A 101372-nucleotide genomic window follows, 5' to 3' on the forward strand; every position below is an offset into this window, starting at 1 on the left:
CCTTAAGCATGATAGGAAATCAAAGGACAATATTACATTACAGTCAATCCTTACTACAGGAAATGTGAAGGGACCAAAAAAACTACTTTTAGTGAGTGAACTTACTATAATAACAGGCTATCCTTTGATCCTATGTGAATATTCTTAACTTTTCTAATGCTTAACTTGAAGTCAAAACTAAAATATTAAAGACAGTTTGGTGGTTGTGAGTGCTTCGTCATGTATGTGTTATAGTTTAATTAAAAGTCTGAAATACTGTACAGCATCACTTTCACTGGCAATACAGCAAACTATTCTACATTCTTTATTCCAAGTGTATCAGAAACTGGCATACAACTTTATGACTAATGTCTGTGTTTTAAGGGCAAGAAAGAGTGGTTAATGTTGCAAATCTCATGGTGGAATGGATATGCAAAAACAAGTGCCCAGAAGCAGAATGTCTGCTGCAAAAGTTATGGTGAAATATATAGTGAAATAGAGCATTCCACAGAAGTAACCTGTGTGTGTGTGTAAGCATGTGTACAAGCACGAAATAAATCATTCTGTAATTATACTAATTGTAGCATATCTTAATGGTTGAAGCTATACAAAATTTCGAAAATGGAAGCAGAAACACGTCAAAGGAAAGTGTATCACTTTCCTTTGATATAACTTTGAATGTGAGAATATTACAAAAAATAGAAGATAACTGTGCCAACAAAATTGATTTTAATAATGAGGCCACATTCCACATCAGCCATAAAGTGAAGCTGATTGTGGCAGGTGCTACCACCCATTAGTTAGATGGCAGATCAACATATTTACATAGTGCAGGGCCTATTTTGACTAATTTAACCTAATGCATAGCTCTTAGATTACCACTTTGACCTCACCCAACAGACTTTACCTCCTGTCGAGCTATACTGAGAATCAAGTGGTGGTGTACCTACACCACAAACATCAATCAATGAGACAAAAGAAATATTAATATATATTGTATTAATATTAGATATTAGTGTAAAGTATATTAATATTTCAGCTGACTTCTTAGCTTTCAGATGAGAAGTCAGCAGTCCTATCCTATGACATGATAATTTGAAGGGAAGAGATGGTGGTGGTGAATGGGAGATTGTCAAAGAGCATTTAAGGAAAGCAATATCAAACTGTATATCCAGAGTCAGAAGTATAAATCAAGTAAGAGTAAGATCGATTAATAGTATTATTAAGCAGGAGTTGCAGATAAAGAAAAGACTGTGGAAGAAGTATAAAGAAAAGGTGATCAGCATACACACAAGCAGTACAAAATACAGGCAAGTAGGATGGCCTGTATGGTAAGGAAGGCCAGAGCTAATTAGAGGAAGCTAGCTGATGAGTCCAAAAGAAATGCTAAGGAGTTCTTTCGCTGTGTCAAGTAAAAGGAGGAATAACTATGGAAGGATGACTTTATTGACTGCGATATTGATATTCTGAATGTGTCATGGAATGACGGGAGTCTAGAGATAGAAGAAATAGAGATGCTTAGTATGTGAAGGCTTCAGAAGTGTCCCGTAAGACGTGTGTGACATTTGGAAAAGATGCGGTGGCAAAATGTACTGCACAGAAATGGTTTAAAAAATTTGTTTCTGGTGATGATTCACTTGAAGATGTACCATGTTCAGGAAGGCTCTCCATTATTCATAATGAAGAATTAAGTGTTCTGTTCTAGGACAGGACACTTGAATTATTTGAAATAATTCAAGATTAACATGTCAAGAACTTTCACAATGTTTAATGTGAGAAGTGAAACAATTCGTTTACACTTGCATCAACTGAGAAAATCATGAAAGCTAATCAAATGATTCCCATGTGCATTATTAGAAGACAATAACTTCGAAGGCTATCAATCTGTTCTTCACGTCATAAAGACGAGTTTGGATTACTTGCTCACTTGTGATGAAAAATGGATCTTGTACTCTAACAGGAAGCGAACTCATTATTGGTTGTCACCAAATGATCCAGTATCACACACTTCAAAGGAACCACTTCATCCCCAGAAGAATATGCTTTTGTGTGGTGGACTGGAGCAGGTATTGTCCACTACGAGTTTCTCACTGCAGGCCAAACAATTACAGCCAAGATCTACTCGATAAACTCGAGCGTGTGCAGGATGCATAACTTCAGAAATATCCAGGACTAGTTAATCGGAAGAAAGTGCTATTCTTACAGGACAACGCAAAACCTCATGCTGCAAAACATACCAGTGAGATTTGTGTTTTAGGATGGGAGATACTTCCTCATCCTCCATATTCTGACATTTCTCCAAGCGATTATCACCTTTTTTTGGCACTAGACAATCACATACGAAATCGACAGTTCTACAATAAAACTGAGATTGAAGCAGAGGTTGTTAGGTTTATTACTTCTAAAGAAAAAACATTTTATAAAAGCAGAATTTACAAACTTATATCTTGTTGGGAAAGCGTTGTAGATTGTGAAGGTGCTGATTTTAATGAATAAAAGATTTTATGAAAATTTCTGCAGTTAATTTTTATTATGAAAAACTGCACAAACTTTTTCAGTTACCTGATATATTGAAGAACCTTAATGCTAACACTGCCATAGGGTTATATGATATAACAATCAATGTGTCATAAGAATGTGCAAGAGAATTAGCACCTCCTCTGACCAACTGTTTAATTTAAGCCTCAGTTCTGGTAAAGTTCCAATAGAGTGGAAAGAGAGGAAAATAACTTCGCTGTATATGGCAAGCTCCAAGACAGAATTAGGTGTGGTGGTTAAGGTTTTGGAGAAATTGATAAAAGTTAGAATTCAGAACTAGGTGGTCACAAATATGATACTTTATAAGGGGCAATATGGTTTTGTGAAGGGTAGGTCTTGCCTTAGTAACTTACTTTCTATAATAAAGTAACTGTGGAGTTGGATAAGGAAATCATTACTCAGTGATACTGCTGGACTTTGCAAAGGCATTTGGCAGAATTCCATATGGAACTCTGTAGCATATATTGGAGCAAATGGGAATGGATCAAAGCTGGTGATTTAGATTAGAGGGTGGCCAATGGACAGATATCAATTATGGAGGAGCTGAGTCCAGTAGAAGGCATGTGATTAGTGGTGTACAACTAGTCATCTGCTTGGTACTAGTACTTGGTCCTCTGATCCAATATCTTAATATTGTAAATAATTTGACAGGAATATCCACTTGTTTGCCGATGATGCAAAATTAAGAAGAGTGATAGTCAATGAAAGTGATATAGATATCTTGCAGGATGACTTAAACATGCTGACAGTATGGGCAAAGTTAAATAGCTGTCAGTTTAACATGGCTACGTGTAAGCAGATGCTCTGGGAGGATGAGATCACATGCTGTGTACTATATTAATGGAAGTGAACTGCAAAAAGTTGATGAGACAAGGAACTGAAGGTTAGAGGGCACATTGCAAAGGTTGAACAAAACAGTACATCAAATTACATGACTGTCGAAGAACACATTGACAAGCAGGGATAGGGAAGTTATTGTTCCACTTTATAAGACATTATAAAGTATATTATATTAATAAGGCCACATCTAGAGTATTGTGCATAGACCTGGTCACATGGATTACTTGGTGATGAAGAAGTTGTGGAGATGATCTAGATGCAAATTACAAAGATTGTTGCAGGTCTGTGGAATGTTTCTCATAAAGATAGATTAAAGGTTCTGTAGGCTCCAAAAACTGGCAGCTAGGTGTAAGAGAGGAGATATGATAGCAACATATAAGTTATTAAAGGAGTTTTATAGGACTCATACTGATAATTGTTTTCTGTACTGTACAGGAAGAGAGAGAGAGCAAAAGTTCATCCTGGAAATTGTTAACAAGGGTATTAGGAATAGATTTTTTGCTTGGAGGATGATGAATGTGTGGAATGTGTTGCCAGAGGTGGTTGTGAGTGCTTCGGTCTGTGAAGGAGTTTAAGGAGAAGTATGACAGGTATTGTGTGAATAATGGTTAGCGTGTCAATGTAGGGTTTCCGCAATGAGTTTTCTAACTGCATGGAGACACCATTATAATAATAATAACTGCTATTTATAGAAGAGGTTGATATTATTAGCAATTAAATGTTATTTGTCTTGTATACTGATAGCATTAATTTTAGAGTTTAAAATGTTCAAAACTGCAATCTAATTTTTATTTTTTTTTAATTAAAAAAATGGTAGTTTCTTCTTATTTTGAAATCTTTTACATCTAATACTGGATATGTATAAATTGCCACTCAACGACATGCTGTATTCTGAATGTAAAGCTTCCAGTAAGCAAACTTAAACACCAAAATTCATTTTAAAATACTTTATTACAGGATACAAATTAATAATACAAAAATCAAACATTTTCTTTCTTTTTTTTACACTGAACAATACATTTGTTCTATACTACACTTATGTAAAACACTTAGCCATCAGTCTTCCCACAGAACCTGTCACGAGAAGCCATGGTGTAATGCCAATGCTTCCTGAAATCATAAAAATGTTATTTGATAAAGATAGCAATGCACTTTTGATTTATTCTATATATATGGCTTTTTAAAAAATATCTATAAAAAAAGATGAATCAAATCATTTCACAGAAAACTGATTTATCATCCCCATTGTTACATGATAATATGACCTTTTTTAAAAAAAAAGAAATCTTATTTGTAAAATAAGATTAGAAACTCCATTACCAAACAGATTTTCTGATTTATTAAAAAACATCAATGAAAAAAGTTTTTGACCATCTTTTGACAAAGAATTAAACTAGATATTTTCTAATAGTTTGATTGTTTGCCAAAATTAGTATTAGTGGTGTCAATGTTTTCACGTTTCTGGAAATGTTAAAAATATTATTATTATTCAGGCCTCCATGGAGTCAAAGGACTCGTCTTGAGTGGTCCTTCCTAGGAAACAAAGTCTATCATACCACTCCTTGACAGTTCTTGCTCTCATCACTATCAGGCAATGCATTCCATGATTCAACCAGCTTTTATGCAAAGAAACCACTCCTCACCCTCTTGCTCACAGGTTCCTTTTGCAACTTCCAGGGATGACAGCTTGTCATGGCTCCTTCCTGCAGTTCCACCAAGAGAAAGAACCCCCCCCAGTGTCGACCCTGTAACTACCTCTCAACAGTTTAAAAGTTGCAATCATATCACTTCTCCTCCTTCTTTCTACCAAACTCTGCAGTCCACTTTCCCTCAGTTGATCCTTATAACTAACATTGTACAGTCCTGAAACTATCTTTGTTATCCACCTCTGTATCCTTTCCACAGTTAATTTATCCCCTTCAAATCCTGGAGACCAAATTTGAGAATAATAGTCTAAATGTGGTCTGATCAGGGTCTTATACAATGGAACGATAACTCTTATCTCTGCAGGTCAGTGTCCTTCTCAGTATTGCAGCAATCCTCTGGGTTACCTTCACCATCTTTGTAATATGTTCCCTGAATTTCAGTTTACTATCAAATCATCCCCCCCCAGATCTTGTCTCCCCTACTTCCTCCAGTACAGCTCCTCTAATTGAGTATGCAGCCTCCCATCGATGTATTACAGACTTCAAGCCTATACATTTTGCTGCATTAAACCAACACCCCCATTCATTTGCCCATCTGTCCAGTTTATTCAAATACTCTTGAAAGGCTGACACATCTGCCCTATTACTAATAACCCTGCCCAGCTTCACATCATCTGCAAACAACTGAATATCCCCTTGCCAATGTCACTGATATAAAGATTAAACAATACAGATCCCAGTACTGAGCCCTGTGGAACCCCATACAAGGAGGCAGAATGTGGAACCTTCTGCCTCCTTGATACTGCTCCACAATAGACAACTCTCTGATACCTATCAGACAGCCAATCCTGAATCCAGTTGACTAACCAGACATCTAAACCCCATGTGCTGCAACTTAAATATCAGCTTATCATGTGGCACCCTGTCAAATGCCTTTGCAAAATCCAAAAAAAAAATGGCAGTATATGCCTTTCCCTCATCAACTGCTCTTGTCACTTTATTATAAAAGGCAATCATATTACTAAAGCAAGACCACCCCTTAACAAATCCATGTTGACTCTCACAGATAACATTATCCTCATCTGCCCAACACTGTATAATGTCCCTCACTAATTTCTCCAAGATCTTAACAACTACTGATGAAACACAAACTGGCCTATAATTAGACACTTCCAGTCTGGTACTGCCCTTATGCAATGGCACTATCTTACCTTCCCTCCATTCCCTCGGTACCTTTCCTGTAGCCAAACTTCTTTCATTGACAAGCCTGGTCAATGGAGCTGTCAGTTGTTTAGCACATTCTCTCAAAACCTGTGGTGAAATACCATCCAGTCCCACAGCTTTACTGACATCTGGAGTATTTGAAAGAGAATGCACTTCATCTTGCACTTCTAAACCTTGAACCTGCCTTATCCCTCTAGTATTAAAACTTACTTCTCCAAGATGAAACACTCCAAGAAAGTGTTTATTGAACAACTCCACTATGTCCTCTGCATCAGTCACTCTATTCCCTTTTTATCCTGCAATGTCATTCTTCCACAATCATTTCTCCTCCTACTGGCCACATAGCTAAAAAATTCAAGGATGATCTTTGAATCTTAGGGCCAATCTCTTCTCATAATCCAGTTTCACCTTCCTTACCATATTAGTCACTCTTCTGGCCTAAGTCTTATATTCTTCGTGCATCTGCTCTCCACCCTTATATCTCTTCCATAACCTCTTTTTCAGCTGTAGTTCCTGTTTGACCACTATACACCAAATTGTGTCCTTTTCTTCACTCATGGAATACAGCTTACTACAGCAGCTAAGCATATTATATATTACATAATCATTTTTATTTTATTATCAACAATTATATATAACCATCAAACTGCTGACATATACCCTCAGGGAGGTATATAGGATATTATAATAGTACTCCATGAAAAATTTACATAATTATTAACTTTCTATCAACAATTCTCCTCCAAATTAATCTGTTGCCTGTCAAGAATCCCACTAGAAATATAAAATCTAGAGAGACCATAATATTATTAGATTTTATATTTCTATCTTGAAGGCACTTTTTACTTCATCAATCCACCTAGATCTTTGTCTTCCTCTGGGTCTTTTCCTGCCATCCTGGCAAACACTTGTTTTGCTAATCTTTCCTCTCCCATTCTGTTTAAGTGACCATACCCACTGAGATTAGGTCTACTAACAAATTTCTGAATGCTAACAATGTCAAGTGCTTTCCTAATATCTGTTTTTAATATGATACCACCATCTGTGGTCCCTGGTCTTCAATCAAGTTTTATTTCTAATCTAGATTTCAAATTGATAAGTTAAATTGGTTTGAACACCCTTGTATACAGTTAGTTTCATGTTTTGACTAATTTCTCTTATTCAGCTGAATAAATACCTACCATAGCAGATTTAATAATTTTGTTGTGCAATTCCATATTTAATTTGCCATTATCAATAAAAATTGTGCCAAATAGCTGAAATGTTCTATAGATTTGCCATTCAGGATGCAGTCAGTTTTCAATTATTTCAGACAAATTATGGAGACTATAACCATGTTAAATATAATTATTTTAATTTCCCAACGTTTCAACCTTCATATTAAGGTTATCATCTGGAGTATACACATATATATATATATACAGAGACAAGCTACATTACATTTCACATAGCATGCCAAAGAGACAATGATTTAATCAATGGTTATCTACTAGCCTGACCTCTAGTGAAAAAAAAAAATAATAAATGAAATAAAATAACTACATCAAAGCTATGTTCTGTTTATGACATCAGAGAAAAATCTTTTTTCATATAGATAGTTTTATTACAGCAAAAGTGATGTCCTAATTTGACATGAGAATTGTTATATTATATTTAAGATCCTGGATTAGCTATACCTATTTATAATAAACTCTTAGGGAGAAAGGTTATGCAGGTAGAATATATGCCTTCCATGTACTTGGGATTTTAGACCATCACTATTGTTAAGATTAGGGTGGTTGATAAGAATTTCACAGGCCTCCTTAAATTTACGTTTTGGTGTGATGTAAACAACAGATGCTTTTCCAGTCAACTGTATGAAAAGTATTCAGGCATGATCAGAAAGGCCAGCTTTACCATAGTTATTAAATTTAATGGATTCAGGCCAAACAGAGGCTGTCAGGATCAGATCTTCACTTTACGACAAATAGTCGAGAAAGCATGGGAATATAACAAAGATCTGTATTTAAGTTTTGTCGATTTGGAAAAGGCATATGATAAGGTGCCAAGAGAGAAGCTGTTCAATATGCTGCAGTTATATAGTATCAATGGGGCATTATATCAAGCAATACTTAGTCTTTATTTGAGCTGTAAGTCAGCAGTTAGAATTGAAGGAAGTACAGGAAGATGGTTTAATGTTAAATCTGGTGTGAGACAAGGATGTACATTATCCCCTCTGTTATTCATTATCTATATGGATCACATTATGAAGGAAAGTGGTATTAAACATGATATCAAAATTGGAGATGTTAATGTCAGCTCAGCTCTTTGCTTTATGCAGATGATGTTATACTTCTAAATAAATCCGCTACAAGTCTGCAAGATTCCCTGACTAAATTGAATAGCTGTTGTAATAGATATGGTATGAAGGTCAGCAATAAAAAGACAAAGACAATGAAAATAGGCAGAATCATTGAAAATGTGAACTGTGTTGTGAATGGAGAACCTGTGGAACAAGTGAAACATTTCAGCTATTTAGGCACGATTTTTACTGAAGATGGTACATTAAATATAGAAATAGACAACAGAATCAGCAAAGCTGGTATGGTGGGAAGTCAATTGAATAAATTCATATGGAATAAGAGAGAAATTAGTCGGAACACTAAATTAGCTGTATACAAGACAGTGTTCAAACCAGTTTTAACTTATGGATCTGAGAGCTGGGTCAGAAGTAAAACACTTCACCAAAGACTAGAGACTGCAGATATGAGAGTTCTGAGAAAGATTATAGGCATGAACAGATGGCATCAATGGCAATATCATATTAAAAACGAGGATATTAGGAAAGAACTTGACATTGTCAGCATCCAGGAATGCATTAGCAGAGCTAATCTCAGGTGGTATGGTCACCTAAACAGAATGGGCGAGGAAAGATTAGCAAAACAAATGTTCTCTGCCAGGTTGGCAGCAAAACGACCCAGAGGAAGACCAAGATATAGGTGGATTGATACGGTACAAAGTGCCTTAGATGATAGAAATATAAGATCTGATAATGTTGGAGTCTTGACAAGTAACAGACTGATTTGGAGGAAAATTGTAGAAGGAAGTTAGTAATGATGTAATTTTTTTCATGTAGTACTATCATATCCTGTACACCCCTTGTGGGTACATGGAAGGAATTTGATGATGATGAACTTATCTTTTCACAGCAAACTCGATGAACACAGTCTCTCCTTCTCCACCTAGTGGCTAAGTTAATATGTCACTGCTTCTATTTCATGCGATTTAAGCAACAAAAATTGTTTATTTTCAGAGTTCAAGAATTATGTGTATGTTTGATTTTCTCTACCAAATAGTATTGTGTCCTGCAAATATTTCAGGCTGCTTCATCATTTGTACAAGAAATATCATGCAAAAGCTGCTAGTAAACAATAAATTACATGATAACCACAGTAATTAACTTTAATGAAATGAAAGTTCATATATTTCATACTGCAAATAACAGTACATCATCAGTGTGTAGACACAAGCAAATGAAAGGAATGGGAATACAAGGTACATACAGCAATCAGTGGTTTACCAATTAAAACTGTTGCCATATGCTAGAAATTAATATTATTAAAGCTATTTTTGATAGATATGTAAGATAAGAATATCCGAAATTTTTTTTTGGTGGGGGGAGGGGGGGGAGACAATCATTCTGATTCAGATTTGACTGATGTAAAAGGGCTTCGCAACTTTCTTTGAAAAGCTGTTCATATATGAAGCTTGTCTTCTCCATAGAAGTAGGTTTAAACACTGGATACTGTGTTTAATGTCAATACCATGTTGTGCCAGATCAGACTTTTGAGGTTTCATGTATTCAATAAAATATTGATGTTCATTAATTCTTTTTTCCAGGATCTGGAGAAAGCATACGATAGAGTGCCAAGGCAAGAAGTCTGGAGGTGTCTGAGGGAGAAGAAGGTGCCGGAGAAATATGTCAGGTTGGTGCAGGAAATGTACAGAAATGTGAAGACAAGTGTTCGGACCTGTTTGGGACAGACAGAAAGTTTTCAAGTAACAGTTGGCTTGCATCAAGGGTCAGCATTAAGTCCGTTTCTGTTTAATATTGTGCTGGAGGTGGTAACAGAGGAGGTGAGAGAAGATGCACCTTGGACAATGTTGTATGCAGATGACATCTTGCTCTGTGTAGATTCAAGAGAAGAAGCGGAAACTAAACTGGAAAGATGGAGAAAAGTACTGGAAGAGAGAGGTATGAGACTGAGCAGAAGTAAGACAGAGTATATGTGTTGCGCAGTGGGCGGTGGCCAAGAGACAGACCTGGAGCTGGAAGGAAATGTCATCAGGAAGGTGAGAGACTTTAGATACTTAGGTTCGACAGTGGAAGAAGATGGAGGAGGTGAGAAGGAAGTGGGATGCAGGATACAAGCAGGTTGGAGGAACTGGAGGGAGATGGCTGGAGTGTTATGTGATAAGAGGGTGCCGATCAATCTGAAAGGCAAAATTTATAGGACAGTAGTGAGGCCAGCTATGACATATGCTATAGAAACTGTGGCCCTGAGGAAAAATAACATTAGCAGGATGGAAGTAGCAGAGATGAGAATGCTTAGGTGGATGTGCGGTGTGACCAGAAAGGATCATCTGAGAAATGACTATGTCAGGGGAACAGTGAAAGTTACGAACTTAGGAGCGAAAATACAGGAGGCAAGGTTGAGATGGTTTGGTCATGTGATGAGGAGGGAGGACGAATATGTGGGAAGAAGGGTCATGCAGATGGATGTGCAAGGAAGGCGGAAGCGTGGGCGGCCAAAGAAGAGATGGAGGGAGCTGGTAGAAGAGGACTTGAAGATGAAGAACTTGGATGTGGTGACAGCCCAAGACAGGAAGGTGTGGAGGAGACTCATAAGAAACAGTGACCCCCACTTAAGTGGGAGAAGCTGCAGAAGAAGAAGAAGATTAATTCTTTTTTCCACAGAATGGCCTGTCTGCCCAAAGTATGTTAGATTACATTCACAAAGTATCTAGTAAATGGCAGTTAACGATAGCAGTGACAGTTTGTCTTTTGTAGATGGCAATAGATGAGAAATTTTGTTGATAGGAAAATGTGGGAATGAGATAATACTTCTTCAGAATGCTACCAATCTTTTCAGATATGTAAAAGCTTTAAATACGTGGCATTCACCTATTTAAAGCTCCTGTATGATAGAACTTACGGATCTGAGAGCTGGGTCAGAAGTAAAACACTTAACCAAAGACTAGAGACCACAGATATGAGAGTTCTCAGAAAGATTAGAGGTGTGAACAGATGTCATTAATGGCAATATCATATTAAAAACGAGGAATTAGGAAAGAACTTGATGTCAGCATCCAGGAATGCGTTAGCAGAGCTAATCTCAGGTGGTATGGTCACTTAAATAGAATGGGCGATGAAAAATTAGCAAAACAAGTTCTCCGCCAGGTTGGCAGCAAAACGACCCAAAGGAAGACCAAGATATAGCTGGATTGATACGATACAAAGTGCCTTAGAAGACAGAAATATAAGATCTGATAATGTTGGAGTCTGGACAAGCAACAGACTAATTTGGAGGAAAATTGTAGATAGGGAATTAGTAATGATGTAAATTTTTCATGTAGTACTATCATATACTGTACACCCCTTGAAGGTACACGGCAGGAATTTGATGATGATGATGATGATGATTAAATTTAATGTGCCATTCATGTTCCTTTTTTTTCTGAGTATGTGTATTCTCTGGCTAATCTGCCTGTATGCAGGATGAAAAATCCAAGTTTCAGGGAGACAAATCCCATTTACTTCCATGTGAGATTGACTAACTCACTTTCAGTTGAAAAAATACTGCAGGGGCAAGTAGCTAGACTGGACGAAAGAGAATATTTTTATCTAATAAAAATACCTTTTTGAACTTTTATTTTAACTTCAAGAAAACAGAAGAATATGCATAATATAAAGGATCATTCTAATACCTAAATAAAGTATATTTTCCAAAAATATGAACGTTGTTTTTACTGCTCTTCCTATTCTTATTATTTATTGACTTCTCCTTCTTGGAATGGTTCTCACACAAAGGAAATGTTCTCCAACAATGACAGCACCACTAATCACTTTATGGAACTCTCAGTAACATGATATATCACATTAAAAAGAAATGAGGGGGCAGGGTACTTGGTCAAGTACATTTTTTTTCGTGCCAAGTAGGATTTCACATGATTTGTCAATCCCCTGGTAATGAGAATCAAACTTCAGTCTCTTGCCAAATATGACAGTTTATAAATGAATGCTAATGGAAACATTTCTATAAAAAACATATTTTATAATAAAATTTTAAACTTACATTAACACACTCAACTGGCTTGTTACCATCAACATGAAGAAAAAAAAAACTTTTGCAATTTAAAAGCTGAACCCAGTGATAACTCCAGAATTCCATTAAATTATCATAGTTGATTAGATATTCTTATTTGGACTTCATTTACAGTCCAAATAAATTGCAGCTTTTCTCTTTATTTGGAAAATTAAAAGATAATTAAAAAATAAAGTTACAATTCTGGTGTCACATACTAAAAAATGCTACATCCTAAAAACTATATTTTGCAAACCTAATACAGTCAACTCTTGCTATACAAACTCATAAGGATCATAGAAACACTTTGTTATAGAGGATAATTTGCTACAGTGAATGTTTTTTTTAGTATAGCATTGTACCTATGGAGACTTTAACTGGGATTCCTCAGTAATTTGTTGGAGTGAGTTTGTGGGCTACAAATATTGATTCATAGGTAGGAAGGAGGAGATTTGATGACAACATATAAAATTACGAAAGGTTTTGATAAGTTTTGATACAAAAGAAATTTTTCAATACATGACAGGATGGGAAAGAACATGAAGTCACCCTTTCAAGTCAGTTAGATTAACAAATCAAGAGCAATGTAGGATGTCTGTATTAAAATTTAGATATCCCACAGATTAAAAATAAATGAATTAATGTTAAGAAAATAATGTGGTATGATTTTGTTGAGATGTTTGTATGTTTGGCTACTGAAGTCTTGCTTAGTTTTATAAAATAAAAATTAGATATTAGAACTTAATTGTAATTTTGTATGAGCTGTCAAAATTTTAAATGTTTGTGCCATTTGCATCCAAATAAGTGTTGCTTAAAATTTTTTTGTGTTGTTAATTAAGAGAAATGCAAAACCAATGGGTATTTGATGTTGTGGAACTAATTAAGTGAACTTACTTCACTGTTAAAACATACAAAGAAATGTTCTAAATTCTACTTTTTTCATAATGAAATCATAAATTAAATAACTTTCCTGCACCATGAAAAAACTTTTGTCAGGATCTCAAGAATAGCACACTAACCAGTAATGGCAGTGTTCCCAATGGATGACAAAAAGAAAGTTGCTCTACTGTGTTTCCAAGCATGTACAGAGTGAAAAGAATGTCAATAGAGGTCACTAAACATTCAGCTGTTAGGAAGGAAGAGAGGAAAAGAGAATATGGTTTTGAGAATACAGCAAGAGAAGACTTGTGGAGTTTCTGTGTCTTCAATATATGAAGATTGAAAAGAAATTAGAAATGGAAGACAGAGAGGAAATTCTTTAAAAAAGAAGATAAGTTTATTGTAATCATTTATCCATATGGAATTTATTTAGTTAAAACTGAAAGAAACAATATTGCTTTCCACTTTATATAGAAATGGGCTTAATAAAGTTTGAATCATAACATTCTATTTACGATTCTCAGGTCTGAAAAGTGAATTGAAACTATTGATTTTCATGGTTTTCGTTATTTCTTCAATGAGGCATGCTGAGTCTTTCATATAGAAAGTAAATTCGTTCTAAAGTGATAAAACTGTTGATATTATTATTAAGAGAGACCTCCAGGGAGACAGGGACTCATCGAGGGAGGCCACATACAGTAGTGAACAAATTAATACACACATTTTAAAGAAAAATTTTATATGTAATATAAATCATATATAATTTATCATATAATATAATCATATTTATATATATAATCACATATAATTTATATATGCGCCTCTGTTCTTATATGAATCGAATTTATACGAATCTTTGAGATTCTACATCTCAAAACCATATTAAGTTATCCTTTGTATCACAATTTAATTTTCCAAGTCTCTTTTTCACTATAGCCCACAAATTTTCTATTGGCCAGAGTTATCTGGCTATTGAAGCAACTGGATGTTGTGATTTTTCAGAAACTCTTTCACTTTTTTGAAATGTAGCATGGAGTGAGATACTGTTGGAAGATGAGTTCTCCAATATTGGTCACTTTTCATCATACTGTCAACAGGTACAAATGATCCTGGACAGTAATGTGTAAAACAACCCCAGAACATCTTTTTAGCTGGGTGTTTAGGAGCTTGTTGAACGTGGGTGGGAGAATTTGCAAACAAAGAATACTCACTCTTCTTGGACAAAGAAATGGCTCTCATCTGAGAATATGACCTTCTTCCACTTCTCTACAGTCCAATCTTTGTACACTTTTGCCCACTGGATCCTCTTTTTCTGCATTGCCTTCATTAACAGTTGTTTCTTTTTTTGGTCTGTGGGCAGTCTTCCCTGCTTTCAACAATCTTCGACAGACTGTCATGTCAGAAACAATAATCCCACTAGATACTGTCTCTATTTCAGTCTAACAGCAGACAATCTTGGATTCATTTTGCTTTATCTAGCTAGCAGACAATCTTAAGTGTAGTTTTTCCTTTTTCGCCCACATTTTCCTTTTCTGTCAGGAAAAATGGTACCTGTCTCCCTAAACCTCTTTAAAATTGAATTAGCAGTACCCAAACCAACATCGCACTCGTTGGCGATTTATCTTTGAGTTGGATGTATGCTGAGAAAGAGTACATATTTTTGAATGCTTTCTTGGAGATGTATCCATTTTATAGCTACACAAAATGAATAAAACATTACAAATGTCAACTTGTTTACACTATTAATAAACGTAGAAACACACAGCACTCAACCAAAATAGTGAACTAAAACCAAAATTATTGTGAACAGAACCAAAAACCAAACCAAGACTTGATGAAATTTCAAACTTGTTTGGATTAATTTCTTCGCTACTGTATTCTTGAATTCATTTACACTGCTTGCAAACACACACACACACTCAATCCTTTCCAATCATGCACCACCCTATAAGAGAAAAATCTAGTCCTCACCCCTTCTTAGTGCCATTCATTCTCAGCTTTGTCCTTTTTCCACCTCCATAAAATGAAATCTTCCATCATCATCATGAGTGCCTGGATCTGGTGGATAACAGAAATGACTCAAGCATGTCAATTGAACAAAGAGGTCAGATGAAAGATGAAGGCAGAATGTGAAGCCTATTGGAATAGTGTTGCTACTGATCTGGAAGAAGCAGCATTCAGTAACAAGTACCGGACTCTATATCAGACCCTCAGGAGATTTAGTGGTAAAACTAAATTAATAAATGACATCATCAAGAAGGCAGATGGCACTATTACTATTGTGAGATCCCCTGTTGAGCACCTTCAGCAGTGGAAAGAATTCTTCCAGCAGCTTTATAACCACAACCCATCTCAGGGACCACTACCTGAACTGTAATGACAGAGAAGCCATTCTTCAATGGTGAACCAATAGCTGATGAAGTGAAGAGTGCAATAAGATCATTGAGGAATGGAAAGGCACCAAGAATGGATCAAGTCACTGCTGAAGAGATCAAAGCTGGAGGAGATGTTCTGCTACGGTGGCTCCACGTCCTTCTGTCATGCATCGGTGCTCAGAATGCATCCCAGCAGTGTGGAAAAAAGCCATCATTGTATTAATCCTGAAGAAAGGTGATAGCCGGGAATGCAAGAACTACCACAGCATCAGCCTTCTTTTGATCATAGGCAAGTATTCATGAAGTTCATACAGGCAAGGATGCAGAAGTATCATGAACAGACCAGCCATGAGGAACAAGTAAGTTTCAGATCATACTGGGCCTGCACTGATCAAATATTTGCCATTCACCAACTGATGGAGGAAAGAATCAGATGTGGCAAGTGAACTGTGATTGACTTTATCAACTTCAAGTCTGCATTCGATTGTGTTCACTGGCCTGCCTTATGGAAGGCATTAGAACATGAGCATGTACCACTAAAGATCATTCAATTCCTCAAAGCTCATACAATGGCTCTACCAGCAGTGTACGGATTCAAAATAAGTTAACAGAGGATTTTCCATGTCCAAACCCAAGTCAATCACGGATGATGTCATTTTCCCCCTGCTTTTCAATATTGTGATTGATGCCATTATGACAGAAGCTTTCAAGGGCAGATGTGGAGAGTTCAATATGGTGCAAACAACTTCCCAACTGACTTGATGTTTGTGGATGATAGTGTCATATTTACTGACACAGAGCAGAGGCTATCAACATTTTTACCACATTGCCTGTATTGCCCAGATGTATGGTCTATGGTCTAAGAATCAATGTGGACAAGACTAAACTTATGACTACAGATGGATCAGAGGCTGATGTTTATCTTAATGGTGTCCAAATCGAGAAGATCCAAATTCAAATATCTAGGATCACTTGTGCAGGAGAAGAAAGTGGCATCTACCAGTGAAGTCCACAGTAGGATTAGTCAGGCAACAAAAACTTTCGCCTCATTCAAATGGTGCCTCTGGAAGAGAGCTAACATCTTCAACAACACCAAAATTTGTCTCTTCTAGATACTGATCTGATCATGTCGATCCTCATGTATGGAGCAGAAACATGGACTCTGCTTGTATCCTGTGACAGATTCTGGGCACCTTGCCTTGTGATCACCACTGCAATGAGACTATTTGGGCAAGGTGTGACAACCAACCTGCTGTTGAAGACCAAATGCAAAAAACATAGACTGCAGTGGTTTGGCCACATCTGTAGAATGAACACCAATCAGCTGCCTCACAAACTGCTCTGGCATGAACGTTCATGCCCACTAGAGAGTTCAATGTGCAGCACCAAGGAAAATGTGGCTTGGGCATGTAAGGATGACCTGCCAAACCAGTAGCTGACCACTAATCACCAAGAATGGAAGCGTATTGTGAATACTATACAGAATCCAGAAGCACTTACAACAACATATTGGTTGAGAGGTCAACATGCTCATCAATCCAGTTGAGGACTAAAAAAGAAGAAGTATCTGCAGTTGACAGATTCTCAATCTGTCTTCATAATCCGTATTCCACAATACTGATATAATTTTTAACACTCTCTTTTACACTCTTTCCACTGTATCAGAATTACAATGGAAATCAGGAAATCAGACCTGCACACAATAGTCAAAGTGAGGTCTTATCAGGGCCTTGTAAAGAGGCAAAATGACATCCTTATCTTTACATGTGAAAGTATGTTTCAGCACTACAATTATCTTTTGAGTTGTACTTGCAATTTTTGCTACATGTCCCTGAACTTCAACTTGCTATCTAGTAACACTCCAAGATCCCTAGCCTGATCAGTTTCTTCTAGCATAATCCCACCAATAAAATACAACATTGGATATCTAAACCACGCCAAAGTGCATGACTTTGCATTTGCTAACATTGAACTAACATCCATCTTCCCATGCCTGCAATTCCAGCCTAGTCAAATCATTTTGCAAGTACTGCATATTGGCCACATTCCTGATTACTCTACCATCTTTGTATCATCAGCAAATAGCTGTACATCACCTGTCAAATCCTTCCAAATATCATGAATGTACAGATTGAATAACAGTGGACCAAGGACTAATCCTTGTCGTACATGACTAGTTACCTTAAATCTTGCATACTCACATCCCACGTATACCACTTTTTGATATCTCTCTGACAGCCATCCTCTTATCCATGATAATATTTTATAATCCAAATCCATATTCTCCAATTTATGCAACAGTCTTCCATACTGTATTCTGTCAAAAACCTCAGCAAAATCCAGTATCATGGTGTATCAAAAGTATCAAGGTATATCTATTTCCCTTGTCTAGTTCAACTGTAACATTATTATAGAATGCGAGCAAGTTGCTAAAACATAACCCTCCCTTAGTAAACCCAAGCTGTTCATTGTAAATTAGAGATTCACTGTCAATCCATTTCTGAATGCAAGCCCTAACCACCAGTACCTTTCAATAGTTGAAGCCCTAATCAGCAGTTGCCTTTCGATAGTCGGATACATCGGTCTTTGCACCAATCTTGTGCAATGGAATTACCATACATTCTTTCTATTCCTGCAGAATCTTCCCTGTTCTGAGACTCAAATTATATAGCAAGTTTAGCTGACTACTCTTTTAGCACATGTGCTGATATCCCATCAGTCCCTATTGCTGAATTCTTATTCAGTTTGTGTAACATCTCTAATATCTTGTCTTCATACATCTGAGTTTCTTCATTCAGTGAATAGGTAGCAGTGAACTCAATGTTGCACACACCAGATTGATAGCTTTTAGCAAAATGGGCACTCATTAGTTGAATAACCTTTTCTGCATCTGTCACCCTCACACCATTCTGCATTCAGAAGAGTTATTCTTTCATATTCATTCTTTCTTTTTCCTGCAGCATATCAATAGAATTCTTGTGGGTTGTCTTTATCTTGCAGAGTCGGTTTCTTTTCGTACTCATACTTAAGTTTTCTGTACAACAGTTGTGACCTGCTGCTTATAATTTTCACAACAGACATCATTCTTTATGCACACGGTATTCCTTCCACATCATCCATTTCTTATGAATCTCTTGCTTAATAAGATTACACATTATTTGACTCCTATCCTATTTATTCCTCGAACTCTCAGGACACATTCTGCTATTGCATCATTTAAGTATTTTTTTAAATGCTTCCTATGCACTGCTGATATTCTTCCCATCCAGCAACCAATACCATTCCAATGAACTCAGTATACTTCTCAGTTGTCACAATTTCCTACTTTGTAGTTCAGCATGTAACCTTTTCTGAATGGGATATTCACAAACTTAGTCACTTTTCAAGTGAGTACCACATGATCACTGTCACCAACCAGAGACAGAATAGTTACATCTTTAACCAAAACAATAATCAAATCTGATGTTCTTTAACCTCAAGTTCCTTCTGTCACATGCTGCTTGAGGAAGTTGTCTGACAACAGCTCAATAAATTCAGTTTCATTCTTCTCATGAGATTCTAGTGCTACCCAATCAAAATTTGGATAATTAAAGTTTCCCATTATGATTAGTCTTTTTGCACCTATCATGTCTATTTGTGATGCATTTCTTCATCACTAGCAACTGATCTATCAGGTCTGTAATAACATCCCACTATATAATCGATCTTGTTAGATTCCACCTGACACTTGATGGCTTCAAATTCTCTGCCAAATGAAATACTGTTACTAGTACTACAATCATAGGTCTCAACACTAAATGGATTCAGGTCATCCGATATCATTAGCAGCATGTCCCCTCCTCTCCTATCCTGTCTATCCTTCCTAAAAATACTGTACCCTTTACACTCAATACCAGTTAGTATGATTCTGATGGCTACAATCTGTGTCAACAAACTTTAACACCTTTGCATTCGTGTATAGACATAATAATCTACCTGCATGTTCTTTTGTATACTTTTGTCTGCAGTCTGCATGGCACAGCTGGACAACTTGTAGATCTCTATTCTTCTCTATACATGTAGATATCTTTGTTCACATTTAATGGATCCAAATTGGATGGACAAAATCATTCTCTCCAAGTAATAATTTCCATGATAATGCCAACTCCCGTCATTGGTGCAAGTATATAACATTGTCACCATTCTTCCCATTCTAGTTTAGTTCCCCTGACTCTCTGTGTTAGGTCTCATACCAGTTATTAGTTTTTCAAGATTCCTGATACCAAATGCATTCACATGTAAGGAATAGCTTACATGTGAATGCATTTAATTAGGCACTGAGTCTGAGGGAAGATTAGGTTGGTTTATAGTTTATTTGGCACAAAAACTACAAAGGTCATACTGTGCCATACATCTTTGTACGTTGACTTACAACATTAGCATTTACAGAAAATTGCAAACAATATGTCTGTACAAGGATCTAGTTTCACAAAGCAGCATCTCTAGGTAAACAGAACTGCTGCAGAGGGCACAGCAACACACAAGGTCAGAGGTTATTACAGTAGTGCAAAAATAGTTAACAATATAAGTTAATACATAATATATGAAACACTAAGCCAAGGAATGCAGTATCTACATATATGTAAAATTATAATAGATGCCTTTATAGCAGTACAAAAATAGGCAAAACGGGATTATTATACAATATGCATGGATGAAAATTAAATTTAGCAATGCAGTAGAAACAGAATTTAGAATACATATAAACAGAATTACTAGAAAGTACACAAATAGGTAAGATGCACTACAGCACTACATGATTATTTGAAAAATAAAGTAGTAAATAAGATGCATACATAAACTGTATGTTAAGTGATGCAGTAGCTATATATAAACAAAATTACTGCAGAGGTTTCAGCAGTACATAAATAGATAACTATAGGTTAACATATGTATATACAAAACAAGTCAAGGAAAGCAGTGTCTACATCTAGTAAGATTACAACAAACATTATTATACTAATACTTAAAGAGTCAGAAAGGAATTATTATACAGCATTGATGCATAAAATTTAAGTTTAGCATTATGGTATTTACATATTAACAAAATTACTTATATATAAATATACAAGATCAAGGCACATGGTAATACATAATTAGTCAGATTTAACCTAATGAATAATATATATGTATAAAAGTTAAGTTAAGCAAAAAAAAAAGTATTTACATATAAACAAATTTATGGTCCAAGATATTTGTACAAATTAATTCTTTCTAAAAAATTAAAAACATCATGCAATTTGCCTGAGTCTGCTAGCATTTCCCTGAGTGTATATGGCTTGGTTAGATAGGTGAAAATTTTATTCCTCTCTCGTGTAAATTTTTGACAATCTACCAGAATATGATGAATAGTGAGATGTGTATTGCATTTTTCACATATAGGAGGGTCATCAGCTCTCAGTAAATGAGAATGTGCAAGGTGACTGTGACCTATGCGGAGCCTAGCAAGGACAACCTCCTCCCTTCTCTTTGTACGTTGACTACAATGCCAGTGTTTAATTCAGGTTTAATGTTATATAATTTGTTTGTTGATGTTTCTTGCCATGTTAACTCCCACTGAGCAATTAGCTTTGATCTTATAAGTTGTCTATAGTCTGTATATGGAACTGTCAAATAGTATGTGGAGAAGGTATGGGCTGATTTAGCAGCTGCATCTGCAGCTTCATTTCCTTTGATTCCGACGTGGCTGGGAATCCAGCAGAACTGAACATCAAAATTAAGGATTTTCATTTTGTGAAGTAGGTGTAGCACTTCATAAAGTACTGGATGAGGATTATACACAGGAGAGGAGATAGCCTGTAAAGAGCTCAATGAGTCTGTATAAATTATACACTTTTGGTAGCAGTTTTCTTTTATATGCACAAGTGCAAGCTGAATGCCATGTAACTTTGTTGTATAATTACTGCAGCCTGGTGGGATCTGATTTGAGATGATAATAATAATGTCAAGAAAAACAGTAGCACAGCCAACAGATGTGTTAGTTCTTGAACCATCGGTATAGATGGGTAAGAAATCAGCGTGTGCTGCTCTGTATGAATTCAACAATTACAGGTAAATGGATGATGGAGTATAAGATTTCTGTAGCTGACAAAGTGAGAGGTTGCAGGATGGTGTGCAAACATGCCATGGAGGAATGCTGTTATGTTTAGTGTTGTCAACATTTATACTAACAGCTTGCACAGTTTCTTTAATACGCATACCAAAAGGATGTATAGCAGTTTGATGTGTGTGATATTGAGCTTCCCAATGCAGAGAGAAGATACTATTCCATGTAGGTGATCTGGAGAGATTTTATTTTTAGGGCATAATTAAGAAACAACTGTTTCTGTCGAAGTGATAGAGCCGGTTCATTTGCTCTACATAGAAACTTGTAGTCGGTGAGGTGCGAAAGGCACCAGTAGTTATCCGTATACCCTGATGATGGATGGAATCCAACTATTGTAGGTAACTCTGTCTTGCCGAACCATAGACTTGGGACCCATGATCCAGCTCATATATCTTTGAACGTATAAGTGCACGATAAAGATGGAGCAATGAGACTCGATCAGCACCCTACCCAGTAGAGGATAGAGTGCGAAGGAGGTTCAAAGTTCTTTTGCACTTTTCTCTTAGTTCATGAATGTGTGCTAGAAATGTGAGTTTTCTGTCAAAAATGAGTCCCAAGAACTTGGTTTCTGTAGTTACTGGAATAATAGTAGGTCCTATTCTTAGTTCAGGATCTGGGTGATGCATGCGTTTGCGACAGAAGTGTACACAGACACTTTATTCTGTTGAAAACCTAAACCCATTATTAAGAGACCACAGAGAGGGAAGATTAGATTTGTATCTTATACAAATCTAATCTTCCCACAAACTCACTCCACACATCCAAAAACTCCCAACCATTCCTTCTACACAGCCTATGCATCAAATCATTTGCCATCATAGCCCTTCTTCTTAATTCATTTTTATCATATCAAGGTAATATACTTACTACTTTCACTTTCTCACTCTTCACTGTCATCTCTTCCAACAACCCTTTCATGTCCTCTCTTATACTGAACTTATCACTAGTTAAGTCATTAGTACCGACTGCAATTATGATCTCATTTACTTTACTTTTTTGTTTTTGAATTACTTGTGTTATATCTTTAATTTTTGTTCATGGAAAACTTGAAGTTATAACCCACTCATCAACAGAATGCTTTATGATAGAATCACTATACCAAATAATGTCTTTTTTTTTTTTTTTTTAAAGCTACATTACTTACCTGATTTTTGCTAACTTTCCTGATTCCGTGCTTTGTTGTTTATTTTGCTGCTTAATTTTCTTTTCCTCCCTATGTTCATTCAAAAGCTTCTCGACTTACTGTAATTTCTGCATCATCTCTCTCTGATAATCTGCTTTAATTTTGCTATTTTGGAGGTTAATTCATTTTCAATAACTTCCTTAGTGGAGTAAGCCTTCTTGTTTTCGGCACCATTTTAAACTATATTTATTAGTGCAGTATCTTAATAAAAATATTTCCTACTTTATAGTAGGAAATATGAATTTGAGTAAAGTAGGAAATAGGAATTTGTTATAAAAATATGTTATAAAACATATTTTTATTATAATAAATACACTAAAAACAAGAAAATCTACACTAACATACTATAAAACACTAATTTTCTAAGGGAAAAACACGATAAAACAGACAAAAATCACAAATTTTACATGAGCTCTAAACTCACTAACCAATCACAATGTAGCCTCAAACCCAAATCTTATTTGGGTTCATCAATGGAGCTTGCTGTTACATTCACATAGAAAGTGAATTCAGTCATTAAAGTGTTTTGGATGCAAAGAAAATATACGGTATTCATATATCCTATGACTTAGGATATAAGGAAGAATTTAATTGATTCACATTGCTGTTAAACAGAAAGGTGCAGTTTGTATTAGTTTTCCTTCAGTGTGAATTCAATAGAATAATAATTCTGTAGGAAGGAGATAACCAATATTTAAGACGTTTTGTTCATAAAGGGTAATTGAAGGGAAGCAGTGTAAATAGTGTTTTTCATGCTGTTTGAATGGTGATCTGATGTATACTAATGATTGCATAGTTAAGCTATACTGATTTTATGTTGTATATATATTTGTGTTCTTTTTGTAAATTAAAGTTATATTTCTGTTAGTTATAAAGGTGTGTGAAAAATCCTAGGATACAATCTGTGTGCAAGTTTGATTTGTAGTTTAGTTTCAGATGTTTTCTTTTTATTTTGAAGTTAAGAGTTAAACCACTCAGTGATGAGGGAGCAATTTACTAATAGTGCAAATGACAGGATTACATGCACAAGAAAGTAAAAAAAAAAAATACACCCACAGTACAATGTTGGAATATAAGAGAGGAATGTTGTTATGAAGAGAGAAATTCACGGATTAAGTCTTTGATTATGTAAATTGTATTAAATAATGTTATGGAAGTTGCAAAAGGAAGCTGTGAGCAAGAGGGTGAGGAGTGGTTTCTTTGGATGGAGGGTGGTTGAAACCGTGAGTTCAAGGAGTGGTATGATAGACTTTATTTCCTAGAAAGGACCTCCCACGATGAGTCTTCTGACTCCATGGAGGCCTGAATAATAATTATTAGTAGTAGTAGTATTACATTACACCTCCAGGGAGTCAAAAGACTCATCAAGGGAGGTCACCCACTCTCCAACTCTGTCTCCACCACCCAAACCACCAACTACAGCGCACCTCATCATCTCCACTAACGGCATCTACTGCCCATAACCACCACTAGTATTTTCGCAGACAATAAATACATCCATGCCCATGGTGGGATTCGAACTCACAGCCTTTTGGCTGGAGACTTTGTTCAGATGTTTGTGAACTGTTCTGATTTGGTGTTGTTTCAGAAATGGGCTCAGTTTATCAGTTGTACCATTGATATAATAATACATGCTATATGTTTTCAACAAAATGGCATGTTTGTGAAAGAAGGAGGGGGGAATGCCCTAACCTATTTAATTAAGATTAAAATGCGTGTGTAGAGGCTTAAGTGCTGTGAGGACATCATGTTGGAGGCTTAATGGATTTTTTACAACACTCAAAAAGAATTAAAATAGACTTTAATACTTCCTATATTTCGTCCTAGTCACTAGGACATCTACGGGGATTACAAAAAAAAAAAAAAATTAATGTAACATAAGCACAAATAACAAACAATACTAAGCCCAACCACGTGGGTGACACTAAAGTCCTATCTAGGTAGAGCGCCCTCTGAGGGCAGTAGTAGGTGGCCTGGAATGTAAGGTGGGAACTCTGGTGATGAGTGTTTCCCAAATCTTCGGAAGCTTAATGCAACCATATTTATTGAGATTTGATTGGTTTTTGAGAGCTGCTGCTGCTGCTTCTAAGAAAAGTCTCTCTTTCTTGAATTTGCTGTGGTGGAGCATGGTGGTTTTCTTCCATGATACTTTGTGGGTGGTGTCCAAAACATGGTCAGCCAAGCCTGAATGGCCATAGTTGTGTTTGAAGATGTAAGACTTGTGTTCCTCTAGACGGATGGATGCTGATCTGCCTGTCTGTCCAAAGTACGCCAGCTTAGAGGAACAGGGTACTTTGTAAACTCCAGGCAGAGAGAGAGGAGGGAGCTGATCTTTCGTAGAATGGAAAAGGGTAGCCAGTCTGCGGTGGGGCTTATATGCTGTGTGTAGATTGTATTGTTTTAGTATCTTGGCTATTTTTTCAGATGTGCCATGGATGTAGGGTATGGTGATGGCATTTTTAAAATCTTGTTGACGAGAAGGAAGGGGAATGGGGGAGGAGTTGATTATTTTTTTGATACTGTGATCGCTGTAGCCATTGGAGATGAAAGTGCTGTGTATGTGGTTAAGCTCATCAGTGAGGGCGGTTTCACTGGAACAAAGATTGTGGGCTCTCCTGGTAAGAGTTTTAATAATGCCATATTGTTGAGAGGGGTGGTGGTGGGAGAGTTTGTGAATGTATCTGCCTGTGTGTGTGGGTTTTCTGTATACGGTGAAGGTAAGTGTATCATTAGGCAGGCGTGTGACTAAGGTGTCTAGGAAGGGTAAACAATTGTTCTTTTCCTTTTCCATAGTGAACTGGATTCTTGGATGTAGACTATTGAGATGACTGAGGAAGGAGTCTAACGTGTCTGGGCCATGCGGCCAAATAGAGAACACATCATCTACATATCTTAGCCAGATAGAAGGTTTGAGTGGGGCTGAGTCTATGGTTCGTTTTTCGAAATCTTCCATATAGAAATTGGCAAGGGGGGGTGAGAGGGGGGAACCCATGAACTTCGAGAAGCCTCGAAATCAGGCAAAAGGAGCACATTGGCTATGTCAAAAACAACAGACAGGACATTTCTGGCCTATCATCTCATTTCTCTACACCTAACCATGTCATCGAGTGGGACAAAAGCTGTTCCCCTTACATAGAGGAAGATTACCATTCAAGAATTTTCAAAGAAACAGCCACAGTCGCCCGTTCTACTGTCAACCTTAACAGAAATCAAGGCCTAATACTCCCAGAGATATGGAAAACCCTAATCAGAACCTTAAAAACGGAAGAAATTAACTTTAATACAAACTACAGAAAGTTCCTCAGCAACAGCTAGCTGATCTTGTACACGCGATACGTGTTTCACTCACGTTCGATACTATTTTATTTGTAATTATTCTAGTCAGTTTTTTACAGTTATTCTTGTCAGTTTGCAGTTACGCATAATTCTGAGATTGTTTAAACCTCTATGTAAGCCCTGAAGATGCCAACATATAAGTGTGGCGAAACTAGTTGGTTCAGTTAATAAAATTGATCAACACTTGATCGGTAAACCAAAAAATATTATTATTTACTAATTTATGATCAAGAAAATACTCTTCATGATGAATTCAATAATGTTGACTTGAGCTGACAAAACATCAGGTTTAAATACTTAATTTAGTTATTATATTAGTTAGTTCATTTCTTTCTCTATGCAGTTTATTTCCAAAATTTCAACATGAATCACTACAACTACAGAAATATGAATATGGAAATCTCATCATTCAAGTCCTTACCTGGAACTCCAGAACTAAGTGATAAAAGGGATCCTATAGGATATATCCATGATTCAGGTAATGTTACAACAGGCATACCACGGTAGTACCACATTATATAAAGAACTGTAAACAACTGGAATTATAATATTTAATATCAAAGTTCTAGACAAATTAATTGCAAATAGTTTACATTTATTTTATATACTGACATATTTAATGCAACACAATGCCACTTGGGTGGGATATAATTTATGTAATAGATCTTATTGTTTTAATGGCCATAAGCATTTAACAAGGTAAGCTGATATTCTTGCAACTTATGATTATAAAAGATAATCATATTTTAGATATCTGGAAAGGGTCAAAGCTGTATAACTGAGAGGAGACCTCCACATAGCCTTTAAAGGAATGCGGAGAACCGACCAGGGCATCTGACCTAATGTCCAATCCTCACCTTCTCGTGGTGAGGACTGGACATTATAATAATAATGTCCAATCAAATTGAAGGTGAATTGGAGGTGACAAATAATAATAATAATACCCAACAGATATTATTATTATTATTTGATACCTCCAGGGAGTCCAAAGATTCATCATGGGAGAGTGTGCCAACAGCATTGAACGACTGGTCCCCTACCAACTACTAACTGTGCTCAAACTTACTTAACTGAGCAGAGGTACTCTGCTCAGTTAAGTAAGAGTCAGTTAAGTAAGAGTTAAGAGTCAGTTAAGTAAGTAAGAGCAGAGGCTCTCTGCTACATTAGTAGCAGAGGCTCTACCAATTGACCAACCTTTGCCGGCAAGATAAACAATTATCGCCCAGAGGGTGGAATATACAGTATCTGCTTGGATACTGAACGAATGAGGATGGGCTGGCTGGGATTTAGCCGACCAAATTGTATTCTTATTGGTTAAACCAAAATAAAAAATGATGGCACAACATGACAAAATTTCATGCTGGCTGGGGTCAACTGGTTAAACAAGCCCCTGTTGTTTTCGCCAGGGAACCAGGGCGAACAGCGAAAAGTCAGCTACTGGAACAAATCTGAAAACACACCCCAACTCAACATCACCAGAGTTAAAGATCGGTACTATCAACATAAGAAGTCTGAATGGCAAAGAAATGGAGCCAGCTAAGGAATTAGAATAAGGAATAAGTACCAGATCAACATAATAGTGGTGACTGAAATAAAAAACTGGTGAGATCTTTCTGAGCAATATATACAAAATGTTATATTCAGGCAATGACAATCAAGAAAAAGAGGGAGTAGCCATAGTATTCAACACAAAATACGAGGCTAATCTTCTTGAATGGCAGTCGGTCTCAAGTAGAGTAATGTGGGCAAATATGAGAATGGGGAAACTGGACAATGAGACTTATTTGTGCCTATGGTCCCACAGAAGGTTCTACTAAGGTAGAAGTGGAGGAATTTTTTGAGGCTTTAGAAAAAGCAACTGACACAATGAAAAAGGAAAAGTTGGTCCTTGTTGGGGATCTAAATAGCAGAGTAGGAAATGATTGTGAGACATACAAAAATATTTTGGGAAAATTTGGAGAAAAGAGCAAAGGTAATAATAATAATTGCAAATATCTGTTGGATTTCAGCTCAGGACATGGACTGGTTATTACTAATACCATGCTCCAACATAAAAATGTGCACAAATTCACATGGAGAGAAGAGGCAAGGAATAAGAAAGTCTCATTGACTATGTTATTGTTGATAGTGATGTTTTCTCCCTGGTGCAGGACACCAGAGTGTACAGAGGATTTGAAATTGGAAGTGATCACTATTTAGTCTTGAGCAGGATAAAATTGAATTTCATATTGAAAAGAATAACATGTAAGAAAGTTTTAAAGTGAATAAAAGTTGAGCAGCTCTCAGATGTGAACTGTAGACTAAAATACAGATTATTGAAGAAAAAATGAAAGAGTTTGAGAACAGGAATCCAACCTTGGAGATTCAGTGGCAAGCCTTGAAGAAAGCGCTGACTGATTCAGCTAGAGAGGCATGTGTGACGTTGTCTGCAAGGATAGAAAAATTAGAACTCCATGGTGGACACAGGAAGTTAAAGAGGCAGTGAAGGAAAAAAAGAAGGCATATCAAAAGTTCCTGGCAAATAACTCAGCTTGTGCTCTTAGAGAATACAGAGACAAATGCAAGAATGCTAAACACTGTGTAAAACTAGCTAAACAAAAGTCATGGGAGGACTTTGGCAAGACTATAGAAAATAAATAACAAGAAGGTGGCAAAATATTCTGGAGGTTGTTAAAGAAGCTTAAGAAAGGAGGAAAGAGTGCTGTAAAAGGAGTTAGAGATGATAAAGGTGATATGAAAATGGAAGAAAAAGATATCCTTGAAGTATGGAGTAATTACTTTGAAAAACTGCTAAATGTGATGACAGTACAGTAGTAAAAATGCCTGACCAGGCATGCAGTCAAAAATACATATTTGATATTGTATTCCTGACTGCATGGAATACATACTTCAAGTAGAAAAAGCCATCAAAGGCTTAAAATGTGGAAAGGCAGCAGGAGTAGATGATATTCGACCAGAAATGCTGAAGTATGGTGGTATAAAAGTCTTACAGTGGCTGCACTACATAGTTCAGAAAGCCTGGACAGAGGGACGAATTCCCGATGATTGGAGTAGAGCTCTCATATTACCCATATATAAAAAGGGAAATAAAACTGAATGTGAGAATTACAGAGGTATTTCCTTACTAAGTGTTCCTGGCAAGATCTATGCAAGTATACTTGAGAAGCGATTGAGAAGAATTGTGGAAGAAAAGCTGGGTGAAGAACAAGCTGGATTCAGGCCAAATGGAGGCTGTCAGGATCAGATCTTCACTTCATGACAAATAGTCGAGAAAGCATGGGAATATAACAAAAATTTGTATTTAAGTTCTGTCGATTTGGAAAAGGCATATGACAAGGTGCGAAGAGAGAAGCTATTCAATACGCTACAGTTTTATGGTGTCAATGGGGCATTATATCAAGCAATACTTAGTCTTTATTTGAGTTGTAAGTCAGCAGTTAGAATTGAAGGAAGTACAGGAAGATGGTTTAATGTTAAGTCTGGTGTCAGACAAGGATGTACATTATCCCCTCTGTTATTCATTATCTATATGGATCACATTATGAAGGATAGTGATATTAAACATGATATCAAAATTGGAGATGTTAATGTCAGCTCTTTGCTTTATGCAGATGATGTTATATTTCTAAATAAATCCGCTAGAAGTCTGCAAGATTCTCTGACTAAATTGAATAACTGTCGTAATAGATATGGTATGAAGGTCAGCAATAAAAAGACAAAGACAATGAAAATAGGCAGAATCAGTGAAAATGTGAACTGTGTTGTGAATGGAGAACCTGTGGAACAAGTAAAACGTTTCAGCTACTTAGGCACGATTTTTACTGAAGATGGTAAATTCAATATAGAAATAGACAACAGAATCAGCAAAGCTGGTATGGTGGGAAGTCAGTTTGAATAAATTCATATGAAATAAGAGAGAAATTAGTCGGAACACTAAATTAGCTGTATACAAGACATTGTTCAAACCAGTTTTAACTTATGAATCTGAGAGCTGGGTCAGAAGTAAAACACTTGACCAAAGACTAGAGACCGCAGATATGAGAGTCCTGAGAAAGATTATAGGCGTGAACAGATGGCATCAATGGCAATATCATATTAAAAACGAGGATATTAGGAAAGAACTTGACATTGTCAGCATCCAGAAATGTGTTAGCAGAGCTAATCTCAGGTGGTATGGTCACTTAAACAGAATGGGTGAAGAAAGATTAGCAAAACAAGTGTTCTCTGCCAGGTTTGCAGCAAAACGACCCAGAGGAAGACCAAGATATAGGTGGATTGATATGGTACAAAGTGCCTTAGACGATAGAAATATAAGATCTGATAATGTTGGAGTCTTGACAAGTAACAGACTGATTTGGAGGAAAATTGTAGATAGGAAGTTAGTAATGATGTAATTTTTTTCATGTAGTACTATCATATCCTGCACCCCTTGAGGGTACATGGCAGGAATTTGATGATGATGGATTTATCACTTTTGAAAGTATTAAATTCTATGTGGATAAAAAAATCTATATGTATCTTCCTGGTTATCAGTACTTGTTTCTCATGCAGACAAGAATAAACACATCAGTTCTGCGTTTCAATTGTGCTGTTGCTAAACAATGTACTGATTTAAATTTGTGGTCAGGAGGAGTCAGACTGAGGTTAAAAGTAGAATGTTGGCACACAGTATGGTAAAAGAGTATAATAATTTTCCATAATTATTAAACCTGAGATATTGTCTGCCTTCAGTTTTACCAATGGAATCTTATGCAACTGCTTGAAAAGAAATCAACAGACACTACAATGTGAGAAACAAATAGCCATGGCACTCACCTTAATAAGATGTAGGACCTCCTTTGGCTGTGATGACTGCAACTATCCTATGGGACATCCTTCCACAAGCATACAGCAGTGATCAATGGGAATTTTGGACTATTCTTCCTGAATGCATGTAATGAGTTCTGGACTGTTGTGTAGCGGACGTCCCTCGACCTCAACCTGATGCTGCAGTTGATCTCACAGATGTTCAATAAGGTTGAGATCAGGGCTCTGTGGAGTCCAGTCAAGTGCAGTAATGTTCATGTCCACGCAGTTACAGCAGCATTCTCATGACATGGCACATTGTCCTGCTGAAAGATATAATGGTCGGTTCCATAGAAACGACACAAAGAGGGAAGCACTGCACTATCTAGAATGTTCAGATACCTCTCAGAATTTAATGTTCATGGCACCACAAAGAAGGTCACCAGGAAAAATAGGGCCATACCATCACACTGCCACCTCTGAATTTCATAGTTGGGGTTACACTCTGGTAGCAGATATTCACTGGGCATCCAGTACAACCATCCATCTGCTTGGTAGAGAGTGTAGCATGATTTGTTGCTCCATAATACAGCTTTTGAAGCTTCTATGTCCCACTGCACATGCTCTTTGTACAACTGAAGGCGATGCTGCATGTTGGGTTCAGGTAATGTGAGGCTTGCATATTGAGGTTCTACCATGGAAATCCATGTTGTAAGGTTCGGTTTTGATTGTTTTTGTGCAGATTCGTGTTTCAGTTGATGTCCAGAATTGCATTCAACGTGTCAGCTGATGAATGGTGGTTTTAACATATTATTGTGGCACTCTACTGTCACATTCGGTGAGTGTGGTGGTCATCCACTGCAGGTAGCACTTGTAGTTGACTCTGCACCTCCATCTCAGTATGACATTACTGATTTGTTGACCTGGGATGGTCCAATTTGTCAACAATTTGCTGAACAGATAAACCTGCAACATGGCATCCTATCCCAATGCCTCTTTCAAACTCTGTCAGTTCCCTTCTTGCAGCCTTTTCACCTGGACATAGTCGCACTGACTTGGAAGCATCACATTCCTCCAATTTATACCAGCTACAAACATGTGACTCATTTTTTCATGGCACTATGTACTTTGCTCATGGGGGAGTGTCCAATGACTTTTTTTTCCAAGCAATGTGTGTGTGTGTGTGTGTGGCAATTTACAGATGTACTGGATTTAGTAAACCCAGGAAAGAGGATCCTTGGAGAAAAACAGGTTCTTTAATTTTTTAGTGAGGAGGGGTTTTAGAGGTGGCATTAAAAGCTATACTTGTATAGCATTCTGTTTATTTTTTCTGATAGCCTTTTTAATGTATGGAATGTCTATGGTTTTATTGTAATCTATACTATTTTTAAGTGTAATCTTATGAAAAAGTCTGTTGGTGGTACTCCTACAGAGCTATTGTTTATAAAAGTATTGCTGATAATTTGCAATTCATTTTTAAGTGCTTTCTCGTTGAAGTAAACTGTTATTACTCTGTTTTTGATTTTAAAAATAAATAAACAGAATATTATACAAATGAAACTTTAATGTCACCTTTAAACTTTTATAAAATTAAAGAATTTACTCCCCCCCCAGTCTACCCTGGGATGTACCAGATGCAATGCCATGCAACTTTAATTTACAATGAAACAGAATACATGATATTCCCATCCAGAAGAAACACAAAACATGTCAAATTTAATAATCAATGAAAATTAGGCCTTTCTGATCATTCCCTGAGCACTTGACACAGAACTAAATGGAAAGACAAGTTCCATATGTAGTGTCTGGGGAATGATCAGAAAGTAGTATAATTTACTTTGTAACCATGTAAAAAACCTAAGTAGATCATATTAAACAATAAATCACATTCTTGTTTAATTTTTATTCAAGCATCAGCAAACAAAATTTGAACATAAAGTGGTTTCATGACTAGGCTACTTGTATACAGAGGCTGTTGGGCTTCACATCAGTTACTTCAGTACTCCATAACGTACAGCATACAGTCACCTCGCTTAACGATTAATTAATCCTTCAATTAATGCACGCTAAGTGAAATCTTGTTAATTATAATTCATCCATCAGTAGGAATTTGGGGGAAATAGGAACTTGATAATTGCATTATCAAGAATTCGCTGAATTCTTGATAATGCAATCGCCAGCTATTGCAAATTGCATTACAAGATGAAAAGGTCGAGAACAATTCAAACATCTTGACTTAATTTTTTTTGTAAAAAAGTAGCTCAATCAGATGTTTAGACATTAAATAAAAATTTAAGTGATTGATTTTTTATTAACTTTGATGATTTTATCCTCTAATATAGCGTAAATTTGGAAAAACAATTACAGTATAAGCTATATTAGAAGATAAAATCATCAAAGTTAATAAAAAATCAATTGCTTAAATTTTTATTTAATGTTTAAACATCTGATTGAGCTACTTTTTTTAGAAAAAAAATTAAGTCAAGATGTTTGAATTGTGCTCGACCTTTTCATCTTGTCATGCAATCAGAGATAGCTGGAGATTGCTTTATCAAGAATTCAGCAGACTTCAAAGCTTTCTTCCATATCAGAATCAGCATCAAACAAAATTTTCTTAGTATACTCAATGTGAATGAAAACTAGCTAAAGTTCTTTTGCAATTAGCTTCTTGGTCATAACATTCTCTTCTTGTTTGTACTTCTTATCTTCTTCTTCATATGCACAAGATCATTCTTGCTTAACTGTTCTGAATGGGAATCGAGCAAGTTTCTCACGTCTTCATTATCCAGTTCATTAAATCTAAGTTCTTTTCCAACTGTGCTGATTTCTTCAATAATGTTAGATCTTGGATTTTGCACACAATAAACTAACATAGGCTTGAGTTTAAAGCCTATGCATTGCCTCCTAATAAAAGCATAAAAATAAAAATACAAGACAATCTTTAGATACTATGTACCCTGGTTGAGATACTTCAGTTTTAGCTGAAAGTTTTTGTTGGCATGCACCTCCAAAAGAGACAGTTTCATCTCTTTTGGAAGTGTTGAATATTTGCCGATCATCATAATCACCCTCCTAAATTATCCTTTGCAATTCTTCAGGGTGATCTGCATGCTTAAAGAACCAGTAGCAACTTTCCTTGTTCTTTGCATTCTTTGCTCTTATTTAATATAGTCCAAACTGTAGACTCACTGTATCCCAGGTCTCACACAGTCATTGTATTACTAGTGCCGCTTTCATGTCTCTTAATAACTTCCAGCTTTTCCACTCGTTGCAGATAGGCCACAAAAAATTTCGTGTAACGCAAAATTTTGCATAACGAAAAAAATTGTGTTAACAGATTAATCACTCATTTAAAGCGAGAAATAGTATCATTTCACTCAATCGTGCTAACTGATTATTGCACATATCGAATTCGCATTAAGCAAGGTTTTCCTATACTTCCTTGCAGATGTGTATATACATATCCAATAGGAAGTGTGCTGTGCATAATAGGATACCGAGGTAAATGACCTGCATCCTGTTTCACTCATACAAGTAGCATAGTCATGAAGACCCTTCATGTGCAAATTTCATTTGTTTATATTTGAATAAGTATTAACTTCCCTACTGACTTTGACAAATTTTTACAACTACCAAAATGTGGATATGAAACATATGACAGAGTTAGAGAAACATGAATAAGAAGTGCTAGCCACCAGTTATCACCATTAAGAGGCATGATAATTTTTCATATTCGGGAGAATCCTTAACCAGATTAACTTGTTCATGGTTGCATCTCAAAGGCAGCACAAAATGCATGCTGCTTAGTAGCATATACTTGAAGATGATTGTTTTCATGAAATAATAAAAATTAATAAAATAATCGAAAAGTATTTATTAAAAAGTTTGCTGTTTCTTCTAAATTATGCCTGGTTTATTCATAAATCAAGTTAGAAATCACTTCACTAAACACTTATGTTTCTGCACAACTGATAATTATAACAATGCATAAGAACTTGGAGCTAAGTTCTCCCCATTTCCAAGATTTGCATGTTATGGATTCAAACAGTTATGAAACAAATTATATATTAGCCTAGCTTTCTGCATAACATGCAACTAAAACATCAATTATTATTGTGATTCTTATAATTATTTTTGGTGTTGTTTGCAAAAATAGCAAAAAACAAAAAAAATAATCTTCTGCACTTTAATTTTTTAAAAAGAAAAAAAAGAACATTGTAAATAACATTTGTTTCTGAAACAATCACTCAATGAAAAAGAAAATACCACATTTTTCTTCTTATTATTTGACATTTTCTTGCATTACAAAGAACTCACTGCACATTTGAAAACAAATACATTTACTACTATTTTACACTAAAAATGCATAAGTACATACTCCCCAAGTGATTCATTTTCAATTGTCTTGTGAAGTTTTGACAATCAATTATAATCTGAAATATTTGCAGGTTGAATAGGTAAGTAACCCTATCCATTTCATCAAAAAATTTGAACACCTATGTAACACATCTGGACTTATTTTTCTTTAAATTCAAATTATTCTTTCTTTCCTAGATAATTGTATCACTTAATTTATAATTTTTCACTAATAAAACTGAAGTTGTGATTATCATAAATTAAGAAATTATTGATATAAATACTGTATTAGTCAGTAAAGAAACATCAGTATTGCTCTGTAGGATTTGTACTAATCAATCAAATGAAAATGAAACAAGACATTGCTGAAGTATGCTGCACTACTGCTTGGATATTTAGTGAAATTTCGTAAAGTGTTCTTTCTTTTCTTTCTCAATAGCCTTACAAATCCATTACAAATGCTTGTGGATAAGCATTTGTAAAACTTTGAATAATTTCAGCAAACTGCTAAATATCTGATGAAAAAAGAAGGTAGTGGCTGATATAGATTGCAAAGAAACAGTGCGATATTAGAAAGACCTGCTTCAATAGACACAACAGTACTGCCTTATTTCTTTTGTTGAAATGATAACATGAAGTAATAGATTTCAAATAATCTGTGTGAAAACTTTCAAACCTGTAGAAAATTAGTAGTAATTATTTATAATTCAATTCCTGAATTATAGTTGAAATCGTAAGGTGTCAGTTATTAGATGGTGTATTTTTGCTCAATTCAGATCCAGTTCAAAAACTAAAGCATACTCTGCAAGTCGACCTAGAATTTATGGCTTACCAAAGTTGCACAAACTAGGATATCTTCTTCTTCTTTTTCTAATTACTGACTGAAAAGATAGCCCTATATGCAAAATTTTGAAGTGTCTTTCAAATCTCTCTCTCTCCCTTAACTGGACATTCCTTTTCTTATATTAAAAATACAAGTAACTTTATATCAAAATATAAAGATTTGAGACTTTACAGATTTACTAGTAAGCTTTGACAACTTCACTTTTTTATAAATGTTTCTCTGGCTGACACTATAATTTTTATCATCTAATTTTCTCATCAGATATTCTAAGACCTCTTCAAGTTTGTTATGAATTCTTGATATTTTAGCTGGAATGAAAAGCTTTATTAACAAAACTGAAGGTATCTCTCATCCTTGCTAACTTCTATTTAGACAACTGGAAGAAAAAAACTAATAATTAATCCAAAACCTTTGGCATGGCTTCACTATGTGGATGATATCATTGCTGTTTGGAAAAATTCATGTGAACAACTAGACGTCTTCTTACAAAAAAAATTAATAACCTTCATCACAGATTTTCAATTTCACTATGGAACTTGAATCAAATGGAACAATATCTTTCCACGACATTCTTATAAAAAGAGAACTGGATGGATCCTTATCAACATCTGTTTTTTGCAATCCTTCCTTTATGGGTCGATACATCCATTGGACTTTGGCTTACCATCCCTCACAAAAATATGGCCTCATTAAATGCCTTCTTTCCAGAGCTCATATTATGTTCTCCATCTGATCTACTTCAAAAATAAATTTCTACAATTAAAGAAACTGCCATTCTCCACAATTACAACCCCAAAACAGAGGTGATTATCAATCATCCCCCCCCCCCCCCGACATATATTAAAAGCTTTTCAGAGCACATTTCTCATACCTTAAAGAAGTTTAATATTTCCACAACTTTCAAGCCTATAAATTCAATTAGCTCTATGATACCATCTCCAAAAGATAAAATTCCATCGCTACTGCTATCTGGAGTCTATTCAGTCCCATTCAACTGCAAGTTATTCTACTTTGGGCAAACAGGCTGATCTGTTTCTATAAGCCCTTCCTGAACATCAGTCCTACATCACCTCCGTGAAAAGGAACAAATCTGGTCCACCAGAACATGGGATTACTAATACTATCTACATATTTGGAATGATGTCAAATTACTACATAGATGTTTTCATAAGTATGAGTGTCTCTTTAAAGAGGTTCTGAAGTACTTCTGCATCACCCAAATCTTAACCTTAATGATGGAATCTCTATGCCAAAAATCTAGAAAATTATTAATTATTAAGAACTATACTGTTTAATGGAACGTGGAATGTTAGAAGTATGAACCAAGGTAAGCTGGAAATAGAGCACAAGAAGCTGGGAATATATTGGGAATAAGTGAACTTAGATGGGAGGAATGGGCCATTTTCAGTCAGGGGACTGTATGGTGTATTACTCAGGACATGAGACAAGTCGAAAAAATGGAGTATCTTTCTTACTCAGGAAAAAGATGGCTAGGTTGTATTAGGTTATAATCCAGTGAGTGACGGAATCATTTCTCTCAGAGTGAGTGGACATCCAATGAATATGACCATCATTCAGGTTTATGTACCCACTACAGAGGCACCAGAAGAAGACATTGAAGAATTTTATGGCAAGTTACAAGAAGTGACAGATGCAACACCAAAGCAAGATTTATGGCTACTTATAGAGATTGGAATGCAAAAGTGGGAGAAACTGAGGAACAAGGAATATCAGGTCGTTTTCGTTAGGTATTCATAACACTGCAGGAAAGAGACTAGTTGAGTTTGTGCAGAGAATTCTTTGTTTGTTGCTAACACCTGCTTTAAACAGCACAAAAGATTGTACACATGGATATCACCTGATGGACAATACAGAGATCAAATTGACTATATACTTGGACAAAGAAGATGGAGCAGTGCAATTCAATCTGTCTAAACTTTTCCAGGTGCAGACTGTGGAACAGACTGTGAGTTATTAGTGGTTACGATACATGTGAAATTACGGAAACTGAAAACAACACAAATGTTGATCAGATATGATCTTGAAAACATACCAGCTGAATATAATATCAGTATACAGAACAGATTCAGCACACTCAATTTGTGTGAAAGAGAACCAGATGAACTATGGGAAGAGATCAAAGATATAATTGAAACAGAAGCAAAGAAGAATATTCCAACAATTTGTAAGAAGTTTAAATGGCCATCAGAAGATGCCATCAAAACTGCTCAGGAAAGAAAGAAAATGAAGGCCACAGGAAATTTGCAGGAAGTACGGCATTTGAATGCAGAGTTTCAATGACAAGCCAGAAGAGACAAGGAAAAATACTTTAACCAGGAATGCCAACAATTAAAAGACCAAAACAAGAAAGGAAAAACAAGAGGTCTTTTCAAAAAGATCAGAGAACTAACAGCGAAGTTTAGTGCCAATGTGGCAATATTGAAAAGTAAACACAAAGTATATCTTACAGAAGCTGCAGACATCAAAGAAAGATAGAAAGAGTATAGAAGCCCTTTACAGAAAGGACCACAAAATTACTGAGAAATACGAAGAGCAGGATTATACACAGGAGCCAGTACTACTGGACAGTGAAGTGAGGTGGGCACTGCAACAGCTATCCAGTAAGAAAGCATCAGGAGGAGATGGAATACCTATTGAGCTGCTCAAAGCCCTGGAAGAAGAGGCAGCTAAAATTTTAACAGCTCTATGCCAGCGAATTTGGATCACAACTACATGGCCTAGGGAATGGAAAAAATCAGTTTTTTTCTTCCTTTTTTTTTTCTTGCATTGCCTTTCTCCATTTATTGAAAAAAGGCGATACAAGAGAGTGCAAAAATTACAGAACTGTAGCACTGATTTCTCATGCAGAGGAACAAGAGATCAAATTGCCAATGTGAGATGGATAATAGAAAAAGCACAGGAATATCAAAGGAATGTCTACCTTTGTTTCCTTGACTATAACAAGGCTTTTGACTCTGTAGATCATGTGAAACGGTGGAATGTGTTAAGAACAATGGGAGCACCAAAGCATTTCATTATCCTTCTGAGGAACCTTTATTATGAACAAGAAGCTACTGTCCGAACAGATCCTGAGTATTTCACAATAGGTAAAGGGGGTGTAACAAGGATATATTTTATCTCCATACCTGTTTAACTTGTACAGCAAATACATTTTAAGAATGGCAGGACTGGAGGAGTCTTCAGTTGGAATTAATATTGGTGGAAGAAATATTAATAATTTGAGATATGCAGATGATACCACCTTGCTAGCAGAATGCAATGATTTGGAGGAACTTATTATGAAAGTTAAAGAAGAAAGTGCTAAATATGGGCTTAAACTTAACCTCTAAAAAGACAAAAGTTATGGCAACATGTGAACTTAATGATTTTGAAGTAGATGGGAAGTAGATGGAAGCAGGTAACAATTTTGTGCTTCCAGGATCCCGAATTGATAAAGATGGTTATTGCACTGAAGAAGTTAGAAGATTATTACTCAGAAAGAAAGCAATGAAATTTAAGCAAGATCTTTAAAGATATTATCCTCGCAACAAAAATCAGAATTGTGAAAGCAATGGTATTCCCTGTGGTACTTTATGGATGTTAAAATTGGACCCTGAGAAAAAGTGAAAGAAGGAAGATAGATGCATTTGAATTATGGGTTTGGAGATGCTTACTTAGAATACCATGGACAACAAAGCAAACCAATAAATCAGTGATGGACAGAATAAAGACAGATTGCTCACTCGAAGCTACGATCATCAAGCAAAAATTGTCATACTTCGGACATATTATGCGAGCAAATGACAGCCTGGAGAAGATAATGATGCTTGCTAAAGTTGATGGAAGCAGGAGAAGAGGAAGACCAAGATTAGGTGGTTGAATGAATGGAATTAAAGAAGCAACTGGAATGTGTTTGAAAATTCTGAAAGATATGGCCAGGGACAGATCTGAATGGAGAATGTATGTTCATAGAATCATAAGGAGTTGAAAACGATTCGATGGAACATAACAACAATACTGTTTAATTAAAGAAGTTTTTATCATATGTACACATATGCTGCATTTCTTAATCACATGCACACACATATCAACTGATCCTAATAGCACTGGTTTTTACCTGACTGTCTTGCAACTGCATATAAGGAGAGATTCCATTCTCCACATACCCTCATTGTTGTTTAATTTTTTAATTTCCAACTGGTAACTTATACAGAATGATGGCCTAAAAATCTCAAGAATGTTAATGGCACACACTCCAATCATATAACTTCTGTTTCAAACTTATCAACATAGAAATGCAGATCTACAACAATTCTCTACTAAAGGACTTCAGGCAGAAATCTGATAAGTCCTTATTTCAAATATTGATTAGGCCACCACTAATGCTGTTAATTTACCAGTATTTTTAATTACAGGATAATATGACTAAAACTAATCTCTAACCACATAAACAATTCTAGCTTTGATGCATTGTTTTTCCTTTACCAGAGATCAGGCTAGTTAAGTCAACAACTGACCAAATTAGTGGTAGTTCTGTCACGAATGACCTTAACATATAGGTTTGAAATGAGTAATTTTCTTAACATACATTTAATTAAAGTTATTATTCTAACATTGTAGGAGTTCTCCATAATTTTACTGCAATAAATACTACCAATATGTAACAATGAAAGAAAAAGTGCAGAATGTAGGAAGTTTTACCAATGAGTTACAAAGTATATTATACTTTACAAGAAATTATATTGCTGTTTTAATCCTTTACCCAAGCATAAACAAAAACAGTTTGCAAGTGCTTAAGTATCCTCATGACTACTATGCTACTGCCATACAAAGGCTATAAAGGATTAAAAGAAATTATATTCTTGTTTTAATCTTTTACGCAAGCATAAGCAAATAAGGTTCTTATCAAGTATAATATACTCTATGACCCAGCAGTAAACTTTCTACAACCATCTCTCATCTGGAATATTTAATAATATGGTCACCAACATTTTATTACAGCAATCCCTCGATTAGTGTGCCTAATGCGCTCTTTAAAACAGGCACATTAATCGTAAACGCACTAATCGAATACAATAACCTATGGGAAAAAGTATAATTCGTTCCTCAAATTTCTTTCTTGAACCTTAATTTTTTTATAAAATAATTAAGGTATGTCTCAGGGCCTAGTTAAAGGAAAACCATGAAGCTGAAAGACAATAAAACATATTCAGAATATAAATTTTATTACTCTACTTCTTAACAAAGAATTGAGCTAACGTAGTTTGGTAGGCATTTTGTTTCTTTTTTTCATACAACTGACAGTATGGCCCTATTTCCTCTTCTACTCTTCTGCAAATTTTACTGCTTCTCTCTTCATCAGGGTCAGCCTTTAAGCATTGCTGCTTAAAAACTTCGATTGTACAAAAAATATTTTCAAATTGTTTCTGTGAAATCTCTTTTGGCTGACTATCAGTGGTTAAATTTTCTTCATATTCTTCGGGATCTTCCCACCGTGCATCTAAATTTAGCAGGTTCGGAATCACTCAATTCTTCAGAATGAGATTTAATTTACTCTTGGACATTATCATTGAAGGGGTGAAAGAAATGAAGGACATACGAAATGGTCGCCAATATGCGAAATCATGTGCTTTATAGATAAAATTTTCCAACTGTTATACAAACAAAATAGTTACCACTTTAAAAATTACAATGATCACAAAAGAGAAGTTAATTTTCCGACATGTAATAATAAACACTCATCCCAGAAGATTGATTACCCTATTATCGAAATGGATTCTCCTTTTTGTGACATGCGCAGAAGTGTCGAAGGGTCTCGAATCTGTGGGCATACTATAGTAGACAACATAAATTTTGGCACATAGTGGGCATGGAAGTAGTGTAGTATGCCATTAAAAATAACTTTATAAAATGTTTTAAATCGGTAACTAAATAATTTCATTCCGGTGAGTGATTTTTTAAAATAGTTAGCCATAAAAATGTATAGAAAGAAAATTTTTAAAATCTTTTAATTTATTTTTAAGATGTATATAGGTACACTAATGGAATTTTAGAAGCGCACTAATCGAATTTGGGTATCGAAAAAAAAATGATGAACTAATCGAAAACGCACTAATCGGGGGATTACTGTACTATATAGAAAATACATCACTTCTACGATTTAAACTTATCTTCCTACGTCTGGCTCCCACTGATGAGACCTCAATAAAAGTTGAAAGTGGTTTAGGTAGTAGCTCTTCCCATACCTCTATATACAAGTAGACTAGTCATGCAGATACTTCAATACACAAACTTTGTTTGTTCATGCTTAGTCAAAGGATTAAAACAAGAATATAATATATTGTTAAGTATAATATTAAAGTGCAGAATGGTTGGAACATCAAGCAAATGATAGAGACAACAAATGAATTTGACAGAATGACAAATTTTTAGTTAAAGAAGATCAAAAAGAGAAAATTCTTAAGTTGAAGCTATTTGTCATGGTATATATCAGAGTAAACATACACAAGAATAGTAATTTGAAATAAAGTATCAAAGAGCACAATTCAGAAAAATATGATAAGTAGTGGTTGAAGAAGTTGAAATTTGAGTTTATTAGGAAAATTAGGTGTGATTTTACAGACTGGTGATGAAGACGACAATATCTGAGAGGAATACTATAACTGTGTATATTTGTGAAGTGAACCTGTATGGTTTTGTTAGATTTGCCTTTTTCTACATTGTTATTTCTCTTTGCATGACTTATAGTGGCTATTAAGGTGTATGAAACTGGAAGTAAGATGGAGAATTTCACCAAACTTCCCAGCAAATAATGGTCTCAGCAGTGAACACTTACCAGATTCTCTTCAAGTGATACTTGATGGAATAATAGCAACAAAATTATTTACTAAATGGCCTGGAAGCATTCTGAATTGTTACAATTCAGATTAGTTCAGTATACCACAGAAGTCAGTCTGGAGAATAAACATTTTTTAAACTGTATCTTCAAAAGGAAGAAATTCTGGTCTCTCTGATGTCTGACTTAACTCTAAGCAACATCGCTCATACTGCATGCTTTCAAACATTGCAAAGTGATGCACTTTATAATGAAATGCATTTAGTATTACAGATGCTAGATAAATTTGTTACTTAGTCTGAAGAGTGTGGACACCACACCTCAATCCCTGCCTACCTCAGTTCACTTCTGGATAGTTTCCTCCAGTTTGATGATGTAATGACTGTCAGTCAGTTCAAGGAATATATATCCAGAACTACTAAGTAAAGGTGCAGGCAAAGAATTTCATTGCTGCAGATTGAATGAACTTCACAGAAGTTTAGTATACTGCACACTTTGGTGGTCAAAACATCAATTCTGTGTTTTTTTTTGTTTTTTTTACTTTTACAGTTTAGCCCTAGACAGTCCGATCACATAATTTATCTTAGCAATGTCAAGAAGAAAATCTTCTGTCTTGCAGGCCCTAAATCTGGCCTATTGGATATGTAATTCGTCAATAGTGTTTATTGTATCAACTTCTAGAAACATTCTAGAAGTTGATATAATAAACAATATTGACAAACTACCATTCATTAAAACTACAACTCAATCTTTAATTCATATTTTTCATTTTATTTTATTTATTTTTTTTTTTTTTTTTACACAATTATCATATCTTAAATTTTTTATAAAAAATTACAAAATGAAATATAACTCAAACAGCAAATTGGACACAAAAATATACTCACCGTGGCAGCATACAGCATAACTGTAACAATCAAACGAACCTTTAATGTATAAGTAGATCTCATCTGAGCTATAAAAAATTGCATTATGAATCACCAAATTCTAATTAACAAAATATATGCAACAAAATTAATGAAAGATATGGGATGTATGATTTATACCATCATAACAAATTTACTCACAATCAGAAAGTCTTATTTTGAACAAAAGGAAAGTAAGTAGACATAATAAAAAAATAGAAGACTTACATGAGAGGTTTTTTATTTATCTGATGTTGAGTTGTGGTCTGTTCCTTTGTGACACTGAAATTTGTATTTTTCTTCTAGGAGAGCAATGTTTAAGTTCTGGATCACATCATCATCCTGGTCAAAAATTTGGCACTATGAAGTCTCTCGTTCATTAGCCTCACTCTTTATGCTCTGTGAAAGTGCTGCTGAAGTAAGAAATTTTATTGAGACTACCTTCTTGGCTTTGAGCTCTCTGTTAACAAGATCATTAATGTTTATGGAGGTTCTCAGTTGCTTAACTCCCATGAAGTTATCAATTGTCATTCACATCATCATTTATATCAAGAATATTTCTGAGGATCACCAAACTGCTTAAATCTGTTTCACTCAACGTGACTTTTTATCCAATTAATAAACTCTTCCTTTCTAGGCTCTGTAAAGGATAAGCTTCTGACTCTAGTCTATTCCAGTGTTTCCAACAATTATCATTACCAATAATTACCCCATACCCTTATGGGTGATCTGACTTTAGCCAAACTAAAAAATCTGCAGCTGTTTGTTGTGGTGAATATTTAACCACGTCGCCATCAATATGGATAAAATACATCATTCCTCTACACTTCGTATCCGTCATATATTTCAATGAAATATCAATGGTATTAAAATTTTAATATACACTTTGCATCCATGGTAACCTGACGTATATATACGTCTTGGCCGGTTGGGTGGTTAACTACATTAGATTCCATGAGCCTCAACATCTGGACTTATTGAAAATGCAATCTCAACCAAACATTGGATCCTTTGGAAGAAGACTAAGGAACTATACAAAAATAGTTTTCTTTTAGAAACAATTAGACAAAGGTTGTGAAATGTTCATTGTTTCAATCTGAATAGAAACAATGAATTAAAGTGTCCCCTCCCCTCCTTCCTGCCATGGGAAATTGTTCTACTTAATACATCATGCCATTAAACTATTTATTTAATATATATAATCTAATTTTAATTTGTTTAAAATGTTGTTAGGATAGGACTTGAAGAGTATATGCAAGACTGTACTCTCCCCCCCACTTCTGTCATTTACACACAGATCCCACATTCTTGTTGTTGAATCTTCACATTTGTAACTTAATCTCGTATAATTTGAATTTTATACCAATGATATCCTTGATACCTTGGGTGAAAATTGTATAAAATAAGAAATCTCTCACATAAAGACCTCCTTTATTTATTGATGTGCCTATCAAAAAGAGTCCTAACCAAATTTCCATAGGTGCAATGTTATTCTAAATAAAATTCACTATAGCAAATTAAGCACTGTAACAAACTATTGCTGTGGTCCTTATCAGTTTGCTATAGTGATGCAGTTAACTGTAATCAGCTGTACACAGCAAGATAAAGAATATTATACTTGTCTTATACACTATCAATAAGCAACAGATGATAGCAATTAAAGATTACACAAATTTCACTAAAAGATGAGAAGAAAAGGAATTTCTAATTTCTAACATAACAAAAAAACACTGTAGGGGTGCAAAATAGTCAAAGTTGGATTACTGGGAGGTTCCTTTTAAGGAGGAGTCATGTAGCCTTTTAAGGATGCAGAGAACTGACAAGGGCTTCTGACCTAATGTCCAATCCTCACCTTCTCATGGTGCACCCTGTTAGGTATCTACCTGCATACTGAACGAAAGAGGATGGGCTGGCATTCTGGGATTAAGCCAATCAAATTGTATTCTTATTGGCATAAACCATAATGAAAAATGATGGTACTAGCTAGGGCATTGCCTGGTTAAATAAGCCCCCCCCCTTGTTTTCATCATGGAACCAGGGACAAACAACAGTAAAAAATCAGGTACTGAAACAAATTGTGACTCAGTGTCAACAGCGATCAAGATCGACACAATCAACATATGCATCATTAATGGAAAAGAAATAGAACTAGCAGAAGTACTAGATTGACATAATAGGGTTACCAAAACAAAGAAGACAAAAACAGGTGAGCTCTTTCTAAGTAACAAATACAAGATGTATATTCAAGAAACAGCAATCAGGGAAAAGAAGGAGCTATAGTATTTAACACTAAATATGAAGTTAATCTTGAATGGTAGGAATATCAAATAGCAATGCGAGCTTATATCAAAATGAACTGGATGATGAGACTTATTTTTGCTTATGGCCCCACAGAAGATTTTATTAAGAAGTGGAAGAATTTTTTGAAGTATTAGAGAAGGCAGCTGATTTTCACTTTAAGACAAATAATTGACAAATCATGGGAATATGACAAGGATCTGTACTTAAGTTTTGTAGATCTGGAAAAGGCATATGACAAGGTGCCCAGAGAACAGCTTTTCAAATACAATTATATGGGGTGAATATACATTATACAGAGCAATACATGGTCTATATTTCAGTTGTCAGTTAGAATTGAAGGAAATACAGGAAGATGGTTTGATGTAAAATCAGAGGTAAGACAAGGATGCACATTATCTCCACTCTTATTCATCATCTCTCTCTCTCTCTCTGTTCTGCTGCATCAGTCTTATGACTGGTAGCTCAACAGCATTTCCTTCCATTCTTCTCTTCTATTTGCTTTCCTCTTTATTTCGTAGTATGTTTTTAGTCAAGTGCTTTGTTTTATTTGATCCAAGTATCTTTTCCTTTGATTTTTCCTTCCATTATTCTTCTCGTCAGCCTTTCATGTCATAAGATATGTCCAATTCATCTGTCTCATCTTGTTATTAATATCTTTATCAGTGTTCTGGGTTCATTTACTTCCTTAAACACTTCTTAAACACAACATTTGTCATTAGATTTTTTGTGTGTCCATTTTATCTTTTGCATTCATCTCCAACACCACATTTCAAATGCCTCCAGTTTTCTAATATCTCCTGTTCCCTAAATTAAGGGGATAAAAATCCCTTATTATTTAACAGCCAGTATGCGAAACTCTGAGATCGAAAACTATGATCTAAGAGTTTCATGCCGAAGAACTATCGGCGAATCCAAGCGTAAGTGAACACCTGGTAGTACAACACCAAGGCAACTCGAAGCAAAGGTGGAGCAAGATCCCTCACTATCCTTGTTATCCCCTTAATTTAATTAACTTCGCCAGAAAAAATAGCCACTTGGCTTTTTATCACCTGTTCCCATTGTCCATGTTTCGCTGCCATAAAGTGCTATACTCCATACATAAGTTTTTAGAAGTTTTTTTCTTAGTTGTAGACTTAAGTTCCTTTTAATACCTTTTCCATTTTAATGCTTTGGTTTTTTGCTATGCCTATTCTTATCTTTATGTCTTCTTTTGATCTTCCTTCCTCATTTATTGTACTCCATAGGTATTTGTAATTCTTTACTTGTTTTATCTCTTTCCCATTTAATTTAATTTTCTTTGTGAACTTTGGTTTCTTGCTTGCCAGTAGAATTTTGTTTTTTTCAACATTTATCATCTTGATAGCAAGTGAAGTGACTTTCCCATGGTCCCCTGGCTGGGTCTATTCTCTCTCTTCCCTCTTCGAGGTAGCCCCCCCCCCTTGCTCTTTAATCTTTCCTATATGGTATTCCTCGCCCAATTCTTGTAACTCACGACCCTAATGCTATTCGAGTAATCGAGGGCTATGGGTCATTCTATTTCTATCTCTACTCTATCTCTTCTCTCTAAAATTCCCTCCTACCACTTTAAGGCAAGCTTGAAGGCCTCAAGATGGCAGCTCCATCACCAAGCTAGACTGCAGATGGCCAGTAACCCTCTCCATCAAAATTTTAACCCATTAAAAAGACTCATAAAGATAGTAAACGGACAGACTTTTTTGGTAACGAACCAGCTTGGAATAAGGATTCGAGAATAAAATTATCAAGAAGGGAAAAAAAAGCAGAAATACACCTATTGGAATATAGCCACCTGGAATGTGAAAAGTATCCACAACATCATCATAGAACTGGACCAAGCACCAGAAGAAAGAAATGTAAAAATAGCAGTAATTACAGAATCTAAAAAAAAGCAGAGAGGAACAGACGAAAATTAAAATTATATCTATATATACAGTGGGGGTAAAAGCAGAAGAGAGAGCTAAATCTGGTGTAATGATCTTTCTACATAAATCTCTTAGAAACAATATAATCCATGACAACTTTTGGAGCGATAGAATAATAGAAATGAGAATTAAAATAGACAGAGGCTATATAACTGTAATTGGAACTTACACACCTGAAGAAGGAAAAGAGGAGGACTCAGAACTTCTACACCCAACTGCAGAACATATTAAATAAGACCAATCCTAAGGATCACATTTTTGTAACAGGTGATCTTAACACAAGAATTGGCAATAAATCATATAAACCAAACTTAGGACTTATCGGAGAACTTAACTGTAATAGAAATGGAAATAGATTAAGAGATTTTACTATAAGCAATAACCTTAAAATAATGAACACCTTCTTCAAACATAAAGACATCCAACAGATACACCTGGGAAGCAAGAGACACAAGAAGCATTATTGATTACATAATCAGCAATATCAAAATGTCAGAAATGATAATAGATACAAGAGTATACAGAGGATCTGAAATAGAATCAGATCATTACCTTTTAATTAAAAAAATAAAATGGGACCCAAGATGGAAAACAACAAAAAAGTACAAGGAAAATAGAAATTTTGAATCCTTCAAAGTTAGACTTTTGGACGGCAATAGTATTAAAGACTTGTAGCAAAAAAGAATAAAGAACTGGATGCCAAGTATAAAACAAAATCAGAACACAGAAGAAGAATGGTCAAACCTAAAAACCATAATGATAAAAGCTGCAAAAGAAAGTTTAGGAACAAAGAAAAAGAGGCCTTAGGGATTGGGATGATGAAATTAAATGCAATACTGAAGAAAAGAAAAAAGCATATAAAAACTGGCTTAACCTAAAAACAATAGAATCAAAAATCAAATATAGCAGAAAAAAAGCAATAGCAAAAGCAGCATGCAGGAGAATAAACAGAAGGAACAATTTTGTAACAAAATTAGAGAGAGACTGTATGCTCAAAAGGCCTAATGCATATAAAATCCTCAAAGATCTAAGCAATGAAACTAGAGAAAAAACAGATATTAATACCATTAAAATAGAAACATTGCAAAATTACTACCAAGATCTATGGTATGAAGAAAACATTCAAAACAGAAAACTACCCTTTATAAACATCTCGGATAACTTGGAAAACATCACTCTAGAAGAATTAACAGAAACGTTAACCCAAAGCAAAACAGGAAAGGCTCCAGGAGAAGACAATATAAACTTGGAACTTATCAAATATGCAGGACTTGAATTCTCACTCAGGTTACTTAACTTTTATAATATGATCTGGAAAGAAGGAAAATGCCCACAAGATTGGACCAAAGCAATAGTAATCCCCATCTACAAGAAAGACCACAAATCTGATTATAACAATTATCGTGGAATCAGCTTGCTTAGTGCCTGTTATAAAGTATATGCAAAAATCTTAGCATATAAACTTAAACATATAGTAGACCCAAAATTAATAAAAGAACAAAATGGATTCAGAAAAGGCAGGTTTTGCATAGACTCTGCATTTACTTTAAAATTATTAATTGCAAAACACAAAAGAAATGAACATAGAAACACACATAGCTTTTATAGATTACATTTTATCAAAGCATTTGATAAAATTATCAGAGAAAAACTATGGGAAATCCTGGAAGAATATGAAATACCAAACCAACTCTTTAGAACCTTATATAATATATATCAAGATAATAAAATATCTGTGAAGTACAATAATTCAACATCAAGCTGAAAACCAATAAATAGAGGAGTACGTCAGGGTTGCCCTCTCTCACCGGTTTTATTTAATATATACATAGATAAAATAATAAAAGAATGGAAGATAACTAATGAAGGAGGATTGATAAACCGTAACACCAGATTAGCTACTCTTCTTTTTGCTGATAACCAATAATCCTTGGAAACAATGAAGATGAACTACAAAAATCATTATGCAGCCTAAATAATCTGATAAAAACATATGGTATGGAAATATCAACAGACAAAACAAAAGTCATGGCCTTCAAAGGTGCTAATCCAATAAGAAGCAAAATAGTAATAAACAACAAAATAATAGAGCAAGTAAATACATTCAAATATTTAGGTTGCACAATGTCATATGAAAATGAAGTTGATATAGAACCAAAACTATCAAACTTTTTAAAAGTAACAAGCATTACAAATGAAATTTTGAAACCCAGTTATGTACAAAAACACACGAGTAAGAATCTACAATACAGTAGCTAACCAACCTTACTTTATGGCAGTGAGATATGGACAATAAAAAAAGCAGATGAAAGAAGAATTGAATCATCCGAAATGAAATTTCTGCGCAGAACTGAAGGAGTCACAATAATGGACAAAATGAAAACCAGCGAAATCAGATAAAAACTTGGAATTACAACTTCCCTAAATGAACAGTTATTTGCTATAGAGAAAAATGAAAGAACACATACTGAGAATGAATAGTAGCAGAATACCTAAACAAATTCTATACCACCCAAAAGCTACTTGATGCAGAGGAAGACCCTTGAAAAGATGGAATTGGATCCAGAAGAGGCCACTATAAGCCTGGAAAGGAAGAAGCTTTTAGGATATCTTTTATTTGATTCCACTTATGATTATTGTTCGTATTTTCCTTTGCATTTTCTTGTGTTAGATTTTTGGTGGTTTCCTGAAATTGTCTTTTAATGTTTTCATTTTTTAGTTTCAATATGTTGATCTTTGTGTGTTGTTGATTTTTTTTGGTTGTTTTTTTGAATTTCGATTGTGTTTTCATTAATACAAGGTTCTGGTCACTATCAACATCTACTCCTGGGAAGGCTTTACTAAATCTGACTTGGTTTTTAAATCTTGCTTTAACCATTATGTAATCAATTTAGTATCTATTTGTGTCTCTGGGCACCTTCCAGGTGTATCTTCTTCTTTTGTGTGTTTGGAATATTATGTTTGTGATTATTATACCGGCCAAGACATATATATACGTCCAAGTTATCATGGATGTGAAGTGCATATTAAAATTGTAATACCATTGATATTACACTGAAATATATGATGGATACGAAACGTATGAGGATGCGTATTTGATCCATAATGGCCGGTAAGGTGGTTAATTCCTTCTGTTTGCAGAAACCCACTAGATGTTGTCCTAAGCCTCTGTCGTTTCTCTGTCCTAAGTATTAGAGAAATCTGTCGTTCCTACACTATTATCCTTTTTTCCTTCTCCTACGATTGCGTTCCAATCTCTCATTATTATTGTGTTGTCTCTTTGTTTGAATGTGTTGCATATATCTTCAATTTGCTCATGCATTTCAGTTATTTCTTTATCTTTGTGTTCAGTTGTAGGCATATAGACCATTATAATGTTCAGGTTTACTGGTTCAGATTGGATGTTAATTGCCATGATTCTGTCACTGTGTTTGATTGTTGTGGTTACTTTTTTGCCTAAGTGTTTCTTGAGTATTATTACTACCCCCTTTTCCTCTCTCTTTTCCTGAGAATATTATCCTGTAGTCGTCGCTCCAGAAATCACCTTGACATTGCCATCTTGTTTCACATATTCCCAGTAAGTCTATAAACTTCATTTCCTTTTTAATGTCTTCAAGTTTTCCTATTTCCAATAGGGTTTTCACATCCCATGTTCCTATGTTTGTATAATTTTTCTGCTTCTTTCTGTCTTCATCTCTATGGATCACATTATAAAAGAAAGTAGTATTATGCCTAACATTAGAATTGGAGATGTCAAACTTAGCTCTTGCTTTATGCAGACGATGTTGTACAGGAAAACCTTGCTTAAAGCAAATTCGATATGAGCAATAATCAGTTAACGCAATTTTTTTTTAAGTTATGCGAAATATTTTGTTACCGATCTGTAGCGAGTGGAAAAGCTGGAAGTCATTAAGAGACATGGAAGTAGTGCTAGTAATACAATGATTGTGTGAGACCTGGGATACAAGGGGTCTACAGTTTGGCCTATATTACATAAGAGCAAAGAAAACAAAAAAATACAAGGAAAAGTTGCTACTACTTCTTTAAACATGCAGATCACCTAAAATGGAAGTCATTTAAAGATCGAGATGGAGCGTCTTCTATCACTCTGGATTGAGGATTACTGTATAACCAAAAAAGAATACCTCTTAGTACAGGGAATATTCAGGTAAAAGCTCTCAATATTTTTACCTCATTGAAAGAAACTAAATTTCAAGAAGAATGTGCTTTACTGAGATTTAGGATAGTTTGACTGTTTTAAAAATTGAGCTGGACTGCATAATGTAATGTAAGAATAACTGGGAAATCTGATAGTGCTGATAAAGATTCTGCACCAAGTTTTCTGAAGAATTGCAAACAATAATTCAGGAAAGTGATTATGACAATTTGCAAATATTCAACATCGACAAAACTGGTCTCCTTTAGAAGCATAAGGCAACAAAAACTTTCCTAGCTAAAAGTGAAGCATCTCAACCAGGATACAAAGTATCTAAAGATCATCTTATGCTTTTATAACAACGCAATGCAGAAGGCAACTTTATACTGAAGCCTATGTTAGTTTATCGTGCGTAAAATCCAAGATCCATTATTGAAGAAAATCAGCACAATTTGAAAAAAAATTGCATTTAATAAACTGGATAATGAAGATGTGAGAAACTTGCTCGATTCCCATTCAGAACAGTTAAGTGAGAATGATCTCCTTCAACCAGAAGAACAGTGTGAATATGAAGAAGAAGAGAATATTATGACTAAGAAGCTAACTTCAAAAGAACTTGAGCTAGTTTTCAATCACATTGAGCATGCTAAGGAAATTTTGTTTGATGCTGATTGTGATATGGAACGAAGCTTCGAAGTCCACCGAAATCTTGATAAAGCGATTGCCAGCTATCGCAAATTGCATGACAAGGTGACAAAGTCAAGCACGATTCAAACATCTTTACTTAATTTTTATGTAAAAAAGTAGCTCAATCAAATGTTTAGATATTAAATAAAAATTTAAGCAATTGATTTTTATTAACTTTTTAATTAACTGATGATTTTATCCTCTAATATAGCTTATACTGTATTTATTTTTTCCAAATTTATGTTAACTAATGGATGAATTATAATTATTACTATTGCTTATTGAATTCGATAACACGATTTCGCTTAGCAAGCATTAATTGATGGATTAATTAATCGTGTTAAGCGAGGTTTCCCTGTACTCCTAAACACGTCCATAGCAAGTCTCCAGGATTCACTAACTAAATTGAATAACAGCTGTAACAAATTTGGCATGAAAATCAGCAATAAAAAGACTAAAACTATGAAAATAGGCAAGAGCATAGAAAACTTCAGTTGCATTCCGAATGGAGCACCTATAGAACAAGTAAAATATTTCAGCTATTTAGGCACAGTTTTTAGTGAAGATGGCAGGTTTAATCTGGAAATAGACAACAGAATAAGTAAAGCTAGTTTTAAATTACAGATCTCAGAGTTGGGTTAGAAATAAAGCACTTGATCAAAGACTAGAGACCACAGATATTAGGGTTCTGAGAAAAATTAGGGGAGTGAACTGATGATATCAAAGGCAGAATAATATTAAAAACGAAGATATTAGAAAGGAACTTAACATTATTAGCATTCAAGAATGTGTCAACAGAACTAATCTAAGGTGGTATCGCCACTTAAATAGAATAGATGAAGAAAGATTAGCAAAACAAGTGTTTGATGCCAAGATGGCAGGAAAGAGATCCAGAGGGAGACCAGGGTCCAGGTGGATTGATTCAGTCAGAAGTGCCTTAGAAGCAGGAAATGTTAGATATAACTATATTGGAGTGTTCATAAGTAACAGACTGATTTGGAGGAAAATTATTGATAGGAGATTAATAAGCATTATTATTATTATTATAAACCTAATCATGTAGTGCTGTCATAGTAACCTGAACACCCTTTGGGGATACATATCAAGAAATTGATGATGATGATGAGCTTATTGTGTTATCATAACATAAAATGTATTCTATAACAACTGGCTACGGTTTGCGGATGATACAGCAGTTTTAGCTGATAACGAAAACAAACTGAAAGCCACCCTAACAAAGATGGAAGAAATCTTCACACAGTACAGCCTAAAAATTAATTATAAGAAAACAAAATTATTAATTACAAGTAAAGCAAATCCAATGAAAATAAACCTGGAAATAAATAATAACCTACTACAACATGTATCCTCTTTTAAATATCTTGGAAGTCTTATCACAGACGATGGAAGAAACCAATCAGATATTAAAGCACGAATAATTCTAGCCAAAAAAGCATTCTATAACAGAAGAAACATTTTTACCAGTAAAGGACTTAGCATCCAGTTCAAAAAAAAAAAGGCTAGTGAAAACATACATATGGAGCATTGCATTATATGGTTGTGAGGCCTGGACGCTAATAAAACAAGACATGAAAAAGTTGGAGGCATTTGAAATTTGGTGCTGGAGAAAGATGATGAAAATTAGTTGGACAGAAAAGAAAAATAATGAAGAAGTTCTGAATATAGTTCATGAAGAGTGGTCATTAATGTGAAACACATCAATAAGAGAAGAAAAAGCCTAATTGGACACCATTTGAGGCATGGGGGACTGATTACAGAAATAATGTAGGGGACTGTAGAAGAAAAGAGGCCACGAGGCGGACCAAGAATTTCATATATAAATAACATAATGATGCTAATTGGCACTAAGAGTTATGAAGAGATAAAAGGGAAGTCACAAGATAGGATGTTGTGACGTGCTGCTATATTTACCAATTTTCGGATTGATGCACCAAAGAAGAAGAAGAGAACAACAGGCAAGGTGCAATCTGCAAGTGACTCCGTGCAGTCCAATGCAGAAAAATAGCTAAATTAATTGAAAACACGCTAAGCAACTGCCTGTTCCAAGTGTATATGAACGAGAACAAAAGTAACAAAAAACAATGGATAATGGATTACCATAAGGATCAGTTCTGGCTCCCCCTCCTTTTTAACTTATGCATTGCAGATTTGATTTGCATAATACAGCCTCCAAGAAGTTCTGTTATACTGATGACATTGCACTAGCATCAGACACACCAAATTTACTAGAATGGAAGATATACTAACAAATGACCTTGCAGTCCTAAATGAATACTTCTGGAAATGGAGATTACGCCCAAATCCTAGCAAAACAGAAGTTTCATGCTTCTACCTGAACAATAACCACGCTACAAAGAACTGATGGTTTACTTCAACCACAAACTGCTACGTTACAACAGATTCCTGAAATATCTAGGCATCACATTGGACAGAACTCTATCTTTTAAACCACATCTCATTAACACAGCATACAAGCTAAAAACATAATGCAAAAACTATGCGGAACAACTGGTGTGCCTCAGCAGAAATGCTTCGCTGCACTGATCATGGTCTCATTTACTCTGCAGCTGAATACTGCTCATCCATATGGCTGAACAGTGCCCATGTGTACTTGGGTGATGCTCAGCTTAATACTACTATGCACCTTATTTCTGGAACTGTGAAATCAACCCCAATCTACTGGCTTCCAGTGCTAAGCAACATCCCACCTCCACACCTCGCAGATCCAACTTTCTTCTCATGGAAACCCAAGATCTCCCAACCCACAAAGACATCCCACTCCTAGAAATAAATAGGCTAAAGTTAAGGCACCCTCAAATCTTAACAGCGAAAAATCTTGCAGAGACAAGTTTTAACATGAAGGAGAAGTGGAAAGTGTCCTGGTGTAACACTTCAATAGGGGACTTCCATGAATTAGTGGACCTAACACAGATACCTCTGGGTTTTGACCTACCTCAGAAAACTTGGTCTACCCTTAACAGAATCCGCACCAATCATGGCAGATGTGCAGACCACCTTTACAAATGGGGCATGACTGCATCATCCAGGTGCGACTGTGGATCACCCAACCAGACAATTAATCATATTACAGTAAAATGTGCCCAACGTGTATACAATGGAAACCTGTTGGACTTCATCCACACTACACCAAGTGCAGTTGACTGGATAATCAACTTAGACATACAGTTGTAGTCTATTCTTGGGTGTCTTTTTTATGACTGTATTATGTATTATTATAGTACATACTATTATATGTATTATTATAGTACATATATCTATTAAATATTATGTTTATATATATAAATGATTATTGTAACGAAACTTTCCATGTGTGAGCCATACGTTAAATAAATAAATATAAAACATGATAATAACAAGAGTAACATAATATTCTGCTATTCTCGTTGATTCAGGAAGAGCAAATAAAAGTAAGATTAGCCACTACTGTTATCAAATTTCATTTCTAATGAAAAAGAAAATATATCATTTACTATTACAACATACAATTTTCAGAAAAAACTACAAAGCATTCTTCAACAGAAAATGCTTGTGTTATCTCATAATATTCAAATTTTGTTTTGCATGAAATTTCAGGAATTTTTTTTTTTTTTTTCCCCTGAAGCATTCTGTGCAACACAATCCCTCAAAATGAGCATAAATTTTGAATCACTCGGTATAGGATATCTTTTATCTATTTTCATCATATTTAAATTGGTTAAGAACTGGATATTATAGGAATGTACACCCAATGGAAAAAACTAAAACAAACAAACAAAATCATCTGTTGCAATTTTAAGCAAAAAGCAAAGGCGAATGGATTCAGGATGAAATGTCATAGATATAAATTTTTGATATTAAAATAATTCTCTTAATCAGAAAGCAAGTAGTGCAATTTAACATTATTTGTTGTTCATAAAAAGAGAAAACTTGTGTCTAAAAATTAAGCATCATGATCCATATAATGGTATTTTGCAAGGAAAGAAAAAAGTTCATATTTATTTATTAAATATTATTTGGAAAAAAAATATATATTTAACATAATGCATTTCAATGCAAGCATTTGAAAACTGCACGAAAATAATTTCTGCAATATTGCCAGTAAAATGAAAGAACATAAATCATCTTGTTCCATTGCGCTGATTTGAAAAATAAAAGACAGCAATTTACTACTATAAATAATTTCATCACAAAGGCTGATCTGTGGTAATTTCACAATTAAGTACTCATTTTTACACATATGAAATTCGTTTTAATCTTTGGGAACAGACATTAAATAAAATGTGCCACAAAAAGTACAAATATCAAAGGACAATGAAGGACAGTCCAAGCAAAATAGCAGACTAAGTCAAGTGACACAAAGATTGCTCCATTAGAGTTTATCTGCTAATGGCTCTACAATCTGTTAAGGGATTAACAGCAGAGGAGGGTAATTACATGATGAAAGGGAGAATGCCAATGATATTTTGATCCATGAAAAAGTCTAAGGTGTCTGAGTATTTCAATCACTTTGGCTGGTTAAGAAGTTAATAAACTTTGCAACTTAAACATCTTCAATTTATCCTCATAGGGAGCATTCCATAGACCTGCCACCAGCTCAGTCACTAGTCTATGGATTTTCTCCATAAGGTTGAATTAGTGCAGAAGTCATATTTTTCATATATGAGTTGCCAAAAGGTGTCACACCTGTCTGCAAGGAAATGTGCTTTGTGTTATGGTATACTAAGGCAAGTGATGTGAAGTCTTAGCTTCTTTACACGAGTTATCCTAGTCCTGAAAATAGTTCAGGCACAAACTTGTTTGCTAACACTTGCATAAAGGATTAAACCAAGTATATAAATTCTTAGCATCTTTAATTTATAGTATAACCAAGTGGAAAAACTTCCAACAACTTTCTCTAATCCAGAGTATTTTAATAATAAGGTGTGACCTTTGGCAACTCATATATGAAATATATGACTTCTGCACTACTTCAACCTTAATATCACCTCTGAGTCTGGCTACCACTGATGAGACCTCAATAAAGGTGGAAACCGATTTGGGTAGTGGCCCTTCCCATAATACATAGCATTATACGTGTCTGCAAGGAAATGTGCTTTGCATTATGGGATACTAAGGCAAGTGATGTGAAGTCTTAGCTTCTTTATACGAGTTACCCCAGTCCTGAAAATAGTTCAGGTACAAACTTGTTTGCTTACACTCGAATAAAGGAATAAACGAAGTATATAATTTCTTGGCATCTTTAATTTATATCTTCAATACATATTTATTTTAAATGAATTTATTAATACAAAATTCCTTGCAATCTCAAATTTAATTCATTACATTTTCCCATTAAATCAGTAAGAAATCCAAGATCAAGTAACACATTTTTCCATTAGAATAAATAAAACGAAATTGTTCTTTCCACTCTATGTTAAAGTTATAAATATTTTTCTTTTTTTTATTATGTTATCCATCATGGATTGTAAAAAAATATAATATAAATATATAAAATTATTAGCGAAACATCAAATAAACAACTAACTATCACTTTGTCACTCCAGAAAAGAATTCAGGCTACTAGCCTATTGCAACAGGGATGCATAACCCATAACTGGTGATGTGCAGTTTGCATGTGCGCTAAAAATTTTGAAGATTGTTCCATGCTTCAATATCTTGAAGTGGCAGGCACTTTAAAAATGTTTCGCAGGTGCTTGGGTGCCACGAACCCCGTGTTGTCGCCCCCTGCTATAGACTATGATCCCACCAGTACACAAATCAGAACACTCCATAGGCTCCTTAAAAAGGTTACCTATTGGCCTGTGGAAGTCACAAACTAAAAACTTATAACTCTAGACTCCTGCCTCCAGATATATGGACTACCAAAAATCCATAAACAAATTGTGCCATTACATCTCATTGTAGATGGCAATGATTCATCCACATACAAATTAGCCAAACATTTAGCCAAAGTGCTCAAACAATATACTAGCAACACACCTTCACACAAAAAAACAGCCCTCCTTGATGATAGTATAGAAAACCTCATGCTCCAACACACACACACTGACATGATGGTCAGTTTTGATGTCTCCTCTTTATTCACTAATGTCCAATTCAAAGATATATTTTGGACCTCATTCAAGCCATATTTCCTCCCGATATCTCAGCCCTGTTTCAGTTCACTATGAACTCAGACTATTTCATTTGGCAAGGAAAATTGTAGGAACAGATAGAGGGGACCAGTCATGGGTTCTCCACATTCCCGATCCCTGGCCAACTTCTTCATGGAGACTGTTGAAGAAAAAGCTATAACTCTGCCCCACATAAACCTACTGTCTGGCTACACTACATAGATGTAGTCTCCATTTGGCCTGGATATGCTCCACAATTTCTTAACACATCTAAACAACAAGGATCCAGTTTATCTTAGAATACGAAAACAATAACAGTCTCCCTTTCCTAGACATTCTGATTACACACTAGTCTGATGGATCTCTGACTCTGTTTACAGAAAACCTACGCATAGATTACATTCACAAGTAGTCACGTCACTCCTCCCCATCTCCCAACAATATGGGATAATAAAAACCCTATATAACAAGGCAAAATTAATCAGTTCTGATAATAGTGCCCTAAACCAGTGTTTCCCAAACTTACAAATGTCGAGGCCCCCTTTGGAAGAATTAAAAGATTTCACGGGCCCCCATTGAAAAACAAAATCCCAATACAGACATATATTATTATAATATTTATTGTATTTATATTCAATACAAAAGATACACATCAAGCGTATTTCTTTCCTATGCATTGCTGCACCTGTGTACACTAGCAATGAAACATTAATTTAAAGCGCAAAAAACTTGGCCGTTTTAAATGAGCGCAAGATTTTGCGTTTGTAAGCTTTTTTTTTTTTGTGGTTCTTATCTACTAATATTCATTAAGCGTCGAAATATGCAGGAAGCAAAATTTGTGAACCAACACCAATGTGTGAATGGAAAACCATTAAAATATAAAAAATAACAAAAAATAAATAATAAAAAAAATTAAATACGTTTCGTTTAAGATAAAAAAATATCTACTTAGTCTTAAAACATTTTAAATTTACTTAAATAGAAAGATAAAGAGACAATAGGCTTCATTTCGGCGATATAAACATTATTTAAATTAAGGGGATATTAAATCCCACATTGTTTTAAAACCAAATAAGAAACTCAAAGATTGGAATCAGAGTTTCATGCCGAATATAGCAAATAAACTATAAAAGTATCGGCGATTACTAGCGTGAGCTAATGCAAGTAGTCCTAGTACGTAGTACAAACTCGGGCAACTCCCAGCAAAGGTGGTAAAGTTCTGATCGCCATTCTTGGTATTTTCCATAATGTAAAAACACATTTCCTAGGAAATGTATGCTGTTATTACATTATGGTGGGAGGTCACTACCCAGACAGGTTTCAGCCTTTTTTGAGGCTTCATCAGTGAGTAGCTAGACCAAACTAATACCAAAGGGTATAGCGAAAAGAACTTATATACTCTGCTTTATGAGTTGTCAAAAAGGTGCTCCATTAAGTTACTTAAATATAAAGATAAAGAGCCAACAGGCTTCATTTCGGCGATATAAACATTATTTAAATTAAGGGGATATTAAATCCCACATTGTTTTAAAACTGAATAAGAAACTCAAAGATTGGAATCAGAGAGTTTCATGCCTAATATAGTATAATAAACTATAAAAGTATTGGCGATTACTAGCATGAGCTAATGCAAGTAGTCCTAGTACGTAGTACAAACTCAGGCAACTTGCAGCAAAGGCGGTAAAGTTCTGATCGCTATTCTTGGTATTTTCCATAATGTAAAAACACATTTCCTAGGAAATGTATGCTGTTATTACATTATGGTGGGAGGTCACTACCCAGACCGGTTTCAACCTTTATTGAGGCTTCATCAGTGAGTAGCTAGACCAAATTAATACCAAAGGGTATAGCAAAAACAGCATACATTTCCTAGGAAATGTGTTTTTACATTATGGAAAATACCAAGAATAGCGATCAGAACTTTACTATCTTTGCTACGAGTTGCCCGAGTTTGTACTACGTACTAGGACTACTTGCATTAGCTCATGCTAGTAGTCGCCGATACTTTTATAGTTTATTATACTATATTTGGCATGAAACTCTCTGATTCCAATCTTTGAGTTTCTTATTCGGTTTTAAAACAATGTGGGATTTAATATCCCCTTAATTTAAATAACATTTAAAATTTTTTTTATTATTTCATGCCCCCCCCCCAATAAAAATAACAGCACCCAAGGGGGCCGGGGACAACAGTTTGGGAAGCACTTCCCTAAACTACTGAACTTGACCATATTCTCAACACTTTCTTAGCCAATGGCTACAACCTAAAAAATCCAAAAAATATTAAAACCCTGTAATTCCCCCCCCCCCCCCTTCAGAGCACAGATTACTCAAAATCTATCACCATTCCATATATCTGGGGTAGTACATCTGAAAATTGACAAAAATCCTAAGGAAATACAACCCTATACCCTCTTACAGACAACATAAGAAATTGACATCTCTTATCTATTCCACCAAACACTAACCACATTCCATAGACCTACCCAATGTCTACCAGGTCCCTTGCAATTGTAAACTGTCCTACTATAGCCAAACAGGCAAGACAGCCAATATCAGAATTTTTGAACACAAGACTACATCTGGTTCCATCAATACAGCCACTCAGGATTTGCTGACCACGCTTTGGACACCCACCACAGGATATGCTGGAAGAAGGCCATTCTATTGCACCACAGCAATTACAAGTACTTGAATCTGAATCAGCCCTGAAAAATGTTCCAAATCTCAAAACATTTGGGTGCATGAGACTGCCTCAAATTTGGAACCATACTTCCTAAGATTTTCAGCCCAATGGCCAAAACTACCCAATTCAGCTGACTAGGGAGTGCCATTTAGAACTCTAGGTCTGACTTTGGTTGCCTTTCTTCAACCTCATTTGCCCAGTGTTAATGCCTATGTGCACATATTGTTTTTGTGATCTCTGATGATGGCAATATAACATTGCCGAAATATAGGAAAGTATTAATCAAAATTTTATAATTAATACTTGAGTATACATTATTACTGAAAAAATAATAGTTATTCATTTGTAAAATATTCCAACTTTCCATTTTTACAAATGAAAAGTTGCAATAACTGTTTGGAATAATTATACCACACACATTATACCAATGTGTGGTATAATGTTTTAAGATTTCACAGAGTATTGAAACTTTTGAATCACACAATATAATGTTTTATGCAGCAGCAAATTAACATGAAGTACATATTTTTTCGTGTATAAGACAATAATTTTTTCTAAAATTTTTAGACCAAAAATTGGGGATTGTCTTATACATGGTAGGGGGGGGGTAAGCGGTTGAGAGACCTGCGATTGTCATGGCGAAACTGCCGGTACCTTACCTCTGCAAACAGGCTTCTGCCAAACACTAGCCTTTGTAAACTCTGTCGACTGATGTCATTAATGGCCATTCTGAATAAACCAATCAGAACTCTGAAAGCATTCCTGGATCTCCAACTAGTTGGTGGAGTAAGTTAATGAATTAACAATATTTTGAGCACTAGCCCATAAAAATGTTTAAAAATAAAAAACAATTGTTTTTTTTATTTTCAGAAATATCAGGAAATATTACTTAATTATTAAATATACTTTGAATATTTAAAAAAATATCAAATGTGTTCTGTTTTACGTTTAAAATATTGATTTCTTAATTTTGGTTTGAAAAAGTAGGGTTCGTCTTATACATGGAAAAATACGGTATTTTGTAAAAAAAAATTGCTTCAAAATGACTCACACTGATGGGAAAGTTCATCAGTCAACTTATTTATTTTCCTCTGAATTTTGGCATATTTTGCAAACTCATCCATCATATTAATGCTTCCTAATTCAGCCTTCAAATCGCATAACTGTCGCCTAAGATTAGCCTCCATTTCTGTTTCACGTGAAATGATCTGCAGTACCTTGTTAAAAAAAATATACAAGAAATGACTTATGCACTGAATAGCTGAAATGTCTATTTTAATTAAGTATATAATAATTTTACAATTATTAAAAAGTTAAATAATTTATAATAATTCTTGAAATATTATCATAGAAAAGATCCCATGGCAGGAAGTAAATGGAATTCATACATTTACTGAGAGATAATTACTTGAAGCAGAATGTGACAAGAGGGGACTCCAGGAACAAGGGTATTGGATCTTGTTATAGGATCTGAAGACCTGTCCATAACTAAGGCAGCTACATAGTCTCCAATTGGAGAAAGTGAGCATGTGGCCTTGACTGGGTGGTAGCAAAATATGTTGAAACTCTGATGTATATGAGAAACTACAAGGCAAGTGATTATGATACACTAAAGAGGCAGCTTGAAGCAGCATCATGGAATAAGGTACCCAGGTGTGACAGCGATGAGATGAGGTAGAGAGCAAGGAATATGAATATGTTAGTAGTGATGTGTGAAGAGAAAGGAGCGCAGTTTGTGTCCCCCTGTTGTCACATTCTTCAAGTAATTATCTCTCAGTAAGTGTACAATTTCCATTTCCTTCTGCCATGTGATTTTTCCTATAATAATTAATGTGTGGAATGAGTTTGAAGGATGAATTGAATTATATAAGAGTGAATTTGAATAGTTCTGGTGCGAGTCATTTGAAGAGACTGCTGCTGGATGGGAGAGTAATGTGCACAGAGAAAGAATCTAAGCAAGTAAGAAGCAATGTGAAGAAGTGGGAGAGTAAGGAAGAAGAGATTGAAGTGGTGCTTATGAATGAAGAAGGAGTGGGAAGCATAAGTGTAGAGAATGAGAGAACAAGTGTGCAAGACAAACAGGTAAATTCAGGGTGGATGGGAGAACACAGCATGAGAAAGACTGATTATCAAAGAGGATGTGAATGCATGCGTAGGCAAAAAGGGAATGTGACTGTCTAGGATGTAGGGAAAACAGTGTTGGATTTAAAGTAGATTCTGGGATGAATCAATAAAACGTTAATTGTTGGAATAGGTGAGATGGTTGGATCAGGATGATATTCTGACAGAAATAGAGATGGAAGGGTATGATGTATTTCGTGAAGATAGAAAGGGTAAAAAGAGAGGTGGAGTACTGTTGATAACAGAAAAGAGTAATGTGATTTTAATTATGGCAACAGAAATATAGACTAGGATGTGAGATATCAACTGGAAGTAAAGAAAATGAGTAAGTTTTTGAGGGACAACTACTACAAGGCAATATGTAAGAGAGGGCAAGCAAAAATTGAGGTTCTTGGATTTGATCATCTCATCAGAGGACATTATTTTAAACGAGTTGTCAAAACTACCTCCAGTTGGTTAGTGACCAAGAAGGGATTACCTGGGTCGATGCCAACCATGCGAGTACTTTTAGTATTTAAGAACTGTCTAGTAGAAGCAATGTGTAAATGTATCCCAAGGGTAGGAATGTTAAATAAAATAAGTATAAAATGGATGTATAAAATATGTATAAAAAGGTGGAAAATGTGGAAAGGCAGCAGGAGTAGATGATATTTGACCAGAAATGCTGAAGTATGGTGGTATAAAAGTCTTATAGTGGCTGCACCGTATAGTTCAGAAAGCCTGGAACAGAGGGACAAATTCCTGATGATTGGAGTAGAGCTCTAATAGTACCCATATATAAAAAGGGAAATAAAACTGAATGTGAGAATTACAGAGGTATTTCCCTACTGAGTGTTCCTGGCAAGATGTATGCAAGTATATTTGAGAAACGATTGAGAAGAATTATGGAAGAAAAGCTTGGTGAAGAACAAGCTGGATTCAGGCCAAATAGAGGCTGTCAGAATCAGATCTCCACTTTACGACAAACAATTGAGAAAGCATGGGAATATAACAAAGATCTGTATTTAAGTTTTGTTGATCTGGAAAAGGCATATGACAAGGTGCCAAGAGAGAAGCTATTCAAAACAGTACAGTTATATGGTGTAAATGGGGCATTATATCAAGCAATACTTAGTCTTTATTTAAGTTGTAAATCAGCAGTTAGAATTAAAGGAAGTACAGGAAGGTGGTTTAATGTTAAATCTGGTGTGAGACAAGGATGTACATTATCCCCTCTGTTATTCATTATCTATATGGATCACATTATGAAGGAAAGGTGGTATTAAACATGATATCAAAATTGGAGATGTTAATGCCAGCTCTTTGCTTTATGCAGAAAATGTTATACTTCTAAATAAATCCGCTACAAGTTTGCAAGATTCCCTGACTAAATTGAATAGCTGTTGTAATAGGTATGGTATGAAGGTCAGCAATAAAAAGACAAAGACAATGAAAATAGGCAGAATCACTGAAAATGTCAACTGTGTTGTGAATGGAGAACCTGTGGAACAAGTAAAACATTTCAGCTACTTAGGCACGATTTTTACTGAAGATGGTACATTAAATATAGAAATAGACAACAGAATCAGCAAAGCTGGTATGGTGGGAAGTCAGTTTGAATAAATTCATATGGAATAAGAAAGAAATTAGTCGGAACACTAAATTAGCTGTATACAAGACAGTGTTCAAACCAGTTTTAACTTATGGATTTGAGAGCTGGGTCAGAAGTAAAACACTTGACCAAAGACTGGAGACTGCAGATATGAGAGTCCTGAGAAAGATTAGAGGGGTGAACAGATGGCATCAATGGCAATATCATATTAAAAACAAGGATATTAGAAAAGAACTTGACATTATCAGTATCCAGGAATGCATTAGCAGAGCTAATCTCAGGTGGTATGGTCACTTAAACAGAATGGGCAAGGAAAGATTAGCAAAACAATCTCTGCAAGGTTAGCAGGAAAACAACACACAGGAAGACCAAGAAATAGGTGGATCGATATGGTACGGATTGTCTTAGACGATAGAAATATTGGAGTCTTGACAAGTATCAGACTGATTTGGAGGAAAATTGTAGATAGGAAGTTATTAATGATGTAAATTTTTCATGTAATACTATCATATCCTGTACACTCCTTGAGGACACAAATCAAAAATTTGATGATGATGATGATGATGAAATGGATGAATGAATGCAATACAGAGAAAGAAGGCATTATTGAGGCAACATAAGAGGAGTGGTAATATGGGTGAGGATGACTTGAATGGTATGAGTGCAGTATGAGCAGCAGTAAAGCAAAAAAAAACCCAAAAAAACTACGGAGTTCTTTCGATACATACATACATCTTCATGGCCCACCTTTTCTAATTGGGTTGTGTGGGGGAACAGCTGCAAGAGGAACTTCCAATGGTCACGATTCCCGGCCACCAAGCTCAGGTGTTCTGGTGGGATTCCCAAACGTGTCCACCCAAGGTTTTGGATATAATCCAGTGAGTCCTTGGCCTCCCACCCTCTGGCTTGGGAAAGAGGGCCTGCTGAGGGAGCCTCTCTTGTGGCATTCAGACTAGGTGCCCGTACCAACGTAACTGTGATCTCTCAACACGGAGAAGCAGTTGAGTATTGTGGGGTCCCCGAATTGCAGAGCTTCTAACTCTGTTGAGTTTTGTCAGCTCTGCAACCCCTCGAAGGAACCTCATTTCAGCCGCTTGGATTCGTGACCACATTCCTTCGATCATTACCCAACTTTCATGACCATAGGTGAGGATGGGGACACAGAATGTATTGAAGACAGCCAGCTTTGCCTTCTGGCTTAACTCCCGCTTCAATACTACCGAACGGCCAAACTCCCACAATATTGAGCTTGCTAAACCAATTCGAGTATCTAGCTCTAAGTCCCACTTTCCATCATTCGTGAATATGGACCCAAGGTATTTAAACTTCTCCACCTGCCTCATTGGGACTGCACTTACATGTAGAGTGCACTGGGATGGTTGTCTTGAGACTACAAATGTTTCAGTTTTGGCCGCACTGATCTTCATTCCGGCGTCTGCACAAACAGCTACAAAACCTATCCAGGGTCCGCTGGAGGTCATCTGTGGAAGAGCTAAGCAGAACTAGGTCATCTGCAAAAAAGCAGACATCCAATGCTACATCTTCCAATTCTGACACACTCATTGCCTTGGCTGTGCCCATCAATCCGGTCCATAAATATTACGAAAAGGAGGGGTGACAGAACACACCCTTGGCAGAAACTAACAGAGACTGTGAGAGGTTCAGACTTTGTGCTGTTTACCCTGACACAAAACTCTGGGCATTCGTACAGGAACTTGATGGCAGCTAATAGTTGGCCATCCACTCCATACTCCTGTAGCACTTGCCAAAGCTTATCCCGAGGAACCCGGTCATATGCCTTCTCCAAGTCCACAAAACATGTGTAGACATTCTTGGCATATTCCCAAGATTTTTCAAAGACTTGCCTTAAAGTGAAGATTTTGGTCAGTTGTGCTTCTACCAGCGAAAGCCATATTGTTCTTCCTGGAACTTTGACTCAACTATGCTCCTGCACCGTCTTTCCAAGCACCTAGCATACACTTTCCCAGGCAGGCTGAGCAAAGAAATGCCACGATAGTTACTGCAATCCTTCTGGTCTCCTTTCTTGAAGACTGGTATTATTATGCCTGTCTACCATTGCTTTGGTGCTTGCCCAGATATCCAAGCAGCCTGACACACTCGAGTCAGCCAGAGAACACCGTCTCGATTTAAGGCTTTTAGCATTTCGGGCCGAATTTCATCACTGCCCCGATCTGCACCTCTTGGATGTCCACAACTGCTGGGCCACCCGGGTTAAGAAGGCTCTCAAAGTATTCCCTCCATCTGTGGAGGATGTCCTTCTCGGTTGTTAAAAGTGCACCATCAGAGGCCTTAATTGCTCTTGCTGTGCACGATTTCCTCATTCGAAGGCGGCGGATGGTCTGTCAGAATACTTTATTTGCATTTGCATAGGATGAGTCTAATCTTTCTCCAAAGGATTCCCAAGCCTTCTGCTTTGCTGTCTTTACTGCCTCAGCAGCAGCTTTTCGTGCCTCAGCATACCGCAAACGCATCTCAGGTGATCTGACCCTAAGCCATGTTAGGTAGAACTCCTTTTTTGCCTGGAGAGTTTTTTTGGACTTCTTGGTTTCACAAGGTGTCCTTTTCTCACTGCCCGTTGCCACACCAATCCGGCTTCTACCACAGCATGAGAGTGCAGAGGCAGTGACAGCTGTTCTGAACAGCTTCCACTCCTCCTCAACATCTGCAGTATGCTTGGGAATCTCTTTGAACCTGGAGGAAATGTCATCTGCAAAATTCTTCCTCACAGCCTCATTTTCCAATACATCCCATTTCACGCGGTATAACTGCTTAGGCCTACCAGCGTTGATGGTAGCATCTGGTTTCTGAAGCTGTAGAGTGCACACAACAAGGTGGTGGTCAGTTGACAGTTTCGATACATAGCCAGCAAAAAAAAAAAGTGATTATGGTAGGATGACATTGACTGGAGAAAATAGTATAAAGACAACTGTTGCAGAGGATTATAGTTAAGTATTTAATGAGCAGTTAATGTCTTTCATCATTGTGAATGTGACATTCTTGATGTTAATAAGGCTGTGGGACTCGATGATATATCACCATGTATTTTGAATGAATGTGCCAGCAAGTTGACATATTTGTTTAATACAAGTCTTACATTGGGTCAAGATCCAAAGGAGTGGAAGGAAGGAAGGTAAGATTGTATCGCGTCATAAAAGAGGTGATAGAATTCAGGCATCAAATTATAGGCCAATCTGTGTATCAAGTGTTGTGGTTAGAGTGTTGGAGAAACTGGCAAGAACCAGGATCTAGAATAGGGTTGAGAACAGTGGTATTATCTTTGATGGACAGCACAGATTTGCTAAAGGAAGGTCATGTTTTACTAATCTACTTACTTATTACAATAATGTGATGGCTGCATTGGACAAGGGAGATGGATATATAATAATATACTTACAATTTGCAAACTTTTTTGATAGATTACTGCATGATAAATTGATCATCAAACTAGAGAGGATGGGGGTTGGAGTTAAGCTATTTGAGAGATGTTAGTAAGTTGTGTATGGGAGAGCAATATCCCAGAAGAGGAAAGTCACTAGTGGTATGTCTCACAGGTCTGTTTTAGGGTATTATAAACTTGTATATTATAATGGTATTGAGGAAGATTTGAATGGGAGATATTCAGTTGTTTGCAGATGATGCAAAATTAGGATGAACTATGAGGAGAAGAGCAGATTTGGCCATACAAGAGGGCTTGAATAGATTAAGTGAATGGGAATGGGAGTGAGGATGCTAGTTCAATGTTGCGAAATGTAAGGTTTTAAAATTTGGAAAACAAAGATGGATGTGGAATTTATTCTTGGTGGGGATATGTTGTTGGAGGTGGAGGAAATAGATCTTGGGGTGATGGTGGATAAGAATCTAAAATTTAGGGGACACATTGCCAAAATTGCGAGAACAACACAACAAATTCTGGCAATGATGCAGAGGACACTGACTTAAAGAAATAAGGGGATTCTGGTTCCTTTGTATAAGGCATTGATTAGGCCACATATGGACTATTGTGCACAGATTTGGTCACCTGGTTTTCAAAAGGATGAAGAGATGCAGGAAAGGGTCCAGAAGCAATTGACTACGGTAGTTTCCAATCTCTGAAATGTTGAATACGAAAATTGCAGAATTTGAACAGTACAAAGTTGAGAGATGCAATTTACAGAGTCTGGTGAATAGAAGGAAGAGGGTGATATGATACATAAGTTGGTAAGGGGTTATTTAGAGGATTTTTTCCATGAAATGGTGAGAAATCAGGAAAGAAAAAGAGGTCATCCCTGGAAGCTGTATATAGGAGTGAGCAAGCAAGGGACTGAGCAACAGGTTTTTTGCATGAAGAGTTGTGAATGAGTAGCTCTTCCCTTAATGCATAGCATTATACATGTCTGAAAGTAGACATGCTTTGCATTATGGGAGATACTAAGACAAGAAGTGATGAGAGCTTGGTCCACCTTTACCTTGAGTTGCCTCAGTCCTGAAGATTCTTCAGGTGCAAACTTTGTTTGCTTACACTTGGATAAAGGATTAAACTAAATTTATTATAGTCTAACCAAGTGGAAAAAAACTTCCAACATCTTTCTCTAAATCCAGAGTAATTTAATAATAAGGTGAGACACCTTTTGGCAACTCGTACAGGTAAATATGACTTCTCCATTGCATCTGCCTTGGTATCACGACCTCTGGGGCTCGCTCCTACTCATGAGAACTCAATAAAGGTAAACCGGTTTGGGTAGTGGCCCTTCCCTTAATGCATAGTATTATACATGTCTGCAACGAGATGTATTTTGCATTATGGGAGATACTAAGACAAGGAGTGATGAGAGCTTAGTCCACCTTAGGGGCGAATTCTCCATGCTTGCTGCGCAAGCTCATTACTTGAGAAAGAAGTAATATTTATTTGTTTATAAATGCATGCATTCATAAGCATTCCATTTAGGCTTTTATTTTCGTAGACAGAAGACATCTCAAGCCTCGTGCAGCAATAGTTGAGTTTTGCATTGTGTATCGAAGGCCGATGCTTGCTCGTCTAGTCAAAGCTACCTTGGCTTGCTCGGTTGTCAGAGCTTCCAAGTCCTCGCTGCAGCACTGTGATTTCATGCGTGCGCATAACCATTTCACGACGTCTCACTCTGTTGCTTAAACACAGGCCATACGCAGTCAACGTAGCTCTAGCCAGTGAGCTTCAGCCAGCCTTTACAAGTGTGCATGTTGCTTGGGAAAATTAAGTTACAACCAACTTTTTTTGACAATGTTATTGACCAGTTCATAAACAAGAACTATAGGGTAGAATTTGTATTCAAGTAGTTAAATTGAAAAAGATAGAATATCATTTGTAAAATAAATGTTGCATTTGTATGATTAAATGTACATAAATTTCTAAATATATAGTTTTAAATGGTCAGTAATTCATTATTCCGCTAATCAGATTTCAATCACACCTCTCACTCCCTGAATGATAACAAGAGCAAGCGTGAATTTCAAGACCAGCATTCGCCCCTGGTCCATCTTTACCATGAGTTGTCTCAATCCTGAAGATACTTCAGGTGCAAACTTTGTGTGCTTACACTTGGATAAAGGATTAAACTAAATTTATTATTGGAATTAATTGCCTGAGAGCATGGTGTCTGCAGATAATTTGAATGTGTTTAAGTCACAGGTATTGTTATAAATGTAGTTTTCTGTTCTTTTTTATTGTTATTATCTAAGATGTCATTATTTAGGTAAGGGAAATTACTTTCTGATTCCCCTTTATATGCCCTATTGATACTCAAACTACCAATCAATTCTGTGGCCGTCACCTAGATTGCTCACGTGTGCGAATTCGATAAACAAAGAAACTGCCTCTGGATAGAGCCAATTCCTTTATTTGAAAATCTGGAGCTGTCTCCTTGTTGAGGCCTGGAAAATTTTGTTTGTTAATGCTGCGCCATCCAGAACCCTTAGATTAGAAAAAGCTTCTTAAACAAGGAGTGAACTCTCAGAGTGACACACGGTTATACAATCTATATAATAACAGTTACCAAGTTAACTAAATCCCTTATTTTAAATTCTCATTGCAGTCGTGGTCTTCCCCAATTAGCTAGTTCTGCTTAGGTTCTACTTAATGAGTCGTGCATTGGATTCATTCATCAGGCAATTTGTTAGGCAAAAGAAAAAGGGTTTATTCATCAAACTATCACAATACAAATTTACAAGACTTGTCATATAATTAAAGTAAATCTTTCTTCTGAGTTAACAGACTTAACTATACAAAACTTCAGTCTTCCTAGTTGAATTCTACCATGAGACAATATTAATTATGAATCAATTCACTGATTTCTAACAATCGGATCTACAATTTCTCTCAATGTTTGACTTATCAAACTTCAAGCATTACTAAACTATAACATACTGTTATATCGTCTGCGCCATTTGTTATCGTTCGATCTTCTTCTTTATATATTTCTATCGTTATTATTGCCTTTACCACTGTTCTCCACATTCTCCCATACAGTTATTTCCTTTCCGGCTTCTATAATAGTTTTCCAATAAGTTAAATAACTCAGCTATCACTCTCCTTTTCTTAAACAAACAATGATTCAGGCCGTTCCCAAATTTTGTCACATGTAATCCTTTCATTCATTAGGGCTTTGTCTATGTATGGGACAAGGCCCTAAGATTTTGTCCTCTGAGACAGTCCGCCTGTTAAATATTGACGAATTTATTTTCTTTGTTGCGCCAGCCAATACAGAGGATAGATAACATTCTTATCCAAGGTGGCTATCTCAGAATAATACACAGTAATAAAACTCAAACACTAATCTTACTATTCTCACTTCTCTTAGTTTTACATGTAGTCGTGGCATGAAAGATCAAACTATATTCATATGTCCCTCCCGCTAGGTTTGTTAGTAATTTTATGAGTGGCTATTTGAATTCATAAAATCAGCTGGATTCAGGCAAATGATATAAAACATATTTATTAAAGCCTAAGAGATATACATGAAGAATATAAGGTACATGATTAACTTAATCATCTTCCAAGCAATTTCTGATATCAATACTAACACTATAATACATTAATCACTCTAGGGTCACTAATCATATCTCACAACACATCTAAGTTATTTCACATACAAATCCCTTCTAGGGAGACCTTCTTCAAACAGTGCCAGGTTACTGCCAAATGGGATAATCACTAAAGTTCTCTACAACTTGTCCATTCACAAATTAACCTATAAAGTTTCTCATATCTTTAATTGGAAATCAGATACTTAAACATTCTAGGTTACCATCCCATGGAATGACTTTCTGTTCTGTCTTCAGCCTTGTCTGGACATCAAGGCACCGTTGTGGGTTACCGTTCTTCGGGTCACATACGACAGCAGCACGATCAGGTTCTCTGGGACGATAAGGAGGTGTGCCACTCTGGCCTCTCTCTCTCTTTCTCTCTCTGGAACTCTCTCTCCTCGATAAGCCTTTCATGATTTCTACGGCCGACCCGGAATCATCCGGTTGGCAGAGACGGAGAGCCAACGTCCAAGAGCGCAGGAACCAGGAACTAAAAGGAAAAAAGCCACTTATGGGGGGGGAGCTTGACCCTTATATTTTCCCTCTCTTTCTTGGAGATTCTCGCGCTTAGCTACATCGTTTACCGCATGGCATTCATTCACTTGTGCATGGCATTCTTCCGAGAAAGCGTTCTAGCTTCGCTTTCCTAATAAATTCTCCTTCCCTTAGGCCATACGTTGTACTGGACAGCTAAAGTGTGACCTTTGGACTATAGCTTACACTCAACTTGCTTTCACACAATACATAGAATCGGATACTCTGATAAAATAATAACCTTAAATAAATTCCTTTATTTCACTCTGTACCAAACTGGTTAAGTCTCACATTTCTTAAACTAAACATTTCTTCAGTTTTGCTTTAAATTATAATGTACATTTCAATTTCCATGCCAAACACAACATTTGTCTGCCTACAATTAAAGGTAGTTGTTCCTGAATAAATTAAATTTTTGTTTTTCAATTTCTGACTATTCAGGACACAACAATACCACATATAAATTAACATCACACTATATTAGAATTCACTCTCAGAGATAAAACATTCTGGTATCAGGCTAAGCTCTAAAGTTCTGTTTCATATCTTATATAGGTCCCACTAACGAATATTTTTGCACATTATTACACACAAAGGAAACTAAAATATTTGTATGTTACCGGGACCTTCGGACTTTGTCGGTCTATCTCTCGATCCTTACAATTCTTTCCACAGATCATTTCTTCTTCACAGTTGTTTTTTCGATGGGCCAGCCTAGAACTCACAATCATGAATTATCCTCTCTGATGTAGATGAGAACAGCTCTGCTTAAGTTGGTCTACATGGTCTGGCATGACGATCAGCTTGGGTCGATTCTCCCGCTTTACTGATGAAATGCCCGCACTTGGCTCGCTACTCGGCCGTGTAACTGCATCTAGACATCGTTCTGTTGACCGCTCTCACGTATTCATCTCAGGAAATTACTTGAGCTTGGCCCCTCGAGTGACCTGCACCAAAGTCGAGAGAGAAGCTGCCGGATTGAAGAGCACTGAGAGAAAAAAAGACTACGAGCGAGAAAGCTAGCGGAGTCAAGCTTTTTATATCGTACCTTGAGCGGCGCTCCCACAGCGTCATACCTTTCCACTCGACACTACTCCTTTGCATGCAGTTCCGGTCCTTCTCCTCGTGTCTCCCGGGAAACTCCTGTGCGCACGTGACTGCCGTGGGGCATGTTACTAATCCAAGTGTCTCGTTTGCGAACTTTGAATTCACTTTTACATACTAACATAATTCTCATCCATTTTTCTTCCATAGTAAAATTTAGAAGAACAGGTAATATTATCTTACATAGAATAGTCCAATATTAAAAGCGTTCATTAAAATTATTTCAGGCAATTAACATCTCTACTTATATACAAGTATTTCTCTCAGTGTTTTGATGCTTGTAAAATCCTGAATGAGATATTTCACAACGAAATCTCTTCATTCAAGATTTAACAGTATGACAAAGGACTTTCCTAGATGAGCCTTTGACTCCATGGAATCTTAGGATAATAAGAATAAAGATCTGCAAGGGAAAGATGTTCACATTGCATGGGCATTGTGCAGGGTAAGGAAGTTAAATTAGGTAGGGGTCAGATGGATGAATAGTATCATTAAACCGGAGTCGCAAAAAAATAAAATATTGTTGAGGGTATATAAGAAGAAAGGTGACTAGCTGACTCATGAACAGTACAAGGAAAAGGCAAGAAAGGTAGCCAGAATGGTAAGGAAGGCAAAATCAGATTATGAGAAGTGTTAGCCGAGCAAGCAAAGAAAGAGAAACTCACTAGGAATTTTTTCCTTATGTGGTAAATAGGAAGAAGAATAACAATGGAAGGATAACTTTAATGAGTGCAGATGAAAGAGAGGTAACAGAAGCAGATGAAATTGCGAAGCTACTGAGTGACCATTTTGCATGAATATATATCATCCAAGTGAAGATATTATGGAAGAGGTGACAGGATAATGATCAGAAAACAAGGTTGGTGAACTAGAAATACTTAAGACATTGCAAAATCTGGATGCAAATATAACTGTCAGATTGGATGGGATATCAGCTTGCTTTAACCATATCGCTGCCAATATGGATAAAATACACCACTCCTCTACACTTTGTATCCATCATATATTTCAATGTAATATCAATGGTATTACAATTTTAATATGCACTTCACATCCATGGTAACCTGAACGTATATATACGTCTTGGCCAGTTGGGTGGTTAAGAGAATGTTCATCAAATATAACTGTCAGATTGGATGGGATATCAGCTTGCTTTAACCATATCGCCGTCAATATGGATAAAATACACCACTCCTCTACACTTTGTATCCATCATATATTTCAATGTAATATCAATGGTATTACAATTTTAATATGCACTTCACATCCATGGTAACCTGAACGTATATATACGTCTTGGCCGGTTGGGTGGTTAAGAGAATGTTCAGGTGAACTGGCAATGCTTTTGACTAGGCTGTTTAAGTCTCAGCTCTGGAGGTTGGATTAGAATTGGGACTGGAGAAGTCCCAATTCTAATCCAACCATTCGTGAAAAGTTGGTCAAAAAAGAGAATACTCTATGAGGGGCAACTCAGTACTGTAATGAGTCATGAGGGGCAACCATGTGATGAGTCATGTGTTTGAAGCCAGTAAAAATTGGAGGAATAGGATGCTTCCAAGCCCAGTGCAACTGTGTTCAGATAAAATAGCTGCAGGAAGGGAACTGATGGCATTTGAATGAGGTATTGTGATAAGATGCTATGTTGTAGGCCAATTTGTTTGACCTGGGATGACCCAATTGACAAATTGGGTCATCCCAGGTCAATAATCAGAGATACCATATTGAGATGGAAGTGCAGGGAATCAACTGCAAGTCATCATCAATGATATAGGAAAGGATCTGAGAGGAACTGTTCAGTTATTTGCCAATGATGTAAATTTGGGTAGAGCAATAGTTAATACATATGATGTCAAAATTTTGCAGGATGATTTGAATAAATTGGCAGACTAGGCTAAGGAGAATGGATGTCAGTTCAATGTGGCAAAGTGTAAGGTTACGCATTTTTGGGCGAAAAGATTATCAGCAGTATACCACATTGGTGAAACCGTACTTCAGGAAATTGAAGCCAGAGACTTGAGAGTGTTAGTGGATAGGGAGGTAAAGTTCAGGGGACACATAGCAAAAGTGGTCAAAACAGCTCATCAGATCACTTGTTTACTGAAGAATACTTAGATGAGCAGAGACAAGCAGGTTATTATTCCTCTTTATCGAGCCTTGATAAGACTCCACCTTGATTACTGCGTGCAGATCTGGGTGCCAGGGTTTATTGGTGATGGGGAGGTGGTAGAGAGGATCCAGAGGTGAGTGACCAAGATGGTAGCAGGTCTGGAATGAACCTTACAAGAAGAGATTGAAGTTTTGTGGGTTACAGGAACTGGCTGATAGGCGGAAAAGGGGTGATATGATTGAGACATTCAAATTACTGAGGAGTTTTTACAAGATTAATTCAGAGGAAATTTTTCAGAATAGGTGTGGTGGTGGGAGAACTAAGAGCCATCCATGGAAACTGAGCAAGAGTGTAGTTGGTAAGGGTGTTAGAACTAGGTTTTTTACTTGGAGAGTGGTGAATGAGTGGAATAGGTTGCCAAAGTCTGTTGTGGATATCACGACTGTGAATGAGCTCAAAGCAATGTATGATAGATACTGTGCAAATGCTGAATAGTTCTTGATATGATGTTTATGAGCCTAAGGACTCCTTAGAATTGCCCATAATAATAATATAATAATCTTCAGTTTTCATGTGACTGCTATCCTCTCTGATTTCTTTTACAGCTTTTTCTCATTTCTAAGCTTTTTAATAGATTCTAGAATATTTTGCCATCTTCCTGATATGTACCTTCCACATTCTTACCAAAACATAACCATGACTTTTGTTTAGTTACTTTTACACATCGCTTCAATTTTTTTTTTTCATCTTTTTTTCTATTCTTTCAGAGCACATACTGATTCACTGCTACGAACTTTCAATATTTTCCCTTCATTTCCATGACCACCTCTTTAACTGCCCGAGTTTGCAATGGAGTTCTGATCTTTCTATTCTTGCGAACAGCATCACTTGTGAAACAGCCTCTCTAAATAAATTAGTTTTCTTCAGAGTGTGCCACGTCTACAAATTTTGTTTCTTCTTCTGAAACTTTTTCACCTTCTCTTGAATAATATTTTAGAAGAATCATAGACTCAGATGAGACAATTCACCTCTGAAAGTTGTTCAACTTTGATTCTTTTTAACCTCCCTACCAGCCAATGTGGACGAAATAGTGACACCAAATTGAACTTCTTCTCCATGTTATTCAATGGGTTTTAGAGCTTCGTATCCAGATTTAGCTGGCCGTCTATAGACGTCGTGGCCGGTTAAAGCTTTTTTTTTTTTTAATGTGGGCTCACACCCATGAAAGTTTTTGTAAATCTATAATACATTTGTGGTTTGAAAGACATGGGTTCGAATCAGGATTTCATCTGGAGATGAGTTAGCTGATCTCATATGGAGGTGCCAGAGTTTGTTGTCCAACAACCAGCAAACTGGCTAGTAGAACATATGCAATTTACAGACAAAAGATATAGGGCTAACCACCTCATTCTTGAATAATGGTTATGAGATCCAAGAAGATCCCTTGGCCTCAAGGGCTTATTTTAGTGAGTACGGGCATGGCAAACCCGAGGTACCTGATGCTGGACCATGCCTTACTTCATGTAATATACATCTGTTATATTATCTGTAGACTGGTCCCTCTCCTTTTTTTTCTTGCCTTCTTGCTCCTTCCCCCCAATGCTATTAGAGTATTCGAGGGCTAGGGGTGAATCTTACCTATTTTGCTATTTCATCTTATGTGGAAAGGGCCTCTGCAACCCTACCACTTTCTTCTTGCAGTGACTTCACTCCAAAATGCTAATATGGTTCTGCCTAATAACGCATCTCATGCTACATCGGCTGTTGTGCAGAATAATCAGAGCCGTGTTCAGTGCTTAGGCAGAGGGTCCTGTTCGAGAAGTATATTACAATCTCCATCAAAAGTCAGTGATACTATGAATGAGCAACACAGAAGGTATAAGATTAATCGTAGATAGGAATTTTATATAGGCACATGGAATGTCCGGAGTGTCTACAGACGGTTACTCTTGAGATTGTCTGTAAAGAGATGAACAGGTATAAAATTAACATCCTGGGAATTACAGAGAACAGATGGAATGGAGAAGGTCACTTCAAAAGACAGGGCGCTAAGCTAGTTACTCAGGTGGTGACTCAGAACATCATGGGGTAGCTGTGATACTGAAGACAGCTCAGGCAAGAAGCCTTCTTGGTTATAACCCCATTAATGATAAGATACTCTCTATTAGACTTAAGGCTCAGCCTACCAACTTATCAATTGTGGTAGTTTATGCACCCCACACAGATAGGCCTGAAGAAGAGAGTGAGGAATTCTATGAAAACTTACAAACTGTTTTGGACCGCCTACCAAGGAGAGACATACTGTACATCTTAGGGGACTTAAATGCAAAAGTGGGAAAGAGTATGAGAGTCAGGCCGGAGTGTGGCATGTTTGGTCTGGGTGTACATAATACCCGTGGCAAAAGGGAATTTGCCCGTGCTAACAGATTAGTTATTACCAATACCTGCTTCCAGAAACATCCATGACAGACCTATAATTGGACATCTAACATTGATAGGTCAAGGCACCATATTGATTACATCCTGGCTCTCCAGCTGTGGAAGACAAGCATCTCTGATGTGCATACTTGTCCTGGAGCAGATTATGGTACAGACCATCAGCTAGTAAGATCCGAAGTAAGACTAAGACTCCGAAAACTTCCAGGTCAGGCCCATCCCACTAGACTGGATGTTAGAGTAATTCCTAGTGGATTCACAGAAGAAACATCAACTCGGTTGGATGCTTTTTTGGAGACCAATGAGGAGAACTCATCAGAAATGCTTTGGGAAGGAGTCAAGGTGATAATACAGGATACAGCAAAGAAGTATCTCAGCCCAATAAGAAGACCAAGAGACCCATGGATATCAGATTCAACATGGGAACTAATCAAAAGAAGGCGATTGGAAAAACAAAGAGACACAGGGACTGAAGAATACAAGGGATTACACAGAGAAGTCAGAAGAGCCATCAAGCAGGAAAAGGAAAAGTTCTATACTAACAAATGTGAAGAAATAGAGTTCCAGATGAGAAGGCATAATTATAAAAGGATGTTTCATTTAGTTCATGACTCAAAGCACAAGTTTAAGCCTAAATTGAATGTCATCAATGACAGGAATGGATCATTACTAACAGAAGAGTTGGAAATCAAAAACAGATGGAAAGAATACTGTGAGGAACTGTACAGCAGAGTGGATAAAGAAAATGTGGAGCCCTCCCACCAGGAAAATTTTGATTTGGAACCTCCTCCACTTAGGCATGAAATTGAAAGAGCCGTTAAGCAGCTCAACAGCAATAAGGCATCAAGTGTAGATGAAATCCCAGAGAAGTTAATTAAGGCCACAGGGGATGGAGGGATAAGAGTGTTTCATAGATTGATTACAAGGATATGGGAGGCAGGATCATGGCCTAGAGACTGGAAGAAGTCAGTTTTCATACCACTACATAAGAAAGGTGATATGAAGGCATGCAAGAATTATAGGACTATTAGTTTGATATCTCATGCAAGAAAAATTTTATTGAAGATCATGCTAAATAGGATTGGGGCCAAAGTTGAGGCAGAGATGCCAGAGGAACAAGCTGGTTTTAGGAAAGGTAAGGGCACCAGAGATCAGATCCTTTGCCTTAGACAGATCATAGAAAAATATAAAGAATTCAGACTCCCTCTGGTAATGTGTTTCTTAGACTACTCTAAAGCTTTTGACTGTATCAAGCATGTGAAACTGTGGGAAGTAATGAAAAGAATGGGTTTTCCTCAACACACTCAGGTTGATAGCCAACTTGTATAAGGAGCAACAAGTCACGGTAAGAACAGGTGTTGGATTGACTGACTGGCTTCAAGTTGGAAAAGGAGTTAGACGAGGATGTTAACTTTCCCCTCACTTGTTTAGTATATATGCGGAGGACATCATGCATGAAGCATTGGATGAGCTCAGGACAGGAATTAGGATAGGAGGTAGATTGATCAGTAATCTAAGGTATGCTAATGATACACTACTCCTTTGTAATGACATGGAAGAACTAGGACTAATTCTTGACAAAGTTAACAAGATCAGTAATAACAGAGGACTTCAACTCAATCCTAGCAAGACAAAGATTATGGTTCTTAAAGGAAATACAAACAGAGAAGCTCTTGAGAAACAAGTGTACCTTAATGGAGAAAGAATTGAGAAAGTCAGTAAGTTTGAGTACCTGGGATCCATTATTAATGTGAAGAATTGCTGTTCAGAAGACGTCAGAAAAAGATTAGGAACTAAAACAACAGTCAGAAACCTGTCTAAAATCTGGAAGGATGGATCTATCTCCATGGAAACAAAGTTGAGGATTTTGGATGCAGTTGTTTTTCCAACGGCGACTTATGGATGTGAGACTTGGAACCTAAAGAAGCCAGATAAGAAATGGATATCTGCTTTTGAGATGTGGTGTTACAGAAGGCTGTTGAGGAAAGGCATACAAATGAATGGGTGTTAGAAAAGATCAGCAGAACTTTAAGGCATCATAAGGATATTGACAGAAGAAAGTTAAAATATTTTGGACACATAGAAAGGGTGAAAGGGAGACTTCTCAGAACAGTAATAGAAAGTAAAGTTCCTGGAAAAAGAGGCAGGGGTAGACCAATGAAATGATGGATGGCATGTGTGGAGTGACTGATCTTCAGAGAGTTGAGGCTGTCAGAAAAGCAAACAACAGGACTACATGGCAAGGCCTGGTGTGGCACATCACCGAGCATCGGAGTGACCATACGGCATCTGCAGATGCCCAGTAAAGATAGTAGTAGATCCAAGAATACTTGGAAGTTCGTGGGAGCTTAAGTTCCTGTTAGAAAACCACTGGTGATGATAGTACATTCATACCATAGATGGGATAGGATTTTTTCCCAGTTTAATTTAATTTTAATTTATTTTTATCATCATCATCATCATGCTTGTCAAGGATTTAGGCCTGGAGTGGCCTGTTTCGGCCTTAAAAGTCATCATTGAATCTCTTTAGAGGATGTACTGGTTTTCTTCTTTATATTTAATTTATTTAAATATTTTTATTTTATATATTTATTTTTATATGGTTTGGAAATCCTGCTCTAGAGGCTAAACATGGAATTTTTTCAAGCCATTTCAGGTGTCCAGTAAGTGAGGTGCCCTCACATCTCATGAAGAAATTCATCTACCCATCAAAAGACAGTCAAACATCAATAACCATGACAAGATTCAAACCCATAGCAAGCTGGTTGAAGAGCAGATACATTAAGCACTTGACCAATCAGGTCTGCTTTTCTTTTCATTTCAATATAATATTCAATTTCATCCTGCTCAAAACTGAACTGTGATCACTTTCTGTTTCAGATTCTTCTTCTATTCTTGTGTCCTGAATCAACATGAAGATATCACTATCAACTATAACACAGTCAATAATATGTTGTTTTTATTTCATGTGATTTCTCTCCACTTGAATTTGTGCAAATCTTGTTGGGGCATGAAGTTAGTAATAAGCAGTGGCTAGCTGTGGAAATTTTAACAAAGGGCTCGCATCGTCGAGAAAAAAAAAAGAAAAAAAAAGCTGTATTTCACACCAAATCTTTTATTAATACAGCTTGTGTAGAAATTCCAATCAAAAAGTATGAGAGGACAATCAACCTCTAAATGCTATCATTTTTAAACAAATATTTCATGATCTAAACATGAAATATTTGCATGCAATCAACTGTGTTAATTTATCTTACATAAGAAAAACATTTTTCAACTATCAAAATATAATAAGAATGAAATCCTTTATAATCTTTTATAAAACATTTGATTGGCTACTGGTTTTACCATACGATTGGATACCAGAAGGGAGAAGGGTAATGATAGCGCATGCATGCTTATTTTATTTTCAAACTTGGGCGCATTCATTATGGAAGAGTTGAAACAATAATTCCAGATAATCTATACACTGCCAAATAGACTAATTTTTGTTAGGTTATGGTATGAGTTTGTCGTTTAATATGTTTCAAAAAAGATTTTTTTTAAAAAAAAAATAAAAAAGTAAACCAGAAGAATAAGCAAATATGAGAAAAATTTAACAAAGGGCTCGCCCGAGCCCCTTATAGCTCACCACTGGTAATAAGTAGTCCATCTCCTGAACAGAAATTACTTTAACTCTTTTCTCCATTTCCCAAAAAATTTCTGTATGTTTGGTTACTCTACTGTTTAGATCACCAAAGAAAACCTTTTGCCTTTTATTTTGTCAGCTGTGTTCTCTAATGACTCTACCCCCCCCCACTCCTTTCTTAGTAGAATCTTCTGCGAGACCATATGCACAAATTATTCTCATTGTTCAATTCCCCATTTTATTGTTGGCCCACATCACTCTACTTGATAATGCCTGCTATCCATTCAATAATTCTTATTTTAGTGCTGAATACTCAAACCTCTTCCTTTCCCTGATCATTATTGCCTTACATCTTGTAGTTTGCATTTAGAAGAATTTCCTGTTTTTGTTTTCTTTGTTTCGGAAATACCAGTCTTATATTTTGCTAATGTTGAGCGAGAGTTTGTTCCTGTACCTGACTTGTCACTGTTCACCCTGTTTCCCTAATGAAAACAGCAGTGGTCTTATTTAACTGGACAGCAGGGTCTGAAATTTCACCATATTGTACCATCGTCGTTCTGTTTTGGTTCAAGCGAATACAGAATACAGTTTGACCAGCTAAATCTCAAATTGCCAGCCCTTCTAGTTCATTTTTTATCTAGGTGATGAGGTGCACAATAGGATGGCAAGGATTAGACATTAGGTCAGAAGCACTGATTGGTTTTCTGTATTCCTTCAAAGGCTATGGTGGAGATCTCCTCTATTTATTTAGCTATGACCCTTAAGCAATATCAGTAATCAAAAAAATAAAATAAATAAATAAATAAAAGATCAGCTAATGCCTTTTATTCCCATATAGGGAGTAGGCAAGGCCATTTTAGCCCCATCTAACTTTTGGAAACTGAGTGGGCAGTTCAATTTCCACTGGTACCCAATTAAGCGGCATGCAATGAAGACGGCTTAACAAGTGCTGCCATTTAATGGTCCCTAACAAAATATATTTAATGTCTGAAATAGTGTGGGTTCTACAGACAAATTTTCTTGTGTTTATGGGACAAAAAAACCAGAGTTTTGAGAGAAAAAACTCACTTGCCTGTGCCAGAGATCGACTAACTCGGGAACCAGTCGAAAAAAGGCTCAGATAAATTTCGTCTAGTTGCCAACTAGGTTCGAAATAAAGTCGTCCTTCATGCAGTCAAGCGCTATGGTGTGCAAACACCACATCCACTGAGCTACACAGGCTCTTATCACTTTCTTTCATTTTTTTTTATCAAAAGCGAGTTTTACCTAATCATCTGTAATGCGACCTTGTAACTAAGCCTTCTGGCTTATACAGTGTAGCCACTCAGTTTTATTTTGCATGACTGCTGAAGCTACTCAAGCTATGAGGCCAGTGCACTATACCTGTTAATGGCATGTGTTATTCCCAGCTTGCCTGTTTTGTAAGATGAAAAATTTGAGTTTACAGGGAAAAATAAACATTTGCACCTCTGCATAAGACCGGCTGACTCACGTTCACCTGAAAAGCCATTATGTTCTTTATGTCTAGACCAGATTAGAATCCAAATCTTTCCAACCAAAGGGCATTATCCAAAGGACTACATCAAGTCTGCATATCTAAGCTATGCAGACTTGATGTAGTCAGTATAAAATTTTTATGTTGCTATATTTCCTGTTGAATACCATTTACTTCAGCTGCCTTTCTAAATTTCAGAACTGATGCTTTTTCAAGTATAGATATATATCCTCCTGATTGCATTCCTCTTCAACATTTTTTACCATTCTTTTGTTTGTTACCTCATTTAATAATTTTTTTTACACCAATTACTTCAAACTTTCAGATATTTTGATCTTCCATTTTTATACTGCTTTCATGATGTGTATCTCCCTTATTCTTTTTTCAAAATCTTTCTATTACTTTTATTTACCTCCTTTTAGGCATAATTCAGCTGTCCTACATTTTTTCTATATTCTATAAGAGCTTGTAATATGTTGTTGTGCTATTGTAAAATTTGATGTAGCTTAAAAAATACCAAAGCGCTTTACATCAATTTTTACAGAGGTCAAGAGAATGCTGTAAAAATAACTGTGTTTGTCTCTGTATATTTTGTGCTAGATATTATTGTAAATAACCCTTTGGAAATTAACTGTATTTACTCCTTTAACAAGAATATTTTAGAATGTCAAAAACAAAGGCAATGTTTTTCCACCGGAACGTTGTGTAATAGCTCTCTATGAGGGCATAAGAAAGGCTGTTCACGAATTTTGTGTGCAAGAGAAAGTGCTTACAAGCTGTGCGCATAAACACCTCCAAAGTCAGTCTGAAAGGTTCAAACAACTTTCAGCTGGCAGGCAACTTACGATCAAAAGAGCATGAAAGAGAAAAGCAGGTTGAATTTAAAAGAAGATGAAAGAATCATGCTGAATTCTTTGGGGTTTACAACCCTTAGTGCAAGGTCTGAAGAATGGGAAAATAAAAGGGGGATAGAGCCGAGCAATAGGGGCTTCCAGTCACCGCCAGAGAGCTTCCAGGTCACCAGAGAGAGCTTCCAGTCGCTGATGAGATAGGGAACCCATTTCGGCAGTCGAAAGAGAGAGTTGGTGGCAGCTACAGTTTTTTTGGAGGTGGCAGTTTGAGCTATTGGAGACAGCGGATAGAAGAGCCAGTCATCCAGGCATTACAGCAAGCCCAAGCCAAAGGAGAAAAGCCAATGTAAAATACCCTAAGCAGCTTCGCTCAGAAGTTTTTCTTTTTGCCATGGGAGAACAACCTTTTACTGGAGCTGTATGAGTACCGCAGGTTGCAGTCCACAGCCCACTATTTTCCCAACAAGATACTGCTGATGCCAGACATTCCTGAAGGCAGCTCAAAATCTGAGATGAAAGAAATGCCACAGAACTTTTAGTGCAAGACTTTTGACTGAATGTGCGACACAGAGCCTTTGTAAGTTCCATCCTTTGTACATTTCCTGTTATAATATGTTGTAGATGGACTGTTAAGAATTAGTTTAATAGTAATAAGAAGTGTCCATAAGAGAGTCAATTTGGCATGTTGGAAGTTGATATCAAATTTGTAAAAATAACTTAACAGAGAGTTAGCTAACCTCTTTGCGAGTAAACTAGAAGTTTAATAAGTTGAATTTGAAAGCAGAGAATAAATACGTTTTTGAGTTGAAGAGATTATTTAATGTTGAAGTAAAAGAGTTCTAATTTATGCTCAAGATTTTTTAGATGGATAGAGAAAGCAATCTCCCTATTGTCTGATTCACGTATATTTCATATTAATGTAAATAAATGTCTTTTAATTATTTGTTAAGAGAGTGCTACCTGATCCTTTATTTTTCAATGCACCGTTTCTAAAAATAATTGGACTTGTGAGCGGGGAAACAACTAAGGCATTAAAAGCGCAGTTTAATTACTTAAGAACCATGACTGTTTATGTAAACTTTGTTGAAGGGATTTACACTAGTAAGAGATGGAGAGAGATCTACTGAACGTTTTATTGAGTCTTATGCTGAATATTGATATATTGGATGGCTCTATCTTACAAATAAATTTTCCAGTGTTCATAGGCATATGACTAGTAAATACAGAAGGTGGATAAATATAATATGCAGTACAGTAAGCAAGAAAGCACACACTGCTAATTAGTAATAAAGAATAAAAGAAGATATTACAATAACGCAGAAGATAGTATTCGTTACACTATTGTACTATATTGTAAGAACTGCACCATTGTAAACTTGGGGCTATTCTCCTTAATACCTTATCTCTTTATAATATGTGGGGGGTTTGCTACTGCGCTTTGTAAATGTTTCTGCTTGTTACTGCTCCGTTGTAATATTTTCAGTCTGCACTATTACAATATATTTTCCTGCTGCACTCTATATAAAACATTTTATTTGTTACTGTTCTGCATATCTATTTCCCTTCCTTATACTGTATTAATTTCTTATTCTTCCTATTATCTCATACTCTACCTTCCGTGACTCTATAATCTTATACTTGAGAGCACTAGAAATTTATTTTTATTTAATGACTGTGCCACTAGGGGTCCTGACTTGGTATAAGAAATAATAGTACTTCCAGTAGGTCTTTAGATAATACAAATCCTCTCTTAATTAAATTACAGTCGTGGCTTTCAATGCGCTCCTTATCTTAACTATCATTTATTTCTCTGCTCACAGGATTTTTTTTGAGAACAGTGCATTGCATATTAAGATCAGGCAGTACTCCTTGGATATAACTAACAAGCATGTTTATTAAGCACTAAGTTTGGATATACAATACATACAAAATAGGAAAATTGCTTATTCTAACTTTAGTCAAAATTATGCTAAATATGGCACTCTTATGGCAATTTCCCATGAATATGCAATAAACTTACAAGAATCACTGTAACTGAATTTATAATTCCTAGTTTCAGCTAATTATCATAGAACATAATTTCTATAGCAATTCTACAATTAAGCAACATAAAACTTTAGGATTCCTTACAATTAACAATTAAACTTTTGGCCCAATTACTTCTTAGGAAATTGCTATGCTCTGGTCAACACACATAATAATTCCAACCATGAAATTGTATCAAATTACTCTCAGACATATATATCTTAGCACTATAAACTTAGCAGTCCATCTAAGATAGTTCTCTTACATCGCATACAAAATAACATGTAACAAGTAACTTGCATTAGTTCCTCATCTCTTTAGCATTCTTCTTCACAGTTCATTTCAGTCTTCAGATTCTTCTCCGTCTCGGGTTTTTGGATTTTCTTTCCTTAGAGGTTCTCAGAGCACTGGCACATCAATCAGATCTGTTGCGGGATTCTGAATGCGATTTCCCGGCGTCTTGAAGCTCAGGCGAAGGGTAAAGTGGTCAGAGCATATGCAGACTCATCAAAAAGGCAAGGCATCTGGACTGGCTCAGCTTGTCTCCTCCGTGGCTAATCGCTTCTGGTGACCATCATTTTTGATCTTGGATGTCTTGTGGCAGATCGACCTCCTTCTCTTTTACCTCCTTTGGACATCTGTGTGTTCTAGTCAAACTGTCGATACCTGATGGTTAAAGATCCTTGCCTTATATTCAATCTTCACACTCGGACTTCTGTTTGTGGTGCCACAAACACTGAACTCCAAGAGGTATTCAAACATTCTGGACAATACAATGCTTCCTACTTTGTATATTGTTTTCACAGAACCGACCATTGTCTCTTTCAACAAGATTGCACCATGTCATAAGGCTGCTGCTTAACTGCATAATTTGTGGACATGAAAGTCACCACAATTGATTGGCCTCCACAGAGCCTTGATCTCAACCCTACCAAACATCTGTGGGATGAACTGGAGCATTGGATGAGGTCAAGGAATGTCTGCCCCACAATAGTCCAGGACATCATTACATGCCTACAGAAAGGTCCAAAATTCTCATTCGTTAATTTCCACAATCGTATGATAGCTACGAACAGCACGAGTCCATAGGACTGCTGCAGTCATTGCAGCGAAAGGAGGTCCTACATCTTATTAAGGTGAGTGCCATAGCTGCTTGTTTCCTCACACTATGGCATCTGTTGACTTCTTTCCAGCATATTCCAGGTCTTTAACCCTATCTGCTATCTCTTCAAGATCCCTAGCCTCATCACTTTCTTACAGCTGTCCCCTCAATGTCATATACACTTGCAATCTCCGCAATACAAAATGCATAATCTTACACTATGCAACACTGAACTGGCAATCTACTGCAGTATCTTTATATCAACTTTGTTTCTATTACTCTCCTTAATTTGTCATGATCAGGAAATGGAATATTCTCTTTCAAATTATCACAATAACATTAACCTACAAAATAAACAGCATGAGCCCAAGCACAGTCTCATAACACCACCAGTCATCTGCCTTCTACTCGATTCTGCTCCCCTATATTCTTCTCTCTCTCTCTCTCTCTTGTCTATCAATCAGACTTCCTATTACATCACCAGCTTTATATTCCTTCCTATTTGGTACAATTTATATGATAAATTTCTGTATAGTATAGCATGCAAAATTCAGCAATATAATAGTGCATAATAATTTCCTTTATTTAACTTCACCATCAATGTTACTGAAGATGAGTAAATAACTAAGGCAATCCTTCCCTTCATAAAACTATGCTGCTCCCCCATGGTTTCTCCCACACTGAGAGAAACATCTCAAAATTTAAATTAAATATGCCTCAATATTTCAACTTCTGCAAGAAAGTTGTCCTCAGGAATATATTTACAGTATTAAAACAAACAGTAAATGTGAATGTGAATGTATGTTAACCAAATGGAAAAACTTCCAACAACTATCTCTAATCCAGAGTATTTTAATAATAAGGCGTGACGCTTTTTGGCTACTCATATATGGAAATTTGACATCTGCATTACTTCACCTTGGTATCACCTCTAGGTCTGACTCCCACTGATGAGACCTCAATAAAGGTCGAAACTGGTCTGGGTAGTAACCCTTCCCATAATGCAAAGCACATATCCATAAGGATATGTGCTTTGCATTATGGGGTACTTTGCATTATGGGGGCAAGTGATGTGAAGTCATTAGATTCGATATACGAGTTGCCCAGACTTCAAAATACTTCAGGTGCAAACTTTGTTTGCTTACACTTGGATAAAGGATTAAACCAAGAATATAATTTCTTGGCATCTTTAATGAATGTATGCTACATTATTCTAAATATTTTTCAGCAATAACCATTATAACATATTGATATTAACTGTAATAATATAATTTTTCGATGTGTGGAATAAGTTTAAGAGAAGAATGGATGCATATAAGAGGGAATGTCTGCACTTGATATCAAAAGTTGGCAGAAATTATTTATTAGTATGAAACCTAAAATAGACAGCCTGAGAAAGCAGATCATGATGGAAGGAATAGTGAGAATCTATGAGTAAGAGCAACTAATTGATGCAGATGTGCATCAATTAGTTGCTGGATCAACACACAATCATCCTATCTTCATAATCACCTCCACGATTATGCATATCTCTGACAGTAATATGCATAATCATGATTATTTGTTTTTTGCTGTGTGTGTGTTGATCCAGTTTACATGCTAGGACAGCTGCATAAGTGAAGCATTAGATATGAAGATATCTGCAGGTTGTCTAACTAGGTCATCTGAATTGATCATACAGACTACAGAGGAGAGCAAACAAAAAGCCTGGGGTAACTTATGTTTGTAAATCGATGCCAGGAATATCGGTTACAAAGGGATAGAGTTTGTGGCCATGGTTAATATGTTGGACCTCAAGATTGGATTGTAGACATTAGCGAGACTTAACTATCTAACGCAGATATATTAAATGTTATCGAACATAAAGGGTACAGCATTTTTAGAAAGGATAGGTGGGGGGGGGGGGAGAACGAGTGTGATGCTAATGATATTGAATGATTTGAGTCCATTAAAAAAAAAAAATGACTGCAACATCAGTAACAATTTTCCATGTAGCAATAAGTTTGAAATATCTGTGGTGAGGTGGAGTCTAAAAAGATTGAAAACATGGTGGGATATTGTTATATACCCAATGGAGCAGCACCACAATTTGCATCACCAAATCAACCTCACGGGCACAAAATGAGAAATTATCATAAATGACTTTAATTATCCAGATGCTGAATGGAGTGGAGGTGGTGAAATCTCATGAGAAGAATGAAATTACATTCACCGAGTTGTTGCAAGACAACTTCCTCAGGCAACATGTGAACCAAAGGACCTTGAGGTCAAAGAGCATTAAAGATTTGATTATAGTGTCAGAGGGGAAGGAGGAGGAGAAGGGTTAGTTAAAGATGTTAATGTTCTGCATTTGACTGGTGACAGTGTTCATGATGTACTTGACTTGGGAAGCGTCTAAGTTTATGGGTGTCCAATTGAGCAAAGTTACAGGCTGAACTACAAAGCAGGAAATTATACCACCTCGCTTAATGTAGGCCTAAAGTGGCTTGAAAAAAGTTCTATGTTTTGTCTCTAGAGCAGGGTTTCTGGACTATGTAAAAATAAATACATAAAATTAATAAAAAATGGGGGGTGGGAATCCTTAGTCCACTCACAGTATAAAATGTACTATAGGTTTATAATAGCCTTTCATGAGTGGGATCCAACATAAAAACTGAGGAGTATACCAGGTTCATAGATGGGAAAGATATTAACAGCATGGGAAGCATTTAAACAATACTTAAATTATGCAATATTGGAGTACATCATGTTGTTTCAGGAAAATAACAATGGAGACTAAATAACTTTTAATTATTACTTCCTATATTTTACCAAAGTTAAAATGACGTGATTAATACATTGGTATCAAATCCATGCACACAGCACACTTCAATAACAAAGATGGAACAGGAGAGATGGCCTGAAGTACTATAATTATGCCACCTCTTGGTTTTGGTTGGGTGTTTTTGGCCATTTAGCTGAATATCTGCAGATGGTAAACCCTCATCTGCAGATATTCAGCCAAATGGCCAAAAACACCCAGCCAAAACCAAGAGGCGGTGCAAGTAAAGGACTTCAGGCCAGCCTGTATCTCTTCTATTCCATCTTTTGTTACTGAAGTGTGCCTGTGTGCATGTGCTTGATACTAATGTATTAATTCATTCCTGAAGATGCCCATTTAACTATGGCAAAATATAGGAAGTAAAATTTTTTTTTCCCTAATCAGTAACCAATTTATTAATAAATAAATTTACATAGTAAAAAAATTGCTTTATTAAAAATATTTCACCCTCACCACGAACAAACACATAATAAAAGTTTCGTATCTCACAGAAATAATGTGTGCATACATACAATTTATCTGTAAGCGACACTGCCCAAACAAGCAGTGTCGGAATCACTTGTAAAGTGCAATGAAGTGCAAATGAATATCGACTAGTCTAGCTGCAATTGACCGAACGCGATAATTCTGACACTGCGTTAGATCGCAGTGCATTTGTTTCGTGTAACGATAATTGAAAAAATATAATTCTTTTCATATTTTCAACAGTGACACTCATCATAATTCAGTCTTGTATCTATAATAAATAAATATATGTTATTTTAACAAAATAAAATAAGATTTACAAAAAATAGTTCACCACGAACACGCACCAATAATAAAAGTTTCGTATCTCACAGAAATAACGCGTGCAAGCATATGATACACTGCCAAAACCAGCAGTGTCGGAATTACTTGAAAGTGCAATGAGAAGAGCAAACGAATCTCGGCAAGTCTAGCTGCAACTGGCCGAATGTGATAATTCCGATGCTGCGTTAGATCGCAGTGCATTTGTGTCATAATCTAAATCATTAATTAAGCATTAACTATCAGTAAATGTCAAAACATAAGCTGTAACCTTTAACATGTCGTATTGCATTTATATAATGTTGTAAGCATTGTTATTATTTATAAACACAAATTTAATTTTTTTCGTTTTTTTCTTGGGGGTGTAGCAGTGTCGCAGTGCTTATGCATGAGCCGCCACTATCTAAGTAAGAACAGCCCATAGCCTTGCAATGCTCAAGCAATTTTTCAAATAATGTAGTATGTGGTAACTCATTTTTTGCTAACCAATACATAGATCTTAAAGCTCCCAGAAAAGCATCTTGCTGCAAGTTATTCAAAATTGAAATTGATTTTTCGATTTGCCCTATTCCAGTTTCTTCTAGTATGTGTTTTTCAATTATACCTGAACAAGAATCAGTGTGTAACTTGCTTTGTTCATGGTCAACCAAGTTTTCTTTTCGAAGTCTTGTGCATGGCATAGTTACCCAAGTCACTTCCATGTTTGTGGGTCGTCTTTTTTCGTATTTCATACATGTGGAACACATCATTCCATTATCTTTCACCACTAACCAATGGAATTTTTTAAACCACTCACTGTTAATACCTGATAAGCAGTATTTAGATGCACGTTTTACATTTGAAAGAGACTCTGCAGAAATCGACAATTCTGTTGTTGGTTTGGTATCTTCACTACTATGCTTATTGGTTTCACCTTTCTTAAAATAACTTAAGAGTGTGGTTTTATGACTTGACTTTTTACTCATTATGGGGTAATTTAATAAATACAAAATATCACTGTTATTAAATTAATTAGAATTGCACTGACAGTAATACCTGAGACACATGATGTGCATTATGTCGTAATTTTACTATTTATAAGTATTAATTACTAGGAATTGGGAATTGGTATCACTCAAGACTGACGTCATAGTCCTCAAGAGTTTCGAGAATTCCCTGAGATCACAACTATATTCGATATGAAGGCCTAGTTTCTCTTACAAAAGAAAAAATTAAATACTTGACTCACGATCTTCAGACAAAAACCATTAATAAGAAAAATAAATGTTGATTTTTAACATCGATTTTTGCCTTTGATTCGAATTTGTTCAATTTTCACAATTTATTTCTTTCAAACATCAAAATTATGTCTCTTTCGTAAAAGATCTTTGCAACCAATACTGTTGTATTCGAGATCACGAATTTTGTCTTCTTTCACGTACGAATTGGTATGCATCAAAGTGAATACCCAAGGCTCTCGAGATTGGCTTGTAATGCAAGAAACTGAGCTGGTCTCATGAGTATCAAGACTCTCCAGGTCAATTTCTCATCGCATTGCTATTAATTAAAAAAGTCTTAAATTATTTTTCCATGCTTGCTCATTATTCAGCCATTATTTAGCTAATTAATGATGTGAATTAATCACATCATTAATTAGCAGGGTGGTCAGTAAAACCAGCCAGGCGGTTTGCAATTCAAAAGGTCCTGGGAAGAACAGAGATTATTTACAGAATTATACAACAGATGTCCAGGGGCGGCTCATGCATAGGCACTGCAAAACTGCAGCATCCCCAATTTTTCTCGATATAAATATATTTATTAATTTATTTATATTTGCTTGTAATATTTAATTTTATCATCAACAATCCTATACAATTCTGTTATTTTGTATAAAAAATAATAAAAATTCATCTTGTAGCACTGTATTTACCAGTGTCATATTGCTACGCGCTCAAGCATATGCACGTCATAGTGAAATGAGAGCTATTAGCATAATGCGGCACTGTCTGTCGCACAGTTCCACTGTTGTTTATATGCAGTTTGAGCCAGTAGTAGAGTGTTCGTAGTGCTTATCATGTTTACTCCGTCTCTTTAAATATTTGGACATTACAATTAAAGTCGTAACAATTGTTATAGTTTTTATTTTAGAACATTATTGGGGTAATGATAATGGATTTTATTTTTAAATAATTTTGAATTATACTAAACTTTAATTTTATCGATAATAAACAATCTTTTTTCATGTTAAATTTTTTTAAATTTTTACCATAATTTTGATATTTTATCCAAACATGTATACACTGTACTTACAGTGTGTATGTATATTTCGAAAGTTGCAGCACCCCCCCCCCCCCCAACGATTTCACGCCATGAGCCGCCACTGTACTTAGAACATCTTAACATTGGTAAAAATGCACATTATACCTCAGAAAGAATAATGCAAGAGTTGACTGATATTTTAGCAACAGAAATTAGATCTGAAATACTGAAAAATATACATTCTGCAGATTGTATATTTTTTTCAGTGTTTTATGTGATGAAACTATAGACATCTGTTTTAAAACAGCTGATTGTGTACATTAAATGTTTGTCAACTTAGAAAAGAGGTCAGGGTTAGTTTTGTATCAACTTGCAATATCACTGATGGCAAAGATGAGATTATAACTAACAAACCCTTGACAGTCTAGGCTTAAAAACTTGTAAGGATCTGATGAAGCAGTTGTCATGATTGGAAAACAAAAGGGAGTTACAAAACTGCTCAAAGACTAAACAGATGGACTTGTGGTCAACTGTCACTGTGTAAACTACCGACTGGCTCTTGCTATTGCCCTAGCAGTTGCTGAAGTGCCTTATTTAGTCATGTTTAATGATATCTTAAGGCAATTGTTTTTCTTCTTCCAAAATTCCTCAGTCAGGATGGCTGGTTTAATCCAAATCCAAAATATACTGAATAGTCCTCAGATTAAACTTAAAATGGCTAGTGACACTAGATGGCTGTCTCATGATTCTGCAATACAATCTATAAGAGAATGCATGGAGAGTGTTATAGCTACATTGGAAAGAGAGGCCACTGAACGAAATGATATCACGGCTGAAGGCTTAAGTAAATATATCAGAACATACAATTTCGTAGCTTCACTAATGATGCTTTCAGATGTGTTACCACATTTATCTAACTTGTCTAGATCATGGCAAAGGCAAGATATTGACTTAATTGAAATAGTGCCAGTCTTAGAAGCCAGAAAACTATCCATTATGGAATTGAAAGACACTCCTGGCAGTGATTATCAAAATCTTCATCAGCATCTTTCAGGTGAATGGTCAGACCTTCACACTGATTATTCAGATTCTAATGTTATTATGTTTAGGACTACAATATATGATAAATTCATAGGCACAGTTATTAAACACCTAGAAGCAAGATTTCCAGATATGCCAATCATTTCCTGCTTTCTAAGACTTTTCAATGCAGAAAGTCATGATCAACGTGAGGCTTATGAGATTCTTTTTGATTATTATTCTAGAAATGGAAGTCCTGCAGTTTTAAACTATGAAAGTGCTAAACCAGAATGGGCAGTTGCATCAAAAATGATTAATGGACACTCATACAAAAATCTAGATCCAAGATAAATACTGCTGAAATGAGCAGCAATCTGAGCTCAAAGAGTCTTTTCCAAATTTAGCAAAACTAGCTGCTGTTGGACTGGCCATACCTGTGAGCACAGCTGAATGTGAAAGGGGTTTCTCTGCATTAAAAAGGAAAAAGACCTGTATGAGGAATCACATCAGTCAGAACACTCTAAATAATATGATGCTGATTTCAATGGAGGGATCAGATCCAAGAGATTTTAATTATGAAAAAGATGCTGACAACTCGGCTCCTAAGAAGAGAAGAATTAACATATAGAATTTTAAGCTGTGAGCATTACAAGGTTTTTCATTACTTAATGAGAAAATAAGAAAAATCCTAGTTTTGTTTTTATAATTACCATATAAAATATTATCCTTGTTTGAAGTAATTTCTAATAAAATTACTATTTTAATTTGTTATGAAAAAGGGTCTTTCTTAACTCATTCAAAATTTTTGTACACCTGGCTAATTCATTCCACCCAGCTGGTAAAAATTTCTGGGGTGAACACTGAATCTTGAAGATGAGTTTGTTATGGATGTTGAGAAATAAATCATCATCAAATTCCTGACATGTACCCTCAAAGGGTGTACAGGATATTATGATAATATTCCATGAAATACATCATTACTAACTTCCTATCAACAAATTTCCTCCAAATCAATCTGTTATCTGTCTAACTTATTAGTCACATTTCTGTCTTCTAAGGCACTTTTTACTGTATCAATCCACCAATATTTTGGTCTCAATGGATCTTTTTCCTGCTAACCTGGCAGAGAACACTTGTTCTACTAATCTTTCCTCTCCCATTCTGTTTAGGTGACCATGCCACATGAGAATAGCTCTGCTAACACATTCCTAGATGCTAACAATGTCAAGTTCTTTCCTAATATCCTAGTTTTGAATATATTGCCATTGATGCCATATGTTCACACCCTAATCTTTCTCATGACTCTCATATCTGTGGTCTCTAGTCTTTGGTAAAGTGTTTTATTTCTAACCAAGCTCTCGGATCTATAAGTTAAAATCAATTTGAACAGTCTTGTCTGCAGCTAATTTAGTGTTTTAACTTTCTTTCTTATTCCATATAAATTTATTCACCTGATTTCCTACCATACCAGCTTTACTAATTCTACTGTCTAGTTCTATATTTAATTTACCATCTTCACTAAAAATTGTGCCTAAGTAACTGAAATGTTTTACTTGATCTATACGTTCTCCATTCACGTAGTTGACATTTTCAACATTTTTGCCTATTTTAATTTTCTTTGTCTTGTTATTGCTAATTTTCATACCAAATTTATGACAACAGTTATTTAATTTCATCAGGGAATCTTGCAAGAGCTAGATTAACATTTCCAATTTTGATATCAGGTTTAATACCACTTTCCTCCATAATGTGATCCATATAGATAATGAATAACAGACGGAATAAGGCATCCTAGTCTGACACCAGATTTAATATCAAATTATCTTCCTGCACTTCCTTCAATTCTAACTGCTGACTTACAACTCAAAGACTGAGTATTGCTTGCTATAATGCTTGATATAATGCCCCGCTGACACCATATAACTGCAGCATTTTGAATAGCTTTTCTTTTGGCATCTTGTCATATGCCTTTTACAGGTCTACAAAACTTAAATACATATCTTCGTTATATTCCCAAGATTTCTCAACTATTTGTCGTAAAGTGAAAATCTGATTCAGACGGCTTCTATTTGGCCTGAATCCAGCTTGTTCTTCACCAAGCTTTCTTTCCACAATCCTTCTCAACCATTTCTCAAGTATACTTGCATAAATCTTACAGGAACATTGAGTAGGAAAACATCTCTGCAATTTTCACATTCAGTTTTATTTCCCTTTTTATATATTGGTACTATGAGAGCTTTACTCAAATCATCTGGAATTCACCCCTTTGTCCAGGCTTTCTGAACTATGCAGTGCAGCCACTGTAAGACTTTTATACCTCCATACTTGAGCATTCATTTCTTGTCGAACAGAAATCACTGGAAACAGGAACCACAAAATAAACAAATAAATAAAATAAAATAAAATAAAATTGGTAAGTTTATCCCATGTAGTGTTATATTTATGTAATTACATATATCTCCAATCCTTGTCACACAATGTTCACAAAAATGAACAAAAATTGTTGTGGTCAATTCCAACTATTTAAAATGAAAAAGTCAAACATTAATTAATAAATAAGATAACACCAGAGCTCAATACTAAATTATAAATTTAGTTCAATAAGGAAATTCATGAGGAATTTGTAAATTCTGTTCGACCTGCTCACCGTACATCCACATAATTATTTTTTTTTAAAACCTCAATTAAAATATACTAAAGTGTTCTGGTCATAAAATTATATAAAAAAAAAATCTCTGGGAATTTAGACACTAAACTTTCACTAATTATCCTAGAGCATGTAGGCAATTAATGCTTCTCACCATTTTCACGACAACAGGAACAAATGCACCAAGCATTCCACAAAATGTCACCATCCAAAATAAAGACTTATTTACATTGGACACAGCAATAGTCATCATTACTTTTGAGTTTACAAAATCACAATCAAAATCGAATAAATAATTAAAACTCTGCAATAATGAATTAACTTTTTGAATCAGGCGCATACCAACGTAAGTAACCTTTGACAACACGCATTTTGTTACCCTTTAAAATTAGCTCTAATTCATATAAACAAAACGCATTCTCCAATACTGTTTAAAACAGCTGTCAGGGCAATCAAAAGTAAAATTAATTTTCCCTTTACCCTTTAAAGGGAAAAGAAAAAAAAAAAAACATAAGCGCATTGCCACACTAAAATCAGTTCTTCTGCTAATATTTTTCAAGCTAGAGCGCCATAGCAATCCGCATTATGTTTAATTATTATTTTTTAACAAGCCCATTCTGGATTTCTTTTATTGCATATATGGTATTTATTTCATTTGATTGTTTAACTATTATAGGTACTTGCACATAAAAATATCGATAAAGAAAAAGCGCTCCATTGACAGAAAATAATTAAAAGAGAAGATAATAAATATTCTTTATTGTTTTAAAACAAACGCCCGTGTAGCTCAGTGGAAGTAGAAAGTTTTTTTTTTTTTTTTAATTGACATTCCTGTCTGTATTTTAGATTATTTTCGCAGTTGCCAATTGTCATGCAGTAAGATGTCACGTTTGATTTAAGAGCTGAGGCCTTTCCCAAGGAATCCAATATTCTCATTGTTTCCTCCATGGATTTTAATATTTCTATGGTGAATGTTATATCATTGGCGTAAACTAATTCTGCTTCGCTTTCTCCGTGAATATTATTATTATTCGACACCTCCAGGGAGTCCAAGGACGCATCGAGGGAGGGCCCTACTCTACAGGCTCTCTGTCTCCACCACTCAATCCTCCTACTGCAACAAACCGCAACGCCATCTACCTCCAACCACCATCACTAGTATTTTCAAACACAATCACAAACGTCCATGCCCACGGCGGGATTCGAACCCGTAGCCTTTTGACTGGAGAGCGGATACGCTAATTACTCGGCCAACCAAGCCGACACTATCCTTGAATTACTTCCTTTTATTTTATGTTACATTACTTCCATTATTAAATTATATATTTAGTTTAATCCTTTATCCAAGTGTAAGTAAACAAACTTTGCGCCTGAAATATCTTCAGGACTGGGGCAACTCGTGGCAAAGGTGGACTAAGTTTCATCACTTTCCTTAGTATCCCATAATCCAAAGCACGTCTCCTTGCGGACATGTATAATATTATGCATTATAGGAAGGATCACTACCCAGACCGGTTTTGACTTCAGTGGGAGCCAGACCCAGAGGTGATACCAAGGTTGAAGCAATGCAGAACTCATATTTCCATATGCTAGTTGCCAAAAGGTGTCACACTTATTATTAAATTATTAAATTACTCTGGATTAGATAAAGATGTTGGAAGTTTTTTCGCTTGGTTAGACTATAAATTACATATTTAGTTTAATCCTTTATTCAAGTATAAGCAAACAAAGTTTGCACTTGAAGTATCTTCAGGACTGTGGCAACGCATGACAAAGGTGGACTAAGTTCTCATCACTTTCCTTAGTATCCCATAATGCAATGCACATTTTCTTGTGGACATGTATAATGCTATGCATTATGGGAAGGGTCATTACCCACACTGGTTTCGACCTTTATTGAGGTCTCTTCAGTGGGACTCAGACCCAGAGGCGATACCAATGTTGAAACAATGCAAAACTCATATTTCATGCCAGTTGCCTTGGTATGAAAGGTCGAAACCGGTCAATGAAGGTTGAAACTGGTCTGGGTTTCGACACTCACAGTGTCACATTACTGACAGTGTCAAATGCTCTTTTGATGTCTAGACGTAGTAATATTCATGCTTGTGGTCAGTTGATAGTACTCATATGTGTTAAGGTATCTGTTATGCACTATAGTGCCAAAAGTATCTGGACAAGTAATTGTGAACCAAACAATGAGTTTTAATACATTTCTAGCACCAAATCGGAGAACCTTGGTCTAATTGACAGCAACTACCCTTCGAGTAATGCTGTCAGCTAGACCCAGAGGCGATACCAAGGTTGAAACAATGCAAAACTAATATTTCATACCAGTTGCCTTGGTATGAAAGGTCGAAACCGGTCAATGAAGGTCGAAACTGGTCTGGGTTTCGACACTCACAGTGTCACATTACTGACAGTGTCAAATGCTCTTTTGATGTCTAGACTTAGTAATATTCATGCTTGTGGTCAGTTGATAGTACTCATATGTGTTAAGGTATCTGTTATGCACTATGGTGCCAAAAGTATCTGGACAAGTAATTGTGGATCAAACAATGAGTTTTAATACATTTCTAGCACCAAATCGGAGAACCTTGGTCTAATTGACAGCAACTACCCTTCTGGTAATGCTGTCAGCTAATTTCTGATACGTCGCAACAGGAATATTTTCCCATTCCTAGCGCAAAGCTACCCCATTGCTGATAACGGCCGCTGTGGTCTGGAGAGAATTCGGCGTTCAATTTCATCCCAAAGATGTTCAATGGGATTGAGTCTGAAGTCTGAGCCAGCCAGTCGAATACTTCAATGTTATTTTGTGGAAACCAGTCTCAGGCACGCATTGCAGTTTACATTGAGTATTGTCATGCTGAAACATGTAAGGGTCACTGCCGAAGTACTTCCACAGCATAAAGTTGTCCAGGATATCTCCAGGTATCTAAAACTACGACTTTCTCGGGTAATCTTCAGATCCAAACACGATCATCAGGATAAAACATTTGTAATCGTGATTCGTCGCTCCAGAGAACCATTTTCTAATCATCTACAGTCTAGGAACAATGCAAAAGACACCAGTCGAACGTCGTTTATCTCTATTTAACGACGTATAACATTATTGATATTTAAGAAGCTGTATAACATTTAACAATGTTACAGCTCTCCATCCCAGTTTTAAACAATCTATTCCAACTTCCAATAAGTTTATTCTTCAATAAGTTCCACGAATACCTTCCAGATGCAACGACCTTGTTGGAGAAGATCATTGCAGAAGCACATAAAGTCCTTAGGAGATCACTTTCCATCAAACTAAGCAAGGCAAACATCCAGACAGCTGAAGAAGAAAAACATTTTGTGTGTGTGTGTGTGTGTGTGTGTGTGTGTGTGTGTGTGTGTGTGTGTGTGTGTGTGTGTGTGTGTGTGTGTGTGTGTGTGTGTGTGTGTGTGTGTGTGTGTGTGTGTGTGTGTGTGTGTGTGTGTGTGTGTGTGTGTGTGTGTGTGTGTGTGTCATTAGTTAAGAATACATCTTCTTTAACCTTAGGAACTCGTAATGCAGAATTAAATAACAGTGTGCTAAAATGTTTTACTATATTTTATTAATGATAGTAAAAATGGAATAATTATACAAAACTGAATGTATTTGTCATGTAAATATTCTTATCTAATTAGAAATAAGCATGGAAAACTCAAAATGT

At 35.9% G+C, this 101372-nt stretch overlaps 1 protein-coding gene across 1 annotated transcript; it reads right to left on the reverse strand.

Annotated features, from left to right (window-relative positions):
• Positions 1-4289: 4289 nt before the first annotated feature.
• Positions 4290-98232, reverse strand: LOC150100963 (guided entry of tail-anchored proteins factor 1-like). The gene is made up of 5 exons (XM_090401792.1): positions 97838-98232; positions 63170-63335; positions 44197-44264; positions 26911-27025; positions 4290-4467 (listed from the first exon to the last, which is right to left on the reverse strand). Exons 1-5 carry the CDS (start codon positions 98021-98023, stop codon positions 4394-4396), a joined length of 609 nt encoding a protein of 202 aa, XP_090257918.1. The 5' UTR covers positions 98024-98232; the 3' UTR covers positions 4290-4393.
• Between the last annotated feature and the right edge of the window lie 3140 nt (positions 98233-101372).

The sequence above is a fragment of the Typopeltis vanoorti genome, chromosome 12 (genome assembly GCF_054136105.1).
Source record: "Typopeltis vanoorti isolate ZY-2024b chromosome 12, IOZ_Tvanoo_1.0, whole genome shotgun sequence".
Classification (NCBI taxonomy): domain Eukaryota; kingdom Metazoa; phylum Arthropoda; class Arachnida; order Uropygi; family Thelyphonidae; genus Typopeltis; species Typopeltis vanoorti.

Coding starts and splice junctions, on each gene's coding strand:
- LOC150100963 (XM_090401792.1), bottom strand. CDS start 98,023: ATGCGCCTGATTCAAAAAGTTAATTCATTATTGCAGAGTTTTAATTAT. Junction 63,336..97,837: donor TTCCTGTTGTCGTGAAAATG/GTGAGAAGCATT, acceptor TTTTTTAACAAG/GTACTGCAGATCATTTCACG. Junction 27,026..44,196: donor TTATGCTGTATGCTGCCACG/GTGAGTATATTT, acceptor TTATAATTCCAG/TTGTTTACAGTTCTTTATAT.